The sequence below is a fragment of the Melanostigma gelatinosum genome (genome assembly GCF_949748355.1).
Source record: "Melanostigma gelatinosum genome assembly, chromosome: 21".
Classification (NCBI taxonomy): Eukaryota; Metazoa; Chordata; class Actinopteri; order Perciformes; family Zoarcidae; genus Melanostigma; species Melanostigma gelatinosum.
In genome coordinates this window covers 11,746,390-11,890,568 of record NC_136654.1, presented here as the reverse complement: position 1 = coordinate 11,890,568, position 144,179 = coordinate 11,746,390, and the positions used below count along the sequence as shown (strand labels likewise).

Here is a 144,179-nt window from a genome sequence, read left to right as displayed (position 1 = left end):
ATTCAAATTTAGAAAGTGTACAATATGTCGCCATTTCCTCCGGGACCGAGTTCGTGCAAGGCGTACACTATAAAACGCAGATCGGCAGAGATCTTTTCCAGACGTGGTTTGTGTGCGAGTAATTGCAGAATTGCGGCAGTGTATGGTTGATTGCGTGCAGCGTAATGTCTCAGGGAGACATCAATTATTGTTTCAATGTATGTTTTAAATCTCCTTTTCTTTTGCCTTATGTTTTGATGCTTTTAATGGTTTTATGTGAAGCACTTTGAATTACCTTGTTGTTGAAATGTGCTATACAAATAAACTTGCCTTGCCTTGCCTTGCTGGCCTAGACAGAATCACAAAGTTATAGCTATTTTATAATTTAATGATTTTTCATAAATCCACTACATGTATGATAATATGTTCCCCATTATCTTATTTTGTCATTGCACAGCTACTGTCTTCCTTAGTTGCTCTGTTTCCAGTGCAGCTTGTTTTAAGTAGAGCTTTTATCCAATCAGATCTCACCTCTATGTCTCTGAAGAGAGGCCCGAGGCCTGCAGACTCACACGTGAATTCCTTTGCAGTTTCAGTGAATGGGGACGATATTGTTGATTGTCATATTCTTCAACCAATCAGATCTTTAGTTTTACATGTTGGGCGTATTCTTTGAGATGTCAGAGCCTTCTAGCTGGCCTACAAGTACGTGATTGGTCAGTGGGCTTGCGTGACATGTTGGGCGGTGACAATCCCAACATCTGCTGCCTCTGTGGAGCGGACATTTTCAGCCCTCAAACGCATTAAAACATATTCAAGAAATACAAATGGGGAGGCTCGACTGTCTTCACTGGCGTCCATGAATCGAGAAGTTCTTACTGGAACTAAAACACACGGATGTAACGTTACTGAACAACCGTGAGATTAAACTCTTTGTAATCAAAGAAAGGAGGATGCACTTTGTCTTTAAATATTGAACAACAGTAAGTGAACTGCTTTTGTTTTTACATCTGCAGTAGCTTTAATATGCTTGTTTATATATTATTATTTGTACAACTTGTTTTTATGAAGATGGATTTTGTTTGGTTTAATATGTGATAGGAACTATTGTTACGTCCAATGTTACTCTGGGGACATATTTAGCCGGTGCCAGTGTTTCCAACTTGACGACTTTCTCGCCAAATCTGGCGACTTTCCAAACCCTCTTGGACACTTTTTTTGTCAAAAGCTACTAGCGACAAATCTAGTGACTTGTTCTGGTGTTGTTGGAGACTTTTCTGCTGTTTTGACTCTGACGTTAAAGCACGCACTGTTCTGCACTGTCGTGAACGAGCAGCGGGTGCTGCCGTGAGCCCCTCCGCCGCCCCAAAGCACTCACAGGCGGTCACTCTCACAGTAGCCTCGCGCAGCAGTCCCAGCTGCAGTCAGAGAAGAGAGGACAGACTCTCGGCGTATTCATGTATCTGCACTCTGCAGTTAGTTTATTTATAGGTGTTGAGCTTCATTTTTACACTAAACAAATAATAACCGTAACTGCGGTGTCATAATAAGGTGTTTCAGCTGCAGGACAGTCGTGAAGGCCCAGGTATGAAATGACATTCCTTTCCAAATTTATAAAAATCTGCATTTCATGGTTGAAAATAGCTCAAAACTGTTTTAAATCAGCCCTAATCTTTCAGGCCAATTCTGAGATAGAGTCGACCATTTGAGACTAATCTATGTCATGAAATAAAAGAATGCTAGCTCCCTGTAATCAAAGCCCTCTCCTCGCTTCTCCCCATACAGCCTGGAGGAGAGCAGACGGAGACGGAGATGCTGGGTTCACGCTGGCTGAATTTCGAGTTGCTACGATCAGTCTCGGAAGCTGGTGCCTGCTCTCCTCCCAGAAAAGTAATCTCACAGTGGCAGGAAGTGAGGCAGAGGGACCGGGGGTGTAATTGTTAGAGACTGATACCTTAAACCTGGACAAATGGTTTAAAATGTTTGTATACTGTCCATGGACAGTATAAAGACTGATCAAACCAGATAGCCCAGTAAAGGTAATCCACGCATGCTTGAAAAAACAGTTCGTTTTAAAACCTGACTTCCTTCTGCGAGCCATCTTGAAAGACATCCCAATTCCTAAAATGCAATTCGACGAGTGAGGAGGCTTGTCGGAGGAGCTATGTGATGGTCATCCTCAAAGAATTATCTGCTGATTTCCAGCCATTTATTTCTCAATGTTAGTCCAAAAGTATTTTGGGGGCATCATGTGACGGACTCGGAAGTATTAATGGCATGGTTTGACCACTATGTCCTTCAAAGCCCAGCACTGTTCCTGTATCCAGGTCTCTTTATGTATCCCTGTGCTGTTCCCTTAAAGGTAAACACTATTGATCGACGTCGCAAATTGTTGTGTCAGAGTTCAACAAGGTTGAAATCAATGTGAAAAATGTTGTGGATTAATGGTGCTTTGCCCCACCAATCTGCTGATCCCAATTCCATTGATTTTCAACCCCACAATTCGTTTTGTAAATGCTGAAATTACTGTAAAACCTAATGTTATTCTTCATTAAGCTTGTAAGACATTCTATTTAATTTCATCAATCCCTGTGTGGAATGTCTCTTGTTTTTCCTGCCACAAAGGAGGTCAAAGGTTAGGGTTAAGTGTCTTGCTCAACGACCCTTCAGCAGGGCAGAGGACAGTGTTTTTAATCAGTTGACTACACAATGCCCTCAAACCAACCCCTGTTGTCAACATAATGTTTAAGATATTGTTCTGTTTGACATTATTTTAGGTTTCCAGATTTCTGGCAGATGCAGGGTGGGCTGAGTTGTTCCGTGGAGGAAGAGGGTGAGAGAAAGAGAGCGATGGAGACAGAGTGAAAGAGGGAGTAAAATGGATGCCAGTGGCAGATTTGTGAGAAAGAAGATGGGGAGGAGATGAGATTCCTTCTTATCTTTCACAACAGTTACACTTTGTGGATTCTTATCTCATCTCAGCTGGCAAAGAGACACGTGAGGCTGTCTTCATCTAGTCTTTAACTGATTCTCTATTTGTCAGCATTTCTCACCATTTCAAAGCCCCGTGGAGGTCTGGGAATGTTGACTTCCACTCCGATAGAATGTAAAGTTGGATTCCGAGTTGGGTTCCTCCCCTCCTGCCAGGCTTGATTCCATACCTTCAAGTGTACACCAAGGCTCTAAATCGGCTGACGATTTAAAGATCGACCCTACACACAAGAGCACTGTGTCAATTACCAGACATTTCATGTATAACATGCTGGGAACAGCTTGTGATTGAGAAATGCTGGCAGCGGAAGCACACCCAGCTTTCTGTTGATTTTCCATGGGTTGGTTATTAGCCAAAGTATCATGTCTCTGTCCTCCCAGAGACAATGTTTCTGGATGATTTGAAACAAACAATTCAACCAGTTGAAAGGCGTTAATATGATTAAAAAACTATCAGTGACATTGGTGGCAGGAGCCAGTTTGCCTAATTGGATTACTAATGGTGAACACAAATGCATAGCGGCTGGGACTAGATCTCTGGACAGACCTGGATGAAGTGTTATTTCTATTCTGAAGCAGTGGGCATATTGTGGTGAGAAAATAAAATCTATAAATCATTTCACTGTCCCAGATATAAGCAATTATTACATTTTTCAAATGAGTGAATTTCACATTAACTCATGTGCATGTCGCTTTACAAATTAATTCTAGGACAATAAGGCCATGTCTCATTAATTTGATGAAATTAACTCTTGGCCAGTGGGGACAGTCCATTGCTGTGAGCGCGGCAAAAATGTTAAGGGGTCAGCTCACATGAATTACAAAAATAATATTCTACCCCTAGCTGCATATAGCGATGCCGATAGTTTTGGGTTGATCTGGCCAGGTTTGATGTATTTGTCTCTGTGATTTCTGTCTCCTCTCCAATACAAGTGAATGGAATTCCGTTTGTAGTGCACACAGCACTGAAAGATGAGGTTTAAAAATTCAACAGCGTCATGTCTTTTCAGAATCAGTGTCCCTGTTACTCTGGATCAGTGCTTGGAATAGGAATAAAAAAGGTGCCAGTACCCTGAGCCAGCGGCCTGCATAGCATGCAAATACACAAATTGCCTGTAAGAATAATTGATTTGACGGTACAAATGACGAATTACTTCTATAAAACACCAACAGTAACTAGAAAATGCTTTTCCTGCTGAAAATGCATTGGAATGCTGAAAGCTGAAATGAATCTCAAAAACATTGCTGAAAATAGATATCCAATTTTAAAAAAATTGCAAAAAGCTGAATAATTCAAAAAGTTGAAAGATTACAAATATGAAGTTATATCACCCCTCTCCTGAAAGAGCTGAACATTTTGATATTCGAACGGTTTCTGTAGCTTAAAAGAATTACAGCAGTAGTGATATTTGTTGTAGTAGTAGTAGAAGTATTATTCGCAGTATAAGTATGAGTAGCATTTGAATAAGTACTAGTTGTAGCAGTAGTGATATTTGTAGTAGCAGTAGTAGTAGAAGTTGTCGTCGAAGTATTTGTAATTAGAAGAAGTAGTAGAAGTAGTCGTATCAGCAGTCGTACTAATAGCTGTAGTAGTATTAGTACTGGTTATTAGTACTGGTAGTAGCAGGAATAGCAGTATTAGCAGTTGTGGTATCAGTAATAATAGTAGTGGTAGTGGTAGTAATAGCAGTAGTGGTAGTAATATTATTTATGGTAGCAGTAATAGCAGTAGCAGTAGTAGTAATAGTAGCAACAGCAAAAGTTGAAGTAGTAGTGGTAAGACTAGAAATATTAGTAGTAGTAGTAGTTGTTGCAGTATTAGTAAGAGCATTCATTATTTCAACAAAAAAGCCTAATTTTGAGTGAAACGTTTAAATACAGTTAATCCATGAGGCTTTTATTTTGAAAGGGTGGGACTGGGTGGGGGAGGGAGGGGGAGAGGAGACATAATCATCATGTTTGACACATAAACAGAGGTTATTAAATGACAGGCTTCATCACAAGCAGTTCAGTTAGAATTCACTCTCTGGGGCTTTTATTTTGAAATGGGGTGTGGGGGAGAAGGGGAGAGGAGACAGAATCATAATGTTAGATAAACACAAACCGGTTATTAAATGACAGGCTCATCACAAGCATTTCAGTTAGGATTCATTCTGTGGGGCTTTTATTTTAAAATGGCGTGTGTGGGGGGGGGTGGAGGAGGGGGGAAAGACCTCTAAAGATCCCTAAGACCTGAATGACTGTATGAGAGACACAGAGAGATAGAGGGAGAGGAGTGTATGTGCGCGTGTGTCTGTGAGTCTGTGTGTTTATCAACATCACTAATTGGCTCAATCGCAAACACCTGTGTGCCTGAAGCCATTTCATGGAGATAAAACAGGGAAAAACCTCTCATATCTTCCGTCGCGCGCATGCGCAGGTCGAATATTTATATCAACAAAGTCACGTGTGACCTCGGATGACCCCCGTCGTCTATAAGTTCCGGTGTCATCCTGAGCTCAGTCCTTTTTCATCTTCTCGCGACGCAGGTTAGCTACCATGGTAGCATAAGGATGTGTCTACGATCAAGATATATTAGAGCTCGTCGCTGTAGCCTTGTGACCACCGGTCGGAGTTGCGGTTCTCTCGCCCTCCAAAGGCTGCGACGAGCTGTCCCTCTTCGGAGGGAACGGTGTGTTCGCCGTTCGGACATCGAGCCCCGGACTGGTGGACGCCCCTATCATCGGTCGTCACCAGTCTGATAAGGGCCAGCTAAGTCGTGATGACAGCAATCGGTAAGATCGATTAACATTGTTTTCTATAACAGTTGTTTGTTCCACGGTTGGCAGAGCGCTTCCGCTCTAGTTAATCGAGTGGCGCGCTAACGAGAGCGTGGAATTACGCTGTCGGCCCGCCCTTCACAGTGTTACGGCTATCACAGTTAGCAGTGTGTTCCTGCTCAGGCAAACTTGGTGAGACACTAGATCGGCATTGGCGTTGTGTCCATTGACATTTAATCTTTACATCTGACGTAATTTGCAGTTAGCAGTGTCTTCACTCAGGCTAACTTGGTGAGATGCTAGCTGGGACTGCGTCCATCAACTTTGTAAACCTTACGGCCGTCACAGTTAACAGAGCATCCCCGCTCAGGTTAACTCAGTGGGAAGCTAGCTAAACAGAGCTGAGACTGGGGCTGTGGCCATCAACTTTGTATCCTTACGGCTGTCACAGTTAACAGAGCGTCCCCGCTCAGGTTAACTCAGTGGGAAACTAGCTAAACAAAGCTGGTACTGGGGCTGTGGCCATCAACTTTGTAGCATTACAACGATCACAGTTAGCGGAATGTGCTCGCTCAGGCTAACTCGATGAATGCTAGTTATACTAAATCAACATTGAGGTTGTGCCCATTGATGGTTTTTACGCATTACGGCTGTCGAGTTCGCTCCGGCTAACTAGACTAAGCTAATACTCGGATTGTGTCCATTGATTGTTGTAAACATTATGGACATATCGGTAGCGGATATCAGTTAGCAGAGTGCCCTCGCTCAGGCTAACTGGTAGCACACCAAGAGTTACAGCAACTGTCCAAGTGAAGAGAGTGTCCTCGCTCCCCTCTCACTGTAAGGACTGTGGTCTTTTTTGTCCGTTTTCACAGTAGCAGAGTGCTCTCGCTCAAGCTAACTGGTGGGGCACCAATATCTGCAGCAACTATCCCAGTGAAGAGAGTGTCCTCGCTCCCCTCTCACTATGAGGACTGTTTTCCTGACCTGTTCCACAGTGGCAGAGTGCTCTCGCTCAAGCTAACTGGTGGGACACCAATATCTGCAGCAGCTGTCTTAGTGAAGAGTGTCCTCGCTCCCCTCTCACTGTAAGGACTGTGTTCTTTTTGTCCGTTTTTCACAGTAGCAGAGTGCTCTCGCTCAAGCTAACTGGTGGGACGCTAATATCTGCAGCAACTAGCTTAGTGAAGAGTGTCCTCGCTCCCCTCTCACTATAAGGACTTTGCCTGGCCTGTTTCCACAGTGGCAGAGTGCTCTCGCTCAAGCTAACTGGTGGGACACCAATATCTGCAGCAACTAGTTTAGTGAAGAGTGTCCTCGCCCCTCTCACTATAAGGACTTTGCCTGACCTGTTTCCACAGTGGCAGAGTGCTCTCGCTCAAGCTAACTGGTGGGACACCAATATCGGCAGCAACTATCTTAGTGAAGAGTGTCCTCGCTCCCCTCTCACTGTACGGACTGTGTTCTTTTTTGTCCGTTTTTTACGGTAGCAGAGTGCTCTCGCTCAAGCTAACTGGGGGGACACCAATATCTGCAGCAACTAGTTTAGTGAAGAGTGTCCTCGCCCCTCTCACTATAAGGACTTTGCCTGACCTGTTTTCACAGTGGCAGAGTGCTCTCGCTCAAGCTAACTGGTGGGACACCAATATCTGCAACAACTATCTTAGTAAAGAGAGTGAGCTTAGAGAGTGTCCTCGCCCCTCTCACTATAAGGACTTTGCCTGACCTGTTTCCACAGTAGCAGAGTGCTCTCGCTCAGGCTAACTGGTGGGTCACCAATATCCGCAGCGGGTGGCCAAGGGAGGAGTGTCCGAAGGATCACTCGCCACTGACTGCCCGAAGGATCACTCGCCACTGACTGCCCCCTGCCTGTTCTCTCAACATTCAGCAGAGCGCTCCCGCTCGGACTGATTTGGAATTCCGCATCAACTAGTGGGACAAGGGTTCCACCAGAATCGCGGCCATGTTAAACTCTCCCGGCTGTAGGACCTGTATAGCTCCTCTTCAGCCGGAGGACGGCTCTGACCTCTTGCCCTAGCCTCGAGCTTCTGAGGCAGGGCCTCTCGGAGAACCCAGGCAGGACCTGCGGCATCACGCCTTGAGCAGTAAGGTCTGCTAGGCTGGCCGAAGTGGAACACCTGATGCGGGAGGTCTACCTCCCCCTGTCAGGGCAGCTGAATCCAGCCCAACCTACCCTGGTCATTCGTATGGCGCTTGCACGCCTGGCATACACAGCAGCTGGAACATCCACCTGTGAGTGCCTTCTTCTGGCGCCTTCCCGCCCTCACCACCTTTTCTGTTCCTAGGGAATATCTGAGGGAGTTGCGTGCATGGTGGAGACACCAGGGCTCTCTCCCGCCTTGCATCAGACCATGCAGGAGGTGGCAAATCTGGCCTTGCACGTATGCCAGCCAGTTAGACGACTATGGCGTCCATCAGTTTCCCCTGAGGAGACTCTGAGGCCCGATGCCAGGTGCCCTCGACCCAATGTCGGGTCAAAGATGACCTGCTATCCAGGGCTTATGACACTGCAGCGCTGTGCACCGTATCGACAACTCCCTCTCCCACCTCATGCTTTCCCTCGCAGATTCTCTGCAGCGGGCTACTTCAACGCTTCTGCTCAGTGATGCTTCATTGCAGGCGTTTGCGCTCATATCGAGGGAACGTGAATGTATGATGTCCACCCTGGTTCAGACTCGCCGCCAGGTTTGGCTGGCGCAGTCACCCCTATCTGAGACATGTAGGAGGACCCTCCGTACTGTCCCAGTGGAACCTGGTGAGCTGTTCGAGTCAGCTGCTATACAGGCGCTTCAGCGGACTGTTAGAGCTAGCCAGACCAGGCAGCAGTTATCTGGTCTTTGCAGGGACATGCCTGCACCCCCAGGCCTAGGGGTCCCACTTTGGCCCCACAAGGCCGTTTCTCAGCCTCCAGCTTACCCTAGTAGCCGCAACAGGCCTCGGCGTCCTGCTGAGAGGCCGGACCGCTACCTATACAACCCTACTTACATCCCCGTCCCCCTGGCAGGGGTGCCAGGAGATGTCTCCAGGCCGGCTGTCGGGGTTCTTTCTCCCAGCAACGGATTTCCAAGTGAGAGTGGTTCACGTCTATCGACGCCTATTCCCATGTTCCCATGGTGCATCACCACAACTTTCAGTCCTGGGTGCTTCCATTCGGACTCTCCCATCTCGCCATGGGTGTTCACAGTGTGTTACTGCTGTCCTTTCCCCCTGCAATCGCAGGGCGTGAACATACTGCCGTACTTAGACGACTGGCTGACCTAGGCGCCATCCCGGCTTCAGGCGCCACAGGACACTGCTCGCCATCTCTCACGTGGCCCGGTGGGCCTCAAGGTGAACATGGAGAGGGGCTACCTGAGCCCTTCTCAGAGCATAACCTTCATTAGTGTGGCCCTATGAGGGCCTGTCTGTCGCCCCATCATGTGGCCAACAACCCCCACAACCTCTCCCTCTTCCGAGGGGGCAGACTAATAGTCGCCTACATCCTTTTCTCCGACTATTGGGTAAACTGACAGCTGCCTCAACTGTCGTTCCCTTGGGTTTTCGGATGGCTGAACAGCCTTCACTTGGATGCCAAGTGGCACAGTTACAGGGCAATAATATTATCGAAACAGTGCATATTCGCTATCCCCATGGAGGGAGTGCATATCTGGCGAACAGTGTCCCAGGAACCGAGCCCCAGGGGCGCAGTGTGACAGAACAGGACAGCCTGGGGGCAGTTGTCTGCTGAAAGACCCTCAGGTCCAGGTTCTAGAGCTAGCGCTCGAGCACTTCCTTCCATGTTTGAAGGGAAAGCATGTGCTTGTCCGGTGGACAGCACCTCTGCTGTGATTTCCCATGAACTATCAATGGGGCACCAGATCTGCAGAAGTTGCTACGGGGATCACCGTGGCCTTCTGACTTGGGAGGCCCCTCGCCTGACCAGCCTGTGGGCAATGTACCCACCAGGAGAACGGAACCAGGTTGTGGTTTTCCTGTTCCATCACAAGCCTCCACCGTGAGAGTGGCGGCTGCATCCAGACGTGTCGACCCACTGCCCCCACTGGGTCTCCCTGACAGAGAGGACCAGCCCTATGGGTCAAGATGCCCCAGAGTTCTTCCCCGACAGGAGGGATCTCCTGTCGCAACTAGATGGTCGGATTTGGCATTCCAATCCCTGCCGCCTTCAACTATGGGTCACGGGAGGGCCCGACCGGATGCTGAGTGGCTGCATAGAACCAGTCTGACTGACTATTCTGAATGCCAGTGCGCGGTCTACCTGCCTGCAGTACAAGAAACAGGTGGAAGCTGTTCTCCGACTGGTGTGCGGCTCAGAACAAGGTCCCAGTACAGCGCCCCGTGCCTGCTGTACTGAGTTTCTACAGTCCCTCCTGGATAAGGGCCGGTCTCCCCGGCATGGGACCTACCCTTGGTACTGGACACCTTATGCTTGTCTCCTTTTGAACCCCTGGCATAGGCGGAGCCGAGATGGCTATCGGCAAGACTGTTTTCTCCTTGCCGTCAATTCAGCTCAATGTGGGAGCTGCATGCCCTATCAGTGGAAGAATCATGTCTGAGGTGGAACTCAGATGGCTGGGGTGTCACTTTCTGGCCTAATGCAGTGTTTCTCCCAAGGGTGTGGATACGTTCACATATAAACCGGCCTATCCAGCTGGCAAAGTTGACCCCCCCCCCCCTCCCCATTGGGAGAGGAGGTCAAGGCTGCTGTGCCCAGTGTGGGCCCTCAGAGCTTATGTGGAAGCCACCGCCTGCATAGTCAGTTATGGTGAGCCTAAGAAGGGCTGTGCTCCTTTAAAAAAAAAAAAAAAAAAAAAAGAAACAGCACCTGTCCCACTGGATAGTGGAGGCCATTGCCTATACATACAAGGCGAGCGGCTGCGCTCGGCCATCCGGGGTGAAGGGTCACTACCAAGAGTGTCTCCACACCGAGGGCAAGCCTGAGTGGTGTGCCTGTGGGGGATATATGTGCGGCGGCCTCATGGGCATCACCGAGCACATTCACCAAACACTACAGAGTTAACGTTGCCAACCCTCACCCACTGGGGAGGGTTCTTTGGCCAATTTTCTCTGCCGGAGCTATAAGAGGTAGTTACTGTGCTTCCTCGTGACTCTTTTGGTATAAGTCATCCAGTGTGAAGCACTGCCTCTGGCGGTCAGTAAGGATGAAATAGAACGAAAGTTACGAATGTAACTACGGTTCTATGAATCCTGGATGACCGCCAGAGTTCTTGGTCACTCGGAATCCCGTGAACTCGCGAGAAGATTCCATAGGACTGAGCTCAGGATGACACCGGAACTTATAGACGACGGGGGTCATCCGAGGTCACACGTGACTTTGTTGATATACATATTCGACCTGCGCATGCGTGCGACGGAAGATATCCAGTGTGAAGCACTGCCTCTGGCGGTCAGTAAGGATGAAATAGAACTCCCATAACCGTAGCTCCTATTGCTCTGATATTAATAATTGAGGGGAAGAATGAGTTGAAGAACAGATCCTGTAAAAATTGTGTCTGTAGTGTAAAAAATGTGGCTTAACTGGCGATCTAGAAATGGGGTACCGTGTTCTGTGGAAGATGTTTTTGAAACAAAATTTAACATTGGTCTCTATGGAGCAGAAAGTTGGTTTTCCTCTCAATTAACGGCTTCCGTGTCAAATGTGGAAATCTGTGGGATTCCACAGTAATTTTTCTACGACAAGGACAATATTAGCTACTTCTACATCCAGAAATTATGCATGAAGAGTGAAGATTGTGGACACAGTGGTAAAATACAAATGTTTTTTTCACAAGAATCTCAAGCTGCTCTTCACTCTAGCGGTGACATCACGCACTCTAAGCTGCGCAATACACACCCATTATAAAGTCAGAAAAGCAATAGTTGAGGGTTTTCTCAACATTTGAAAGTTGAAATGGTGTCTGTAGCTGAATGTATGAGGATGTTGAAGGATTTGAAAGTTGAAGAAGTTTAAGAGGATTTGTAAATATTCTCCATAGAGATCCCATTCAAAAAAAAGTTGCTAAAAGCTTAATAATTCAAAAAGTTTAAAGGTTAGAAATAGAAAAAGTCATAGCAGACATGAGCTGAAGGAGCTGAACATTTTGATAGTTGAAAAAATGAAGAAGAAGAAGCGTTGCGACGAAACGGGGGACGGAAGAAATAGTGGAATAAAGAAACAGGATAACAATTGTTGGAATGCTTAACAGCATTCCAACAATTAATGTCAGCAAATAATCAGTCAGGCTCTGACCCTTCATGGACAGCTGATTTTGGAGGTCCCAGCAGAAACACAGCAGAACCTTTTTCTCCAGCAGCTCTCTGACTGTAATAGACAAGAAAAAGGTCTTTGGCTGAATCCTGCTAGCTAGTTCAGCCAGTCAACTTGAGTCCGCTGTTAACTTCATATACTCTTATCTTTGCAACATACATCCAATGCACAGATTTCATACTTGAGCCATCATTGTTCTGCTGGTGTTATCATGTGTGTTACCACACGCTGCTGTTCTTCACATTTAAAAAGCCCCAGCACCCACCTGAAGGCTCTGGGTCCACGTTCCCTCAGAGGGGCAGTTCTTCTCATCACCCGCCACAGTGCTGAGCTGGATGTTTCCTTGTGGGCAGTGACGAGGTCACAGCCTAGAGACACCACATATCAGTGCTGTACATATTCGACACTCATCTAATAATCCATAAACCTTCCCCTATACACAAATACCATAGGTCACGTCTCCATGACAAGAAATCAAATTTTCCAGTACCATGTACTGGTCTTTATTGGCCCAACTCAAGCCATGCAGATAATGGAGAGACCTCGCTGTTTTCATTGGAACTACTTTCTACTGAGGAAATAGTGCCGATGGAAAACAGCTGACCTCATGTCCTGGTGATTATCCTGACTAATGGGGAAACCGTTTCTGGAGGGACATGTTGCTCTTTAAAATTCTAAAGGTTATTTGTCAGTGCTGTGATAATCAAAATTCCATTCACCCATCTATTTGGGAAACATGAAAAATATCAAGGCATGGATTACACATGTATGAAATACCCTCTTGAATTCAAAAGTGCAATATATTAGACCACTACCTTTACTCCTGAATGGAAGCTCTATTCTATTTACTGTTCTCTTCGCAGAGGACAACACTGGCTATATTAGATGGTCGCTTATGTGTTTGGGGACCGGATATATGCTATCCTTATATCATGGGCTTTGTCTGCTGTAGGTTCCTTTTGTTTGGCCAGAAAGTGGAGATGTGTCTCCCCTCCCTCTGATTCGCTGTGCCTGCAGGCAGTAATAAACTACAGACATGTTTCATCGGCTCAAACTCCACCTTCACTGCCCCCTCTCTGCGACACAGGCCACGTCATTATCCTCACAAGCAACAAAAATGCCTCTGCAATCTTGGTGTTGGAGGAATTTTTTGTCAGCTGGCTCTATCAGACATTTCTGTGGTCCAGACTTACACTGAATGCACAAAATCACAGAAAATCCACACTTGTGATGAATGAGCTGGTGTTTTTTGTTGTTCCCTGTGAGGAAGAAGAGAGGATGAGAACATGTGAGGATTTACTGGGAGCTGACTGATGCCATAAAGCTGGTTGAAAGTGTTTGTATTGAGAATGATCCTGTTGTCCAAAAAGAAAATACAGCCGGTATAGAACTCCTGTTAACATGAGTATAGTGACACAGGTAGTGAGTGCAGACTATAGTGAGGATACAAGTGTCTCTGGCTGCGGCCCCAGAAAGCTTTTGATCCTAGATGTTCTGTGCTATAGATTGCTGCGGTGCTTGTGTGCATCGGTTTGTCTGGCTGTGGACCAGATCAGGAAACAGACATGGCGACGATGACAGTGTAGTGTACAGTGAGCAGTCTGAAGGCAGTTCTCTGGGTCTTTCATCCTTTGCACCTCCTGATTGCTCATCTGCAGGCATCAGCCTCAACAACACTAGATGGCAGTGTTTATTCTGAGTAGGGAGCTTCACTTCCCATGCAAAAGAGAAGTTGCACACCCCCACACACAATTAACTAATAAATGCTCTTCGTTCAAATGCTGGTTACCTTTAGTGTTTAAGTAGCACAGTGTTTTTATGTATTGATTTTAGATTGAGTCTACATTGGGATAAGCTTGCCAGCGTTTTTCAGTTCTTACTCAGTTTAAGCAGTGTTTGAGCCCAACCTTCAGTTTCCTTCATTTGCTCCCTGAGGATACCATTCTCAGCGATGCTTTGAACAATACAAACAGCAGAACCTTTGGAGGGGGTGTGATGGAGCGTCTTCGGCTGCTATTAGACAGACAAAGGAATGCAGACGGAGCTCGACCTGCCAAGTTAAGCGAACCATCGATATGCTATTGCCTGGCAACAATGTTCCGCTCGGCATAAAGTGAAAATGGATTGCAGGACTCGTGATGAGAGTCTCTCTGATCCTGCTATCACCAAGATGTTACTGAGCGTGTTTAGGCTCTCAGCATCGCCGTGCTTGTGGGAACTTTCAGAACAAACACAGTCATACACTGACTGAGTGTCAACACGCAAATTTATGCCCAAGGGGGCGTTGTGTATGTGTATGTGTGTGTGGGGGGTAGGTTCGGTGTTGCTGTGGGTGTTAGTATGTGTGCGTTGTATGCTGTTATAGGAAGGGTCAAAGAGGAATGCGTGGGTTTGATTATTGGCCAGATACAGACAGAGTCCTGCTCTTACCCAGAACAAAATGCAATGCATGGCCTTCTATTGACAGCATCTCCAGCTCTTGTTTGTCAGAAGAAGGCACTGGACCAGTTCTCAATCACTTTCTATGTATCGATCAGAGCAAATGGAACGACTTGAGTGGAACATAGTGCCCAGGCTTAATGCGATTCTGATATGCGCGTGTGTGTCTGTGCATATGTGTATGACAGGCTTCACGTCAACATGCCTGTCATGTCTGTCTCCCCATGGGGAGACCTGATTACACCTGACCTCTGTCCCTGTATAAGACAGGGATTCTGGCCTCGTAGCATGTCCTTGATAAAGCTGTCACATCCACTGCACAAACACAAACATTAACATTGTTCACATTCGAGATTGGAGAACCACTGGTCCAACTCTAAATGTTATCCTGAGCTTGGAAATTCTGTAGAGCACCTTGTGACAAAAATATAGATTTGTCTCAATCCTGTTGTCACGCTAAAGGACAGTTATCCTTCGTAAAAACTTTCGTCTCATTTTTGTAATTTTGTCCATGATTTATATTGTCTATGATAACACTGTACTCACCAAGTAATTGCTAAGATTTATGAATACTAAGAACCAACATCTTTTAAACCATCCAACAGGTTAGCCAGATGATCTTAATCATGTTATTTGGAGTTCAGACACAAATAAGGTTAGTAGGGTGATCTTATTTGGCTTGTTTAAAACCTGATCATCAGACTGCTCATGTTTCTTGACCCATCTGACTTCTTTTTAGTGCTATTGATAAAAGCTTGTCCTATTTCTCAGGGAGATTACGTACAGGATTGATCTGGTGTTCTTATGAGTCTGGTGCACCGGTGTGTTCACATACTGATCCTTTCCAGTCCACAACTACTGTTTTCATTCACTCTCACTGCTCTCAGAGCTACTTTTGTGGCAGCAACACATGGCTGTTTTCAGTGAAAACGCTCTTATAAAGCCACTGTACACCAGTTGCTCACTAACAGATTAGCTGGTGAACATTGTGAAGCAGTAAGCTGCTGAAAAGACAAATGTTTCTCTCAGGGTTTGGTGGAGACCAAAAAGAGGGCTTAAAGAGAGAGAATATTGGACTTACATTAATCAGATGGTCAAACATTCCAAACTAATGCTGCTGTTGTTCTGTAACTGCTGGATGTGTGTATAAGCAACCGTTTGCCGACATTCGGCCATATTAAGTTTGTTGGAGCTATTTATTTGATATTAGTATTTTGTTATTTAATTAATAAGTAGTATTGTTTAATTATTCTAGCTGTTTGATATATCAAGATAGCTTTTTCTCTTTAATAGTAATTTGTTTAGTTACATTATTTTTTGTTGTTTGGGTAACACTGTGGGCACCTGTGGCTATATATACGAGTAGATGGATAGGACCAGCATGCACCGGGGTGGACTTATAGTTTTTACCAGCACAGGAGAGACGGCACGACAGGAGTTTTCTTTGTTCTTTTTGTTTGTTTACTTGTTTTGTTTGCTTTACTAAATAAAAAATTAAATCGGAATCCTGCATGGACAATCTACTCTCTTCTGCCTGCGTAAAATACCGACCATTATAGTTTGTTTTATTTTGATTTATACGACAAATGGCCACTACAAAGTTAAAAGGTGATGATATGTCAGTGTTGTGACTCTGCTGCACAAGTCCTTAAAATAATCAGCTACTGTAGGTTTAATGAAGCAGAGTGGTTTAATCAAATATGTACACCTCCATTAGCAGAATGGTTGCAGAGCATTCAACAAGTGGAGCTTTAAGTGAAGAACACCATCCTAATAATACATATCTAACATACAACAATGGCTCAAACCACTGAAATAATAGGCCAATGCTAAGATGCTTGCTCACAATAGATATTCTTTCCCTGCAACTGCAGGTGGTAATAACTTCAGACCAGTACTTGACAGTATAGATGGTCATGTGCTCACATACTGTATAACTGTAATGTGAAACTGGTAGGAGCACACACTAAAGAAATGGAATGTATAGATGTCTAGCACTGTGCCTTTTCCACCTTCAAGATTGTAAACTTACAACTAGAAATATTGTTCTACAAAAAACTAGTGCACAATGTTACTTTAATTATCCACAGGTCTGTTGTTATGGTCAAACTTTGAGATGAGAGAAATCCTGGGAGGTGATCTTTTGAAATCCCAGGAAAAGTGTCAACACTGTTACCATGAAGAGACGAATAAGAACCCGGGAACTATCTTTCAACAGCACGCCAAAGACAGGTAGCAGGAAACACACTCACACAAGCAAGCTAAGACCCCCCCCCATGAAGGATTGTTATTATGAAGACAGTGATGCGGCCACACATTTCACCTCTGCCATGTGTTATAGGCAGACCAACATGGGCACAGGGTCTCATTCTACTACCTCTGACCTCACGTCAGCTCCGCCAAGGTGGGTGTCACCTCATTCAGAAATGAGCTCACCAGAGGCAGAGGTAAGCGAGTGATGAATCTAAAGAGGCAGTGCAGAAAGGAAGAGGGGGGTGTAGAGGTGAAGGAGCACATCAACGCCCTCTGTCTCATCTCAGCATGACTGCAGCCTTGTTCAACCTAAGACAGCAGAAAACAGGCATAGACATTTATTTGTGTGTAGAACTGCGGAGACCAGATGAGCAAACCCGTACACCCTGATCCGAGGTCAGTTTTTTTTGCTGTGAATGGCTGAGTTCAGAGGCGGCAGATTGTAAAAGCTTCAACAAACAATGAGGACGATGCGTTGAGTCATTGGAGTTTCCGAATCATTGCTCAGCAAATCCTAAAAATGATGTTCCAACAAAAAGAGAAACAATTTCACTCTCAGCAGCATCTGTTTAACATCATTGTACACAAACAAGAAGAGTGGTTCCCCTTAAAGTGACACAATCCTTCCATCAACATTACCTGACACTCTGTTTTTGTCCACAAACTACTGGATGTAAATCTCAGCACACAACAAGTGACAAACTGAAAGTGATGCATATTTTATGATTGTCAGCCTTAAAAGGAAAATGTTTTCACTCTCATGAGCCATAGTTGCATCTCTTTACTTTTATATATTTTGACAAAGGCTTTGCTAATCATAAATATGTTGTGTGCAGTTTACTGATCACATTCACGTCAGAGTTATAATACAAGTGCTAATTATGATGGGAAAACTGACTGTGAAATAACAAACATGAACATGAGTTGTAGGTATACTGGGCTAGACAGCTGGGGTCACTTTGAAAGCCATGGCAAACAACCTAATTCATTTAGTAGTAGTAGGTAATGAAGAGTGTCTGCACACCCAAACTTATCATTCACAAACATTGAAGAGCGTGGTTTATTAAAGGTTATAGGAATGGAGGTGCAACAGGGCCAGCAGTTAAGTAATCATTTACTGAATTTAAAGTGTATTATAGTCTGAATCCTTTCCTCTGAGCTTTGGATTCAAGCAAGTCACTGTATTTCTGATTATAAGTTATTCAAGGTACAAAATTCATATTTTCTGTCATTACGCTACAACTAGAACTATGACTTTCCCTTATTGCATTCAAGAAGAAAAACAACAAAGACAGATGAGCAAAAAAACACATGAACTATTTGAACTATTAGAAATGGAGTAAGAATATGAGCTGCTTACATTCAAGTTTTCCTATAGATCTCCCCCTCTCAACACACACACTTATCAGTTTACATCCTTTTATAAACTACAACAAACAACAATGTGGGACTGTGTCAACTATGTTCATCAGAAGTTAGCGAGGGAGAGCGAGAGCATGGGAGAGGTAGGGAAACAAACCAATTACAGGCATTGATTTACTTCCAGGCTACCTTATGGGCGGCTTAGCTTTCCGGTCAGGTTCCAGGTAATTCAGGGGATTGCATACAATGCCATATACTTCAGTTATCGCTGCAATCCTATCTCAGCCTCCATGAAAGCATGTGGTGAGACAGGAATATTAATAAGCAGCTGTGCCATTCAAAGTCTGGGCCCATCGATTCTTATATGATCCACAGTGACACCTTTTCCCTCGTTCTCCTCTGCGAAGGGCCACCGTTTCACGCTTTATATTCTCCCCGTGTGTGTGGTGAGTTGAATACAAAGAGTAGCATGTTTCTTTCATACCTCAGGAACCTCCAGAGGAAATGCTTTCAAACATGCCATGGCGCACTCCCTCTCAATACACAACTGATTAAGTGGCACACTCTCTAATCATTCATGTGAAGGATTTTTGTTGGGCGCATCTAATTGTCGAGAACTGAGAATACCTCATTCTGTTTGATGGTTGAACGCTCCCGTTAGGAAAAGCACTTTATACAGTTCTTCCATTTCAGAGGCTGAAGGACAAGAGACAAAAGACAGGCTTGTGCGTCTATTATGACCCCCTCCAGGCCAACTCAAACACATTCAAATGCTCTCTTCCCATGTCAGCCATCCACTTTTACACATTCAGTCTTCATCTTTCAAACTCGTCCACTCACCCCTTGACTTTCTCTTCTTTTTCTGTCCACCATCCCCTCATCTGACACTTCAGTCACAAGCATTTGGCTACCAGTGGGATCAAGCCACAGCGAGATGTATGAGCGGGGAGGAAAATGGATGGCTAATTCAATCAGGTCTATTATTCCTGAGGCAGCGCCGTGTTATCAGCGGTACTTCAAAGGCATTTTGATGATGCATTGCCTTCATATTCAGCCTCGCCCCCTCCCCACTCGCACAGAAATCAAAGTTGTTGTGGTCCGGGTTGGGGTTCACAGTCATCGGAGACCAGAGAGGGCTTGTTTCAGCGGGGTGGCACGCAGCAGGGAGACATTTACCTTCACCACAAGGCAGCTGCAGTCAGAAGTCGAGTGTCAGGTGTCAACATCATGTGCAAACAAGGAGTGGAGTCGTATCAGTCAGTGTTCAGCATCATCAAGTAAGCAGCTTGAAGATTAGTTCAGTAAAAAGCATAAAACCAATGACCATAGTCTGTTAACATCATTGATCATTTTTATGATTTTTGTATGGTAATTGACTGAAATTAATTGAATTAATCTTTTGCTTTGTATCCAACACTCTGACTCTACTCTAAACACTAAATCATACGTTTATTCAGAGTTAAATACAGTTAATTCTAAACGAGACAATGTGGAGACGTTATTCTTCTGACCTTGACTAGAATTTAGTTTTTTTCATTGTTCAGGTGCACTGCTGCCAAGTGATAGTGCAAACACTCCCATACAGCCTCCTGCTCACAATACCCCTAATCTGTATCTGCTGTGTTGGCTCATTCACTGTGTGAAAGCATACAGAGGTACAAAACATCTGATTCAGAGTGAAGCTAAGTATTTCAGGGACACAATGAGATGTAAGGCTGTGTGAATGCAAGGTGGGATAACCTATGACTCTCCATGTCAATGTATTTTCAGCATGTTGATGAAAGATGTATGCAGCTACAGTCTAATGTTAATGACTGACAATAGATAGCATAGCGAACATATACAAAATACTTGAAACTTTTTCAGTTCAGTTTCATTAAACGTATGATCTGTGTCTACAGTTTAAACAGAAGGTTGTTTGTAATGCCTTGAACTGCATGTGCAGTCATTTAAAGATATGACTTGGAGGAAAGCTTGACTCTGACTATGAACTTTGTCTAAAATCCTGAGACTCCATCTTATAAGTGCTTGCATCCTGCTTGTGGAAAACTGCAACTTGAAAATATATTTCCCCCCAATAGCCAATTCAAAAGGAAAACATAGAGAAACGAAATGAATCAAAGTAATCGTTCAATATTTTGTGAAACTTATTTATTTGCTTTCTTTTAAAAACTGAGATGAGAAGATTGATACTTAACTCTTATATCTGTGTAAGTACAACGTGGAGCCGGGAGGTGATTAGCCTAGCTTAGCATAAAGACTAAAGGCAGTGGGAAAGACCTAGCCTGGCTCTGCCAAATGATAAAAACACACCCTCTAACACAGGGGTGTCAAACATACGGCCCGCGGGCCGGAACCGGCCCCCAAGGAGGTTCGATCAGGCCCGCAGGATAATTTGAAAGTGGAAAAAATGCATAAAAGACATGGAATTAATATTTTTAATTCGCTGCAATTCATGGATTATCCGCTAAGGGGCGCACTCTTTCCATCAGAGTAGAAGACAAGCCGCATCACTGAGACAGACTGAAAACAGCAGACGGTATCAATGCGCCATCTGCTGCTTGTTACGACGTTGTTAATACCTTGGTCTCTACCTCTCCGCTACACCCTCATTAGCCAAAATGTCGTTATCCAAACGGAGAAAAGTAGATAAGGAGTGTAGAATTTTCAAAGAAAAATGGACCACGTCCTATTTATTTACAGAGATGCACGGAAAACCTTTGTGCTTGGTGTGTTTGCAACAAGTTTCGGTATTGAAGGAATATAATATTCGACGCCACTACGAGACTCTTCACAGCGAAAAATATGACGGCTTGCAAGGACAACTGAGAAGAGATAAGATTAACGAATTGCTGGCGGGTCTGAGGAAACAGCAGTCAACTTTCATCCAGAGCCGAGAAGTCAGTGAAGCAGCGGTAAAAGCCAGCTACCTAATTGCTAGCGAAATTGCATTAGCATCGAAGCCGTATTCCGACGGTGACTTTGTTAAACGATGCATGATGAAGGCGGCTGAACTTGTATGTCCCGAGAAGCGACAAGCTTTTGCCAATATTAGCCTGACGAGGAATACTATAGCAGAGAGGATTTCGGAACTATCGGCAGATTTAGACAGTCAATTGAAACAGAGAGTCAAGTCATTTATTGCATTTTCCGTGGCAATTGACGAGAGCACTGACATCACAGACGTGGCCCAACTGGCCATATTTATTCGAGGAGTTGATGAGACATTGACTGTTACTGAAGAGTTTCTTGAGTTGGTGCCAATGATGGACACCACAACAGCAGAGGACATTTTCGGCTCTGTCGTTGCTGCATTGGACAGAGTTGGAGTGGACTGGTCCCGCGCTGTCAGCCTGGCTACAGACGGCGCGCCATCCATGGTCGGAAAGAAAGCAGGTGTCGCGACAAAGTTCAAAGACAAAGTACAAGCCCTTAATGGAGGAGATCGTTTCTGGACATTTCACTGTATTTTGCACCAGGAGGCATTGTGTTGCAAGTCGCTGAAAATGGACCACGTCATGGAGGTGGTTGTTCGCACTGTAAATTTCATCCGGTCCAGAGGTCTGAACCATCGTCAGTTTGACAAACTTCTCAGCGACAGCAACATTACCCACAGCCTGCCATACCACACTGAAGTGAGATGGTTAAGCCGAGGCGCTGTGCTGAGGCATTTCTTTGATCTACGAGAGGAAATCGGACAGTTCATGGAGAAAAAAGGAAAACCGGTGTTGGAATTACAATCTCAGGAATGGCTACGGGACCTTGCATTCTTGGTTGATATTACTGAACACTTGAACAATCTGAACAAAATGTTGCAAGGCCGCAAAAAAGTTGTCACACAGTTTTCTGACAACATACATGCATTTAAGTTGAAGCTGACTTTGTGGGAGATGCAACTGGCAAATGGCAACCCTGCTCATTTCCCCTGTCTGAGAGATGTGTGTGTGACCAGACCTGATGCGGACATGAAACGGTACAAAGACAAAATTGCAGGACTACTGCGGGAGTTTGAGAAACGTTTTCAGGTATTTGGTGAACTTGAGACAGAATTTTCAGTTTTTCGCTCACCTTTCACAGTTAAAGCTTCTGATCTGCCGGTCGAAATTCAGCTAGAGATAATTGATTTGCAGTGTGATGCAGATTTGAAGGGCAAATTTGCCTCTGTAGGTCTGGACAGATTTTATCAGTATCTACTACCAGGGTACCCCAAATTAACAGCCCTGGCTGCTAAAATTTTGTGCATGTTTGGGACAACCTACCTTTGTGAACAAATTTTCTCAGTGATGAATATCAATAAAACAAAAATGCGTTCAAGGCTCACAAACAAGCACTTAAATGACATTCTGAAAGTGACAGCTAGTCAGGACATGACACCTGGTGTTGATGCACTTGTACAGGCCAAAAGATGCCAAGTTTCAGGAACAAATACAAGTCCAGACTAGACTAACACCTTTAAAATGCTGCCTTAGATACTGTTTGCATTGAAAGAATACAGCTCTGTGAAGATGAATCCTTACTGTGGTGATTTAAAAAATGTGCACTTAAATGTTAGTCAGCAGCTTCAAAACAAAAGTTGTGTGATGGAATTCTACTGTTCATACAACTCCATAAATTTTCAGTATGTATTGTATGTGTATGTATGTTTCATGTATGAAGTTTACAGATTTACAGGACAGGCGAACACTTTCTTCATTACACATTTAAAATCACTCTCCTTAGTTTGTAAGGTGTACGCAGGGATTACATTTAGATTTTATATGCGTATGTGTAAGTGGTTTAAAAATTCCTTTCTTTAAAAGTCTCATTTAATCTTAAAGTGCATTACTATATTTTTCAGTACCAATTAAAGTTGTGTGCCTTTGTACAATCAGTGGGATCAGTTGCAATGCATATTTGTGAATGATAAAAGTAAATTGCACATTTGTCTAAGGAAATATGAGGTGTTTCATGAAATGTTTTGTAAAAGGATAGTTCATTAAATTTCAATATTTTCCTAATGTTCTTGTGCTTCTTTACACCAAAACAAAGGAAAGACATGATATTTTGGTTATTTATAGCAGAGTATGGTATAATTTTAATGGTCCGGCCCACTTGACATCTCCCTAGGCCGTATGTGTCCCACGATGCGAAATGAGTTTGACACCCCTGCTCTAACACCTTAAACTCACCAGTTAATACACTGTATCTCTGTTTAATCCACACATAAACAGAACACACACCAATTTCAAGTACTGAGCATGTTGTGGATTTAACGTTCAAACTGGAGCCACACACCACCAGGAAACAAGTTTTCAATCACTTTGCCATTTATTTTGCCGGGACATTATTGTGAGGCGATTGTATCGGATTCCCACGGTTCTACATAAAAGAAGGAGATTACAACATTTAATATGTTCTTATAATGAAGTCAGCCTTTAAATCATAAACTAATTAAATCATATATAAACCACTAATTATCTAAAATACATCATAATATGAAAGTAGCCTACTACTTACATTGAAATCGTTCCAAAAGACACATGGAAACAGAACAAACACTCATTCCAGGAGAAAGAGGAAGAAGGCTTCAGCTAGGCCTCTATTTATAATGTGGGAGGTCCTACCATAAGTGGTGTAGTGACTCACCACTTGGGGCCTCCTGTTGGAAGGAGGGCAAACAGCATGTAGCCACAACACGTCCCCCTGAACCACAAATTATTGTTTCCCTGTACGCAAACAGAAATGAAACAAATTAGATCCAGCTATTTTCACCTACTTCCAGTCTTTATGCTAAGCTAGGCTAACATCCTGATTACAGAGTCTCACTCTCAAAAAGAAAGTATTCAAATATAATTCCCATGATTTCTTCAAGTGAAATGATTAAAAACATGTATTGTAATTTACTATTTTTGCACAGTGGAATATAAAAACCTCAAGGGGCTGGACTGAACATTCCCCAGACAACAACCAAATGACAAGCTTAAACACATTGGATAACTGTATGTAAATGACAGCAGTGTCAAGACAGTTGGGAATGAATTAACGGGTGAGCAACGTGAATGAAGAGACAATATGATTGTAAATAGTTTTGGACAGGGTGAGAATTGAGACTGGAGACGAACAGTAAGTGAAATATAGACTGATGGCTGAATAAAAACAGAGAGGAAATCAAAAGAACAAAAAGACAGAGACGGGATGAGTGGAAGGGCGGCGACGTGCAAGTTCATAAACGATTTAAAAAAAGAAAATGATGAAATAGTGAGAGAGACAGAGAAGACAGGGAGGAGAGAGCAGTAGATAGAATCTCATTTTCCCTCACGTCCAAACTGTGTTTCACTTAGGCCATTAATCACAGCTATAATGGAGAGTTGAGCCCCTACACACTCTCTCCTGACATCACACACGCACGCACACACGCACGCACGCACACACACACACACATATGCATCAACCCAAACATGTTCTCACTGGCAGATGCGATTCATATTTATTTATTAATGTCTAGTTGAATATATGCTTCAGAAAACTACACCAACAATTGAAATATTAATTGTAAGGTGTCACAAGTGAGGTTAGTTTCCTCACCTGCACACAAAACAGAGGCATTAAGAATTCATATTGTTACTGCTGTTACATAATACTAAAGGGGTTTATTTGAAAAGCATTTTCCATGATCAAATTTACTTTAGCTATTGACACACAGTAATAAGAAAACCTACAATTAAGACGTCATTTTCACAACCTTACATGGACCTTGTAATGTAAATGTATGTAAATCCTGCATGTGTGCACCTCTTTTGAACAATTTTTTGTGACATTTCATGCTTTAAACTGTGTGCAAACATTAAAAATAATACTCACATTCACATTTAATACACAAAACCATATGAGTTGTGATCCAAAATGGTTTTCAGGATCCATACTATCCAAGCCTGAAGCATTGGCATAGGGTAGTGATTTTCAACCGCTGTGCCGCGGCACACCAGTGTGCCGTGAGAGAACGTCAGGTGTGCCGTGGGAAAATGTCCAATTTCACTTAATGAGTCCAAAAAAACATTATTTAGTTGTTGCAAATACTTTGTCATTGTTGAGCGTCTGAGCTGCAATATAGTGGCTGGCTAAGTAATAAATACTCTTCCATGCCAGTGGGTGGCAGTAGGTAGCGCAATAATGACCTTGTTAATTTAGGACAGTAGAATGAAATGACGCACGGGAGAGGTTGCCCTGTGTAATGACACTCAAAGTATGACTCTGAGGGCGCTGCACAGTTTCCAAGCTTCACCCCCGAAACGATGCCTTAACTCCGCCTACATGCTGGTGAAATGCTCTGCATGTTTGGAAGTACATACCTGTGTGAGCAGCTTTTCTCTGTGATGAAGATGAACAAAAACCCACACAGGAGTCGTCTCACTGATGCACACCTTCACTCCATCTTGAGGGTTTCCACAGAACCTAACCCCAGATATTAATGAACTGGCAGCCAAGAAAATATGCCAAACATCTGGCTCTGGCACATATGCATAAAATAATGTAGCCTACCTAAACATATATTCTTTTTGCACTTTGTCCAATATCCAGCCTATCCTGTTTATTAAATGGTGACTCTTTGGCCCTCAACATAGTCCCAATTTTTAATTGTGGCCCTCTCTGTGATTGAGTTTGACACCCCTTCATATATGCTGTGTTATGCTAAAAGGTGTCATTTTGTAACTTCTTTGGTTGTTGGTGTGCCGCGGGATCTTTTTAATGTAAAAAATGTGCTCAGAAAAGGTTGAAAAACACTGGCATAGGGGCACAAATAGCTCGCAAGTTCACAGGCTACAATAAAGACCATACAATTTTTTCATTGTAGTCTGCTCCCCCGTTGGATAATGTTTTCCTCCTGATGATAGCGCTGTGGTTAGGTTAGGGTAAAAACGTGGCAATGAAATGGAATGTCACGAGGGAAACGGGCGTACAGGGAGCATCTGTCTAAAATAGTTTTGGAGGTTCCTTTTTAAAAAACAACAACATTGTAATGATTAAAATCCCGAAAAAAACACAACACTGTACATGCTGCCGTTGGTGAAGAGCATAGCTGTGCCCGCTGCTGACGGGCGGACAACTCGCTGACCAGGCATCCTTCATCAGAGGACTCAAGGTGGTTCTTCTTGACCTGTCACCTCTCCAGTATTTTGGCTACATGGTACACCTTATGTTCAGTTTGAGAGTGCGATGTTTTACATTCCTCCGATTGTCTGGAAGAGGTTGACTGCCTGATAACAGCCAGTGTGTGGTTGACCTCCTTGGCCACTATCCTCTGCAACTAGCTGCAGCTGTTCAAAGACGTCTCCTCTTCGACTCCTAACGCTTCTCCAAAACAGTGGTGAAGTGAATATCCAAGGCTGGCTTGGATATCCTCCTCTGTCACTGTTTGATAGTTTCACTCTGTATGTGGACATTCAATCCCGTCCTTTAAGAAGAGTCATACTTCAGTCAACGGATCTGATCTGGGTAGTGACATTTAAACAGTTCCCACTGGTATCACCCTTTGAAATTTTCCAGAACTAAAGGCGACCAAACTCAACACTGATCAACAGAAACACTAGAATCTAGAAAAAAAAAGGTTTCAAGGAGCAATATTGATCAATACCTGTATTTTATGGTGACTCAAAGTTACAAAATGGGAGTTGACATACAGTTATGATGTTTGAGATGAAGATGTAGGTGAATAACAGAGATACTGGGCAAGCTTCTGACTTACATTGTGACAGAAGTCCTGCAATAAAACTGAGGCACCACAACATCCAGGGCCAAGCTGCAGACCGTCTCTACAACCAAGTGACATACATTACATTACATTTCATTACAGTCATTGAGCAGATGCTTTTATCCAAAGTGACTTACAATAAGTGTATTCAACATAGGTATTCAAGAGAACTGCTAGTCACCAGAAGTCATAAGTGCATCTCCTTTTTTAAACAAGCATCTAAGAGCATAAACCAGAGCAAAAGTACAGTGCAGAAACAAACGAATACAAGAAGTGCAACAAACTAATACGAATGCAATAAGAGCAGCAAACTAGTATGAATACAATAGATCCGACAGCAGTGTTACTGTTGGGGTCTGGCGACGCCTCCTGGCTGGCTGAGCCCCTCACATGTGTCTTCCCTCTCAACAACCGCCTGACCTGAGATCTGATCCGTTGTCCACCCAGGATGACCACACCCCCAGCTCCGGCCAAATCCTGATGCTGGCCCTTCATTGGCCAAGAAAGTGCCCCCCGCTGTTTGTGCCGACCTGGTTATAAGCGCTCTCACGGCGAGAATCGCCCTCTTCCCTCGGGACCTCGTACGGGCTACAAGAAGATTCACGAGGACCGCTGGCCTCATCAACCCTCAACTCAGGTCGCACGTGCCATTCGCTGGTCGAAACAGACTGTGCTTTATTCTGAGTTTAAGGACCCTATCCCGCGAGAACGAATAACTTCCGTGATCCGTTCTCCGCGATCTTTGTGTGCACACCACCGGCAGAAGGACGACTAACCCTCTTTCCTCGCCGGAGATTACCGAGAGGAACGAACCGACAACGTGCCTCAGCCGAAGTTGAAACACAGGCCTCCTCTCTGCAGCGAGGAGACCGAGTCCACGCCAGCTGCAAAGCCGCGCCGACCACAGCCCTCATCCCTAGAGGAACGAAAGATTCCTCCACGGAAACTGACCCCTTTCAACGAAGCTTCTCAAAGTAAGAGTCAAAGTGTCTGGGCTTAGCTTAGTTTTGCTTAATTTAACCTTAGTTTAATCTAGGTTATTCATTTATGCGTTGTTATTCCCGTATCTTGTTGTGTTAAGTCACTGTCGCGTTATACCGAGTTATTGCGCAACCATCAACTTCAGAAAGTGCACAAACAGGTTGCTCCTTGAACATCCCTGAGCTGTTAAAGTAATAATTAAAAAACAAATGGACTAACACAAAAAACATACACATGTGCACAAAAATATGTTTTTAAAGGGACCTGTTTAAAGGGACCTGAGCTGTCAGAACAATGAATCATTTATAAAAAATAAAGAAAAATACAAATCAGAAAACTTTGAAGGAGGATTTGTTTGAACATCATAACTTGTTCTCTACACCAGGGGTTCTTAACCTTTTTGACCTCGGGGCCCAACTTTTCAAGTACAAAGTGTCCCGGGGCCCACTCTGACTATATACATCAGACAGTGTAGGTCATACAGAAACAGAGCAGTGGGCCTTTGGAGTCAGTAAAAATTTAAGATTTTTGTCCGCATAAAATTAAATAACTGCCTGTGGCTGTATCTGTACAGGTAAAGGACAGCATAGGGCTGTAACTACACTATCAGTGAACAACTGCCTCAAATTTGAAGAATTGGACAAAGTATGACCATTCTACAGTGTTTCTTCCATGAAGAGAGCCAGGCGGAGCTCTAAAAGGACATTTGGAGACCCAAATGGATACATGGTAACCAAATGATATTCTGACACACTAAAGGTGTTTCTCCCTTTATATTTTGATATTATATTATTTTCCTTTTATTTTTAGCCTTTGCAAATTGCAAAAACTATGTATATAAGGTCGAAGACATGGTGTGTGAGTAGCGGACTTGCTGTGCGTAATGGCTGCGACCGAGCGCACGATCGAGAATGAGAATAGCTCAGTTACGCAAACGTTGGTTGACGGCTTATAGAAGAGGAAGATACGGTTTGTACTATAAGTACTAGCGTTTTCTGAAGGCAGTAGCTCCATGGTAACATCCGCTAGCACGTTGTCGGGTCTGTAATGTGTCTTTTTCCGTCGAAATGCTGCAAGATATGACTTGCAGCGGTTATGGCGACTTTGGACAGTGTGTGTGTGGGCTCCTTTTGTGGAGAAACCATAAGAAATGAAAGAAAATCGATGATTGACAGGATTGTACTTGCGCACACATTTAGACTTTTGGGGGGGGTATGGCACCACTGTCGTCTTCATTTTTTCTTTTTAATAACTTATCCATAACTTTCGCTACAGGCTAGCAGCTAGCTGAGTGTCTTCTTCTGCTTATTGCAGCTTGTTAAACAACTGACTGATGCATTACCGCCACCAGGTGGTGGGAAGCTATATTGTAACTGAGCGTCTCATGGATAACAGTAATATCTCTGGTGTCTTCAATTGATAACCTGTCAATTGATAACCTAATCAGCATCACGGTCGCCCTCAAAGGGCCGGTTGTAACTGTAAGACTGTATAACTAACTTCTCCCGAACATATTGTTAAATAACTCTCTCTGCATTTGATTATTGTTGATTCAAGTGTAAAATGTATTGTACATGCAGTTATATAAATGAAAAATTATATTTAAACACATTTCTATTATTATAACACAAATCATTTTAATTGAGGGTTAAGAAACCCACATTACTCTATCAAAGATCAAACTATTAAAGAAAATAACAAAGACAAATATCAAACACAAGTTATTACATTAACTTTGTTCAAAGCTATTTTTGTCACCTCTCTGCATCACTAATGTTCCTCCCTGTCGTCGTCCTGTCCATGGCAGCTACATAAAAGTCTGTATCTGGTCAGAGCACACCTGCTCACATACCTTTAGCATGCACTGGGCTGTAGCGTTTGTAAATATATTCTGCTGTGACTGCAGTCTGCCTTTTAATTCTTGGACAATTTGATGTTTTTCTTGGAAGCTAAATTTAGCTCCATGTTTGGTGTCAAAATGCCGACTTGAATTGTATCCTTCATCACCGACACTGCCTCATAACCAGTGGCGGCTGGTCAATAGAGGGCAATGTGGCCTGGCCCCACCATGAGCCACACAAAAAAAAAAAAAAAAAAGAATTATAATAATCATAAATTATCCGCCTGTGTGCACGACACGTCTGAAAACTCGCAGCTAGGGGGGCCAAATCGTTTTGGCCCAAAAGATATATAAATGAGTGACATAGAATTTAGCAATCAGCGCCCTCAAATAGATTCAGCGTGGGGCCAGAACGATTTGGCCCCCCTAGCTGCGCGTTCTCGTCAGGAGAAGTCTCTACAGGCGAGCGCCCGTGCCAGCACGAGCACTACTCCTTTTGCCTGTCACCTGATCCAGCTCACTTGTGCGTAGTGTCTGTTTCACCCCTTTTTTCTAGTTTTAATTGATCTACTAATAGTACGATGTCAGCCAACACGTACTAGAACTTTTTTAGAACTTTTTTAGAACTAGAACTGTTTTTGCATTGATCTGCTATGGCTTCACTCACCTCTCCATCCGACTGTGTCAGCTGCGCCCGCCTGGTGGATAAAATCACAGAGTTGGAGGGAAGAATATCCACGCTCTACACGATCCAGTATGCCGAGAACCTCATGGACACCATCATTTTCGGTCCATCACAGACTGACACAGCCAGCGACCACGTGCATGAGTCCATCGCTTCCAGTCCTGCTGCCGCGGCACCTCCTCCGGTCGCAGCTCCTGAGGCCTCCTGGCTACGGCTCGGAGCTAAGCCTAAAGCCCTGGTCAGCTCTACTCCATCACATCACGAGCCCTGGTCCCTGGTCTGTGCTCGCGGCAGCCGGAGAGGGAGACGCACATCTCCTACACCCCATGGCTTCGATGTCCAGCTGAAGAATGGATTTAACGCCCTTGCCCTGCGTGAGTTCCCTCCTCTGACTACGGACTCCCAGCTTCCTACATCATCCCAGCTGCCGCCTCGGGGGACCCACAGCCCCGGGTCCACCGACATCCCTACGCCAGTCATTCCTGAGCCCTCCTCTCGCCGCAGGACACGCCGCTCCATACCGTGCTTTACACCAGCACCGCGGCGAGCTTCGGTCGCCCGTTCTCTCAGTCCTTGCTCGTCTTCTCCGCCACCACTGGTTGAATCCTCGCCTCCATCCACATGTATTGCACGCGCAGTGTTGCCGCCTCGTCCCCTCTTCGCCCCGACGACGCTGATAGTCGGGGACTCAATAATCAGGAACACCCGTTTTTTCAAAGCGGAGACACACTGTTTCCCCGGAGCAACGGCTCAAGACATCCTGCTGACACTGCCTGGCCTGATGCGCTCCCTCCCGTCTTCCATTCGGCGAATTATCGTTCATGTAGGAATTAACGATACAGCCCTCCACCAGTCTGAGTTGACCAAGATGGATTTTACAAATCTTTTAAGCTTTTTAAACAGCTGTGGACTGTCTGTTTTTATCAGTGGTCCAAGTCCAACACTCGGCCGTGGATCACAGCGGTTCAGCAGAGTCCTCAGCCTCCACACTTGGCTCCAGGCCGCCTGCAGGACCAACAACGTGAGCTTCATTGACAATTTTAATCTGTTTTGGGGCCGCTCTTCCGCTTTTAAGAAGGATGGTATTCATTTTAACAAGCTGGGTAGCCGCCTGCTAGCGGCTAATTTACAGCATGCTGTTCACTCCCATTCACATGATTGACTGTTTACACCTGGATCCCCTGTCCGCTGTCACTCTTCCTCTACGATCATTCATCAGCCGCATTCATCCCCTACAAGCAACACTAGCTCCCCCTGGCGGCATGGAGGGTCTCCTCTCCCCAGCCTCTTCCGTAACTTCCACTCCACGACCCATGAACATTTCCGTGAGAATTGTCGAGGCTGAAACTCACACCCCACAGAGAGAAGGCCGGAGCACGTGTGTCCGGCTGCTTTGTGCAGTCGACACGCTCCAATAAGAAATCTACCAAGACTGGTTTACAATTATAAGGAATTTAATTCCACTGATGAAAGTACGATTACAGTTAAACATTGGAGTACATACTCCTACGAAATATTAAATCAATAAAACCCCATTTGCAAAAAACTCAACTCAGCTCCTCAGGTATAAAAAACACGTCCGTCGTCTGAGAGCCTTCACGCGAGAGAGAAAAAGACTTAATTCAAACCTCCCACACATTTGTTCGCGACTCCTCCCCTTCCGTCTATCTCAATTGCTATTGGCCAATTTCCCTACGCACTTCTGTAAACTCCTATCTCACATCCCTCTCTCCCTGAGCAGCTAACACATTCAAATCCTGTCAGTTATGACTTACTCCCTTCTATGATAGTCCTTCAGTATATAAGCTAGACTTCTGCAACTTGGCAGAAGCTTCATTTCTTTTAGCTACTAATCCTACATCACTTTATGTTTATCTTAATTATCAAATTTCTTACAGAATCACAGACTCGCACTCACACCCTAGTTATGGTCGGTTTCGAGGTGCTGCACGAGTGATCCGTCCTATTGCACATACCCCCAAAGCTTCCTGTGCTGATGACGACACAGTGTCTTCCCCCATCAAAATGTGTCTGATTAATGCACGCTCTGTAACAAACAAGGCTCATATTTTAAATGACTTGTTCACAAGTCATAATTTGGCTTTTTTATTTCTGACCGAGACCTGGCAACGGAATATGGAATGCATCCATTTCAATGAACTCTGCCATGTGGACTGTTCTTATGTTGGGACACCGCGTCTGACAGGCTGGTTGGTGATTTTAATCTGCATATCAATGATACCACAGACTGTGTTGCTCCTGAGTTTCTCAATATTACTGAATCTTTTAATTTCAGGCAACATGTTTCTGGCGCCACTCACAGGGGTGGTCACACCTTGGACCTTTTGTTTTCTCTGGGTCTTGATATTGATAATACCCTTTGAGAGGACCTATTGATCAGTGACCATAAATGTATTTTCTTTGATCTTTCTGTCAATGCTGACCCCTTGTGTCTGAAACAAACATTCCACTCCCGCATTATTACTCAGAGTACAGCTGATCATTTCTCTATGCACTTCTGCTGTGATATTAACACAAATCTCAATGATGTTGAACACTTGATACAGTCATTCAATGAACATTGCACCACTTTGCTGGATAAAGTGGCACCTCTTAAGGAAAGGACCAGGGCTGCCTATAACACTACTCCGTGGATGACAGACGCTGTCTGCAGCTTGAGACGGAAGCGTCGCAGGACAGAGCGGCTCTGGAAAGCTACTGGGCTAGAAGTGCATCGTTTATATCTCAACGACCTCAGAGTTTCTTTTAATACTGGAGTAAAGGAAGCTAGAACTGCTTATTTTGCCAACCTAATCTCTTCTTCTAAGAGAAATCCCAAGATTCAGTTTGACACAATTAAGAGAATTGTTTCACCGGCTGTCTCCACTTGACCATGCTATTCTGTTGACGATTGCAACAAATTCCTAATCTATTTTATTGATAAGGTAACAGGTATTAGGTCTGGCATTCAGCCTGGGATCTGTTCATCTACTTGTAGCTCCTCGCAATCTCCTGCTGTTCTGGACTATTTCCAGCCTATCAGCCTTCAAGACCTGATGGACTTAATTAACAAAACAAAGCCATAATCTTGCCCTCTGGATATAATTCCATCCTCTCTATTTAAGAAAGTTCTGCTAACTATTGACCCTGCAGTAACATCTATTGTCAATACCTCATTGTCTCCAGGAATTGTCCCTTCCTATTTCAAACATGCCACTATCCAGCCCTTATTAAAGAAACCTAACTTAGATCCAGCTTTGCCCATGAACTACAGGCCCATATCAAAACTGCCTTTCTTGTCCAAAATTTTAGAGAAAGTGGTGGCCAAACAACTTACTGCTGCACTGGAGAGGCAGAACATGTATGACAAGTTCCAGTCTGGGTTTTGTAAGCAACACTCTACTGAAACCGCTCTCCTGAGGATTTCAAATGATATTCTCATGTGTGCTGATGCAGGTGACTGCTCTGTGTTAGTTCTTCTGGACCTCAGTTCTGCATTTGACACTGTAGACCAGGGATTCCCAAAGTGGGGTGCGCGCACCCCTAGGGGTGCGCGAGCTGCCTCTAGGGGGTGCGCGAGAGAAAAAATGTAATGGCGGTGCAGTCCTGTCTCCTAAAAATTACGTTCCCCCAAAACTAAAATGCATTCTCAATTACGTTTTACCACGAACGTATTTTCTCCCTGATTACGTTTGTGTTTGACGTACAAATACGTTTCTCATCAACATATCTTTGCCATACTCTAGTCTTTATTATGTTTCTGTGATCTGCCTCGCCTCTGCCCCGCCACCCACAAGTTATTGACCCGCGGCCTGTTCCGAGGGCTGAAGACCTGACGATCGGGTGCCTCGCGGCGGGGACGGCTGGAGACCTCGCATCCCGGCGCCAACGGGTGAGCGCCGCCACTCGGAACCATAAAACCAAGTCCCGGATTTCACCCGGGGACATTCTGGAGGTATTGTGACCGGGTGATGTGCCTCGTTGCTGGGGAGGTGCGTGTGTGTATGAGCGCATTTCTGCCGGAGACAGGCGGCGTGTTGTGGTAGTATTCTGACCGCGTAATAGGGAGAAGGAGAGGCGGTGGTGGAGAAAAAATGTTAAAGAGATGGTGGAATGTATGATTGGAGAGAGAGAAGCGAACAAGTTGGACGTGATCCCGCGTCCAACAACACTGTCGCGCGCATCGATGCTTTGTCCGAAGACTTCCTGGCTACATTAATCGGTCGCGTGAAGAAGAGTGAGTTTTACTCTCTGCAAGTAGACGAGTCTACAGATGTGGCCAATCTGGCCAATCGTCTGGTGTACGTCCGTTACCTTTTCGAAGGCACGGTGCAGGAAGAGTTTTTTGTGTTTTTTATCTTTTAAACAAACGCCACGCGCGAGCAAACTGTTCTCTCATTCGTCCGATTTTTATGCGGCTCTGTTGCTTTTTTTTTTTTTAAAGGTGTGTGTGGGGGGGGGGGGATTGGGGGTGCGTGAACCCGGTCTGGATGTAGAAGGGGGTGCGTGGCCTAAAAAGTTTGGGAACCGCTGCTGTAGACCATGACATCCTGATCAAGAGGCTACGTGATTGGGTGGGCATATCTGGATAGCGTTAGACTGGTTTACATCTTACCTCAATGACAGAAGTTTCAATGTCTCTGTGGGTGATTTTGTGTCTGTTACCTCCCACTGTCTTGTGGTGTACCGCAGTGCTCGGTTCTGGGGCCTCTGTTATTTTCCCTTTATCTGTTACCTTTGGGACCGATCATAAAAAGCTATAATGTGTCCTATCACTTATATGCAGACGATATCCAACTCCATCTGTCATTCAAACCCAGCGAGGCATTCACATTAACTAGGCTCCTGGACTGTGTCAATGCCATCAGAGACTGGACGGCAGAAAACTGCTTGCAACTCAACGACTCTAAGACGGAGGTCCAAGTTATTGCTCCAGAGGAGTTTGTCCCCAAGATCAGGCAGATTATTAGTCCACTCTCCTCTGCTGCCCATTGCAACCTGCGCAATCTTGGGATTTTCTTTGATCGATCCATGCCGTTTGACCCTCATGTTAAGCAGCTGTCCAGGTCATGTTTCTTCCATCTAAGAAACATCAGTAAACTGAGATCTGTAGTATCAACACCTGAATTAGAGATGATCATACACACATTTATCTCTTCACGCATTGACTACTGCAACTCACTTTTTACATCACTCAGTGCATATGCTCTTAACCGTCTGCAGGTCATCCAAAATGCTTTGGATGCTTTGGATACTTTTAAAAGCCAGCTAAAAACCCACCTGTTTAGGCTGGCGTTTGTGTAAAAGTAAACCCATGTCCTAGACCTGCTCTTAAAATATGTTTTACATTTTTATTTTATTTTTTATTATTTTTTATTTTATCTTTTAATTTTTTTATTTTCTCTGTGTAGATAATTTATTGACCCTTGGGTCACATTGTGTTTTTTATGCTTTTAAATGTCTGCTCTGTTAAGCACTTTGTGATACTACTGTCTGTGAAAAGCGCTATATAAATAAAATTCATTCATTCATTCATTCATTCCTTCAAGACCCGTTTGAGAGGAGAACTTTGGCAGAGATTCTGCAGCCAAAGAGCTGATCCCAGATCAGCCTGACCTCACAAACAGACAGCAGACTAGCGGGAAAGGGAAGCAGTACATGTGAAGCTTCTGTACTAGCTGTACACCAGACAGGTTTGGCTAGCTGGATGACGTCATGCTAATAATTTATTTAGCTTTTTAAAACAACGGGGACAGATCCAGCATGGACAGTTACGGGAGTGAGGGATGGGGAGGTAAGGAAACATGAGAACACCAGGACACACATTGAGAACTCTGTCAAGCTAATATTATATAAATGTTATTTACTCATTTTTTTCATGTTTATTTATTGAGATGCCCCTATGGGCCTTGTTATAGGAGGTAAAGATCAGGAGAAGTAAACATGAAGTGTAATTATGAATACTGATGTTAAATTAAGCTATGATGAGTTTTCACTGTTAATTTAACATCTCTGTTACATGTTGATGTCTCCATGACCAAGTTAAGCAGATGAGACTGAGGACACATGTTAAATATTTAACTGCCAAGTAATAATGCGTGTTTGATACTTACATTTGTTTTGCATTAAATCACACTGGGATGTTTGCTGAAATTGATAGGATGGCCCTACCTAGAAAATTTTCCACCAGCCGCCACTGCTCATAACACAGAAGACAGACCCGTTTGTTGACAGACCTCCTTGAAGCACAAACATGTATTCGCTTTCCCATCTTTCATTACATTTTCTTCCCTCTGCATCAATTTTTCTCTTCGTGGACATGTTGGGATTATTTGTCGATCTTTTTCAATCGTTGGAAAACCGCTTTTCGGGCTGTTGCCTCTCCTGTCCACCTGTTGTGATAGTTTTAATTTCGGCACACAGATAACATGCTATCTCATAATTTCAACTTTCTATCTCATAATTTCGACCATGGGGATACTTTTATTTTCAAATTAACTTTTAATTATTTTTCCAAAATCTTTTTTTAAATTTATTTATTTAATTAATTTTTTTGCTGGCGGATTCGTGGGCCACATAAAATGACGTGGCGGTCCGGATTCAGCCCGCAGGCCTTGAGTTTGACACGTGTGGGCTACATAGTGTTGTAATGTCTTATTATTAATTTCCTGTTAAAAATAGGTGTGTTGACTTCTTCACTTCACTTCCTGTCCTGCTACAATTATGCCCCCGTAGAAACCAAACCAGACCAATGTTATAGCTTTCTATGAGAAAGACGAAATTCAAGGTGCATTGCTTCTTTGTTAAAAGTACATCCTCGTAATGTCACTGCAAAACTTTCTGAGCATCCAAACTACAACAATTTATTTTTATTTCTGATCCAGACATGACAGCACCACCAAGGGACAAATGGTGCACTAAGCATGGTGCAAATAAAATTTTCAACCAACCAAATAAGCCTCCGGATCATGTTTGCTTTAAAAGTGGAGGAGATGGGTAATGAAATACATTGTTGACGAAATGTGTGCAATATGAGAAGAAGAAAAACAGTTTGAAAGCTGCTAATTATTTTATGGAAAGCCCTGTTCTTGGCCAGTTTCCTCCTCCTCCCTCCGCTAGAGTTTCAGTGCTTTTCCCATGCTACTGTAGCCATCTTACCTCTCATGCCTCAGCTGTTCTCCTATCTATAGATTATTTTTGATTGCAGAGTCATATTTTCATTTAAATGCTGATGGGCTTGACGATCAGTATAAATTGGAAGCCCAAACATTGTGTGTTTGTGGAGGAGTGCAATTGCAGGCGCCATTGTTTGCTGTGAGAATTGTCATTCGCATTCTTCTATTTCCATGAATTTTAAGGTCTGAAATTGCACTGACCAGCATCAAAGTCAAGCACTGTGCCACATATCATGGTGAAACTGTCATTGAAAAATGTGGTACTGGCTGTGACATCCTGTCAGATAAGGTGTATGACCTCCCACTTCTGTAAAATCAAACCTTTGCAGTTGGCGGACTGGAGATGTAATTACATAAACATTTTTCTGAGAACTGTTCTAGAGGCAGAGATAATGGTAAATGATAAATAGACTGTACTTGTATGGCGCTTTTCTAGTCTTTCCGACCACTCAAAGCGCTTTAACACTACATGTCATTGTTCACCGATTCACACCCATTCATACCTTGATGGAAGGGACTACCATCAGGTCTAACTAACATTTACACACATTCACACATTGTAGGCACAGCTAAGGGAGCAATTTTGGGGTTGCAATCGACATACGACTAGCAGAGCCGGGGATCGAACCGCCGATCCTCTGATTGAAGCACAACCACAGATCCACAGTCGCCTCTCTCTCATTGGCTGTGTTACACCTCAGTCGGTATGGACAAAAAGGATTTTAACAGCTTGTTAACTGGAGGTTATGAGCTATCTTTGTAACTATCCTCAATTTAAAAAATATCAGTCAAACTGCTTAAAAGTGCAAAATCCAAGCTAGGGCACATTTTGATTGCCTCTCAACGGCTCTCAACATGTCAAGTCTTTTATGTGATGCCGTCGCTTTCCTGTTCTAATTCTATTTTATTTTCATTTGTTGATTTTACTAAATTATTTCGCTAAATGCAGTTGCACTCCATTGTCAATGATAGGGCGCCTATCATTGACAGCCCACTGCTCCCTATATACAGGGATGGGTCAAATGCAGAAGTCAAATTTCATGTATGTGTATATGTATATGACAATACAAATGGTTTCTTCTTCTTCTTCTTCTTCTTCTTCTTCTTCTGTCCCTATTGCGGGTTGGCTTGTTGGCGGGACTTGGAGGCTTTCAGCTGTTTTCGGTGAACGGCTCGGATGGAAGCAGTTTGAGTGGCTGGGCACGGCTGATGTTGCAGGTGGTTTCTGCAGGTTCGGCGCGGAGTGCCGCTTTCGGTGACTGCAGTGGTCTCTGAGTTGTTCGGTCCCTTCATGGTGGGCGTCTTTGGTACTTGGTGGAGCGCCCTTTTGCTGTCGGGGCCTGGTGTCTGGCTGTTTGCATCGGGTCGTGGCAATGGAGGGGTGTTCTGCCGGGTACTGGAGGTTCTTGTCATGGGGGAGTTGAGTGGTTTTGTGACTGCGATGTTCATTGGTGGTGGCACTTGGTGTTGGGTTTGGGGAGACCGCTTGTGGCATTGGTTCTGTTGAGCTATTTGGGTTTGTCCTTGTTTGGGATGTCCTTGTTTGGGTTGTTTTTTGGGAGCGGCTGGGGGTTTGTAGATTTTGCAGATGGACCTGATTTGCGGTGGGGGATGAAACATTTTGAGTGCAACTGTATATGTGTGTATGTATGTGTATGTGTATGTATAAATGCAGTATGTACCCAAGAACAGAGAAGGCAGAGAAGATTTGGCAAATTTTTCATGGGCGCAACCCACATACTCAGCTGTGCTGCTCATCCCAGAAATGCATGTTCCTGACAAATGGGGCACCGTTTGAAAGGTAAATAAACAGGCTTTCCAACGGTATACAATGTATTGCCAAGAAGCATTGTTACAACAGAGAAATAATCTACCAAACACTAATTTCCGAACTTTTTGTTCGATGTTTATATATATACATATTATTATTATTTTTTAAATTTTATTCCATTCATTTCTTAGTTTATTTTTAACGTATCCAACGGTCTCACAGAGCTTTCTGTTGTTACTATTGCCTTATTGCCTTGTTTTTGCTGCTTTGATGTAACATCCCGTTAGTCATGTGTGTCCTCCTGTGTTTCTGTGTCTGTGTGTGGCTCCGCCCTAGTCTCCTCCCAGCTCCCTCATTCCTCATTCACTACACCTGTGTTCAATCACCTGCCCTTGGTTTTGCCCTCTGACAACCCCACACATATATATACTCCCCTGTTCTGGTTGGCGGATTGTCTTTGTTCAACCCGTGTGTTCATCGCCTTCAGCATTTTCCCCTTGTGTTAGTTTCCATGGCTTGTGTTTTGCCCTTTTCTTGATTTTTGGATTTTTGCCTGCACCTTGTCGTTTTTGTTTGCTTTACGAACTGACTTCCTGAGTTTGACTGTTTTGGGTGCCAAGTAAAAAACCTTGTTTCTACCCCACCTTGCCTCCAGTATCTATCTCTGCTCTGTTCCAGAACCATTACATTTAACTGTCAAAGCACTTTGTGAACTGTTTCTAAAGGTGCTATATAAATAAAGTTATTTGATTATAAGTCAAGCCAGTGGCTCATCATAGCTAATGGTGCTAATAGTTCTAACAGTGCAATCTACAGCTAAAGTGCTGATAGAGCAAAAGTGTTTACCAAAGGGAGACAGGTTTGTCAGTCAGGAAATCGCCTAATGAGAGCACTGCAGAGCAGCAGCTGTGAGATAACTTTACTTCTATGTCACGCAAAACCTACAGTACATACTGACGACTTGCAACTTCTGAATGTTAACAGAAAAAATATTTTTTCAAAGTTATTGTACTAGGCCCCAAACAGTTTTGAAACACATTATCTGAAGACATTGTTACTCTGGATGGCATTGCCCTGGCCTGCAGCACCACATGAAGGGATCCCTGAGTTATCTTTCATCAGGATATGTCCTTCAACTCCAAAATGAAATAGACTTCAACAACTGCCTTCTTTCACTTGCATTGCAAAAATATGATCCATCCCGTCTCAAAAAGATTGTGAAAGACTAGTCCATCTATTTGTTACTTCTAGACCATATTATTGCGATTCCTTATCATCAGGCTGCTCTAATAAGTCTCTTAGATCTCTACAGTTGATCCAAAATGCTGCAGCACGTGTACTACCAAAAACTAAGAAAAGAGATCATATTACTCGTGTATTAGCTTCTCTGCACTGGCTCCCTGTAAAATCCAGATCACCTACAAAGCCCTTAAAGGTCCTGCAACATCATATCTGTGCCTCTAGGTAAGAAGAGAGGCCCAGTCCTGCACACTCTCAAGTGCATCCCTTTGCAGTTTAAGCGAATGGGGACGATATTGTTGATTGTCATATTCTTCAACCAATCAGATCTTTAGTTTGACATGTTGGGCGTATTCTTTGACGTGCCAGAGCCTGCTAGCTGGCCTACAAGTACGTGATAGGCTAGCCCACTGACCAGACATGTTGGGCGGTGACAATCCCAATATCTGCTGCCTCTGTGGAGCAGACATTTTTAGCCCTCAAACCTATTCAAGAAATACAACTGGGGAGGCTCCACTGTCTTCACTGGCATCCATGAATCGAGAAGGACTTCTTACTGGAACTAAAACGCACGGATTACTGAACAACCGTGAGATTAAACTCTGTTAACAATTGGAGATAAACCTTAGCTGAATTTCAGGAGCAGGGCCACACCTCCACGGGGCCACTCCCGGCCACACCCTACAAATACCCACGGCCACTATAGTTCAGCCTGCTACGCCTTTCGCACCAAACCGTAAGGCGGCTACACCTTCAGAAAAGAAGAAGGCTGCTACGTCGTTCGCACCAAACCACAAGAACGCCCGCAGCACCGCAAAAACAACGAACAGGAAAGGAAAATAAACCCCTTACCTCGCCAGCATGGACCTGCTACTAACCGGGCCTCCCGATGACGACAAACCGTTTGCCTCCCCAGCCGCCACCCGCACAGCCCGGGGCCGCACTCCACCGAGCCAGGGCTTCCTGATGCCACAGATCGCCTCCGAGAGCACCCCGGCGGCCCAACGCAGCCGAACCCGCCGACCGGCCACATCCATCGACCGGAATCCCTCCCTCCGGGCAATCCGCCAGTACGGGGACCCAGACCGACCGTCATCTTCCAGCGAACCAAGTCCCACACCGACACGCCTCCGTGGCAGACGGCGATCCGCTGCCCCCGAACGCGGGCAACGGACGCGGAAGTCTCCCCCTTCCTCCTCCGCTCGCTGCGGACGCAGCGCTCGGGGACAAACTTCCGACAGCCCGGCTTCCGGCGACTCCAGCATCCCAGCACGCCGCGCTCGAAGCCACCGCCACGGCGCTCGCGCCCTGACCGCATCTCCCAGCGGGACAGACCCACCCAGGATCGCCGCCTGGACCGTAGCGCGCCGTTAACGGAGCTGCAGGAGAGGGGGATCCCCCACAAGCGCCACGACAATAAAAAAAAGAAAAAAAAAAAAAAAGCGACACTGCTCCAACTCCTCGCAGCCGCCATGACACCTCGCCACGCAGCGACGGACTTTCCAGCAACAACACACGGGCGCGCTGTCAGTGACGCAATCACGCACCACCAAGCCCCGCCCCGCCGGCCTCGACGTTCCAGGTTGCCAGGTTCACAGCGTCCCCCTCCACCATCCCATGCAAACCCCCCGGTTCATGGCCGCTCCGGAAGGCCAACTCTCCCTCCCTCACTACTTCCGCAGGATCCTACTGCTCCTTCCAGCTTCGTTCCTTCGGCCTGTACTTTCACTTTCCCCTCTCACCACACTTCCCCTGCTCCCCACCCCGGCACCGGGGTGCCGGGTTTCCTCTCCTGTGTCCCTCCCCCCCCCAGTTCCCACCTTTTCTCTTCCTACTCTCCAACTAGCCCATCCGCTGCCTCTCGGCACCGCACTGCCCCCCCCTTCCTCCAAACCAGCCGCCATACTGCCCCGCCGCCGAGCCAGGGACGGTAGGCCCCCCCTCCCTTGGCCCCAGTACCAACAACTCATCCCCCAGGACCCACAGTACACCCAGCAGTTCTCCTTGGCTTCCGTGATCTCTCCCCCCACCATACCAGCCCGGAAACCTTCAGAAGTCTCCTCTGTCCCCCTCCCCCATTCCGCTTCTCCACCATGCAGATACCAAGCAACAACGAAACGCAGCAACGCAGCCACGGAGCGCAATGACGCAGCCACTCAACGACTCAGCCATGCTACGCAACGCTAGAACGCAGCAGCCACGCATCGCAGCCACTGACCGCAGCCACGCAACAATGCAGCAACCGAACGCAGCAGGCAACGGGACGCAGCAACAGGAACAGAACGCAGCAACGAATCGCAGCAACGCAACAACGCAGCAATGGACCGCAGCAACGCAGCCACGGAGTGCAATGACGCAGCCACGGAACGACTCAGAAAAGAAGAAAAGCCGGAATGCCAACTCTCCCTCCCTCACTACTTCCGCAGGATCCTACTGCTCCTTCCAGCTTCGTTCCTTCGGCCTGTACTTTCACTTTCCCCTCTCACCACACTTCCCCTGCTCCCCACCCTGGCACCGGGGTGCCGGGTTTCCTCTCCTGTGTTCCTCCCCCCTATCCCACTTTCCCACCACACATGCCTTTCCCTCCATACACATCCCTGGCACCGGGTTGCCAGGCTCCCTCTCCGCCCCCCCCCCCCTATCCCACGTTCCCCACGACACATGCCTTTCCCATCACGACGGGTCCGGGCACCGAGTTGCCAGGCTCCCTCTCCTCTGTCCTCCCCCCCTATCCCCCTTTTCCCACCACGCTGTTTCCGGGCACCGGGATGCCAGTTCCCACCTTTTCTCTTCCTACTCTCCAACTAGCCCATCCGCGGCCTCTCGGCACCACACTGCCCCCCCCCCCCACCGAACGCAGCAGGCAACGGGACGCAGCAACAGGAACAGAACGCAGCAACGAATCGCAGCAACGCAACAACGCAGCAACGGACCGCAGCAACGCAGCCACGGAGTGCAATGACGCAGCCACGGAACGACTCAGCCATGCCACGTAACGCAGCAACGCCGGAATGGAACGGAACGCAGCAACGCCGGAACGGAATACAGCAACGGCAGAACGCAGCAGCCACGCATTGCAATGACGGAACACAGCAATGCACCCCAGCGCAGCAACGTAACGCAGCAACGTAACGCAGCAACGTAACGCAGCAACGTAACGCAGCAATGCAACGACGCAGCAAGCAACAACGGGATGCAGCAACACAGTGCAACGGACGCAGCAACGTAACAACGCAGCAAATAACGACTCAGCAATGCAGCAAGCAACAACGGATCACATCAAGCAACAACGGAACACAGCAACGGAACGACGCACGACGCAGCCACGCAACGCAGCAGGCAACGAGACGCAGCAAGCACGGAACGCAAAGCAACAACGGAACGCAGGACGCCAGTGCCCCCGCCGCCTACTTCAGAAAACACAGCAAGTGACCATAACCGGGACATCTGGCACCGGGACGCCAGTGCCCCCACCCCGCCCACTTCCAGCGATGAACTCACACAATTGGCCAACAACGATGCCGCTCCCACTGCCGTCTTTTGGGGGGGTTTTCACGACGGACGACATTGCCGGAGACTACCCTTGAAGAAAGAAAAGAGAAGAGCCGGTCCCCGTACTACATTTCAAATTCAACTCACACCTGAGCCCCTACGAACCCCTCATGAGCTAACTACAAACCAGGAAAACACAGCAAACCGCCCCCCACGAACCACTGTTCACCACAGAGACTGGCCGCATCGCCGACCGATCCTGGTTCCTCTGGCACTTCAGGGGAATCCTAACCATCTCCGGGATCAATCCCGGCTCCTTCCCTCGCCACTCCTCCCGCGTAGGAGCCGCCACCACCGCAGCGAGCAGAGGAGTCCCAGACCACCATCAAAGCCTGGGCCGCTGGCCCTCCCCCGCCTACCAACTCTACACTCGCCACAGCGCCACCGACATGCGCAACGGGCAGGCGGCACTGCTCCCGTAGGCAGGCTTTTGGGGGTGTGCAAGGCCCGGGAGCCGCAGTGGACCCTCAAACTAGCCTTTCCCCAAACCGCTTCGCTCAGGCTACCCTCCACCAACCATCCCTAAAACTCTCCAACCGGCCAAATCACCGAGGTGGGGCCCTAAGCTAGTGAAAGAAAGGAGGATGGACTTTGTCTTTAAAAAGTGAACAGCAGCTCTGGTAAGTTAAATGCGTTTGTTTTTACATCTGAAGTAGCTTTAATAGGCTTGTTTATATATTATTATTTGTACAACTTGTTTTTATGAAGACTTTTGTTTTGTTTATGTGATAGGAACCATTGTTACGTCCAATGTTGTACTGGGGACATATTTAGCAGATGCCGGTGCTGGCAAATTGGCGACTTTCTCACTAAATCTGGCGACTTTCCAAACCCTCACGGCGACTTGTTTTGTCAAAAGCTACTCGTGACAAATCTAGCGACTTGTTCTGGTGTTATTGGAGAATTTTCGAGTGTTTTGACGTTAAAGCACGTACGTCCTGCACTGTCGTGAACGAGCAGCGGGAGCTGCTGTGAGCCCCTCCTCCGCCGCCCACAGAAGCCTCGCGCTGCAGTCCCAGCTGCAGTCAGAGCAGAGAGGAGACGCACTCTCTGCAGAAAGTGTGTCTATAGGTGTTGGCTTCATTTGTATGTGAAACAATAACCGCAGCTGTGTTTCAGCTGCAGGACAGCAGTGAAGGCCCAGGTATAAAATGCATGGCCCGCCACTGCATTAATGCATGTTAGAAACCTGTCTCCCATAGTTTTGTGCTTTCTCATCTCTCTCCTCCACATGCTTCTGGAGCTGTAGAGTCTAGCTCTCTGATTGCAAGTTCTTGCTCAACACCCTCTACAATGTGTCACAGACCTTTAAAGACCCTAACTTTAACCTTAAGTTCAGCCTGTAAACCTTTTGGCCTGTAAAGGACCAAATCAGTAGTTAAAAAAACACACTAACTTGTGTCCAACCAACAGTTAACTTTGATTACTTATAGCGATGATGACAATGTTTCCCTTATCTTAACAAAGCAGTTTTTGTGGGCCAAGGTTGCTGGTGTGTCTTTATCTTACGAATGGGACACCAGGTCAGTGAACCACTGGTAAGTTGGTTGCTTACCTAGACCCCAACACCATTAGGTTGTGTAATGTACCTCCTTCATTACGTCCAGCCTTATTTACAGTGACTCAGTCTGATTTCACTTTCTGCAGGAAAACTGGTTCTTACTCCACATGCACAAATTGACTCAACCAATGAAGTTCTTTGACCCGCCACTTCAAAACATCTGTGATTGTCTACCTAAAACCTAAATTGGCAATGAAGTGTATCAGTCTTTTGAAGTAAAAACAGACACAGAAATCTCTCAAGGAACCATGTTGAATGTTTAGAAAAATATGGATGGTTTATTTGACCCTACTATAACAAGCATTATAATCCATTTCCACGAATAATTTGTTGTTCAACTTCTCTGTCAATGGAACACAGTCTACATCCAAATATGAACAGTGGTAAAACAGTGGTAGATCTGTTATCAACAACACATTCATTCACTTCTCTTCCTACAAAGACACACACAGTATAGTATTCATTTATCCTGTCAAATACTTGGTTAAGTGGGTTTCTATTCTGAACTCACGAAACAGTGATGATTTATAGTTGTTTTTAAGAATCTATTGAAAACAGACAGTTTAATACAAAGTCCATCCAGCACAGTCTTGTCCATAATACTGCTTCTAGAATAGCTTATTTACAATCTACTGGAAGCAAAAAAAAAAACTGCCATTGCTTTAAGGACAAAACAAGCTAGCCGTGACTATTCAAACTCAAAATGAATCATAAACGGAACAGAATATTCTTTATTGATTGTGCTTTGTAACCCACAAAACCAGTTCATTTTTAGAAATGGAACATCTGTCAGTGGCACCAAATAGAAGTGCGAACAACATCTATTTCAATTTCTCTCATTGAGATTCACAACAGCTATGAGTAGGACAGGGAGTACAAATGGTAGCTTTTTATTCATTTATTTATATATTTATAAAGTTATTACAGGCTCAACCTAGTTCATCTCCTGTGGTGGCGTTGTGTTGCACAACAGAAGTCACGGAAGAGTCGTGTTTGTTTAACCATGCAAAAGCCCTTTAAGAGTTGCCAGAATAGGTCACAGGATAGATTTGTTGGACAAAGGGTGGCGATAAAGGCTCTAACAGACAGTCAGTGTTTTCTCACAAAAAAATGAGGACGTAGCCTGTGGATGAACAGGGTAATCAAGACAGTGTAAATAATAGGCAAGTTAGCTGGATAACACCCGACCCCCCTCATCCACGACCCTCTCTGGCTTCAGATCTAACTGGGCCAGTGTCTGCAGTGTACAGTGTAGCGCGTTTTCCCGGTCTCTCACTGTAAGCTAGTGGATGTTCTTGGTCCTGGAATCTCTGACTTTACCAGAGCAGTCAAAGACAGTGATATCACCACCATCCTAATCTAAAAGAAAGCCAGTGTACCCTCGTACCTCTATTAACCACACCCCCTTGCACACAACAGTGCTGCTTCTAGTGCAGTTCAGGAAGTCCTTCGCTGCCCCTACACAGTCACCTCAGTCTTGCTACCCGTGCGGTAGTGCTGTGGGTGTTGTTGCTGGTGGTGTGGTGGGATGTAGTGGAGCTGTTCCATTGTGTGAGTCCGTCTGGAGGCAAACGCCTGCCTCTTTGTTGTTGTCTGGTTCATGGCTAAAGTGTTGGAGTGCCCGGTGGTTCCGGCTCCCGGCGCTCCATTACCACCACCATTGTTTGAGGCACTGGGATGGGAATGCATTTTGGTCATCTTGTAGCGATCCATAAGAGGTGTGGTGGGTACGAACACATCTGTGTGCGAGATGGCGCGTGACATTGACTTGTCGCTGCCACGAAACCCGCCAGAGATGCTGCTCACCATGCCGCGCTTCAGCGACATCATCAGCTTGTCCGGCGAGAGCAGAGGATCGTGGGATAGGAGGTGGTCTTGTGAGTACAGGCGATCTTGTGAATAGAGGCGGTCTTGAGAGTAGTGGCGGTCTTTTGAGTACAGGTGATCCTGCGACATGAGTCGATCCTTAGAGTATATGCGGTCCTTGGAGTACAGGCGATCTTGGGAGGTGTGGCGGTCCTGTGGAAGAAGACGCTCCTGGGATCGAAGACGTTCAGCAGACAGGAGCTGCTCATCTGAGAGGATCCTGCCTCCGTAGGGGGACATACCATTAGAATACATACTGTAATCCTGCTGTGGGGCTCTCTCTGGGGACAGGACGCGGTCCTGGGACATGGCCCTCTGGACGCGACGGGGCCTCTGCCTTTGCTGAGGCTGTTTCTGTGAGGATTGTGACTGGGGAGCGACTTGGGCGATGGAGGACTGTGGGGGCTGACTCTGGAGCTGCTGCGGTTCCCGGTGCTGTTGAGCAACAGATGAATGATGTGAGTTATTCACAAGCTGAGGGGTTAACGGCTCTGCCACCCACCACTGCCGGAAGAAAAGAAAGACCAGCTAAAGCTTCTAACAAATTCAAATCTGGAGACTCAGAGATAGCACACTTGATTTGCCTCTTAGATGCATGAAAAGCAAAGAACACAAACTTGTTTAGACACAGCACACTTAAATCAAGCACTTATGAACCCACCTGGTCTTGACCAACTTTGAGAACATGCAACGGAAGAGTGCCTCTTGCTGCCAGGTCGGGCAGGTGGCGCTTACGAGTGTAGTAGTCATCAACGTCTTTATCTGCTGCAGAGGGGACGGGAATAAAAAACAGAAGCAAGAGGTGAAGAAGAGATTCAGGGAGTGAATGCAAGAGAAAACATGGGTAGGTGTTAGAATGCAAGGGAAGAAATTGGATAAAGCGGGATTTAAAAACATTGCGCACAATGCAGAGAATAGTGTTGGCAGTGTTGGCAGACCCATCTGTGTTTCACCTTTCCAAGCTCACAGAGGGGAATAGAAAATAGAGAGTGACAGAGGATCAGTCAGACTGTATTACATGCTAGGCACATAACATCCACACATCCAGGCTTCATCTGGGATTCTACAGGCAGCTCTGGCTGTGGAGGCAAACTTTTCAAAGGTCACGTGAAAGTCGATAAACATCACATAATACAGATATGGAGGGAAGCCCGCAGACACTTCGTATGTACATGCTGGAAAGCTAATTGTATTATTGAGCTCATTCTCACGTCACACCAAGAACTGTGTCTTAATGTTCTTTAGGATGTTTTATCGTTATTACATTCATGTGTACAAACAACTTCAACATGCATTTAGAAGCAGATCCCAAAGACAACAGTACATTTCCAGAGAGTATGTATGAGTGAATGTAGCATCAACTGCATGCCACAACACAAACACATGCAGAAAGACATTCACAAAAACTCACATTTTACAAGTCCATTGTTATGAATACGCTAAATCTTTTTCTTTTCTGAACACCAGCATCAATGTTTTACCATCATACTAAGTCAAGGTGTCATTTATATGGTGGTAATAAATCAATGGCGAGCAGACCTCTCCACCGCGTTCACAATTTGTAGATGACTCTGAGCCTGTCTTTGTCAATAATGGGTGCCACAGCGTTCACACCACCTGTCAAGATTACACTTACGCCAAAATCCCCTTCAGCAGCGAGTCATGGGTGCTTGCTGCAAATCAATTCATGATGAGAGATGATACAAACAAGATGTTCCTTTCTCAAGCATAACAGCCTTCAGGATTTGGGCAGGACATTGCAAGCTCATCAACTATATTACCATGGAGTGAATGAATATTTTGTGATGTATACTGTCCTGTGCTGCAATGAGCTGAACGCTTTTCTTCAGTTTGATACCAATTTGCATTAATAAGCAGGAGCATTCTTCTCTTTTATTATCCCAACAATGGAAACGCTGCTCTATCTTCCCCCCAGCACAATCCAACATCATCTATCAGTGTGCAGATTCTAGTTGAGCAACAAAAAGAAACTGCAGAGCCTTTTGGCTATTTGCTGCAACAAATAATTTGCTCTGGAAGCAGAAAGAAAGTTGGGAAGACTGAAGGACACTGCTTCAGGATATTTCTCCTGTGGGCTTCTAGCTCTGACAATTTAATTAATTTGGTTTGTTTAGCCTAAACTATTACGTTAATTCTTCCCGCAAAAACACAGGAATGTTTTTATGCTTTTTTCCCCCAATGCAACTGAGGACCAGTAAATGGCTCTGCATCCTACAAATGTTTTGCCATTTAGTTTGAAATGGTGCCTGGCAGCTACGAGTGGGAGCCAGTGTGGAGTGAGCCCTGACGGGATGCGTTGTAGATCGCCATCCTTCACTTTGACTGCACGCCAGCAGTGAAGTGGGGCAGTCATGATGATATTACACAAGCCGTAAGGAATATTTGCGTTCCACTATGAGAATATCATGAGATGAGACCTCATTACGCAGCAGAAATCCAGCGTAGCATCACTAAATCAATACCGAGTCGGGCCGGGCGCAAGAAGCGGCTTAATGTACTTATACGCTCCAAGAGGAATAGTGGCTGCAGCCTTTAAGTGGAGACAAGGGGAGCATGGACTATCAATGACTCATAGTTCCTTGAGATGACTAGGCTGATATCATGAAGGATCAGAGTTGAGAAATTGGTAGTCTCTGATTCAAGGCCCTCTCCATCCACTGAAACGATCAATGGGGTGCGGCCAGAATCTCCCAAAAAATGTATAGGAATGTTTGTACAGCTGAAACACTCAGTAAGTCCCAGTCAGGAGTCAGGAAAGCAGACTTAATGCAGTGTTTTTGTCATGCAGGGCATCAGGGCAGGGAGCCTACTCTTGCATTAGTGCAGTGAACTTGGACCTACTGAGTTTCTTCAGGGATGAGAACCGGTTAAGGTCGGCTTTGATGGCAGCCTCATAGGAGGGCGGCAGGTGTGACAGGCTCTGGAAGGAGCGTGAGAAAGACAGGTCGTAGGGCTCCGTCTGCGAGGTCAGGATGCCGCTTATCCGATTGTTTTCTGGAGACACAAACATACATATACAGACACAGAAGAGGTAAAAGAAAAAATAGGCAGGCTGGCTTCTCCTACCCTCCTCCCCACAAAAAGCTAGCCAGGACCAGGCCATCATGGAAGACCACCTGATGAGGTAGAGAGGGAAGGATTTGAGCTGGAGCTTTAGTGTTACAAATATTTCCTGCAGTCAGAGGTGCTCTGAACAAATATCAGAAAAAAGCCTAATTGGTCGAAATGAGAACTCTCGGTGGTTGGAATTGAGGAAGTATACTTTTTGTTATGCAAGCAAATTCAGGTAAAATTATTTTAAAATGCAGAGAGCAGAATTTCTTCAGACCTCTGTCAGGTTAAATAATTCATTGTTGTCAGGGCTGTAGCTCTCGTTGAGGGCACAGAGGACATGTCCTTGGTAGTATCTCTAGTGTTGTCAGGGTTAGGGTTTAACAGCATTTTATCTTCATTTTTGCACATTTATTTCCCAGGAGTTATTTGCTCTAAATACTGGACGTATTATTTTAGAACTATTAAAATGATTACTGATATAATATACAACTTGGAGATACCGATTCCTGAAATTCACTTGAAAGATCAGTTAGATCATTTCACTGGCGAAAACTCAACACGTTTGTCTGAACTACAAAAACACTCTGTAATGTTATAGAGTAGTGCTTCATTTTCTAAAAGAATATTTGGCTGACCCAGTAACTACAAGTTGGCTACTTACAGTATTAATGTTAATGAGCCTCAGCATATTTTATCACGTCTTATTAGAAAAATTAAATATTCATCACCGTTCAAATTCAAATTTCTCCTTGTATAGCATAAGAGTGCAGCTTGTGCTCCAGCGCTGAGCCTCACTAAAATGTCTCTCTGGTGCTCTGTCAGTTAACTAGCTTCTTGCTTTTCTCCTCGCTAAGAATTCATGACATATAACTGCGAGAAGTAACTGGATGCAGCATTGGGTTCAGCAGCATATATGGAAACACGGATCGAGATACTGTAAGGCTGTTTTTTTAAAACACAACTTACAGTAACGTTAGCTTGTCATTCAAGTGAGGCAGCAGAGGAACACCAGAAATGAACATAACAATGTTAATTCTCATAAGTATTTTAGAATAGGCTCGCTGGGTTCCGATGGTTTGAATGAATTACATATCAATTTGAATTCGATTTTTTTGAACTACTAATAGCCCGAATTGACATAACAATATTCTGCCACTGCAAAACATTCTCCCCCCTTACAGCAGCTTGGTCTGTGGCCCTGCACTTCAGACTATGACGCTCTCGTTACACCCAGTGTCAGTTTTGCCCGTTTGTAAGTATCATCTCATTACACTGTAGTTTCACAGGGAACCACATGATTAGGGTTTGGTGTTGACAAGTTCAGAGTGAGAACGGACTGGCCGCAACACATGTCTGTCTTTTTGACAGACATCCCTGTTCTGCAAAACAGAACAGGGATCATTATTATTAGCCTAGAACTGTATCCAAAATGGTACTGGCAAAATTCAGTTTTTTGACAGTTTTTAGAATTAAAAACGAATTAAAAAAGGGACTTGGTACTGCCCCAACATAATTATATCCTCGCATTGTGGGCCTTAAAAATGCATTTAGACACATCATGCAGGAAGGCAGCATTTACAGACCTCAGTATTTCTAAAAGTTTGGCTCATGGTTCAGGTTGTTTGCTTTATATACAGTCTAAAGTTACTGTCACAAGCACTGGTCACAAGCACTGTCACAATCTTGGTCGCTTTCCTCTTGCCTTCTAATTTTAACTTAATTTAATCAAAACAAAAAGTATTTGCCTGAGCTTTAACTCAACCAGTGAGTTGAGAGTGTCAGCCTTTGAGAAACGGTTGCATATCTAAAACTCCAACTTGCCGGTGGCAGCGATGGGGGAGTAAAGGCGGTCACATCAGGCTGACTTGACAGGTGACGTGTTGTTTTGACGGGAGGAAACAGTGGACCAAAAAAAGAAAAGGAAAAAAAACAAGACAACACACTAAACAACAGATGTGTTCTGCAGAGTGACCCTGCTCGTGGCAGTGCTGGGATGTGATCTGGGGGACAATCGTGAGCGGGGGGCAATCGTCTATCGTTGATTTGACATGATATGATGCCAGGAAGATGCACAAGGGGGGTGACTGGACCAAAGCCCTCTTTTATTTTGTGTCTACTCTTTATCTCCCTTTCTCACACATGCACACAAACATCAGCAGTGTGTCCCATTCACTGCGGTCTTCCTTGCGCCGTCAATCTTATCTGTCCTACCATGCTGCCACCCACTTTCCTTCGCTCCTGAATTCCCTCATGTCCATTCAGTATTCCCCTCTCTCATTTTTGTCCTCACTTCTGCTCTACCTCACTTTCCCCAGTAGGCTGTGAGTCTGTCACGCAGTGCAGAGCAATGGGCATGGGTGCGGCTCCACACCAGCCTCCCATGGACCGATAAAAATAGAGCTTTAGTGACTGCTGCAGGATGGAGAGAAGGAAATGAAAGAGGAAAAGCGATGGAGATAAGCCTAACCCTAAAAGGGAAAAAAGGAGACTGTTTCCTTGTTTCCTCCTGATAACAAGGAGGAAAGAATATAGAGATGAAATGAGGAGGGAACGTTGGGCGAGTAGAATGGAGGGGTGGTGGCAGGGCTGGGTGACAGCTGAGGGTCATGGGAGCTGCAGGGAGGGAGTTTGAAGGATGTGAAAGATCTGTGACTGGACTGTCTGCCACACTGCATCAGTGAGGGGGCTCACACTGTCGCATGCTGTTAGCTATCTCAGCAGAAAACACATTTCACTGCTTCATCACGATGGACATTACAACCACACAGACCTGACTCAAGAAGTCTTTGCATAACTCTATTTTTCTTCTTATTGTCAACAAATTCAATGAAAAGAGCAAATCCAACAATTCATTGATCTTAGTAACAAATATTGCCTTTCTAGCCAAAGCCTGGTACTGGGCACTGGGCGTGTTCCTATGGTTCCTACATTAAGATGAACATACACCTATCCTGATAATCAGACTGAATCGCCATTTTGCTTTACTTCATTCATGCTGCCTGACACTCATGAAAAGGGGGGGGGGGGTCATTTGTTTTGTTAGGCCCTAACCTATCAGCACGTGACATATGTTTCAGTCGTCATGGAAGCGCATGAGCAGTCACTCGTACCAGTTCATGTTTGTCATGACAACTGAAGAAATAAGTCCACTTGAGGGTTTTCTATTCTTCATGTTGGCTGGAAGAAATTATTCTTGTTTTTATTAGAAATGTCTGACAATGCCTTTGTTAATATGTAATTGCAAACATATGTCCTTTATCTTAATAAAAGATTATAAAATGTAGTTTGACAACAACAGTAGGGACAGTTGAACTGTCAAAGAAAACAGAAGACTTACAACAGTGATTTAGTTTCAAACTCAGCTAACTTTATTGATAACACACACAGCTTTCATCCGAGGTATTCCAATGAAAAACATACTGTGGAAGTTTGCCGGAAAAATTTTCACTTTAAAAACACGGGTCCAGAACAGCTTCCCGCGTAAAACAATGCGACGGTATGACTCATCAATACCATTTTGCAGTGCTGGTAAGTGTTGTGTGCAGTACGTGCTTGCCGAGTTAAGCATGTCAGACTTGAGTGGGTTCGGAGAAATTGGTTGCGTTACTTTTGTCCTGGCTCTTCCCTGCTTGTTGCCATTTCGTTCTGTCACTATTTTTCATGGTTTTAGCCAGGTAACTAGCAAGCCAGGAATGTAAAGTGTTTACTCTTTACAACAAAGCTCTGACTGGTTGACTGTTTCTCCATTCAGGGGAAACAGACGTCAGTGAGCACATAAATCTCTGAACTGCAGAGGTGGGCAACCATTCAAAAGTTGTACCAGGCTAATCTATACAGTCCTGGTGCCTTTAATTCTCACTAGTGCATGGAATGTGTAATCATCCGTGGTTAAATATAGTCCCGACAAGTGCGCTATTTCCTCCTGTTTAGGCAAGGTTGGCGAAAAACTACAGTGCCCAGCTGGAAAATAATAATTAAACTTTGTCGTATCTTTCACATAAAAAAAAAATCACAATTTACTTTCATATACTTTCATGGCTCAGGAGGATTCTTTAATGTTTTCCCCCACATGACAAACTGAAACAAATGTTCTTGTTCAAACAAACAGCAAGAACTATTAGCAAATGCTACTTAAATCAGGTCTGAAAGCACACCAATTCAGGTGGAAGACAGGAAGCCACAAACAAAGGGATTGGTTTGTGGTGCTTGAGTACACAATGTGCTGGAATGTGATGAATGAGTTCTTACACTATGTTGTATGTGTATGACTTACCACGTCTCAATGATCGGTGAGCTACCAACCCAAGTGAAAAAAATACATTTCAGAGACACGTTGATGATGAGAACAACAGAACCTACAAAGACCTTCTTCATATTCAGCATGCCCCCCCCCCCCCCCCCCCCCACAACGAAAATAAAATCCCCCAAATGACTTCCTGAGGCATGTGGTGTAAACTTGTGTCTATGATTGTGCAGTTTTTCTGTAACTGCATCTCCTGTTTGTTTAAGGCACAAATGTGTGTGTGTGTGGGGGGGGGGCTGGAGTCAGTGTGCACTATCTAGAAAATACACTGCGTGCTGAAATTGGAAGCCTTTCAGGGGGCCTGTGATCAAAGTATTTGTGTTAGATGTGTTGTTGAAATGGAGTTTTCCTTAGATCTCCAAGGCATATCTCCATAGTTGCAATTTGCTTATCTCTCTGTGTCTGTGTGTGTGTTTGTGTGTGTGTGTGTGTGTGAATAGATCACATTGTAGGGGACGACCGAATTCACGGGGCCCCTTTAAGGAAAGGGGCGTAACCCTGGTGACAGAGGGGGTTAAAGGGTGACAGGAAGTGAATGTGAGGAATGTTTGTATGGATGGAAATAAACGGCCACATGGTGCAGCCAAAGGGACTACTCGACTCCTTGTTTGTTTCCACACACCTACAACATGATCAATTCTGTCTAGAAACGGGGGTCATTCTTGCTGCAGTATTCAAGCTTAGCCCTTGAATGCCTGAAAGCAAGCAAGTCCTTTTTTAAATCAAACGGCAAGATCAGAGTGATGTCATAAATACGGAAGGGAGTGAATATTCAGTGTATGGCCTCCTTTCTTTCCTTTTATCTCTGCTGTCTTTCCTCTCCCCAGCCTCCACCTTGCATCCTTATAGAACCTTGACTCTCCACATCTGCCAGTCTGCAACCTTGGGCGAGCCTCGGCTCGCTCAAAAGAACTGTTCAAACAAACGGCTGTTGTCAACCAGAGGACTGAATGACCTCGACATCACATTAATACGGCAATTGTATTCCCTTTATAAAAAGAGTAGGCCAGTGACTGTGGTCTGATCCCACTCACAGAAAAATGTTCATGACTATGAGAAGTGACACTTCTACGATTTAATCTTCAACGAAAAGCTTAATTTTCAATAACAGAATGGATTTGCGGTGGGGCGAATTGAAAAGGTGGACCGTGTCAAGCATTTTTTCACACATCCATATCAAACACTAAATTCAAGTTAATGCCCCAGTTCAGGCTTCATCTACAACACTGAACGCAGCTGTAAATTCTAGCTTGTCTTACCATTCTTAGGTGTGCGTGTAGGGCTACCTAGAGCCACATGGTTATAGTTGTGCTGATGAGTACCTGCAATGACAAAAGCAATGAAAGATCTGATCAGTGTCCATGAGGACAGCTCTGTATCAGATCAAATACAGTCTGTCAGCAGTGTGAGGGTGACAATTAAAGAGATCATTCACCAATTTAGAGATATGCTTTTCATATAATTCACAAGATAAAGATTCATGTAAAGAATATTGTGCATTTTAAAATACCTTTTATACTGTACACAAGTCACAAAACCACATTACTTATATTTCTGACAAACATAATTGTGGGTAAAATATCGTTTTAATTGAATATTTGATCCAATAAAGTGAATGGACATAAAAGAGATGAGGGACATGTTAGGATGGGTGAAAGTCCGCTCAGTGTTACCCTGCAACACCTGTTCATATCATAGAGAATCCATAAAGTCATGAGGCTACAGCAGAAACCTTACAGAAAACAAAAACAGGTCTGTTTACAATAGTTATGACATCCTGTTCTGGAACACAATTCAGCTGACGAAACCACAAGCAAACGTCAAAACAAAGGCAAATGATACACATATGTATCACATTGACAACACACAGAAACTATTTTAAGAAAGACGACATCCACACATTGGCGGCAAACAGACGCATTGAAAATTAAGTTGCAAAGTGGATAATAGAAGTATTCACATTATTTTGCCAGCTCATTTGTTTTGCAGACACATCCTCACCTCAGCGCTGTAGCCCAAAAAAAGTTGATCCAGAATCCGAAAGTCTCAGAACAGAATTTCAAGGTCACTGATTGGATGGTTGTTAGCCAGATGCACCTTGGGAGACGTAAACTTCTCTATCAAGCGTTCACCTTCCACTTTTGTTCAGAACCATGAAGTATAGGTATTTCAGATGCTGAGATAAACATCTCGGTGTGAAAATAACTCAACGTTTAAAACAGCAGTTTGACAAAACAAATCTGTGTTTGATGTTTGCATTTGTTTGGATGTGATTGGTGGATGTGTTTCTACATGTGCTGGTATTTCACTTATATGCAGCATTTTTCTCTGGTCGTTGCCCTTTCTTCTCTGGCTCTCTGTGTGCATGAGGATGGTCTAATCAGGAGTAATAGTCTTCTGTGTTATCTGGGAGAGCAGAGCCATTTTAATTTTAACTCAGGGAATAAACAACAGTTTCACCCAATCATCTCTCCATCCTACTGTGCATGAGTGTTTGCGGTTGACAGGGAATGTGATGAGGTGGTACAGAGCTCTGCTGGGCACCGTAGTGTGGCGGTGATTTAGTTGAAAGATGGGACCTTTACTGAGCCCATTGTACTGAGAAAGTTGATGAATGACAGCTATTCTCAGTAGTGTGTAGGACCGTGTATGTGTGTGTGTAAGTGGGTTTGTATGTTTGTATGTGAGGAGGAGGCAGCAATAGATTGAGACCCAGTTGTAGAGTGTTGATGCCGCGACATGTTCATTTGCTGTCTGCTGCTGTGCCTGTTTAAAAATGCATTAGAGCCAACTGCTGAAACATCCATTTACATCTGTCACAGAAGTGAAGGAGGAAAGGGAGGCCCTCAAATCACGGGTTTCAATATTTGCTCGAGTTATGGAGATAGATGGGATGTGTCTTCTGTGTGTTCCTTCACTGGCTTTCTCTGCTCTCATATTAATGCTTAACAGTGATTCTCACAGAAGAGATTATTCAAAGGAGGAATTCATAGTGATCTGAGACTGTGTGTCCTGAACACATGAAATGAACAGCATAGTGATATAAATGTCTGTTTAGTTATATATGTTGTTAAGAAGACATGTACAAGCTTTTAGTTGCTGTTCCTGCAACACACGTGTTGTATATTAGGTTTCCAACAGAAATAAACATTTGCTAAAAGTGCTGAAAAGGTAGTTACACTACAACCCAACTACTATCTCCAACAAAATAGATTTAGATATGAGTTGGATGAAATGTAATCATTGTAATGGATTGTATTTGAGTTTATTTTATTTTATTGTTTATTTTTCAAGGAACAGCACACAAATACAAGTAATTGCACGAGCGTTGTTCCTGGGTAGGAGTCAAGATGTGTGCATCAAGAAGCAGCAGGCTACAAGCATCCATCTAAATCCCCTCAGAGTTTTCAGAAAAATACACACTAGCCTCTGCTCATCTCCCACTGCATTCACTGTGAACCTTAGAGCAAGAAAGCCTTCCTCATATTTTCTTCTTAACTCATTTATTGGTGAATTACCATCGGCTGAGCAGGTTGTGTTCGTCTCAGAAGCAACTACCCGAACCCGACCCGACCTGACCCGCAAACCGCCGACTCATTATTATAGCAGAACAATTATCAGGACTGACAGACGACTGAGCACCGCGGCACGAGGTGTTGCACAAGATGTAACACCTCGTGCCGCGACTGGTGGCCCCGTCGCTCAGAGGTCCCTGCGGCCGATCAACCCGGTCACGGCTTTTTTCTGTCCTGACCCCACAGTGGTGGAATGAACTCCCCACTGACGTCAGGACAGCAGAGTCACTGCCCATCTTTCATCAGGCTGAAACTCACCTCTTCGCACTTATTGTATTCGTATTAGTTTGTTTCTACACTGTACTTTTGCTCTGGTTTATGAGATGCTTGTTTAAAAGAGGAGATGCACTTATGACTTCTGGTGACTGGTAGTTCTCTTGATTACCTATGTTGAATACACTTATTGTAAGTCGCTTTGGATAAAAGCGTCTGCCAAATGACTGTAATATATAAATATATATAGGAAAACAAATCCTACATTATGAAAATAGATAAACTGTGAATAGACTGTACTTGTATAGCGCTTTTCTAGTCTTTCCGACCACTCAAAGCGCTTTCACACTACATGTCATCATTCACCCATTCATACACTGATGACAGGGGCTACCATCTACCTGCCCATCAGGACTATCTAACATTCACAGTCACACACCGTAGGCACAGCTACAGGAGCACTTTTGGGGTTAAGTGTCTTGCACATCGACATGCGGGAGAGAGTCGGGAAAGAGCCGGGGGACAGCCGGGGATCGAACCGCCAATCCTCTGATCCCACGCTAACTGTGACGTGCCGGTAGCATGAAAAAAATGTAGTTGATGTACTTATTGTGCAACTTGTAGCTTCTCTGAAACCACAGGACAAACTTCACAAAAAAGAAATCATGAGAACTGGCAAGTGAAATCTCCCAGACTTGATCATTAATAGATATTATCAGCACAGCTCCCCGCCTTTCATTTAAGAGAACCCTGACATGGACCAATACCATGCAATGTTCTCCATCTGAAGTTTTGTCTCAATCTGGTGATTTCCACTTGAAGCCTGGTCTGAGGGGTCCAGAGAGAGACGGGCCGAGCTGAACAGCCCACTGAGGAGAAGCAGAAGACTGAAGCTAATTAAGAACCTGGACAGCCATGCTCAGTCCTCCCCCTGCAATCTGGGGACCAATTAATCGCATTCAAGAAAAGAGTCCCAGTACAACCAGCAACCCCAACCTCTCAGACCCACAAGGCTGCTTATCTGCTCGGACCACCCCACCGCACGACCACCAGCCTTGCTTCTTAGAGCTGACATCGCAAAATAGCCTCCACACACATGTTACAATGAAGCAGCTCCTGAAAATGCCAGTCAGTGACGAAGGGAGCTTACAGTGATGGTGAGACCCCCCAGATACACTTTTGTCCTTTAATTATTGCTTTCATGGCATTAAATTGGCATATTGGAATAGATGCAGAGCCAGTGCTGTTGTCTAATCACACAGTGGGTTGATTATTTATGATTGACATGCTCGCCAGATTGTTGGGTTAAACAGGGTTCCTATCTAAATTGCTAAATGGATGCTTTCTGTCAGTATGTTGATGACACAGCTGTGTGTTTGTCAGATGGTGTCAGTCAGATTTAGTGTCTGAATCAACCATGTAACTACGATGGTCTTAGACACTTTCTTCTGTATACAGTGGCCCTCACCTCCCCGGGAAGATTACTCACATTATATTTTCCTTCGTTTATAACCAATCCCCGGAGAATACCTCCGTGGCGAGTTTGCATAATAGCATCCAGATGGCACACAAGTAACTCAGTTAACTGACATTTGGTGTGGCGTTTTGTTTCACATCACACTTCCAAACATCACATCTACATACATCACACAGGGGAGGCAAGATAAGAAATGCTGAGCTGGCCAAAAAACACCTTCAACCCAGTGCCACGGTTAAATGAGCATTTGCAGAATCAATCGCAGTCACACGCTCATAGGTATCATAGAAACCATCAGAACATTGATTGCTCAGAATTTGCATTCTGTGTCCAACATCTGAACAGCCACTTCATGATATCCAGTCAGCTCTCTGGATGGAGAATGGTGGATGGTTTGTGTGAATCTTGTTTTTTTACGAATAGGGAAGTAATTGGTAGGTTAGAGATGAGGCAAATCTTCATGAGAACTACATGGGAGCAAAACAAAACTAGAAACAGACAAACAAGGTCTTCATAGTATTTGCTTGAGCAACTGATCAACCTCCAGATGTTACCTCTCAAATGTCAGACATGCCAAAATCAACACAATAGGCCACAACCGCAGAATAAATGAGTGGTGAAATGAAGAATGCAGATGCTTGAATATATTCCACACGTCGTGATTCACACATTTTGAAAATGTTAAGAATGTATACAGGGTTCTGCAGAACTGTTTCACATCAATATTCTTGTCTGGTGACAGGATTGTTCATGTGAGAACTGATTGGTTGATGAGTATAAAGCCCTTATAGTCATGGGTGCAATATTAATACTTTTTGGAGCTACGTGCTAGAGAGCACTCTCCACCACCATCATCAAAACACCAAATGAATCCAGGAATCCTGTGCACATGGCTAAGCAGCATGAAGTGGTTGTGTTTGATGCACTCCCCCTAACTCTGATGTTGGGAAGGTGTGGAGGGGTTCACTTTGTTGGAGGTATACTGGCCCTTTAAGAAACGGAATGTTGTTCCCTTTGATTTGACGCCAATGTGTTGCTTTTTCTTACAAGCCATTAGCTCAAATCTTAGGCATTATGTTTTAACATGAGTACTTCTTCCTTTTATGATTTTATACTTATTTATTTAAGTTCATAAAATAAAAATTAAATTTAAAAACTTCATGCACCAGATGTGACTAAGCATATCAAGGCAGAAAAACCCATCCTCTGCTTGAAAAATGCAAACTGTTAGTAGATATGGTGGAAATCGAGGTGGACACACACAGACCTCAAAGCACTGACAATACAGACAGACAGGCACAACTTAATGGAACCCTAAAGGCTCAGGCTACATCCACACAAATACGAGTTTTAAAACAAAAACATCTCCGCCCACACGGCGTTTCAGCATCGTTTTCGAAATGATCTCAGTCTAGACTAAAACGCCTGAAAATGAATATCACCTGACTATTCATGTACACTGGGCATGCGGGTGGGTGTGGGAAGTAGATTGGTTGCTTAGCCCCTCGCTAATTGCTCCATTAACAGCTGCTTCCTCCGCAGAAATGCAGACTTTAACTGAACAACAGCTGCTAGTAAAGACAACAAGGTCAGCAACGCCTGTAATCAGTTGTCCATGTTGAATTAACCTGGTAATCGATCGGTAATTAAGGCTGTTGTTTGTGAATTACAAGTACAGTCACATAGACAGCAGATAAGAGGAGGAAAAGTATGAAAATGGAAGCTGTGTTGGGGCAGTGGGATGAAAAGAGGAGAGAAACAGCAACACGGGCCATTGGTCACAAGGCAGCCCTCCACCCCCAGACTCCACACCGCCCACTCCAGATCTATTAGAGAGCCATCCTCAGCTCTCTGCTCCACTCTCCTCACGACATCCCTCTCTAAAACCAACAGCCCTGCTATCCCATTAGCCCTACCAAGAGGAGCTACTGGAGTTCTAAAAGGCCCAGAAGAGGTGGAGGTGGTGGCGGTGGGGGTCCAGAGTGCATGTGTGCAAAATGTGTGTGACAGGTATGAATGTGGATGTCTCTGTCCTATTGGCTGTGTTGACAGCCCAGTGCTACCAATACGTCCCGGTCCTCCTCTCGCAGCAAAGGAAGCGGAGGAAAGGGAAGCAACCGTGGGCTTGACATTTAACAACTGACAAAGAGTGTTCCCATTTAATCGCTAAATGTTAACTGCCATAATAGCCCCACTTCACTCGGTTAGTAGGGGACAAAGCTTGCCCCTGGACAGATGTATCTCCCACCTCCTCATTGATTTTACTGGCAGAGCAGGAGGCTTAACTCTGACCCAATTGCAGCACTGCTGATAATGCTTATAAGCTATATTTATAGCACTTCTAGCTCTGCTAATTTTAGCTGCCAGTGCTCATTACAAAATGACTGACTACTGTGAGTCAGAGTTTGGACTTAACTAAAAACATGAATTAACCCTGAGAAAAAGTTGAACATGTATCTTTAGATAAAGGTCTCACTTCCATCATAAAAATCTACTTTGTTGCTCTTATTGTTTGACATGAATCAACCTATAGCTATTTCAGAGAAGAGTGTGTCATGGCAACTTGTTTGGAAGACGTAACTGGGCAGTCAATGATCAGCAGCTGCCATGACAACAAAAAGGACCCACATAAACTCAAAGTCATCAGCAGATATGACACAGCACTGTAAACCCTGCACAACCTGCTCCAGCAATACTGTATTTAACTAGAGCAACACTAATATAGAAAAATTCTATATATACCAAGCGATATCTGTAAGTGTAGTACAAAACTACTGTGGCATAGCACTGACTGCTTGTTACCAAAGGTGTCAATAATATCAAATGAAATACTACTCAATACTTAATACTTGCAAATGTAAAAATCTAAATTTGAATGTGCTATGAGAATGGAAAACAAGAATGAAGAAACTACTGTTGGGGTCTGACTCTCCTCTCCTCGTTACAGGAAACATACACCACCCGCCTCACCCGGAAAGCCACTCAAATCGCAAGCGACACCAGTCACCCTGCACATAGTCTGTTCAGCCTCCTACCCTCTGGAAGAAGGTACAGGAGCCTCCGCTGCCGCACCACCAGACTAAAGAACAGCTTCACCCACCAAACTGTCAGGACACTGAACTCTCTCCCCTCACTCCCCCCAATCATATCCTCCAGCCTGACGGGAAGCTGAAGCTGACCCCCCCCCCCCCCCCCAGTACAGATGTATCCATATTTATATTTATATTATATTAATTGCCCACTTTTCACACACACACATACACACACTATTATATTAATTGCCCATTTGTCCCATTATTATATCAATTGCCCACTTGCCCCTCCATTATTAATTATTATATTAATTGCCCACTTTTCCCGTTTTTATGTGTATTGAACGTCCCTATGTGTATTGAATGTTTTATTGTAGTATAGTATATGTTTTAACTAGGATATCTGTCTTACCTAGCCTAGGAAGTGTTTTATGTTTTATGTGTCGTGCTTGCACTTTATGTTCCACCGTGGGAGAGTGGGAAACGTAATTTCGATTCCTTATATGTCCTGACATGCAAGAAATTGACAATAAAAGCTACTTTGACTACTTTGACTTTGACTTTGACTTTGACCATATGGCTTAAAAATGTGCTGTGAACAAATAGAATCAGGCCTCCACTTTTTCAAGCAAAGGTTTCATCCTGATTTGTAGGTTGATAAGAGCAAACCTCCTCGGGAGGAATGTCACACTAGGGTGTAAATTCCCCCCCCCAAAAAAACCATGGTCACCTGAATGCACCGCTGCAATCTCATTGGCCGAGAGCCAAGAGACCACAGGACCCCTGCGGTTCAACCACTGTTCTACAAAACTGTCTGCAGCCCCCACCTCAACGCTTTTTCCCTTCGACCTCGGTTGAGACAGGGAGCACACAACGCTCTCTTCGCCCGGACCCACGTCCAGGCCACAGACGATCCAGCTTTCCCCGCCAGCGCGACGCTGGCCACGAGGAAGCAACGGCCCTTCACCCCGCCTCAACCCTGACAGGTCACAAGCCATTTCGCTGGACGAAACAGCCGTGTTCCACGCTGAGTAAAGGCCCACTCAGCCCGCGATAACGAATCCGCTTCAGCGATCCGTTCTCCGCGTCTTACCGTCTCCCGGTAAGACGCACGGACCACGCCGTCAGCCGAAGTTAGATCACCCTCCCTGCAGCGAGGATAGATCACGTCTGCGTTTCGCTCCAGAGCGAGCTCACGCCACGACAACACAGCGCCGGCAAAGCCGCGTTGCAAGCAAGCTCCCCTGCCCCCCTTCCCGACGAGGAAAACGGACCACGTTGCCACGAACACACTTCAACGTTGCAACGACAAGTAAGATTCTTGGCATCTGGGCATAGCTTAGCTTAAATTAACGTAAATTTAATTCAGGTCATTTATTTATATGTTGATATTCCCGTGTTTTTGTGTGTTTAAGTTACTGTCGCGTGATATTGAGATATTGCGCAATCATTACGGAACAGAGAAGTTCCGCTGTATTTGTGTATTAACTATGACTGTTTGCTTGGGATTTATTTGATTTCTTTTCATTGGTTTTATTACACTTCGTGTAGTATTCTCTCCTCATTAAATCAGCTCTATGAGTGAAGTGTGGAATCTCGGCTATCGTACATAACTGCTGGCAGTTCTACCGACAACGGCACGTTGTGTACGATACGGCGACCCCCATTATCACTACAACGCGGACCGCACGCAGAAGTTTGATTCATGACCCCCACCTTTGCTCTCTTTCTTGTCTCTGCCCCTGGGGAAACCCCGTTCAAACGATCGCCTCACATCACATGCTGCCCAGGCACACGTGATTACGTACAGCAGTCTCACTGCCATTTTGGCCCGCGTCACTCGACTCCGCCATCTTTGTAGTTTTTAGCTGTAGTATCTTAAGGCCCCTCCCCTTTTGTCCGCGTCACTCGACGACGCCATCTTTGTAGTCTTTAGCGGTAGCTGTAAGACTCTCCTTCCTTTTCACCCACAGACCCACACACTCACACACACACAGACATACACCCTCATCCATTTTATTCATTCTTTAGTTTAGGCATTGTTGAACACGGTGGAGGTTTTGTGAAATCGTGATGTCTCTACCGGCAAAGCCGTGGTTAAATCAGGCATATGACTCTGAGGCTCTTATAAGATTGCACCTGTTAGACAGACAGGCTTCTGTTGTCCAAAACCCTCTGTTGCACTGATGTGTACGGGTGGGCACACACTCATTCACCTATACACACACACACACCCACACACACCCCCAGGCGTGCTTCTCGGTTCATGAGAAGGGCAAGGGGAAGCCCGAAGTTCAAGCAGAGGGCGAAGACTGAGGCGCCACCATGTCGGCCGGAAAGAAAGAGGCGCTTGAACAGGTGCCGGACAGGAGGGCGTTAAGGTCATTAGTTAGGCCCCGGGGTACATATAAATAAACATACCCTTGACAGTAAGGTCACTGAAAATGCTGACGGGTACTTATATCAAAGCATACCCAGGTTTAAGGTCACGTGGGAGAAAGGGGGAATTTATGTGTCATCAATCAAGTTATGTGTGAAGTGCTAGGGGCCCCCAGCCCCAGAAGAGTATAAATAGTGACAGTTTTAAACCAAGAGGAGCTGTGCGGAGTGGTGCGGAGTCGTGTGAGCGGTCGTGTGAGGAGTCTCGAACAAGAACCCCGTGAGGGCTTCTGCCTGCACGGGGGGAGAACTTTAACTTTTTGCAGATCTCCGGACTTTGAGAGTCAGAGTTTTTAAGAATACTTAGAAGCTTTTTTGAAGTTGAGTCAGGAGAGAAAGCTCACTCGGTCTATTCCTGCGCTGGGTTAATCATTAACTTTTTCCTCCGTAGGCTACACAGCCAGCCAGTCTGCTGGCTGAGTCAGTGCTTTTAAAGATCATTTGTCTGTAAACTACTCTGAAGGGGTTTTTGAATACTTAAGTGATTTTTCTTACATTTTGATTAACGATTTTTTTCTCTGTATTTTGGACCAAGAGACTATACTTTGATTTAAATGCAAATAAATAAATAACGAATTAGTTTCTTCGACCAAATCCTTTTCTTCATATTTTCTTGAGAAGCCAGCCCAGAGAGGGGTTACGCCTCAGCAGATCCCCTTCAGCCCCTGAGGTAAGTTGTGTTTGATCCAGCTCGGTACACTACTGATGGCATTCTTTACATGCACAAACCACACTTGATACTTATTCAAATTAGTTTCGCTCTAGTGTAAGTAATGACACCCGGAAGAGGCCCGCTTGCGTCTTAAAAGAGCTTTATAACGGTTTGGGCTCTAAAGCAGGGTCCTATCAATTTCGAAAGGGTTAAGGAACAATGTACGTTAAAAGAAAAAGTTAATACTTTTATAAGACCGACTGCTAGTCTGAGCGACCGAATTATACTATCAAAGTGAGTTACTGTGGGTCGATTCAGACGGGACAGCAAGCAAGCCATCTACCTGGTTTGTGTCGGCAATTGAAGAATATTTTAGTGCAAACTTAAAGTCCGGTAAAAGTCACTCTTAAAGTAGAGCAGTGCGCGAGGCAAAAACAGGGACTGAAAATTCGGGAACCCTTCCTCCCGAATATCTCCCGCAGGGCCAGGTGTGAAAATCATATAGGGAACGAATTTAAAAAGCGTTTCCCCTCCTTCAAGCCACATCTTACGGCACCAGGGGTTCATACAGAGAGGGGAGAGAGGGGCCAACTCCGCCGGGCAAGAGTCACGTGGAGTCTGGGTCCCTCTGGTGGATCGCAAGGGTTGATCCATCGCCGGCAGATCCCTCCTGTCATCTGCGCATCAGTGTTGGCACGGAGCAAGATCTGTTCAAACATTTGTGCGTTTCACACGAAAGGCCTCCTATTTGCTTATTACTAATTATTTCCAGATAAATTGAAAACATTTACATAAGGAATCTAGTTTTAATAACCCAAATAGAAATAATAATAAAAAATAAAAAAAGAATTAATTAATTCTTCAAATTTTTTTATTATCGAATTAAAAATCGTGAGGGGTCACCCCCCAAATTCACGTAACAGCATATAAAATTGTATGATAACGTTTGTTGGTTGCGATATTAATTGATTTGATCATTTATTATTTTGATTTAATAAACTCTGTTATACTTTAAGGAGCAGTCGTCTGTGATTACTTGTGCATATGTATTTGATAAGACTGTATGTAGTAGCCTGTGCTCGAACTTAAAAACCTTCACTGTCACTGAATGTATAGTCATACGCAGACTATTGACATTATGAGTGACTACTAATTATGAGACTTAGTTTTATCGTTTGGTTATTGGTCCCTGTTCGCAGGGTGGTGCCCCGTTGTTATTAATAATCATTAATAATTGTTACATACATCAATAATTCTATTGATGTCAAGAATTCAGTTTCTTAAATGCTGATAACCCAAACACGCTCCTTTAGATCCCAACACTACTCAGCTACAACATCAGACCGTCTGCAACTGCAAGACTGAAAAGTCCCTCAAGGATTTTCAAGTCACTCCCACATTCGTAACTCAGCATGTCAAAATTACAGTTTAAAGCCAGTCAACTTTTTTTGTGTTTTTATTGCATTTTTTAAAATGATTCAGATGGCATTGTCTTTGTCTTTCGAAACAAACTAATTTGTGAAAATTGGCACAGCGATTCTGTTGATTTCAGCGTGTTCATGTCAGGGTCTTTTTGTAACTTTAACATGTGTTCCCCACCACCAAATCCATCAGCTCTCAGGACTGCAAATCAAGCTTTTCCAAAGCCTAAAAATAGGGCTAGGGTCCAACGGTAAACAAGTGTGAGATTATCACATCCTGAACTCATCTAGGCAGGTTGGTGATGATCCTCTGTAGGCTCACCACTCAGCCTTTTGCATAAAATCCAATTGTAGTTCATGTAAAAATATTGATTGGTGCAGCTTATCCAGTTTCCCAAATCTTATTGTGCATAGCATTTAGTAGGACTGCAGGAAGATGGAAAGAATGTACTGAAACATAAGAAATACGGCAATAAATACAGTTAAGAGTTTATTATTATATTGTTTTGTATGCTGCCTAACCATTTGTATACATACAGTCTGCATAGAGCAGACAGTACACTGCTAAATGGCTGTGCTTGTCAGTTCATCTACATCTCATGTCTGCTAATGAGTGAAAACCAATTAACATACATTTTGAATTGGCTGAAATGAATAGCTGAACACTGAACTACTCAGATATCATTATGCATTCCTAGATAACTCCAATAATGACACTCACTAGAGCTGCAGATTGCAAAGATCCTGTGTTCTTCCAAGTGCAATGCAATCCCAGTCCAGACTGTTTCTATCTATATTGCCAGTAAGTATCGCTCTTTATCTCATAACTCACGCTCACCCCCAAGACACCAAAGGCCAAGTACTTGACATGTCACTGCCTCTGCAGCTTGACAAATGTGTTGCGATAGTCTCAGCAGGAATGAGGAAGGGCCGGAGGTTGAGATGGACTTCATATCCAGTTCATTTTGAAGTGTGATAGACAGTAAACCCACCATGGTCTATGGTGACCCTGTGTTTTAAAAGGCAATAACAGATCCATTTTATTGAAGTAATGCTTCATGATGTTTCTACAGAGCTCATCTGGTTTCACTCTGTTCTCTCACCACAAAGCCGAGGTGACTCTGGCTTTAAAGGTAATAATCTGTCCTGAAAATCAAACAGTGGAACAGTATGGCATTTTGATGGGATGTAACATCGAAGGAATAAAAAAGCCATTTCGCTCAACAGATGAATGACATACCAACCGACTCCATTTGTTGGCTGTTGAAAAGCAGACTTCCTTTGAGAGGAGGCAGAAGACGAGGAAGAGGTAGAGGAGGAAGAGGAGGGTCCGTATATCTTAAGCAAGGATAAGCACAGATTTATCTGATGTCTTCTTAAAATAGAAGAAGTAACATCATCAAAACTGCCTTTATCCATGCCTTTATAGACCAGCCCTCCTCTTTACTGAGACGGACACAGTCGAAGACCACGCACACCATAGAGGTTAGGACATTCATTTCAGTAAAGTGGGCAACATAGAAAAAGCGTCAGTGAAACAGTTCAACACATACATTTCAAAGGGCAGGGATTAGAACAGAGGAGTGAAATGGGACCCGTTTGGTTTTAAGGCACAACACGATGAAAAAAACAATAATGTGGGCCAGCTGCAACAAACATCAAGAGGTACAGAATATCTCATTTACATTCAGAATGGCCTAGTTTGGTTAGTTTGTCAATAAGTAGGCCCAAACTCATTCTATAGTAGAATGGAATTTTTTGCTGAATATAAAACTAGTACAACTCTTTAGAATGTTTCCTTATAGGCGAGCCCACATCTCCACATCAATGATTAGAACAGAACCAGATAGGGGTGCAACGGTTCATGTATTCACCCAGAATTGTGGTTTGGTTCAGTGTACTGTCGAATAAGCTTAAAACTATTTCATTTGGTTTGAGTACATGGTAACTACAAATTCTGAAGAGCAAGGGTCTGACTGTGTTTTTTGTCAGCTAGACCATGCTAGTTGGGTTAGCTGCTGGATGTAAAGCTCATAACATAAATTAGTTTATATTTAAGGCTAAGTTTCTCACTAAACTACAACACTGGACAAAGCTGGATTGGACATAAACTGTGTGTGGTACTGAAGTTGAGTGACATGCTAGCCTAAACTATTTGCAATGGCATTAGTCCATTACATGGCTAAATGCTCCTTGTAATATTCCTTAACATGTGCATTAGTCAGTCCGTCGTGCCTGCTCTGAAAACAAGCACGAGCTAAATCCATCCAGGAAATATCCTCTACCTGGGTGTCACTCAACAGAGAGTGCATAAAAACAAAGTGACGTAGTGTAACTAATTCTTGACAAACCGTTTATAGACCTAGCCCTTGCAACCTCATTGTGACATTGTGACAACAGCTGTTGTTTGTTGTTGTAGCTCTTCGTAAAACCACGGTGTTGTTTTTACATTTATTTTTGTGTTTGTGTGAATTATGTGAACATGAGGTGAACATGAGGTCACTGTAATCAGTGTGCTTTAGAGGTGAATTTTTGTACTTTACGGACCCAAGCTGAGCCAATTGCGTTACGTGTAATTTCTTCAAAAACCTGCAACGCTTGTCTTACTGTAACAAAACAGTTTTTACGAAACCGCAATTTTTGTGTACCATTACACCCCTAGAACCAGTGCACACAAACCAGACTGCACACATGTATCATCACACAGACAGGAGAGCTAAATGTCAGAGGGAAAATACACAGGTTAGGTATATACAGTAGATAGATAGAGGTTAATGGGAAGGCACTGCACTACAATTAACAGCCCAGGTGAAAGCTGCCTCCAAACACTGATCAGCTATTACTTTAGATTACCACTGTTAAGGCTCAAAAGAGAAATATAGAAATCAAAAGAAGTGGTAAGAGGCAACTTTGACCCTTCAACAAAGAACAGCCATCCCTACCATGGTGACCCTGCAGACCGGCCAATGTTTTTCTCAGAGAAAACAGAACCAAGTGGTTGTTTATTAGCTTGAGCTGTTTGTAGTATAACAGAAAAATACAGTCAAAGAGCAACCGGCAGTTATTGTATTTGCACTGAAAAGCAGGGACAGGTTAAATGAAAATTGTCTATTTTTGTGAAAATGGGAAATTATGACCCTAAAATATTCAACAATAAAGCTGAACAATAGCTTGATTTTATGAATAATATGTCTGTCATGCGTCCAATATTGTCCATGTGTCATTAACAGATGTGTGGAAACGTAGTACAGAATGCAGCTGGGAAAGAGAACAATTTTAGTGTTTGGATGTTGATTGTGTTACATTTTATCTTCCCATCAACTACTGGCTGATGCCACCTGACACCATGACACAAAGCATCAAATCCCAAGTGTGGGGTAAGTGAGAGGAGTTTGAATTTCAAGATAAAAAGAGAGAATTGGAGTAGGAAGAGAGGATAAGAAGAAGAAGGGGTGAGAAGTATGAAGTCGCCGTTGTTCCCCACACCCTGACACCGCAGGACTCCAGCCATGCGGCACTTTGATCCATCACTATCGATTTACCATCAGCTTCTCATCGCCGCTGCCTCCCACACGGCTACACACAGCTACAGGGATGCGTTTCCCGGCTCTGGGTCTAAACGATACGCACACCAGTTTTGACCTTAAACCTAGGGACCACATAAATCTTTATAGTTTGGAGTACATTCATGATAATCGGTGGGAGTGCTGCTGTAGATACACTGATGAACATGAATTGCAGATTTTTCCACATTAGCGTACTGATAGCAGCCGAAGGTTTACATGAAATCCCCTGCGAGAGACATATGTAAACAGATCACATCTCTGTACCAGCATGCTACGGTACACACAACATCAGTAGTAGAAGAGTGAGGGCGCACAGATGAATACTGCAATGTTTTATTCCATTCACACTGCTTTCTAAACAAGAATATCTTTTGTACATTAAAGTGAGAGCCTTTACAAGAAGAAATAGCACATCTGCTTTCATATAATAATATTAACAACAATATAAAGTAATTTCAAGGCATACGTAAGCTCCTGAGAAGAAAATGCTTGCTCCTAAATATTGCAGTGAGACTTCTTTTTTATTCTTGTTTGCTCTTCATTTAAAAAAATAAAAAAAATATATACAATTGCATTTCACACTATATGTATCATATATTTGCTGTGTGAGCATTTGTTGTCGTCTTTACCTGTTTTTATATCTCTAAAACACATTGGCATGATTTTGTTGAAAAATAGCAATGATTGATTCATTTATTGGAGATAGACCCTAGCTGAATTTCAGGAGCAGGACCACACCTCAGCCACTCGGCCACTTCCGGCCACACGCCCATAAATACCTACCCACTCTAAGCCTCGGCTCGCTCGCGTTTTCTGCACTCGCAACCGGAACGCCACGCAGAGAAAACAAAAAACCTTACCTCGCCTAAAACATGGACCTGCCGTACACCAGGCCATCCGACGACGACGACCAGTTCGCCTCCCCAGAGGCCACCCGTACAGCCCAGGAAAGCACTCGACCTGCCGCCCACGAGACGCCGCCAACCGCCATCGAGAGGGTCCAGGCAGCCAAACCCGCTGATCTCCACCTCGCCGACCAGCTGCATCCACCCGCCAGAATCTGACAAGATGAAGATTCAGACTCACGGCCGTCCTCCTTCAACCCGCCGCGCTCAAAGACGCCGCCACCCCTCCACGCTCCAGCCAGGTCCCCCTTTGAAGATGCACCAGCTGAGACCTCCAACTGGACCATAGTCTGCCTGCTAAGAGCATGTAAGCAACGAAGCAAACCGTGCCAACTCCTCACAACAACAGAACGCAGGATGCCAGCGTCCCGTCCCCCCCGCCGGCCACCTACTTCCAGCATGCCACCTTAAGCCGAGGCACCTGGCACCGAGATGCCAGTGCCCCCGCCGCCTACTTTCAGAAAACACAGCAAGTTACCATAACCGGGACACCTGGCACCGGGATGCCAGTGCAACCACCTCCTACTTCCAGCAACCACAGCAATTTGCCGTAGCCGGGACACCTGGCACCGGGATGCCAGTGCTACCGCCTCCCACTTCCAGCAACCACAGCAAGTTGCCGTAGCCAGGACACCTGGCACCAGGATGCCAGTGCTACCGCCTCCCACTTCTAGCAACCACAGCAAGTCGCCGTAACCGGGACACCCGACACCGGGATGCCGGTGGCCCGACCACTTCCAACGATGGACCCACACAATTGGTCAACACAACGATACTGCTCCCTCTGCCGTCTTTGGGGAGTTTCCACGACGGAAGACGTTCGCTGAAGACCAGCCTCGGATCTCGCAAGCAGATGCCAAGTCGTTTCCCCTCAGGCTATGAAATCGGACCAATAGTAGCCACAGCCATTACGTGGGGCCACGGATGGCCCAGCAAGTCCATCTCCTCAACCTAGCAATCGTTTACCCAATCGTCAAATGATGCTGCGACACCTGTCCGTCAAGGGCGCGTCCTCGATGCAGCTCACGTCTGGGCCACCGCAACGCCATGGCTTTCTCGTTTCTCATTCCAGAAGTTCAGCCCTCCTGCAGACACCCATCCAACATCGGTTCAGCCATATCAAACGCCGTCTTTAAACCCACAAATCCTCACTTGATTTTGCCGACCATCGACCAGCAGAACTCCGCTGTCGATAACCCATCTTCCCGCGCCTACCAACTTTACACTCGCCAGCTCAAACGACCAGCACACGGGCAGGCAACCTGCTCCCCAGGGGGACTTATTTTGGGGATCTGCAAGGCCCGGGAGCCGCAGTGGATCCTCATCGAAGCCTCCCCCAAACCGCATCTGGCTAAATCTCCATCAACCATTCCTCAACACTCCAAACAACCGACGAAGACTCGCTCCGGCCGAGGTGGGGCCCTAAGCTAGTGAATTGGAGAAAGACCCTAGCTGAATTTCAGGAGCAGGACCACACCTCAGCCACTCGCCCACTTCCGGCCACACGCCTATGAATACCTATACCTATAAATACCCACTCTAAGCCTCGGCTCGCTCGCGTTTTCTGCATCCCACCCTCCCTCCCTCTTGTTCATGGTTATCTCCCCCCATAGTCATCATGCTCCTATCCCATATGGAGACCGGGGGATCTGCAAGGCCCGGGAGCCGCAGTGGATCCTCATCTAAGCCTCCCCCAAACCGCATCTGGCTAAATCTCCATCAACCATTCCTCAACACTCCAAACAACCGACGAAGGCTCGCTCCGGCAGAGGTGGGGCCCTAAGCTAGTGAAATGGTTTTATTTGAATAACTTTGTCACACATTTTGAACACACAAATCTCAAATGAAACTCAAATTGACACAATTATTTTATTTCAATATTGGCAGCCGTGATCTTCCGCACATCAATATTCATTCATAGACCTTGATAACCCCTTTAGATTTATTGTGGTCGTTTTGACCTCATGAAGCAGTGAAATCTGTACTCATTGCACATTAGAGGAATAGGAACGACCACTGACATGAACACTGTATGTGAAGCGGGGCTAATGGAGATTCCTACAAGATAACCTTGAGCATTATTCTAGCCAATAACTTATCGATGGCATGATAAATCCATCAGACATGTAATGCAAGGCTGACATATAATGGAGTTTTCCCTCCAAAGGACACACTCTGTCATCTCTTGCATCCTTTGTGTGGTCCGAATGCCTGGTAAGGGGGGGACGATGAGGATGATGAATGAATGAATGAATGAATTTTATTTATATAGCGCTTTTCACAGACAATAGTATCACAAAGTGCTGAACAGAGCAGACATTTAAAAGCATAACAAACACAATGTGACCCTAGGGTCAATAAATTATATACACAGAGAAAAGTAAAAAATAAAAAATAAAATAAAAATGTAAAACATATTTTAAGAGCAGGTCTAGGACATGGGTTTACTTTTACACAAACGCCAGCCTAAACAGGTGGGTTTTGAGCTGGCTTTTAAAAGTATCCACAGTATCTGCGAGGCGCAGAGTTGCAGGCAGAGCATTCCAGAGCCTCGGGGCCACTGCCTCAAAGGCTCGGTCACCACGGGTCTTAAATCGTGTGCGTGGGACTGACAGAAGACCTAGAGCGTTTGACCTGAGAGTGCAGGTGGGTGAATAGGTGCGAAGTAGATCAGCTACATAAGCCGGAGCCTGACCGTGAAGTGCTCTGTCAGTGATGGTGAGAATTTTAAAGTGTATCCTAGATGCTACAGGAAGTCAGTGGAGAGATCGGAGTATGGGGGTGATGTGAGACCTTCGATTTGTCCTGGTGAGTCATCTGGCGGCAGCATTTTGGATGACCTGCAGACGGTTAAGAGCATATGCACTGAGTGATGTAAAAAGTGAGTTGCAGTAGTCAATGCGTGAAGAGATAAATGTGTGTATGATCATCTCTAATTCAGGTGTTGATACTACAGATCTCAGTTTACTGATATTTCTTAGATGGAAGAAACATGACCTGGACAGCTGCTTAACATGAGGGTCAAATGACATGGATCGATAAAAGAAAATCCCAAGATTACGCAGGTTGCAATGGGCAGCAGAGGAGAGTGGACTAATAATCTGCCTGATCATGGGGACAAACTCCTCTGGAGCAATAACTAGGACCTCCGTCTTAGAGTCATTGAGTTGCAAGCAGTTTTCTGCCGTCCAGTCTCTGATGGCATTGACACAGTCCAGGAGCCTAGTTAATGTGAATGCCTCGCTGGGTTTGAATGACAGATGGAGTTGGATGTCATATAAGTGATAGGACACATTATAGCTTTTTATAATCGGCCCCAAAGGTAACAGATAACGGGAAAATAACAGAGGCCCCAGAACCGAGCCCTGCGGTACACCAGAAGACAGTGGAGAGGTAACAGACACAAAATCACCCACAGAGACATTGAAACTTCTGTCATTGAGGTAAGATGTAAACCAGTCTAATGCTATGCCAGATATGCCCACCCAATCACGTAGCCTCTTAATCAGGATGTCATGGTCTACAGCATGTGTAAAACTCAAGGCCCGCGGGCCGAAACCGGCCCGCCACGTCATTTTATGTGGCCCGTGAATCCGCCAGCTTTTATTTATTTATTTTTTTGGAAAAATAATTTAAAGTTAGACTTCAAAATAAAAGTATCCCCATGGTCGAAATCATGAGATAGCATGTTGTCTGTGTACCGACATTAAAACTATCACAACAGGTGGACAGGAGCGGCAACAGCCCGAAAAGCGGTTTTCCAACGATTGAAAAAGATCGACAAATAATCCCAAAATGTCCACGAAGAGAAAAATTGATGCAGAGGGAAGAAAATGTAATGAAAGATGTGAAAGAGAATACATGTTTGTGCTTCAAGGAGAAAACGGGTCTGTCTTCTGTGTTATGAGGCAGTGTCGGTGATGAAGGAATACAATTCACGTCGCCATTTTGGCCTCCAAGAAAAACATCAAATTGTCCAAGAATTAAAAGGCAGACTGCAATCACAGCAGAATATATTTACACAGCTACAGTCCAGTGCATGCTGAAGGTATGTGAGCAGAGCTCCGACCAGATACAGACTTTTACAAATGTCAGTTTTTGAAGAAACACCATCGCAGACAGAGTTCATGAACTAGCAGAAATCTAACAACACAGCTAGCTAAGAGACGAGCAGGTACTTGTGTTTTTAATTAACTGTTGATGAAAGCACAGACAACACGGATACAGCGCATCGATCCATGTTTATAAGACCTGACTCTCAGTGAGGAGCTCTTGGATGTAGCTGCCATGCACAGGACGACGACAGGGAGGAACATTAGTGCTGCAGAGAGGTGACAAAAATAGCTTTGAACAAAGTTAATGTAATAACTTGTGTTTGATATTTGTCTTTGTTATTTTCTTTAATAGTTTGATCTTTGATAGAGTCATGTGGGTTCTTAACCCTCAATTCAAATGATTTATGTTATAATAACAGAAATGTGCTTAAATATCATTTTACATTTATATAACTGCATGTACAATATTTGTACACTTGACTAAACAATAATCAAATGCAGAGAGTTATTTAACAATATGTTAGGGAGAAGTTAGTTATACAGTCTTACAGTTACAACCGGCCCTTTGAGGGCGACCGTGATGCTGATGTGGCCCAGAGTGGAAATGAGTTTAACACCCCTGGTCTACAGTGTCAAATGCAGAACTGAGATCCAGAAGAACTAACACAGAGCAGTCACCTGCATCAGCACACATGAGAATGTCATTTGAAACCCTCAGGAGAGCGGTTTCAGTAGAGTGTTGCTTACGAAACCCAGACTGGAACTTGTCGTACATGTTGTGCCTCTCCAGTGCAGCAGTAAGTTGTTTGGCCACCACTTTCTCTAAAATTTTGGACAAGAAAGGCAGTTTTGATATGGGCCTGTAGTTCATGGGCAAAGCTGGATCTAAGTTAGGTGTCTTTAATATGGGCTGGATGGTGACATGTTTGAAATAGGAAGGGACAATTCCAGTAGACAATGAGGAATTGACAATAGATGTTACTGCAGGGCCAATAGTTAGCAGAACGTTCTTAAATAGAGAGGATGGTATTATATCCAGAGGGCAAGATGATGGCTTTGTTTTGTTAATTAAGTCCATCAGGTCTTGAAGGCTGATAGGCTGGAAAGAGTCCAGAACAGAAGGAGATTGCGAGGAGCTACAAGTAGATGAACAGATCCCAGGCTGAATGCCAGACCTAATACCTGTTACCTTATCAATAAAATAGATAAGGAATTTGCTGCAATCTTCAACAGAATAGCATGGTAATGTGGAGACAGCCGGTGAAACAATTTTCTTAATTGTGTCAAACAGGATCTTGGAATTTCTCTTTGAAGAAGAGATTAGGTTGGCAAAATAAGCAGTTCTAGCTTCCTTTACTCCAGTATTAAAAGAAACTCTGAGGTCTATGAGATATAAACGATGTACTTCTAGCCCAGTAGCTTTCCAGAGCCGCTCTGTCCTGCGACACTTCTGTCTCTGGCTGCACACAGCGTCTGTCATCCACGGAGTAGTGTTATAGGCTGCCCTGGTCCTTTCCTTAAGAGGTGCCACTTAATCCAGCAAAGTGGTGCAATGTTCATTAAAAGACTGTATCAAGAGTTCAACATCATTGAGATTTGTGTTTATATCACAGTAGAAGTGCATAGAGAAATGATCAGCTGTACTCTGAATAATAATGCGGGAGTGGAATGTTTGTTTCAGACACAAGGGGTCAGCATTGACAGAAAGATCAAAGAAAATACATTTATGGTCACTGATCAATAGGTCGTCACAACGGGTATCATCAATATCAAGACCCAGAGAAAACACAAGGTCTAAGGTGTGACCACCCCTGTGAGTGACGCCAGAAACATGTTGCGTGAAATTAAAACATTCAGTAATATTGAGAAACTCAGGAGCAATACAGTCTGTGGTATCATTGATATGCAGATTAAAATCACCAACCAGAAGCACTTTCTCTAGCTTGATAATAGGTCAGAAAGTCTGTGAACTCTGATAAAAACTGACCTGCAGGACCTGGAGGTCGGTAAATAAAAAAACAGTAAAACGGCTTTAGTCGGCCAACTTTAGAGAGCTGCAGCTCAAAAGTAGCATAGGATTCTGTGCTCCCCAATTGGCAGGAAAGCTGATTCTTCCAGACCACAGCGAGGCCTCCACCGCAGCCCGTCAAACACGGTGTCCCAACATAAGAGCAGTTCACAGGGCAGAGTTCATTGAAATGGATGCATTCCATATTCCGTTGCCAGGTCTCGGTCAAAAATAAAAAAGCCAAATTATGACTTGTGAACAAGTCATTTAAAATGTGAGCCTTGTTTGTTATAGAGTGTGCATTAATCAGACACATTTTGATGGGGGAAGACACTGTGTCGTCATCAGCACAGGAAGCTTTGGGGGTATGTGCAATAGGACGGATCACTCGTGCAACACCTCGAACCCGACCATAACTAGGGCGTGAGCGCGAGCCTGTGATTCTCACGGGAATGTTCATGGGTCGTGGAGTGGAAGTTACGGTAGAGGCAGTGGAAAGAGTAGTAGGAGACCCTCCATGCCGCCAGGGGGAGCTAGTGTTTCTTGTAGGGGATGAATGTGGCTGATGAATGATCGTAGAGGAAGAGTGACAGCGGACAGCAGATCCAGGTGTAAACAGTCAATCATGTGAATGGGAGTGAACAGCATGCTGTAAATTAGCCGGTAGCAGGCTGTCCTCCTGTAGTGTAGGTATTGGTGGACCCAGTGAACTCTTCAGGCTTAAGGCTAGGGGAAAATCTGTGGCTGCCATAAACCTGCAGCTTTAATTGTGGCATCTTCTTTGCTTTGGTTGAGGCAATGCAGGTAATTAATTTGTTAATGATCCTGTTACATGAGCTGCAAAATACCTGCTGTGACTCACTGGACTGGGCTAGACTGTAGAATGTGGGTCAACCCTGCGTTTGGCTGCCTATTTCAGCCACTATCTGGTATTTTGCACTGTTGCTGCATCCTGTGCTGCCCAAGACAATTGTAATAATAATAATAATAATGTATTTTTATTTGTAATGCACTTTTCATTTTTTATTTATTTTTTATCTCAGAGTGCCACAGAGCCAGTTCATAGTAAAAACATAGTAAAAAGCATAGTTAAAACATAAAAAAACTATAATAAAATAAAAACCAGTGAATGAACAGAAACACAAAAGAAATAACTGACAGTGACTTAGGTCAGAAAGGCTTTCCTGACTGAAATTCTGTGTGTGTGGGGGGTGGGTCCTCTAAAAGTCTCTAAGACCTGAATGACTGTATGAGAGAGAGAGAGACTGATATCTCTGGCAAACTTTCTCATTTGGAGATTGTACTATGTTTTATCTTTTACAGCTTACATGACTAATGTCCTGCTCTGCCATGTCTTTCCTCATCTCTCCCTCTTGTGTCGCGGTGTGTGTAAATGTCACTCGAATGAGGAAACTTATCAGAATACCCATATTTGATTGGCCGAGCTGCAACACGTAAGAGCTGCAACAAATCATGTGTGTGCGGCTTTTATTTTAAAATGGGGTGGGTGTGTGTGTGTGTGGGGGTGGGTCCTCTAAAAGTCTCCAAGACCTGAATGACAGTATGAGAAAGAGGAGCGCATGTGTGAGACTGGATGTTTATCAACATTGGCTCAATCGCGAACACCTGTGTGCCTGAAGCCATTTCATGGAGATAAAACAGGGAAACACCTCTCAAACAAATCATCAAAACTCCCATAACCGTAGCTCCTATTGCTCCGATATTAATAATTGAGAGGAAGGATGACTTGAGAAACAGATCCTGTAAAAATTTGTCTGTAGTGTAAAAAATGTGGCTTAACTGGCGATCTACAAATGGGGTACCGTATTCTGTGGAAGATGTTTTTGAAGCAAAATTTAACATTGGTCTCTATGGAGCAGAAAGTTGGTTTTCCTCTCAATTAACAGCTTCTGTGTCAAATGTGTAAATCTGAGGGATTCCAGACATTTTTCTACGACAAGGACAAGATTAGCTACTCCTACATCCAGAAATTATGCATGAAGAGTGAAGATTGTGGACACAGTGGCAAAATACAAATGTTTTTTTCACAAGAATCTCAAGCTGCTCTTCACTCTAGCGGTGATATCACGCACTCTAAGCTGCGCAATACACACCCATTATAAAGTCAGAAAAGGGCTGAAAAATCATAAGTTAAATTGCTGCAGTTCAAAAAGTTTAAAAGATATCAGGAAATATTGAATAATGCGGCAATAGGTCAGTGTTTTCTCAACATTTGAAAGTTGAAATAGTGTCTGTAGCTGAAAGTATGAGGAAGTTGAAGGATTTGAAAGTTGAAGAAGTTTAAGAGGATTTTAAAATCTTCTCCATAGAAACCCATTAAAAAAAAGTTGCTGAAAGCTTAATAATTCAAAACATTTAAAGGTTAGAAATATGAAGATATAGCACCCCTCTGCTGAAAGAGCTGAACATTTTGATAGTTGAACGGTTTCTGTAGCTTAAAATATGAAGGAGAAGAAGAGTTTCAAAAAAGGGGCTTAACAGCATTCCAACAACTAGAAAATGCATTTCCTGCTGAAAATGCGTTGGAATGCTGAAAGCTGAAATAAATCTCAAAAACATTGCTGAAAATAAGATATCCAATTTCAAAAAATTGCAAAAAGCTTAATAATTCAAAAAGTTGAAAGATTACAAATATGAAGTCATATCACCCCTCTCCTGAAAGAGCTGAACATTTTGATATTCGAACAGTTTCTGTAGCTTAAAAGAATTCCAGCGGTAGTGATAGTTGTTGTAGTAGTAGTAGTAGAAGTTGTAGTCAAAGTATTATTAGCAGCATAAGTATTAGCAGCATTTGAATAAGTACTAGCTGTAGCAGTAGTGATATTTGTAGTAGCAGTAGTAGTAGAAGTTGTAGTCGAAGTATTGGTAATTAGAAGAAGTAGTAGTATCAGTAGTCGTAGTAATAGCTGTAGTAGTGGTCGTAGTATTTTATATAACAGTAGTAGTCGTATAATAAGTAGTAGTAGTAGTAATAGTAAAGTCAGTTTTTGAAGTAGCAGTAGTAGTAGTACTAGTAGCAGTCGTACTAATAGCTGTAGTAGTATTAGTACTGGTAGTAGCAGGAATAGCAGTATTAGCAGTTGTGGTATAAGTAATAATGGTAGTGGTAGTAATAGCAGTAGTGGTAGTCATAATATTTATGGTGGCAGTAATAGCAGTAGTAGTAATAGTAGCAAAAGTTGAAGTAGTAGTAGTAGTAATAATACTAGAAATATTAGCAGTAGTAGTAGTTGCCGCAGTATTAGTAAGAGCATTCATTATTTCAACAAAAAAGCCTAATTTTGAGCTAAACGTTTAAATAGTTAATCCATGAGGCTTTTATTTTGAAAGGGTGGGACTGGGTGGGGGAGGGAGGGGGAGAGGAGACATAATCATCATGTTTGCCACACATAAACAGAGGTTATGTTAGTGAGTGAGTGAGAGAGAAAGAGAGAGAGAGAATAAAGAATGAGAGGGAGAGAGAGAGAGAAGAAAGAGAGAGAGAGTGAGAAGAAAGAATGAGTGAGAGAGAGCGAGAAGAAAGAATGAGTGAGTGAGAGAGAGAGCGAGAGAGAGAGAGAAGAATGAGTGAGTGAGAGAGAGAGAGAGAGAGAGAGAGAGAGGAAAGAATTAGTGAGAGAGAGAGAAGAAATAATTAGTGAGAGAGAGAGAGAGGAAATAATTAATGAGAGAGAGAGAGAAGAAAGAATTAGTGAGAGAGAGAGAAGAAAGAATGAGTGAGAGAGAGCGATAGAGAGAGAGAGAGAGAGAAGAAAGAATTAGTGAGAGAGAGCGAGAGAGAGAGAAGAAAGAATTTGTGAGAGAGAGGAAAGAATTCATGAGAGAGAAGAAAGAATTCATGTAAGAGAGAGAGAGGAAAGAATTCATGAGAGAGAAGAAAGAGAGAGAGAGCGAGAAGAAAGAATTAGTGAGAGAGAGAGAGAGAGAGAGAGAGAGAGAGAAGAAAGAATGAGTGAGTGAGTGAGTGTGAGAGAGAGAGAGAGAGAGAGAGAGAGCGAGAGAGAGAGAGAGAGAGAGAGAGAGAGAGAGAGAGAGAGAGAGAGAGAGAGAGAGAGAGAGAGAGAGAGAAGAAAGAATGAGTGAGAGAGAGCGATAGAGAGAGAGAGAGAGAAGAAAGAATTAGTGAGAGAGAGAGAGCGAGAGAGAAGAAAGAATTTGTGAGAGAGAGGAAAGAATTCATGAGAGAGAGAGAGAAGAAATAATTCATGAGAGAGAGAGAGAGAAGAAAGAATTCGTGAGACAGAGAGACAAGAAAGAATTTGTGAGAGAGAGAGAAGAAAGAATGAGTGAGAGAGAAGAAAGAATGAGTGAGAGAGAGAGAGAGAGAGAGAGAGAGAGAGAGGAAAGAATGAGTGAGAGAAGAAAGAATGAGTGAGAGAGAGAGAGAAGAAATAATGAGTGAGAGAGAGAGAGAAGAAATAATGAGTGAGAGAGAGAGAGAGAAGAAAGAATGAGTGAGAGAGAGAAGAAAGAATGAGTGAGAGAGAGAAGAAAGAATGAGTGAGAGAGAAGAATGAGTGAGAGAGAGAGGAAAGAATGAGTGTGAGAGAGAGAGAAGAAAGAGTGAGTGAGTGAAAGAGTGAGTGAGTGAGTGAGTGAGTGAGTGAGAGAGAGAGAGAGAGAGAGAGAAGAAAGAGAGAGAGAGAGAGAGAGAGAGAGAGAAGAAAGAATGAGTGAGTGAGTGAGTTAGAGAGAGACACCTCTAAAGATTCCTAAGACCTAAATGACTGTATGAGAGAGAGAGAGAGAGGGAGAGGAGTGTATGTGAGCGTGTGTCTGTGAGTCTGTGTGTTTATCAACATCACTAATTGGCTCAATCGCGAACACCTGTGTGCCTGAAGCCATTTGAAAAATATTCTCCATAGAGATCCTATTGAAAAAATAAAAAGCCATAGCACACCTCTGGTGAAAGAGCTGAACATTTTAATAGTTGAACGGTTTCTGTAGCTTAAAAAATGAAGGAGGAGAAGAGGGGCACGGAAGAAATAGAAGAAGTTGAATAAAGAAACAGGATAACAATAGTTGGAATGCTTAACAGCATTCCAACAATTAGTCTACTGTTTAATGAATGTATCCACATCTACAATGTTTTAATGATGTGTAACTGTCACATGGATTAGTTTGGACAGTCTAATGCCTCCAGCTGACTGAGGCCACAGCTTTACCAGCTGATATAGAAAAATCACACTAAAACCAATCCCCTAAAGTAGATGAATGGCCACAGGACAACACCTAATGTCAGGTTGTAAAGCAGCAACGAGCATTGAGGCATGACCGTCCCCGAAATTCACCCTCACAGTTTTGACACGGCACATATATCTGCACACCGTGTGCACATCCATCCATACTTTACTTCTCCAGCTCCCCATTCAACAGCACAATCAGGCTCAGCAGGGGCTCCTGTCTCCAGTCATTACAGCCAGTTAATTCTAAACTCATTAACAACGGAGCCATAACAATAGTGCGCACAAAAGCAGGTGTGGGTGGACTGCCTTCACGTCGGAGAAAAAAAGAGAAGAAATGTTGGGTTTTTCACAATCAACTGCCAGTCATTAACTAAGATAAAGGCTTCTTTAAGTCTGCATAGGGGACAGAAGCCCACAGTTGCAATTTAATTACCATTTTGCTGGAGTTTTACAAAAGAAATATAAGTATGCAGTGTCATGACGATGGAGGATTGGCTTCATGAATAGAAATGTTTCTACAGAAGACAGAGGAGAGAGTTGAATTTAAACCCTGACCTATTCGTTGAAAGTTACGTTTTTTCCGTCTCCTCTGGCCTCCTGGTTGAATTAGGAATAAAAAGACAAAATATTGGATGAATATTAACCAGTCTTCTGTGTACTGTCAGGAAATCTTGGTGACCTTTAATGCCCTCTAGGATTTTTTTCACTGAGTGGATTAGCTTTGGGTAATTTTTCAATTATCATAAGTCAAAAAGTGAATTATTTTGGAGCTTGAAAATTCTAAAGAACTCTCATATTCCTGATGTGACAGATATCCTGCATCAACAGCAGCATGCTGCACAGCCTGAAGCACAAAAGCTGACAGCAATTGACAAGGTGTGCAAAACTGGCTTCAGTCGCGAATGAGACAAATCTGAATATTGCTTGAGTCCATTTAATCCACCTCGGTGCCTATTGTAAATAAAATATATTCATTCACTGTTAAATAATATGCGCTATACTTGTAAAGCTTATATTGCGGAGTTGTGAGGTCACTGTAAGTAGGTCAAAAACGCAGAATGGGGCATTCCGTCACCCGTTCGTACGATAGAAACAGATACAGTGGCCCTGAAAGTAACACTTGCTTAAACCACCAGATTAGGGCAGAAACTGCCATTTTAGAGTAGGAGAAGAGCTCTTTTTATCTATTCACACAGAGACTTCGAAATAGTTTAGAACTGCACCCTTTTTCTTCACCTTAAGTGTTAACAATATGCTGTACATCAACATTTCACACACACTGACGTTCCAGAGAAGGCGGGTTCCGGACGTGAGCCATTGTGGGTGACGTTGCCCAGTGCTCCATCAGGCCATTTGAATGCTAAAAACAAATCCGCCTCTGCTTTGATTTTGACCAATGGCTCCACAAGGAGAACCAGAATGGACACGCCTGCTTACTCTGTATAAGCGCTCTTAGGTTTCACTTTTGCCTTTACCTTATGGTGCGTGCACGTTTAACTGCTGGACATAATACTTCTGTCACAAATAAATGTTATTGCTTGAATTGAGCTAAACGCCTCGATCTCAGTCTGTTCACTCGATCTTCATTCATAACATGGTAGCAGAGTTTGGATTTTAACGATCCAAGAGGTTTTTTCATCGAGTAACAGACTTTCTTCTGTCGACAGAAAGAAAAAAGGGCGTTTCCCGAGAGGCTGGGGATTCCGGCTGCCGACCGGAGCAATTCTTATCAACTCTGAGAAACTGATCAAACAGCGCGCTGAATCAAAAGGTAAAGCAGAGCCTATTTAAATGAATTCTGCAGATTGTATGTAGGGTACTAAATTGAATTGATCAGAAGTACTGGAGTGTGAGTATGAATTGCCTTGACTAAATTGCTAAGATAAATTGCCGAGCATTGTGACAGAATTGTTATGACAGCAGTGGGGGTTTTTAGGATCGAATGTACATGTGTGTGAGTGGATCTAACAGAAATTAAGGATTGTGAAATTGTATAAGCTGGCATTGTGTTCACCGTGTAAGTTTTGATTGACTGTTCAGAGGTTACACAGCCGTGGCGAAAGCTTCGGTTCGCTGACCAATGACGGTCTGAAAGACTGAATTCCGGGCCACACTGTTGATTTATGCGAAGTTGCAAACTGAGGTTTGGATCGAGTATATAGAAATTGTTGTTGAAATACGCTGATGTGACAGTAGTGTGTCTGGAGACTGCAAAACGCCATTTCCTTAAGGGACCACGTTCATGCATGTTGTACACTGTAAAACGAAGATCCATCCAGAGAATTTTAATTGAAAAAATAAATTGATGAGGTTAAATTGATGAGGTTATGAGGTTTGTGTACCAGTATTGCAGAAGTGGCAGCGTATGAGTTTGAATGCAGCATAGATGTACTCTGGGAAGACATCGATTCAATTGTAGCACAAGATATCGCCATTTTCTTCGGGACCGTGTTCGCACAAGGCGTACACTGTAAACAATAAGATCAATAGATCGTCCCTGACGAGGTCTGTGTGCGACTATTTGTGGAATCACGGCAGTGTGTGGTGGATTGAGTGTTGAGTAATGCCTATTAGGTATCCATTTCCTTCGGGACCGTGCTCGTGAAAACGCTATAAGAACAGATCCATATGTGATTTGTGCGTATCTCAGTGACGGCAGTGTATGGTTTCAATTTGGTATGATTGATGAGAGTGATTGCGTGAAGCGTACATGTGTTAGAGACAGCTGAGATTTGGAGTTGAAGTTTCCACGAGGCTCGTGTGCTTTGCCAGTGATTGACGGTCAGTGGAGCAGAATACAAGCATAAGACACAAGTTTTGCACTCACCACAGAAAACACAAAACACTAGGATAGACTGAGGAAAGCTGAGGGTTAATATACGTGTCAGTTTTACTGGTGTAGTTAGAAAGATTACAGATTTATTGGAAATTGTGTTCCATAGGGACCGTGAACAAATTTAGAAGCGAAAACAGAGCAGGCATTCAGACAGGCAGAGACACTGAAAAAGGGAGTGAAAATTGTAGATAAGAACCAGGTGCAGCTCTAGGGAGTGTAAGAGATAGTAACTAGGAAGAGTTGAAGTCTCGTTCAAGGTCAGAGGGCTGAAGAAAATTTGGCAGAAGCTTTGGCTCCCTCTGGTGGCACTACAGGAACTGCAGAAGAAAATTTGGGAGAAGCTTTGGCTCCCTCTGGTGGCACTACAGGAACTGCAGAAGAACATTTGACAGGAGTTTTGGCTCCCTCTGTGGGTACTTCAGGAACTGCAAGAAGAACATTTGACAGGAGTTTTGGCTCCCTCTGTGGGTACTTCAGGAACTGCAAGAAGAACATTCGACAGGAGCTTTGGCTCCATCTGGTGGACATTCGGGAGTACTGCATCCAAACATTTTATATTGAAAAATTGAAATTTGAAATTTGAAATTTGAAAAAAAAAGAAAAGAATTTTGAAAAAAAAAAGAAAAAGATTGGAATTGATGTAAAAACAACAAAAAAAAAACTTGAATTGAAAAAACTTGATTTGAAAAAAAAGAAAGAAGAACACAAGAAGACATGGCTGGAGCTGTGGCTCCATCTGGTGGCTACTCAGAAGTACTGTGTGAAAAAAGCAGTAAACAGAGACTGGAGGCAGAACTGCATGGAAAAGAGACAAGACACATTGGGATAACTGCATGAAACGATGGCAAGAGGAGGGATGGTGGAAGGCGGCCAGTCCACTACCTCCATCAGTCAACAACCTTCGGCTCTTCACCAACGATTTGACAAAACGAGTGGCTCAAGCACAGACTGCAGAGAGAAATCACGGTTCCAACAGGTCATCCGGTTCCAGATCCTCATCTCTCTCTCAGCAATTTGAGCCCTGCACACACCCACTTCACAGTAGTTGATTTGGCCAACGCTTTCTTCAGTGTCCCACTGCACAAAGACTCTCAGCCCATCTTCGCCTTCACCTTTAATAATCAGCAGTATACGTATGCCTCCCTACCCCAGGGCTACAGGTGCTCCCCAGGTCTATTCAACCACCACTTACGCCTTCATCTTGCTGACCTCACCCTCCCAGTAGGCGTAGTTCTGATTCAATATGTCGATGATCTGCTTTTGGCAGCAATGTCAGCTGCTCTCTGTCTTGATTCCTCTGTCCAACTCCTCACTCTATTGGCCGAAAAGGGCTACAAGGTCAAACGTTCAAAGGTACAGTTCACCAGACGCCAAGTGTTGTTTTTGGGTCGCAATGTTTCATCAGACGGTCAAGGCCTGTCACACACGCAGAGGGCCACCATCCTGCAACATCCCCAACTGCTCACTGTTGCCGCTCTCCTCTCATTTCTGGGTTTAACAGGCTACTCACGAGCCCATATCCCAGACTACACCAACAACACCACCATTCTCAGAGAGATGTTGAAGGAAGTGGGCACAAGAAATCTTACTGCCACCCTCACATGGACAAAAGAGGCTGAAGCAGCCTTCTCCCACTTGCACATGCCGCCACACTCATGTCCCCAGACTACTCCCTACCGTTCCACCTTGATGTTTCTGAAAGAGACAGCCTACTCAATGCTGTACTCTTCCAGAAAAAGGGGGGTGAAAGACAGGTACTGATGTATCATTCATCAAAACTGGACGCTGTGGAAAATGGTCAATCCACGTGCGCACGATATGTTGCAGCAGTGGCAAAAGCAATTGAAAAAAACTTCTCATATTGTCATGGGCCATCCACTGGAAGTACACACGCACCATGGCGTGGCAGCATTTCTGATGAGTAAAGAATTCACGTTCAGTGCCGCAAGAAAAACAAAGATTCAACACACTTGCACCATGCCACACATCACCTTTGTGCCAGCCACAAGAAATATGTCGGCTAACTTTACGGAAGGACAACCACATGTGTGCGAGGAAGTTGCAGTACAAGAAAACAAATTGAGATCGGATCTCCAGAACACTCCCCACCTCACAGCTGAGGCCTGGCTCTACACGGATGGTTGCTGCTACAAAGGAGAAGAAGGGAACATTGCATCCTATGCAGTGGTCGAACAGAAGAGTGATGGCTATCACCAAACAGTGGAGTCAGGGATTCTGCCACAACCCGCTTCAGCACAACTAGCGGAAGTGGAAGCACTGATTCAGGCTCTGAAGTGGAGCACGGACAAAATTGTAAATATCTTCACAGATTCGGCTTACGCCCATGGAGCGGCCCACATCGATGGCCCTGTATGGCGAAGACGCAACTTCACCACTTCAAATGACCACCCCATAAAACATGAAGCAGCTATGAGAAGGCTGGTAGAAGCAATCCAACTACCAAAGGGGGTGGCCATCATGAAATGCAAAGGACATGACACAATCAGATCACGAATCAGCGCCGGTAATGACGCGGCAGACAGAGCAGCCAAGAAAACTGGAGGCTACACACCTCGCCAAATGGTTATTAAGCCAACATCCGGCCCACCTGAGCTTACCATCGAACACATCAAAGATCATCAAAAGAAAGCAGGACCTTATGAATGGTCCGAATGGACACGGAAAGGAGCCTCAAAAGACAAAGAAGGTGGAGAGCCCACGACGGCAGAGTGGTTGCCTCAGCAGAACTGTGTGCAGCACTCCTACCAGGGGCCCACGGACCTACACACGAGGGAAAGAACCGGACATTGGACAATTTAAAACAACTATGGTGGCATCCGCACATGGAAGCGATATCTTTCCTCTTCTGCGATGAATGTCAAATTTGTGGAAAATACAACCCAAGAAAACCATTCAAGACACCGATGGGATCTTATCCCGTGCCCTCTGCCTGTTTCCAAGACATCAGCATAGATTATACAGATATGGGACCAGAGAACAGAGTGCAGGGAAAGAGGTACATCTTGGTAATGGTAGACAGATTTTCAAGATGGGTGGAAGCAATTCCCACCAAGAGAGAAGACGCGCAGACAGTTGTAAAGTGGCAGCAGACAGAACTGATTCCCCGTTACGGAGTGCCGAGATGTATCCGCTCTGATAACGGATCACACTTTAGCAACACCATGCTCGCACAGGTAGAGCAATTTCTGGGAATCACACACCGATTCGGGTCAGTCTATCACCCGCAATCTCAGGGCCTGGTGGAACGAGCGAATCAGACCCTTAAGGCCAAAATTGCCAAAGTTTGCGCGGGCTCCAAATTAACATGGGTTGAGGCCCTGCCCCTGGCCCTTATGGCCATGAGGTCCGGAAAAGGGGGTGAAACACATCTCTCCCCACACAAGATCATGACTGGCCGGCCGATGCCAGGTCCACCCAGAGATGGAGGTCATATGCCACCTCTGGATGTACAGCAGATTGAAATGTCTGACTATATGAGTGCCCTAACTTCTCTTACTGAAGCTCTCTCCAAACAGATCGAGAGGACTCGAGCAGTACCTGAAGCAGCGGCAGCTGGAAAGCAGATACAAGTAGGTGATTGGGTCAGGGTCAAGGTTCACGTGGACTGACCCCAGGTGGACTGGGCCGTACGAGGTGAAGGAGGTTACTTCACACTCGGTCCAGGTCAAGGGCAAATCAGGCGCCCCTTGGCACCACCTGACACATTGTGTCCCAGCACCGGTACCAACCAGAACACTGGGAGAAATTCGCACTAATTTGGAAAATGCACCGAGAGTCTAGACACTCTCTAGGGGCCCCTCATGTAGACCCCGCCGCGGTGAAGAAAACTATGATAGGGGTGGGAGTGGGTATGGGGATACTTGCTGCCCTCATGTTGTGGGGACTACAAACCATGTATCAGACACACCAGCACCCATCTAATTCTACCGCCCCTTTCCCGAATCAGACTTCTAATTCACCTGCCCCTTTTTCCTGTCCATCCCCGATGACTCACAGCCGAACAAGACGTAACACCCCAACATTGGTCCATACAACAGCATGTAGATCCAAACTCGTTCTGAACTACACAGCCAGTTCCACCAGTGCATACACATTTGATCTGTGCGACGTTGTAACCTGTAACGGCAATATAAGGGGTTGGCGGGGCTATAATGTTTATCTTTGTGGCACACCCTCAATAGTGAAAAGCTGCGAGACTAGCGGCACGCCCCGACCAACTACGGGCGGTGCAGTCATTGGGGTCTTGTAACTAAGTACACCGGAAGATGGGTCCCCAATGGTTTGACAACCACCAGCCCAGCGTATAGGTGGTGGAGCAAAATTAGCCTACAGAGAGATTTTAGCGCCACAACTAACCCTCTTACCCTCTCGATAAACAACATCACAGCAAGTCTTTACGGTAACACCAGGGCATGGATCATCTTAGGCGTCGACATCGCACACAAAGATCCCTTGGTCGGTATCCAGATCAACATATTCCCCCAGGTAGAGAACGAACACACCCAGCCCACGTCTGCCCTAGCATTGGCATCTCCAGCTGCCAACACTCCCGTAGTGTTTTCTCAAGACTATACTGGAATGACTCCCCTGCAGGTCTTGCGAAGGTCCACAGGTTATGGCAATGATAATGTTTGGTTAAATTGGATCACTGATAATGCTAACAGACAAAATATGACAGGGTGCGTGGCCTGCGCCTCCGCCCGACCTGCCATGTTCACCGAACCAGCCCCTCTCTACCCGCAAACTGATCCTCAGGGCTATGCCTGTATGATAGGTCTCACACGACAAGCTACGCCCACAAATTGTACCACACTTGCCGCGATATTTCCACCTATCGTAAATGAAACAAAATTGGGCCAATTTTCCGCCATGAGCGGTCAGGCTAACAGGTACATGTGTTTTAATTTCACAGCAGTCAGACCACAGCTGAATGTGGGCAAAATTTCCCCTGATTGGTGTAATGAGACCCGCGATGGCTCAGACATTGGGCCCTGGGCCAGAGCAGGTTTATTCTACTACTGCGGAGACCTGCGCTTGGTACCTAGAATAGAAGCTAGCAAAACCGTCGGAACTTGTGCAATGGTCAGACTCGGAATGCCCCTTACCCTAATAGGTCATAGATTAGCACGAGCGGACGGTCTAGCCGTTTCTCTCACCAAACGCAGAAGGCGACACATCATCAAGCGAGAAGTTGCCTCAGGCTCCTTCGAGCTTACTGGAGGCCCCACCTATATAGACTCAATAGGCATCCCACGAGGCGTACCTGACAAATACAAACTAGCTGACCAAGTCGCCGCAGGTTTTGAAAACATTCCCATAATCGCAGCCTTCTTTCCGATCACTCCCAACAAAAACGTGGACCGCATAAACTATGTCCATTACAATGTCTTGCGTCTTGTTAACCTCACTAGGGACGCCGTTGAAGGCTTAGCCGCACAACTTGCGCCGACCTCTCTTATGGCTATGCAGAATAGAATGGCTTTGGACATGTTGTTAGCTGAAAAAGGGGGTGTCTGCTCAATGTTTGGAGAAATGTGTTGTACCATCATTCCGAACAACACTGCCCCAGACGGTTCGGTCACTCGGGCTTTAAATAGTCTGCGCACCCTCTCGGAAGAAATGCATGAGGCATCAGGCATAAACAATCCCTTCTCTGATTGGATGGAATCCATGTTTGGCAAATGGAAGGCCCTCATCATGTCCATAGCGGTTTCCATCGCGGTTTTCTTAGCTATTCTCATCACCTGTGGCTGTTGTTGCATCCCCTGCCTCCGAACTTTGATAGGCCGTCTTATTACCACAGCTCTCTCCAAGGAAAGGCAGCCGCCTCCACATGGTGCTTATCCACTGTTGAATGGAGACCTGCCGGCCCCTGACCCAGAGGGGTCATGGGACCAGGAAGAAGAACCAGAGTTGCGTTCATTGACTAACTCCCAGTTAGACGACGACACACCAGTCTAAGAAGTTCACACCTAGCAGGTGTGAAAAGGGGGATTTGTAAATAAAATATATTCATTCACTGCTAAATAATATGCGCTATACTTGTAAAGCTTATATTGCGGAGTTGTGAGGTCACTGTAAGTAGGTCAAAAATGCCGAATGGGGCATTCCGTCACCGGTTCGTACGATAGAAACAGATACAGTGGCCCTGAAAGTAACACCTGCTTAAACCACCAGATTAGGGCAGAAACTGCCATCTTAGAGTAGGAGAAGAGCTCTTTTTATCTATTCACACAGAGACTTCGAAATAGTTTAGAACTGCACCCCTTTTCTGCACCTTAAGTGTTAACAATATGCTGTACATCAACATTTCACACACACTGACGTTCCAGAGAAGGCGGGTTCCGGACGTGAGCCATTGTGGGTGACGTTGCCCAGTGCTCCATCAGGCCATTTGAATGCTAAAAACAAATCCGCCTCTGCTTTGATTTTGACCAATGGCTCCACAAGGAGAACCAGATGGACACGCCTGCTTACTCTGTATAAGCGCTCTTAGGTTTCACTTTTGGCTTTACCTTTTTGGTCCGTGCACGTTTAACTGCTGGACATAATACTTCTGTCACAAATAAATGTTATTGCTTGAATTGAGCTAAACGCCTCGATCTCAGTCTGTTCACTCGATCTTCATTCATAACACTATTGATATGTCAATCAGTCTCACGAGCAGAACAGTGACCCAAGGACACCGTTCCTTTCTGCCTTGTTTTAATTGCTGTTGGCACTGCACGCCGTGATTCATGGTAATGAGTTAATGAAGTCATTGAGATTTACTGAGCAGCCACAGGCTACGGACTTCCTGCAGAGAATAGTGCTCTATTCAATATGGCTTTATTAACATTTCAGAAAGGTGCCTATAGTCATGATCACAGCAATTGTGATCATTTCGTAGCCTGCCAGATCGGACCAGAGGGGACTAGTTGGGTCGGGTAACTTGGGATGAGGTTTATGGCATATTATTGGTATGTTAATATTTCATCATTTCACCACAGAGAAGTAGATCCCTTTCTCTTTTTGCTATTTTCTTTCTTTTTGAATTCAACAATACATACCATATTCACTGCCAATAATAAGTACTTACCCTCCTCGGAAGTATTTCGTGTTTCATCCACCACTTTGATCTGGATTGAAATATCTCTATTTTTGCATAGATATCCATGATACCTTGACGATAAATCCTAAAGACCTTACTAATCCCCTGAATCTTGATCTAGCATCACCATCAGGTCAAAAAGAGAAGGTGTATAACCAAATACCTGCAAAACTAATGACATTCCCATCAGCCTCAGCTGCACTTGGTGCTAATTACCAAAAGTCAGCACGCTACAAGGCTAAACTAAGAGGGTGAACATGGTAAACATTATACCTGTTAAACACTGTGAACAAGTTAGCATATTGATGTTATTAGCACAAAGCACAGCTGTGCCTCAGTAGCCTCATAGAGCTGCTAGCATGGCTGTAGACTCTTGTATGACACTGATCAACCAAAAAAGATCACTACCGTGATCTAATTAATTACAAATATAAAATACAAGATCCATGTGTGCATATTTAATCCTTCCCTTTAGATCAGGGATTCCCAAAGTGTGGTGCGCGAGCTGCCTCTAGGGGGTGCGCGAGAGGAAAAGTGTAATGGCGGTCTGATGGTGTAATAATATTAAATATTTAAAAAAAATGTAATTTTAATTTAAAAAGTGGGATTTCTCACAAAATAAAAACATGAATTATAAAAATTCCCTTTGTAAGATTTAAAATTAAAAACGCACAATTTAATAAATGCACTTGAGCTCCTTCCGGCAGTCTTGCCGCCTGCCGCCAGTCGTACACACTAGCGCTGCTATAAATCTACAGTATGGCCTTAAAACACATTGAGCACATTGTGCATGAAGACTAGGGTGGGAGGACACCAAGAGACCTATGGCAACTCAAAACTGTCCTCTCAAGAAAAACCATCAATCATTTCAGCAGATGCCCAACAAAAACAAATGTTTATGTTTAAGTGGCACAGCCCTCTAGCAGCCGTAGGAATCACGACATGTGAGACCACTGTTACCTGTTTCCAACTGCAAAATGAAAACCTCAACACAATCGTTCCCTAACCTTAACTAAGTTGTTATTACTGCAACCATGACGACAAAGATACCTTCAAAATGTTTCCCTAAATCTTCATATTGAACCCAAACCTAGGCAGACCCGTGTTACATTTTGTGGGAGAACTGAGCCTCTTGGCCAGAGCTACCCTGACATGAAAACTTGTAAAGAGGAGTGATTACTTTTTATAGTTTCTCCAAACTTGGAAAAATTGCTCTTGAAATTCAGTGATCACTCACAGTTGTTGTGGATGATACTTTAGTACACTTTCTGTTCTGATAGAGCACTCTGTTCCAAAATGAATCTGCACTTTCAGAACATCATGAGCATGGCATGAAGTGCAGGGGGATCCTTCCTTTGTTACGAAACAGTTTTATTTTTGATTGCTGTATTCTCTAATGAGCTGTATAACTTGAAGATTTAAATTCCGTCTAACCTTGCAAAACAGTGACTCACCCCACAGCAACAAGGGAATAAAGGTAAAAATAGGTTTTGTGGAAATGTATTCATGTACTATATCAGTTTTGATGTCAGGTAATTGGCTAAAGCATCTGCAGAGCGATCAGTATTCTATGTGAGCGACTGAGGTAAGGCAGGCGGATATCTGACAGAGCCTTCCTCCGATCTAATTAAGTAATAACCTCGCTGAGAAAAGCAGAATGAAGCAGAGAGGAAAATATTTAGAATTCATTTCCAGAGATGCTGTAGCAATTTGTTTCAAAGTGATAAATATTGCATTCGTTAGATGTACAAAAACATAAATCATCATCTGAATTTTTTTATGGGGTGAAGGACCCCGTTTGCCATTGGTCATTTTGCTTTGTTAAATTGGTGCATTAGCGCTTGCTGAAAGTAAGCGTGTCTGTTTTCACTCCAGCTCTGCCTTGATGTTTTTGTCCAGCTTTAGTTTTCTCCTGAACTAGCACATCTAGGGCTCCTTGCGCAAATATGTTTGGGCACCTGTTGAGATTAACAACATGCAGCATCATGGAGAGGCACTTTGGAGAAGAGGCCAGTCTGCTGATTGCAAGGTGATGGGACTGAGGACTCCTGTGGTTGGAGAGGAAACGTTCCCCACTGTGTGAAATTACATGTGCACAACCAAAACTGCAACACAAACACCTTAAAATCTCCCAGATTTGAAAAGCAAACCAGGGAATCTGTCATGTTCCCCTTCATAATGCAAATCTTCAAAAGGATGGGTTAGTGGAGGAAACATATCAAACTCTCTGACAAATAGATTTTTGATAATGTGCAAGTAAGGCATTTATTTTGTCTGCTACCATTACTCTGTTGATATCATGTGGGGAAACAAATTGAAAGATGACTGAAGTGGAAAATGACTGTTAGTAGGCCTACATTGTAATTCTGTATAAACTGGTGAAGCATTGTAATTATGTACTGGAGCCAAGGATGAAATGTTTACCCAGGGAAACATCTTTAGAAATGTGCAACACGTACGTGTCAATGGATGAAATACAATGGGCCTTTATTGGTGTGCTTAATTATTACATTCTGCAGCTCTGGAGCCAACGTGCTCCCTCTGCCTTTGACAAAGTGTCATATTTTACATCGGCATGCGTTTCAGTTAAATGAGAGTGAGTCAGGTTGATAAATCGAGGGTCTGTAGAGATGATGCATTTCCCCTGTGATTGCTTTCATAGCCATTACTCACAGCACAGGCTGATTAGTAGGCCGGCAGCTGACACCTTAGCTTGTGCTTGTGCGACGGAGCCGTCTCAAAGGAGGGTCCGGTTACCTCTGCCACAACACTGATCTTTGATTGCTGGGCTCAATCAATGGGCCAAAATAATGCATTATGCGCATTACTATCAATCAGTCTGCCAGGGGAAGGAAGCCATACAGATAGACAGCAGCCGTGCTGTTCATGAAAGAACCTGCAGGACTTTTGGAAATATCTGTCAAAGGCATTTTGGGAGGAATATGTCTGTGCTGACCTTGACTAGCCTCTGCACGCAATGAGAGATTACCTTTTGAGTGTAAAATAAGAAATAAATACTACCTGATTATGTTTTTTTCCCATCTTTGATTGTTTCTTATATAGTCTAGTCTAGAGACTGTAATGGCTTATAAGTAAAACATAAATATAGACATGGGATAAAATACCATACACAATGTACGTAAGTCTACACCTGTTTTTTTAAGTGCAATGAGGTGGAGCCAGTGAGGATAATTGAACAAAAACTCACAATTTAACAACATAATTGTTAACTCCAGCATGAAAACAAACTATCACTCCTGTTCTGATACTGCAGCTCTATTTTTTTGCACATCATAATCGTTAGATGGCGTAGGGACATGATAGTGTAAAATAGTAGTTTTTCACTGCTCATCTGCTCCAATCAAATTGCATAGTCTAACTGCAATAGAACACATGAGAGTACATTGGTGATGCCCTATTAAATGATTAAGGGGAGTTAATTCAAAGAACACTTACATAAGACCTGTTTTTTAAAATAAATATATACTTTAGATCTTTTGGCATGCAAATGTGTGGCCTATCAAACTGAGAAGATTTAAATGTATTCAGTTAATGGGAACATAACATTTCCTCAATTAGCATTCTTTAACCTGTTACCACTCTTGTAAAATTTGCCTAAAACGCCTATCCAAGGAATACCCAAAGTAAAGCTGTTCTTGAACCATTTGGAGTACATGCATGGTTTTGGTCTCTTTTGAAATAGTCAGAATCACTGTACGTGCTACTGGTATTGAGTAATAGAAGTTGGAACACACTGAAGTAGAAGGTTTTTATTTCCGCCTGAATATTTATTTTCAAACAGATGCCTGCAGATGACTATAGCTGGGACTTATTAGCTGAAAAACACAATGGGACCACAGCATGAAGCCTTACCTAGTCCAAGCTCAAATTTGATAACAATACCACAGAAAATGAATATTTTACACATGATTTACTAAGGGTATGTCTAGGCACTTTCCATAAAAGCCCAGTCACTTTCCATAAAAGCCCATTTGGAGACCCATGGTAACCATGGTCACATACCTAGGCTGCGAAGTAATGTGTATTCATATTCAATCTAAAGCTTATTTGTGTCTAAATACAGTTATCTATACATTTTTTCACCATTATTTACTCTCACGAATTCCTAAAAACTCTCAAAAACCACACTTTGCATTTACAGCACGGACACAGCGACCTGACTCGTGGTTACGCAGGTGACTTCCTCGTTCTGCCTCTAAATCTAAGCTCTGAGTCTGCATGTCGTTATTTTCGTATGTTACGTCAGACGGCAGCCACCAATTTGAGATACAGAGACCGATAATATTTACATGCGAACTGGAGTTACGTTGGAAAATACATAGAGAGTTAGGCATATCTGACGGCTAATTTGAAATGATGCAACATCAGTTCGTGGGTATTTATGGACGTAATAATGTGTTTTGGACTAAATATTTTGACCTGATTCGATCGGCTGGACCTTTGGCAATGTAACAAGACTGTTTTTGTTGGAATATTATCGATGGGTTAACGATTAACAAGCTTCATAGGTGAGTTGCCTCGATATTGTAATCGTTTGTGTTTGGGTTGGTGGTCTGACAGAAGCGTTGAGTGTACCTGCTGTTGTGATTGTATCTTGGTTTGCATAAATCGAATTACAAGAATCGTAGCTTTCCAAAGAGATGTCGCATCAGTGCCTACCTTTTACATAGCAGTTGTGTACATGACACAGATGTACACTAATCACTCCAACGGCCGCGGGCAGGCCGTCGGAGTGGTAACAGGTTTTAAATAGAGTCCAATATGGCAGCCTTGGGTTATTGCATTGGATGACATTGTTAGACAGTTTAGCCGCAACGTTCAAAAAATAGGCCGTGCCCTTGGTAGGTCCCTTTGCTCTGGTGGCTCAACAGAAACAACCCATGAAGTCATGTGACCCATGTGCATTAATCACTGTCAAATTCCATTCTGTGTCACAACAATACACACTGTGGGTTTTGAGATCTTTTTTTCAGACCATTCATTAAAAGCAGGATAGTTTAACATCAGCACAACTATAGAGCCACCAGGGTGCAGTCAGTAATCGCTAAAAGGCAAATGAGCTAGCTAAAAGGCTTGAAGTCAATGAGCTGCTGGCACCGTAGATATCATCTTCTATAAACACTTTCCATCTTTTACTATATTTCCCAGAGGGCATCATGGCAGCTGCATGACTAATTCCTCCTGGTTTAATTTAATATTGTCATGCTTCCCTAGATTGCTGTGTCTGCCAGATAAATCACCATACTCAAAGAGGAGATGGAGGAGGGAACAATGAAAAGTCAGGTGGAGTTTGGGACAAAATCTGGTCCAATTGTGTTCCAGACAACAGAGCTAGACGGCATCAACTCCCTTTGCTGCTCAGGTGGGTTGGAGTGCTCCTAGGTAATTCTTGAGACAATTCAATTTAACTTCCGGTGAGCAAAGATTGACTCACTCTCTTGTAAACATTTAATTTTCTCAGAGCAGCTCATTCTGGGTGATGAAAGAACCCAACACTAATTACAGAGGATTACTAATTAATGTTTTAAGCGATTAATAATGCAAAAGTCACTTTTTGCACAACCCAAGAGTATCATTTCCTCACCTCTTGGCACAAACAGAAAGCATCGGATTTCTTCTGTCCCCTGGTGTACAAAATAGAGCTATAAGGTGAGATCAGCTGCCATGTGACTGTCCTCGCCGAAGGTATGAAGACAGGCAGGATTTGTATTACTTCTCCCTGGATGGACTGCAAAAGAGTTCTAAGCTGTTTAGACTGAAGCTGATGCAATATTGATGGTGCTGGTCAGGCTGGCACAGACAATGCTCTGAGTAGACAGATCAATGCCACATCAAGGGAATAGAGGCAGTTTAGTGAAGGGAGCTAAATTGAAGTGGAGGAACTGTGTGGTTTAAAATGGACAGAAATTCTACATGGTGGGCTACAACATAGAGCCTCAGTAGACTATGTATTATCAGGAGAGCTCAAAGAGCCTTTACAATGACACTGAGCTGACATGACTGAAAAGTCTCCTTTACATCCACCACCAGTCCAGTTGTTTATGTGGACAACTAAGTTTTGCAACATCACAACATCTCACATCAGTGTCATGTTCCTGCTGTCTCCCTGCATTGTTGACCCACAATCAGCTGACCATTATAATTAAGACTGAGGAAGCAATCATGGGCTTGAGTAGCAGAGTGCTGTAGCATGGACACAGAAACAGTTCTTACACTAACACCTCGGGTGCTTTGCTGTCAGCCTTTGCGGTCCATTGCCCGCAACTGCAGCAGTCAATTCTCTCTGCTGGGTCTTTTTGTGCTTTTCCACTATCAACTAACTCAGAGAAAACACTGGCTGAATTAGTCTTTCATTTTAAGTTTCTACCTAACTGGAGCAATTCAATTTAATGGAGGACCTACGTCCAATGGGCTGCAGACTTACAGGTCTGCATAGACGTGATTGGAGCCCTGTAGAGTCTGAACACCAAATCATTTTTGTTTAATTCTGGCGAGAGACGCCGTGACTGGCTAAGAGTGCTGTCAATCTTTCCCTTGTGGTGTTGGCTCAATTCTATTGGCTCTAATGCGTCGAACGAGGGGTCAGCCATTTAAATCGACCAATGGGCTGGTGACTTACAGGTCTGCATAGACACAGAGCAACAGGAGTCAGCCAAGCTCCATGATGACAGAGACACACAGAGAGGCTCCCAAAATAAAGCCAAACTGCTGTATTTGGATGTATTGAACACCATTAGTGATAAAACAAGTGAAATATATAGTTATATACTGTATAAAATTGAAATGGAACAGATGTTTCCAAAATGACCATTTTGGTGAACTCACCTGACCTCTCTGTACTAAAACCTCTCTAATTTTGTTCTGCTTCACTTTATCAAAGTCAAACTTTGCACAGATACTGTTCACATATTGTGCTATTATTTGGGAGAGGTTTTAGACTTGCAGCTGCATCATTCCAAAGAAATAATAACAATAAAAGTGCTTTTTTTTCAGACGAACCTAAAACCTTTCAATTTGAGCTATGTGTCATCTTCATTTACGATTAACCAGTAACATATACCCTGATATCTACATATCTGAACAAATCTCACAAGTGTTACCTTGATTATAACATCAACTATAACATAAATTAGTCAAATATAACTTGTATTTGCAGAAATACACTCTTTTTAGTATGGGTATGCAATTTTTGAGCAGATTAAGAAGGCTAATTCAGGTGGGAAGTGATATCAACTAAAAAAAATATTATATTTTTCTCATCTTCTAAAAAGAGAAATGTGTGAGCAAGGATTTTATCTGTGGTAATTAAACCACTTCATTAAAATCAGCTCTACTCCTCTCTGTTAACATCATTGTTGTGAAGTGAATTCATGTTAGGATTCTGATCATATTGGGCTCTTAGATCATTTATTTTTTGTGCCTTCATTTCAGATGCGAGTCGGTATGTTTGCTGAAAAGAGTTGTGCTTTGTCTCGTAGTGGCGCTTGACATTAACACTTTTAATAATCACCACGGTCTCTGAACATATGAGACACACTGGTTTTAAAACTGCCTGTGGGAAGAATTAACCTTTACGAGTCTGTGACCCCTGACCCCCTGAAATCATCAGTGGTCCCACAAAGTCATGGTAATGAAGGGATTGCTTTCAATGAAGGACAATTATACAGTAGAGTAAAGTATACATTTCTTCTTTTTAATATTTACATTTTGACCAAATAAGTAAACAAGCAGCAGCAACATGCATAAATATGTGTGTGCATTAGGTAAATGTTGGTATGTAGTGTAAATATACAGAATATATATATATATATATATATATATATATATATATATATATATATAGAGAGAGAGAGAGAGAGAGAGAGAGAGAGAGAGAGAGAGAGAGAGAGAGAGATATGTTGGTATGTAATGTAAAAAAAGTTTGATAGTAGCCTATGTTCTATAGCTCCATCTGAACTCTAGAGCTCCCTGTCTTCCTGGGGGGGGGGGGGTTGGAGTTGTGTTCAAAAGCAGCCAGTTCACAATATCTCCAAAGAAACTAGGGAGCGAGAGACTGAGAGCATCTCCATACTGAATACCTTCTGTTATGGATGTATTAATTCTGCCATGTATGTGCCTGGGGGGAATTCTTCCTCTTTCTTCTGCTCTTCCTCGGGGATCTCTGTCCCCCTCCACCACCTCTCCTGTCATCCCAGGCATGCTAGCTGGAAGCCTTTTCACCACTGCATCCTCCCCTGGCTTCTGTCACCAACCGCTGTCTGAGTGTCTCAGCTGAGTCCCTAACTCCCCGCGGCTCCCGCTAGCTCTGCAGTGCACTGTGCCAAATGTGAGGTAATTAAGACACAGAAAACTCCTCCACGCAGTTGGGAAGAGGATTGAAAAGCTCATGTCTGTCAGAGGCGGCAGCATGCTGCTAATTTGGCCTGATTTGAAAGCGCTTCAAGGGTGTGCCAATTACTATGTGCATATTCTATAGGCAGCGGCATGTGACGTGCAAGGCAGGAACATGCAATAGTCTGGGGAAAAGAAAAGCTGTTTTGCATCTTGATTATGTTCCTCATATGCCACAAACCAGTGCGCTACATACAGGTTACAGTTAGATATTTACCTTTTTACTGAACATCCGATAGCAGGCAGTCATGATGTCTATATCTTATTAAATCTAAGATATCAGCCATCATGTTGCCCATATCTCATAAGATGAAGGTTTCTCCCTGACAATACATACAAAGTGAAATTAATAAAAATGCAATTGAAAGATTTTATTTCTATTTAAATACCTCATGCATCCCACAGACAGAGAATAGATAGGGTGGGTCACTCTGATTTATGAGCTTTCTAAACCCCTAATATAATTTCTTAAGTGTATGTAGTTTTAGTATTTTAGTGTCACATGATGAACTAAACACTATTGTTGGAATAAAATTTGACAGAAATGTTGGAAATACTTTACGGCTATTATTTTTAAAGGATCATACCAGTGTGACACATTTTAGCCCTTTAACTGCAAATTATGTATATACTTATAATACAGTACAATACATACAGTGATTGATTTTTGGATGTCCTTCTACCCTTTTAGGCAGCCATTGGTCTATATGCATTTATGTACAGTATTATTTTCAATAAGCAGGCTGTTAAAACTTTGTTGAGCTGTGTATTTTCATACATTTGAAAAATCTGCATTTCAATACTGACAAATTTACATTAGTGCTTGATGTTTACGGTGATTGAAGCAAGGTTCAGCAGTCTGGTTATACTGTCAGATAATGAATCCAGTCATTTCTGTATGGTATAAATTATAATTATCAGGCTCTTGAATTTTAACTTGACTTGTGTAGTCTGTTACAGTGGACATAAAGTGTTCAGTATTTGGGACAGACGGCTGAATAGTGACCATTGGTTTCCATACATTTTTCTTACAATATGAATGAAAACAAATTGTTGGAAAGAATATTTATATATACTGTGTAGTACATGGGCTATAACAAACAAAACCACTGGTATGGTCCTTTAATTCTTAACTCATGACTGAAATTACAATGTCAGTAAACCTTAACACATTAGCTCACATAAATACCAGAGTTATTTCAGGCAAAGACTTGTTCATGATTCATAATGAAGCAGTGTGAGTGACTCCCTCTCCCTGGTTTTCACACCTGTATCATATTCCCTCCATGCCTCACTCAGCGTGGGGTGAACAGGCTGGCTCGATATATGTGAGAACACCTCCCTTTATCCGACACTCTCCTTTCCCCAACCCCTTATGGCCTCTAGGGAAACTTCATTATTTATAGTTATTGAAGGGGCCTTTCAATTATAATAGCTCAGCCCCCCTGTCTATTACCCCACAGTCGGGGCGTGTAGATTGAATGCTGGTAGCCTCTATTAGCGATAATTCAAGCGACCCACCATGGGAAAAGTTCACAGAACCTGCAGACAATGTGGAGTAATGTGTGGTGGGGGAATGGAGTCAGTGACAGCAGAGATACATGTACACATGGCTCTGATTCCTCTCTTCAACCAGCAGCTCATGGAACAGAGCTCCTCTCAGCATGTCAAGTCTCTCACGTGTCAAGTGAGTTTTCAAATTGGAGCTGAATGCTAAGCTTCACAAAATGGTGGTCCCTCATTCGTGCAGGGATAATAAAAGGGTATGTTTCAAAGTTTGGTCATCCCAGTTCAGAAAATTGCATTACCCAGGACTAATTTACAGAGAATGACAAGCAAAATATGTCCTGTAATGGTTTACCATCTGTGAATGTGAAATTAGCCAATAGTTAGCCAAAGAAACAATTGCCCACTGTAAATTGATAATGATTACTGATTATCACAATAAGAGCAGGGCTGCTAAACATGTTGTTAGTCTTTGCATTTGTGGGGGGGGGGTGTTTGTTGTTTTACGTGTAGGTGGGTGTGTGCTTACTATGTATTACCCATAGTAAAGAGCTAGAGTTAGGGTTGTGGTCAGGGCATGTACTGGAAAATGGTTTCAGTAACTCTGGAGAGATTCAAAGAAAGCCTTTCAAATGTGCATGTCTTAACTGAAGCGATGGAGTCAACATTAACACAACACCTCTGCCCCAACAGACTCACTACTAACTACTCATATTTGGCCAAAATCATTCAAAAAATGAGAAAGGCTGATGGTGCAAATAAACACCGAACCTGAAACACCCCCCCCCCCCCCCCCCCCCCCCCCCCACTACAACAAAAGGCAATCATTCCGTTTGTTTTCCCACACAATGGCCTCTGGATAATAGTAATACGGGGATGGGGGTGGATGGCGTTATCTGCCTTTCCCAGAATTCAGCTGCTTGAGATCAGCGCTGCAAAGCCAACATCAGCCTCTGACTAGGCCTTTCTAAAACACTTGGTAAAAATATCCTTAAAACACCCTTAGCAGAACTATTTATATAGACTGTTTTGTCACTCAAAGCAACTCTGTGAAGGACATGGCACGCTCAAAACTCAATGTCATGCTTTTCAATATGATAAACAGGGTGGGCCTGCTATTTATGGTGCTTCTCTTCCTAAACATTCCCTCCTGTTCTGGTCTTTATGCTTGCTATGTTGGAGTCTCAGCTGATGGGGAGCGACAATGGCTGATGACCAGGTTAGAGGTACTCAGAGAAAACACAAATCCAAATAACTGCCACCGTGTAGCTTAATAAATGTAGCCAGGACTGAGAGGCATGTTAAATAGGAAAGGCTGAAAGGAAAAGGCTGTTTGATCCAAAGGCTCGACACTTTCCTTTTAGCAGTGGATTACAGTAACAGCTCTCAGATCTGCACCCATGTCTCTAATCAGAAAGGGTGTTCACTGTTCGGTCATAAAAAATCAATTCAAACTAAACATTGGATTCAATTCCCAGTGCATACGCTGTGAAGCAGAAGAGGAAGAACGGGGGGTGAACCAAGGATACATCTCAAGTCTCTTAATTGTCGTTTCTTCGCTCCTCGATCCTCTCTTGAACCGGAAGTTGTTCTGCTCCACCATATTGACGGCCGTCCCAAAGCTCTTATTTAGCTCGGAGGATCGAGGATCGAGGAGTGAGGAGGGAACTCTGAGGAGCCATGAGCGAGGACGCATGAGAACAGCCTTCCAGGAAGTGTTTTAACAGCTGTTCATCAGTTATGTGATTGGACGCTGCAGCCGATCGGACTGACTGACTGAGTTTAACACCAGAGTGACGACAGATCACAGAATAAACTTTAGTTTTACATTTGATTAGTTTTCTGATTCAACATCTGGTTTATTAAATAAATGTTCATTGTAGTCTGAACAACAAAAGGACCACAAACAACTTTCTTCATTTATTAGTAAGATTTGTCTTTTCATGATCTGATATTTCCCTCAATAACTTTTATTATGGAAACAATTAAAGTGAGAGAGAGCTGGAGAGACGAAACACTTTTTACATCATTTATCATCATTTCATTCTGTCACGTGAGGCTGATCATTCCTGAGTGTCGGGTTTGATGAGTTTTATCATTTGAATTTAACCTGAAACATGGAGCCTAATACATGTATTCCAGTATTCAAGAGAAACCATAATCATATTTTAGGTTGATGACGTCACAATCTGAATTTCAAAACGTACAGACGCATTCTGCCGGAAAGCCTGTGTCCTGTGCTCATAAACAGGACACAGTTTGTTAAAGTGGTAACAGACTACAGAGAGAAAACACCTCTACAGTGATGATAACTGTGTGGATTTATTAGTTGTTTGTATTATTAGTTACTATTATCAAATACAGTGATCATGTGAACGGACACAAACTTATCAAAAGTCTCTCCAGCTGTTAAAGCCGACTGACAGCTGATCCAGCTGTGATCAGCAGCCGCTGTCATCAGAAACAGACGTCGCTTCACCTGACGCAACTGAGGAAAGGACATCTCGTTTCTCTTAAAACATATTTCCTCATTTGGAGGAAGACCTGGAGGATAGAAACACACTGTTTGTTCTCCACTCTAAAGAACGATAAATATTCTTTTGTAGAATGGAGTTAATGTTACACTTCTTTAATTCAACTTTAAAGGAAAGTCTTGTTAAACAACTGGAGGAGGGTTTGATATATTATACAGTTTTCATTATTCCCGAGCTTGCTAAATAAACTTAAGCTGCAGTAGCAATCCATAGATGTGATGCTTCAGCACATGGCGGCTTCCAGATTCATCAGGCGTACAGACTCCATTTTATTTGTACACAGGACCCCGTTGATCAAAGATGATGAATAACGAATCTAAAGGAGGGAAATTAGCATGAAAAAGTCCTTGCATTCCAACTGATGCATAAAATATCTGCACTTACTTTAATGAGCAGCGATAAAAGTTGCCATGCTGTGCGATGGGCAGCATCTTGATTGATGCTGCACATTAAGAGTATGCTTCCGTGCCCAAGCAAACATCACAGCAGCATTGTCAAGCTATTGTCCCCGACTACCTGCCTGCTAGGACTTTATATCTCTTCTCTGCAATTTTACCTGCAAAACTCCTCCTCCCAGAATCCCTTTTCTTGTTTTACTCTCTCACTTTTGACTTTATTCTGTCTGCGCTACATTTCTTGCATATTCCCCTTCTCCTGTCTCTCTCCGAGATAAAAGCCCTCCTTCTCTTCCCTCCAGCATACCTCGCTGCTAGACAAATAGCTCCACTTGTTTCAAAGTGGCAACAACAGAAGGACAATGATAAGAGAGCTGTCTCCCAACTGTCATTTCCTCTGTCTGCCCCCACATCTCACATCACTGTAATTGACTGCAGTGAATCTGGAGGTGCTATTGTTCCTCAGGATACCCAAGAGTCTTGTCAGGAATTATAGGGTAGTTTGTCATTCACTGACCTCAACATATTTGAGTTCTGATGGTATTTTGAGAAATGCTACAAGGTGTTTGTCGCATGTGTTCATTTCTCAATACCCAGACACTCATAAATTCAGTCCTCGGGACACAAAGGACCTCTACTGGGTTGTTTGAATGAGAGTGAAGAATAATGCTATTAACTGTCAGTCACTCTTTACCAATTTCTTTTCCACTCCTCTCTGCTCAAAAGTGAATGATAAAATAGGCATGTTAACACCGTCATCACCTCTGTCATTGGCATGGCACAGCCTGCATATTCAGTAGAGAAAGCTCCAGCAACAGGGCGTGGGATAGAGATGCCCGGCCATCTCTCCATATCGTGTGCGAGAGAAATGTGTCTTGATCTGTCTTTTCGCTAATGAGTGCCCCGTTCCATCCCTGCTCTCTCCAGGACCTTGTTACACTTAGGGACACTTCCTTATTGGTTATTCCGCAGAGTGCTTGGCCAGCAGGACAGCTGTGCCACCTCCCCTAAACCTCACCATCAATTTGTATTGAGCAAGTACACTTGTGCCCGATAGGAGTGAGCTGCCAATCAAAAACAGCCAGCGAGCCTGGCCAGATTTTTAGCCACTAAATCTGATTTGGGGCCACAGATTGCTCCCTGAAGTGTGACCTAGTTTCAAAGTGTTTAGAGAGGAAGTTTTGTCAGTGAGGGAAGAGAATAACTCTTTGTTAGGAAAACAAACAGTGATTTAAATGTAACTTATTTCCCAACTCTTCTTATCATCACAGACCAATGCCAATATCTTTTAAGATAGAGGATTCTATAATCTTATGGGAGACTTCTGATGGACTTCTATGACGTGTAAGGTGTTCGGCGGAGGCTACTTTTCAGCAGCCTTGCTAGCTTGACTACTTGTTCTTTAAAAAAGTAATAATGCGAGAAGCATACAATGCAACTCATCCTAAAAATGTCAAATGCAGCAACTATTTGTGCAAGAAAAGGGAAATATTGTAATATGTTTGTTTTTCCTAAATTTAGGTTTTGCATACAAATCAATGCCCCTTCTCTTTAATATAATCAAATGTAATCTTCACTTTTCATTTGCAAATGTTGTATTGTCATTACGAGAGAAACAAAGACGGCTGACTGTGAAATATCACCCTCCATGGATAGTTACGCTAACACAGTGGCGGGCCGCCAGGGCCTGCAAGGCCTTCTCTGCTGGCCTAAACAGAATCACAAAGCTATATATATATATATATAAATAAAAAAATCTATGTTATATGTTATAATTTAATATTTTTTCTTAAGTACACTACATGTATTATAATTTATAAAAATATTTTTCTCATTATCTTATTTTCTCATTGCACAGCTACTGTCCTCAGTTGCTCTGCTTCCAGTGCAGCTTGTTTTAAGTAGAGCTTTTATCCAATCAGATTTCACCTCTGTGTCTCTAGGTAAGAACAGAGCCAGAGGCCTGCAGACTCTCACCTGCAGCCAGTGCAGATTAAAGTTAATGGGGACGATATTGTTGATTGTCATCGTGTTCAACCAATCAGATCTTTAGTTTGACATGTTGGGCGTATTCGTTGACGTGCCAGAGCCTGCTAGCTGGCCTCACATCATTGCAGCTCAGCCAATCAAATATGAGCATGCTGACCAAGTGAGTTGCACCATGACAGAGAGTGCTGAGAGGAGGAAAGACACTGCAGAGCAGTAAGTTCAACGTTCAAGTTGTGAAAGTAAAATCCTATGATAGTCTCTTTGGGTCGCGGCTTGTCATTAAGGAATGACAGTGGATCCCACAGCCAGACCAGCTGAGAACATTATATTTTCCGGCATTTAGGCTTTTGCATTCTCTAAATGCTCGAGTGTTAATCAAACGACTCGTACCGAACGGTTTAATATGAAGACGTTAGGGGCAGGGGCGGGCTGGCCATCGGGGATACCGAGGGAATCCCCGGTAGGCTGACGGGGTTTGGGCCGGTCCAATACCGGACCACCTCCATCATCAACCAGCCCTCGCTCTGAGATCGCCGACCCCGACTGTATTCTATGCTTCACAGAACACGTTAAATTGACTAATACTTAAAGCTCATAGTCACTGACGAAGATTTATACTACTCCTCGCGATCTGTATTCACACTCGTGGTTTCCATCTGCGAGCCGGCAGCACCCCTACACACACACACACACACACACTCACACACCCAGCATGTAATCTGCCCCAAAGAGGTGGGTCTATGAAGCAGTTTAGCCAATGATGCTTTAATGCTGATTAAAGATATAAATGAGTGAAATACAATTTAGCCAATCAGCGTCCTCAAATAGATTCAGCGCCGGAGCCGGCATTCTGGTCGATAGTAGTTCACGGAGCTTCTCTGATCTGAACTACAGACAAGCCACCTAAGCCTCTTCATGTTTAGAATGCCACATATAGATAGTGACATATCTGCTATATGTTATCCTTCCACAATTAATTCTAGATCATTACAGCATTTTATGTAGATATTTATTTTTTTATTTTTTTATTTATCATATTACTATTATTTTATTTTGGGGGGAGGGGATTAGTAATGTTATACCGATTTATCAGCAGCATTAACTAAGGCACCACACTTTTATCTTTTTGCTCTCTTGAGTGAAGCAGACTAAGAGTTTGGACTTCCACGCTTCAGGCGACATCCTGCCAGCAACGAGGGGTTTTCTTTCATTTAACTTTTCCAACTTGTGTGTGTGTTGCGTTTGTTGTAAACTTGAATTAAAGGTAACCTGAATATAGTTAGATTGTATTGTTTCCTGTTAAAGGGAATTATTACGGCAACCGTAATAATTTACTTAGTTACTAAAGGGAAATAGAAAACAGCCCTACCTAGAACACCAGCACCAGCGCCACTGCGTATAACCATATTCATCTAGCAAACGATACCTACCTTGGAGTGTTACAATAGCCAGTATCATTTTATTCAATGTGTCCATCCGGGCAAATTGGTGGATCCAAATGTTATAAAAAAAAACATATATGATGCAATTTCTTTGTAATCATCCAAAATAATGTGAAGTATATGGTATTTTTCCAAGTAGGCCACTGACTGGTCGATACGTGCGATGCATTGAGTGGGCAACGCGCCGTGTATTGAGTGGGCCGGTCTGACAGTAACTCCCGGGCCACTTTTTTCCCCCAGTCCGCTCCTGGTTAGGGGTGTAACAATACGCGTATTTGTATTGAACCGTTCGGTACGAGGCTCACGGTTCGGTACGCATGACGAACCGAACAATACGTTTGAATTAAAAAAATATATATGTACATATATTTTTTTAAACCTTTATTTAACCAGGTAGTGCCATTGAGATTAAAAATCTCTTTTGCAAGGGAGACCTGGCCAAGACACATAGTTAGACAGAAAAACGCAGAACAAGACAAGTTAAAAGAAATTAAAAGTTATAATACTAGTATAATATAATAATAGTAATATTATAATAATACTAGTGCATTTGGAAAATGCAGAAGCTTAAATTGTGGGAAATATTATGTTTTCGGTGGAGCCACTGTTCTCAAACTGGCAAAAACGGTCTACTCTAGTCGGGCACTTTTGTGCTGTGAGACACGCTACAGTGTAGCACAGTTTTAATGAATAAATATATTTTAAAATCAAGTACACATCTCTGGCATTTATATTTTTCTACTGAACCGAAACGTACCGAACCGTGGCTCCACTGTATCGTACCGAACCGAGCCGTGAATTTTGTGAACCGTTACACCCCTAGAAGACGTACATAGTTACAGCCTTAAAAATGAGCTGTGGCGCCGCAATGTGGTTATAAGGTGGTATTTCAGCTGCAGGACCAGCAGTGAAGGCCCAGGTATAAAATGCACGGCCCGCCACTGCGCTAACATAACCTCTACGTGTTCTGATTTTAAAAGCCTATACATTCCTACTGTACATAATGCTTTAATCTTCAAACAAGCTGCCATCGCAGTGGTGGTGTGTCGATTGTAAATAAAGGACTTTCGTTTTAGTTGAAAACATAATTACTGAAAAAAATGACGATCCATAATATTCAGCCCAGTTTTAATAGCTGGCAAGCTGTCTTTTCACCTGCCTGTGCTGATATCAACTCCTCTAACAGTAACTTAGCAAATAAGACCAAAATCAAACTAGAAAAAGCATTTCCTGCTGAAAATGCGTTGGAATGCTGAAAGCTGAAATTAATTGTGAAGAAATTGCTGAAAATTAAGAAATGGGAGACTATCTGTTTGAAAAATGTTGAAGCTCGAAAGCATTTAAACTGCACTGCTGAAAAACCTTCTAGTTGAAATGTCTAACTATGGTGTCTGTAGCTGAAAGAATGAGGAAGAAGAAGGCTTTGAAAGTTGAAGTATAACAGGATTTGAAGATTTTCTCCATAGAGATCCCATTCAAAAGAAAATTGCAAAAAGCTTAATTCAAAAAGTTTAAAGATTACAAATATGAAAAGTCAAAGCACCCCTCTCCTGAAAGAGCTGAACATTTTGATATTTGAACAATTTCTGTAGCTTAAACAAATTTCAGAAGTAGTGATATTTGTAGTAATAGTAGAAGTTGTATTTGAAGTAGAAGTATTATTAGTAGTAGACGTATTAGTAGCATTAGAATAAGTAGTAGTCGTAGCAGTAGTGATATTTGTAATAGTAGTAGTAGAAGTCGTAGTTGTAGTAGAAGTAAACCAACTTTCTGCTCCATAGAGACCAATGTTAGGATTTGTTTGAGAGGTGTTTCCCTGTTTTATCTCCATGAAATGGCTTCAGGCACACAGGTGTTCGCGATTGAGCCAATTAGTGATGTTGATAAACACACAGACTCACAGACACACACGCACATACACTCCTCTCCCTCTCTCTCTCTGTGTCTCTCATACAGTCATTCAGGTCTTAGGGATCTTTAGAGGTCTTCCCCCCCCCACACACACACGCCATTTTTAAATAAAAGCCCCAAAGAATGAATCCTAACTGAAATGCTTGTGATGAGCCTGTCATTTAATAACCGGTTTGTGTTTATCTAACATTATGATTCTGTCTCTTCTCCCCTTCTCCTCCACACCCCACACCCCATTTCAAAATAAAAGCCCCAGAGAGTGAATTCTAACTGAACTGCTTGTGATGAAGCCTGTCATTTAATAACCTCCGTTTATGTGTGTCAAACATGATGATTATGTCTCCTCTCCCCCTCCCTCCCCCACCCAGCCCCACCCTTTCAAAATAAAAGCCTCATGGATTAACTGTATTTAAACGTTTAGCTCAAAATTAGGCTTTTTTGTTGAAATAATGAATGCTCTTACTAATACTGCGACAACTACTACTACTGCTGCTAATATTTCTGGTATTACTGCTACTATTACTACTGCTATTACTGCTACCATAAATATTATTACTACCACTACTGCTAATACTACCACAACCACTACTATTATTACTTATACCAAAACTGCTACTACTGCTACTACCAGTACTAATACTACTACAGCTATTAGTACGACTACTACTAGTACTACTGCTACTGCTACTTCAAAAACTGACTTTACTACTACTACTACTACTTATTCTACTACTACTGTTATATTAAATACTACGACCACTACTACAGCTATTACTACAACTACTGATACTACTACTTCTACTACTTCTAATTACTAATACTTCGACTACAACTTCTACTACTACGACACATATCACTACTGCTACAACTAGTACTTATTCGAATGCTACCAATACTTATACTGCTAATAATACTTCTACTACAACTATACAACTTCTACGACTACTACAACAAATATCACTACCGCTGGAATTCTTTTAAGCTACAGAAACCGTTCGAATATCAAAATGTTCAGCTCTTTCAGGAGAGGTGTGATATGACTTCATATTTGTAATCTTTCAACTTTTTGAATTATTAAGCTTTTTCCAATTTTTTTTAAATTGGATATCTATTTTCAGCAATGTTTTTGAGATTCATTTCAGCTTTCAGCATTCCAACGCATTTTCAGCAGGAAATGCATTTTCTAGTTTCACTTTAATCTTCATTGAATCCTTTGGTTCTGTCTTCTCTGTGTTTCATGGCAAAAATAGATCGTTTACAATTTCATGCGTGTTAGTGTGTTTTATTAAATGATCTGTGTACAATGATTACAATGCAAGAATGCATGGATTGCATGTTTGTTCATATGCAATCATAAGCCAGCAAATAATGTTCACATTCAGATTGTGGAGGTCGGACAAAATTGTGTGTCATCAGCAGTTACACACTAGTGTCTTACAGACTGAACTTCCACAATCAGCCAGGTTCCAGTGCTCCAGTGTCTGTTAGATGGTATTACTGACCATGATCAGGTCAGGTGGTTATTCTCTGCGGGTTTCTCACTACAAGCAATCCCTTGCACATTACACAAAGTGCTTTTTTCCATTGTTCTTATAACAGTAAAGATGAATGCAGCCTTATCGTAATAATCTTAAAGACTTTCGTTTATATAAATGTCTGTTAAGTAATATAAACATGAGGTAACCCAACCTACTGAAGAAAGTATTTTATCTTCATTTATGTTTAGAGTAATATGAACTGGGTGTCTGTGGCAACATTCCCAGTAAAAAACATTTTATTAAGTTACTGCTAATGCAAACCCAACATATCCTACTGCTGCAGCTTTACAACTACTCACCAGTTGGCGTTATTATATTAAGTAGTCACAGGAAAGGCAATGTGTTTGTCAGTGGGCTTGACACTGACCGCTATGTGCCTTAAAAACAAGAAAACGGTCATTTTGGTAATTCTGTGACAGCGGATAAGTTTGAAACATGTCAGGGAGTAATGGAGAGACAGAAGCAGCCATAGTGAGCTGCTAGAAGAAGAGCTGCCGGTGACGGCTGCAGAGAAGGTAACCAACTACTTTCATTGTCAACTGCTTGTGCTTTCAGTGCATGTTAGTGCATGTGAGCGTGCCCCACTGGTTAGCCAACAACCGCCACTCTGCACTGCTCTCATAACGCCACTGGCTCTTTGTCCACATGTTAAGAGCCGTTGAGAGGCAATCCAAATGCTCCCAGTCTGGGATAATGCAGCTGAACTCTGCATTATGTAGCTATAGTTAACTAGCACTAGCGGTAGCTCAGCAACCTCCATCTGCCAAATGACTCATGCAGCTGTCCTTCGACACTCTTCTGTATATTTATATTATATACAGTATACAATAATACTTTTCACATATGTTATTACATGTATACTGCAGTTTTATTTCATAGATATTTGTCAGTGTGAAGTCGAGGGTAAAAGGCTTTGCAAGTCTCAATAATGCAGCTAAAACCTGGCACGTTCTCACACAGTCCTGGACAAATGCACAAACCATCATTGAGTCAATAGCAGCTGACAAGTGAACAGAATGTTGAAGTGAGTGACTGGTACACATTTGATTTGCTGGAAAATGTGAGTTCTGCATGAGAGATTTAATTTTCTATCTCTGGTTTGATGAGGCGTAGGAGCTTCTGGTGGTCACCGTATGAATCACTTCCTGTCTGGGCTTGTTTTTCCTTGTGTACCTCAAACAACACCAAAGGTTTTCACGGGTGGATGGTTTCATCTTCTACCTCATCAGCCTGGAGTGTTGATTACACGGCCTGGAAATGATGATACTGCCTGTGGGCTTGTTGTTCAGCGGCATCTGATTCATTCAGAGAAACAGGAGATGACTGTTTCACAATCAGAGGGAAGTACTGAGACGCAGAGTGGAGCTTTTTATACCCTGTCATCAAGTTCTTCACAAAAGGTAAACAGAAAGAACAAATTAGAGGCAAACAGCTGTTAGCAGGCAACAGCAGAACCAAATGATCAGTGTGTGCTTTGTTAGATCCTTTCTCCTGAGAGTCCCTACGGCCTCTTAGTACTGCACTGTTGTACAGTAAACTTGCTACATAAGGAGCACACCAATTAGTGGCTCTTGCACTCTTTAATATGCTGAAATTGCACAGTAAATAAAAGTTCTCTGAGAACACTAATTCTGCTGCTATATCACCATATATCCACCATTCCAGACACATCATATTCATGAAAACAATAATTGCCTGCCATGAAAACCAATTTGACTTTCTGCACAGGGCAGAATTAACAGTTGGGCTTAGCAAGGTAATGAAGTACGGCACACGCTAAGTCAAGGAAGGAGGCTTTGTCTGAAGTAATCACTTCTCTGGATGCTGTGGCTTGGCTGCGTTTCATATCAACAAGACTGACATATGGAACAAATAATTAAAATGGACACATTCAACCAATAACAGCTGGCAAGCTGCATTTTAATACACTATTGAATTTCCATGCTGGCTGTCAATCCACTCTCCTGTCTGAGGAAGAACATTCCAATCAATCAAGGTGTTGTAAATTGTAATCCAGCTCCATCAATGGCAGGAATTCTCAATCCAAACCGCCTGTCGCTGAGCTTCGCTCTTCTTAAACACACAGAAATATGTGTGACAATGTGACAGTGATTTACTGAGCACAGTTCTGCTCCTGACAGCGAGTGAATAGCAAAGTCCACCGCAGTTCTTCTGTGACAGGGACAATTAATGTAAACCTGTGATTGGGCTTCAGTGGACGAAGGCTACAGGCCATGGTGTGGTGAAGCATTGCATCACCAAAGCTGCTCCGGCTCCCTCTTGTTTATCTTCCAAACAACTTTTATACAATCACTGGCAACTCTGAAGCTTAAAAACTGAGTTCTGCAGTTTTTACACCCAAGGCAGTGTAACAATGCAGTCCCATCTGACAGCAGCACACACACACACACACACACACACACACACACACACACACACACACACACACACACACACACACACACACACACACACACAGATCAGTGAGCATCCTCATTAGTTTGGCTCAGTTTGATAGAAATGTCAACCTTACTGCCTTACTGAAAACATAATTTACAAGCAACAGTGAACCCATGTGTTTGTGCCATTAAATCTCCCCTTAAAAATGAAGCGTTCACATCCAAATACCAAATCAAAACCACCTCTGCAGCCAGGATTTCGAGATGTTCATCACTGTATGGACAGACCTGGGACATTGAGTAAAGGGAAACAATGCAGGGAACAGATGGCCACCCACCCTCACGCTGCACCTGACTTTTTACAGAAGGAGTCATGAAATTGTGAAAAATAAAATGTACTTGCACAAAAAGCTTGTCTGTGCTGGAGGATTGGTTCTCCCTCACGTTAATGGTATTGGTCTCCTTCCATATAGCACTGCACATAGTGATGATTCATTCAGAATGACTTGTTCTTGAAGAGTTGCCTTTTAAAAAAAGCATGTTACGTTTTCACATGTGCTCTTATATTTTACGTGATATGTCCGAAAATCATGTGAGCCTATTCAACATATCTATGATTGTATCACATGTGAAATTCATGTTTCCACATCATCTACAGTGCTGTGTCCTAATTCCTAACTCCATTTCATAATTACAAAGAGTTCACTGTCTTCTACACATGTGCTGTAGTTTTAGAGGAGAGACAGATGATCAACACAGTTTCTTCAACGTGTATTCAGAATCAAATGTTTTACAATGATTTCTTACGTTTTGGTCCAACATGATTGAACTACACACATATATACCAGTTATTCTATATATTTGTCAATTTTATACTTTGCTTAGATTATATTTCTTGCAATGAAAGATTGTAGACAGCGTCTTCTTCCTGAACTTAACTACTTTGTATGTTGCATTGTGGGATAATTTGAGTGCACTAGAGTGGACAACAAATCTTACTATTCATATTTAGACAACACTGCTCCATTGCTCTTGGTGACATTGCATTTCCTATAGCTGCTTCACAATAAAAGCTTAGTTTTGTCACATTTCCAATCCATCTCTGTGTACATGTTCAAGACAAGTTCATGACCCTTCTCTAAAGGTTGCTGAAAGTCATTTTGGAAAATCTAGGACACGACTAACTAAAGAAAAAGTATGCAGGGCAAGCTGAGGGGAAGGTTAGTTTACCAAAAGATACAGACAACAAACTATTGTACTGCAGTACGAGCAGATCTCATTTAGAGTTCAGGACAGGGTTGTTTTGTACCCACCACACAGATGTGAAGCATCCAGCTGCTCTGACGCTAAGCAGCACTCATTGACCTCACCTGTTCTCCCCAAGGGCTGCACTGCAACACACACACACACAACACACACACACAGCTTGCCATACAATTAACAACCAAACACACTTTCCGCCAGTATAATTAAGCACCATAAGAGACGGCATGCTTACCCAGGCCGGAGGACTACATCATGACTCCTAAACCTTGTTCTGTCAGTGTGGCAAAAAAACATATGCAAAACAAGTGAGAAGAAGACAACATCTGTCTCCAGATTCATGTGGAAACTGACTGTTTGCACTCTTTTTTTCCAGCGTCGTTACTCTCTGCCAGAGCAAACCAAGCTGTGCAAACCTCTTCAAAAATAATGTATGATTTTTATTCAACCGGACTGTTTACTTGCTGTTAAGCTTAATGTGACTCCATTTCATCACTGCCAGTTCACATCAGCTCACAGGTTCACCGTGCAGCACATTAAAATCCATCCACAGATTTCAAATAAATTCATAAATCATTCAACTGGAAACATAAATGACAGTGTGTTGTCAAAAAGATTGAATTTACTGTGGTAGAAGCAAGTTATATCCTCCAATTAATCAGGGAGAGCAGTGCAATATCATGTAACTGAAGCCATTCTGCTTTTGTGCATATGAAGAGTGCTTGTGAAGAGATTATGAGAGAGCGGGGGAGGCTTGGTTAAACTGTTCGTTTCCCTCCACGACCCTGAAGTGATTGTACACTTGTGAAGCTAAAGATAATACCAAGCAGCAACAATACCCAAACCAAACCTCAGACCAGGGTTTCATTGATTTTAGGATTCAATAATACCTGCCTCTGGGCACAAGGCAGACGAACAGAGATGGAAAGAAGAATAGTGTTACAGTTTTTCTCGATTGCTAAGACACATTTCTTGAAACGGTCACCCATTCTCGCAAAACTGTAAACACAAAACCTCATCTTCAAGCACTATTTGCAAAACCTCTGAATCCTCTTGCAAAATGAAACTTTCGCCTCAAAACAGTTTTACCTGTGCTGAAAATCAAACACTGCTCTCAAATCATAAACAAAGTGATCAAAATAATATACACCATCAAGCAGTCAGTAAACAATACACCAACAAACAGAAAGCACATTGTTCAAAACATATAGTTCTCAGGGAGAAGTAGATTTTTAATCTCAAAACAAATTTCATATGAACGAAAACATGTTCTGTTACAGTCGCTCAAAATTGATCAGAAATGACTACTGTGCTTTGCTCTTTGCAATTTCTTTTGTTCTTCTTGTTGTACCCCTATTTTTACAGTATGTACCCTGCATCTCACAAACATGTCCTTTGTCTCTGTGATACTGTAATTCTTGTTCTTTGTTGATATGAACCTGCAACCAGTCAAAATCTATTGAGCAGTCAGTGCTGTTACTGTAACAAATAGAAAGCACCATGTCCTCTCACATTGTTTCTTCTATCCATTCTCAGACTTTCTCCTTCCCACCTTCAACCACCTGTTTGCTCTCTGAACTGGCTAATATTGGTTGTGTCACATCATTTGATACAAGTGAAATCCATTTTGAGTGATTGTGTTCAATCAATGACATGTGCTCTCTCTTTGTATTTGATTGTTGCCACTTGTGTTTACCACTGTGGATGACATGTGCATTAGAGTGCAGAATGTGTTTTGAGACTGAGAATGTGTTTAGAGTTTTGCTGAAAAGTCTAAGTGAGATCTGCAAATTGTGTTTTACCATGTGAAACAGTTTAAGGTATTGACAACAGACTGCACAATCAGCTAAATGAGTTCAGGCAACTGAGAACTTTGTTCAGCCAATGGGTTTTAGTGTTTTAGCAATTGAGAAAAACTGTAAGGAAGTGAGGCCCTTGCACATGCTTTACATACTTTTTTTTGCAAGAAATCTTAGCATCAGCAGACTTTTCCAAGATCTCAATCTGTCACGTTTCATTTGTTTTGCTGCAGAGGAATCAAAGGCTACCCGCTGCAAGAAAACACAGATTTCACTGCACAGATGCTGAACGCCAAACCATACCCCATGCAGTTGTTGAGACAAGTGTATAGCCGGAGATGCTGTTATGATCTTTGTACGGAGGGGAACATCTATTTAAAAGAATCAGCTAACCTAACCTAATCATTTTTTATTTTCTCTGGTCGAGATTGTGGGGGTAGAGGTATGGGGGGGGGGGGGGGGTACGCTGCAAATTACATTTAAATCATGTAGATTTACCAAAGCAGTCAGCCACCATGAAACATTACAAGCATTCTCAATCTGGCACACACACATTCAATTAAACTTTCGAAAGCAGTATCAGGTAAAGGAGTTCACCTCACAACCCCCGCGTGGCGACAGACACACACACACACACACACACACACACACTCTGATTTGTGGAGCCAAAATGGATGGAAATAAATCACAAGAGCTCAGCCAACATGGCTGCATACTAATCAGTGTATTACCCATCGGAAAACTCTGCCCCCTGACTAATGGCTGCATGTGTGTGTGTGCGTGTGTGTGTGTGTTTGTGTGATGTGTGTGCGCGTTTGGAGTCACCTTCTCCCATCAGCAGCAGTAATTGTGTGTTTGCTTGCATTTAATTGCAAAACGCAGAGGCAGGAGATCATTTGAATTGTTTGGGAATTAACATATTATAACACATTTCACCTCTGTCGGTGTCTTGTTGTTGATCACCAGTGTTGCAAGCGGAACAGTATGTTGGTCGCTTTAGCATTCAGCAAGTATATGGCACAGTGTTCGTAGATAAGTGGAGTTAATTCAATCTCCTGGGAGAGAAGGGAGAGGAAAGGACAGGAAGAAAAGGTACTTCACCTTTCTGATGGCCTCGACCCAATGTCACAAAGCCAGAGGAGATGAAGTTGTGAAGGTCAGCGCCTCCACTGCTGCGGATGCTCTCCTTCCCAGAGTGGAGACCTGCTCACACACACACACACACACATACATAGGCATGCAGGGCAACCACATACATATGGGATTCGATCAGTCAGGCAGACATATGCACACAGTATCAGTATTATTATTATTATTATCATCATTCGAGATTGAGATTAGCAGAAGCTGAATCTGTGGTTCCCAAAGCGGGGGTCGGGACCCTCCCAAGCAGTCACAACATAAATCTGAGGGTTCACAAGCAACAGAAACATTTATGCTGTTTTTTCATAAAACAGGGATGTCATGTCGCACTGTTATTATTATTAGTTATCAGATTATTATTATTAATATTTATCAACAATATTTTTTTCATTTAACCTTTGTTCAAGAGTGTTCAGAATAGGATAGGCAGCAATAACAACGGGTAACAGACAAGACTGATAACACAAAAATATCATAAAATAATTACATTAATATTTCTAATCCAATCGTGTAAATGTTTCCATCCTAAAAACACACCTTACCCAAGAGCTCCACAAAACCATCACAATAACTAAGATTAATTTGACACAATAACCTCCAGAGCCAGAGAGACGAACCCCATCACAGGACGACCACCACCCACGACTCAAGACTCTAAATTCTGATGGCCTCTCTGCTCGCAGATAACCGGCTGCATGTGTGTTGATTCCCTTCAGAAATAGAGTCATGCTTAAACTTGAAACAACATGGAGGAGAAGCTGAGTGTCTCGGTCTACAGCTTTTATCAACAGACAATGCAAAGCATCAAATCTGAACAACTAATTGGTTGTTTGACAGAAAACGTATCAGCCACTATTTTGACAATCAATTCATCCACTAACTGTTCCAGCTGTAATCACAGAATTCACCTTTAAAGGTGTTCTCGGTGGCCCCAGTCATATCTGTTTCATGGTGTCACAAAAAACTTCTCTGCGGTGTCTTTCCCCTCAGGCACAGATAAGAGGGAAAATGGTGGCAAAGTGAACCGTACAAGCAAACACTGTGCAACGATCCTCAGAAAAAAAAGCAATATGTTTCAGCCACCCACATACCAATGCACTCTGAACTCAATCACACCTCTCCCTGCTCTGCTGTCATGGCTGCAGATAGAGGATCTGCTAGGGTTATTTTCCCATTCAATCATTCCAGCAATTTCGTGTGTGACACACGCTATTGTTGTCTTCCTCTGTCAACTCTGTCATTGGGAGGCCACGACCCACTGTGACAACCCTAGAATGTAAGAGACCCTTCAAAAGAAATCCCCTCCTTCCCTCCTGCTCCGGTTCCCAGCTCATTAAGGTGAGGGAGCATGAAGAGCCTGCAGGGGGAAGGCTACGCATTGTGAATTTATCGTCCTTGATACAAATAAAATCGTGACTGTCACCTCAACGATGTGCCATGGAAATGAACGGGCGCTGCCGAGGATTCATATGGTCATACTTTTTTAATCGGACTTCTTCACTGGACACCTACACCTCTGAATTACCTCTGAGAGTGGGAAAATATGAATAAAAGATAATTATGTGATGAACTGAGCTGGATGTGGCCCGACTCCAATGTCGATTAACTGTTAAAGCAGCCAGGCAGAGGTAATTTACATGATACACTAAGTTTATAGCATTAGCATGAGATGCCGATCAGCTGGAGTGGACATAGAGCTGTGTTCATCATGTGGATAAAGTCATTCAGCTCGCCATCACATATCTTCTTATCTTCGTCATCCTCTCAGTCGGAGATACACACTAGAGCTTTTTAAATGCCATATTGTCAAATGCATGCCGCTTTTCTTTTAACCCTGCCTCTGCCCTCTCATGAAACGAATGGTGCAGTGCAATAAGTCCGGATCCACACCGGCCCATAATTAACTGGTACTGCTGATGGATCCCTGCCTCCGCACCTGAAACCTCTTCACACACACACACACACACACACACACACACACACACACACACACACACACACACACACACACACACACACACACACACACACACACACACAAAGATTCATGCTTTAAAATATCTGAAGGTCATGTCAAAGCTGCTAAATAGCTGGAAATGTTATTCTATCATCACAACCTCTAATTGTCCACAGCAGCTGACCTTTAAGCACAGAGGCCACTCATCTCAAACCAGATCCCTCAAGTGCTGTATTGGAGCTGAGATCCTGGCTCTGTCTGAGCACACGCTCTAACATCGTCACTCTTCTTATTCTGCCTGCTCTCATATTTCTGGTACAGTAAACACAAACCCATAACTAGTAGAATAATTCTTTTTTTTTTGTAGAAGTGCTGTATGGGAGTAATTGTTTTTCTTTGCTTTCTGTTGAGTAAACTGAGACAAAGAAAATACAGCTACTCTCTTCACCACCTGAAAACTATATTTCATCATTCTGCGCATATAGAGGTTAAGAGGAAACCAAGCAACACTTTTCAAAAATAAAAAAGGCAAATCTATGCTTGTGGTGTGTGGTAAATAAATCAACATCATCTGAAGAGAGCTGTGGGCCAAACTGCATTACTCAGAGGAGCGGTTATTGTTTGCTTTAACCGAAGGCGAACTCCTGTAAAGGTATCTACTCCTCCCTTTCAAGGTCTGCTCCTTGTTGTGGCCGTGGGGCGCTCTCTGTTTACACCCCGACCTAAAACAGGATCTGAGCCCACAACAATGCAGAGCGGTTGGGAATAAAAATAGCAGCATTTGCGCTGGTATCATATTATGCTGTCTGTACTGTTTGGCTTCAGGCTCTGTTTTTTTTAAAAAGGAATATGCTGTTCTAAAAATGCAGGGACATTTTGCAATGCACCAAGGGTACCATGTCACTACACAAGGCCTGCAATGGGGAAAAAAATAAATTAGCATGTATTTTTTGAATTGAGCCAAAACAAAGCTCTGAGCATGAAATAAATGACTTTGGTAAGGAAGTGATTACTGCTGAGAGCAAGTGGGCATCATTGCATGGAGAAATGTTATTATTCCCACTCTTGACAGAAGTTGATATCCTCTTGGGCCCTTTAGCCACTTGCTTTATGTGGTATCTCCACCTGATTTAAAAGTGTGTGGAAAAAGCCTCAAGATGTGAAGTAACATTCTTAGCAGTGATGACTCCAGCCGAGGACCCTCTCCTTAAGAGGCCTGCCTTCTTACTCTGTGACAAATGCCCATTTAGGCGCACATGAATATGCATTTTCCATGAGAGCGTGTGCGCTCCCTCTCCACAGCACCTTGGAGCCTGTTAAGGCATCGAGCGGAGCTCCACATTTATACACACACATTAACCATGCTTTGGCCTGTGCTGTCACCGCCTTTCATGTCCAACCCTATCAGGACTGCTGTGGTCCCCTGATGAAGGGGGGCTTGGCTGTGGTACACTGAAGTGAGCCGGCCTGAGTTCTGTTCTTGTTGCAATAATTGTGTGCACGCAGGCAAAGTAGTCTCAGCCGAGACAGATTGACAGATAAAGTGATGCTCGTCCTTTAATGAATAGAAATGCCTGCAAGGTCGTTGTGAAGGCAGCCTGCCACGTGCAGCTGCGTAGAAGCCGTGTCCCCTGCATGGCCGGCTAGTGACCAGTAGGAATCGTCTGATGCAGCAAATGAGTTAGGGGGACACTAAGTGAATGAAGGTAGAATGTGGTCGCACATAAAGCCTTTTAAAATGTCTAAATATTTACACGTCTGATTACGACGGTTTCCATTTGGCAATGATGTTCAATTACATCAATTATAGGCTGATGAATAGCATGCTCAATGATGGAGATGTATTACAATACATGATGTCGACTGACAAAGATACATCTTATGGTCTACAGGGGAGGACGGAACCAGATCAGTCGGTTTTGGTCTTTTCAGAGTCATGAGAGTGAACAGAACACCAATCAGGGTTCAGAGGCCCTTCTAGGTGTCACCGTAGTGCCAACTAAGTAGGGCTCACTACACACATATAGTATTGGCACTTTAACAGCTGCAAAATCAACACCTAAAGTTTTACCATTGGATTATTTATTTAATTAGCCTGTTTGTCTTTCTATCACACCGATGCAATTGTGCTTCTAATACCTCATTATTTTAGAGTGTGTCTGCCTCCTTCCATCTGATAACACCTGCTCTGTTGAGGAACCTGCCGGCCCTGACTGACTTCTCCTGGACTCCTATTTTTCCTGCACAGTTTTCAGTCATTTTTACCGATTTATGCTCCCTGCCTCTTCTCTGAATTGTGGGGTTAAATCACGCCCCCTGATTCACCCACTGAGCGACTGAGAGGCCATCACTTCCAGTCTGTCAGAGACTGCAGGGCCGCGCTACTTTGCCAGCCTGTAATTATCTCCAGCAGGTTTCTCTCTGTCGCTCTCTCCCTCGCACTCTCTTGTTCAAATCGGATGATTACTGGATGTTAACATTGGAGATTACACATTCTGAAAGGTTGAGTACAGTGGGGGCTCTTCGGAGGGGAATGCACAATTTTGCTCAGAAATAATCAATGTATCGCAAATGCGACACACTGAGAGTGATGTGGGTAGGACCAACAGTCATGACACATGAACTAGTGAATGCTTGTGGGTGGAGAGAGGAGAACTCTTACCGTGGTTGGACTTGGAGGTGTGAACAGGGGTGTAGTGGTTCTTGGATGAGGTTCTGACTGGTGTGTTGTCTTTGGGTGAGCCGTTCATCGCTGCAAAATTCTCACAGTCATATTGCGATATAGGGATGGGCCCCTGCTGCCTCAGGATGTCTGCAAGGGCTCTGGAAACCGAAAACACAAGAGTGGCTGTGAATACTGCACCATGTTTCTTTTGTTGTACAGTTTTTCTCTCTTAGTGCAGCTGAACTCAGTTAAAAATGAAGTGATATCCCGTCTGTTGTCTGCACGCCGAATGGCTGCTAATTGTTAAGACAGTGTTGTGCTATTATGGGTAATTCAGGGTTTCTTCTTTTATTTTCACGTCTGGGAACATGATGAATGTTCATTTGCAAGAGAAACAACATTGGATGTGTGAGTATCTTGTCTAATTAGGTTGAATCTGAATGTTTTTCAGACCGCACCAGGTGCATATGGAAGGATCGAGCCCTTGAGGGGAGGAGAGTGGACGAGAGGAAGAAGCAGTCATGGTGAAAGAAAGTTCAAAAAGTGTTTGTTTGCTTTTTCTGGCATTGCTTTTGAAAAAGGAAATCAAATTACTTTTGCACCGCTGCAGCAGCTCAAAGCTTTTGTACGACAAATGTATCGCAGACTGTAACCTTTGCTTTTAAATTCATATTTTAGCTTCACCCCCTCCTTCCTGTTCCTTATTGAATGTGCAGTGGTGCATGTTTGTCACACGACCTTGATACAGCCAACGTTAACACTATCCATTGTTCACAATCTTAAGATTGCTCAAGTGTTGAATAATGCATCCAATAAAAAAAGCTATTCAATCTTGAAGAAATAATGTGACAGCATTTGTTCACTGATGTTGGTACAGTCTACAACATGTGATCCACTCTTGTGTGATAATTCTCATATGGTGAAGCCCCAGGAGGAAAAAGGAGCCAGCAGAGGAGGTGAGATTCAATCATTTGCCACGTTATCCCATCTCTGCTAAAGAATCTTGTCAAATTTCCACCTGAACAAAGCAGAAAGCCATGTGCTGATGTGAAGAGAGTGGGATTGGCGGAGGACTGGTCGCGAAGTACGATGTTTGACAGCTAGTTGCCTTGACTTGGTCGCCTCATGAGCAAAATATCTGGGCTGATTCTAACAATGCGAGACGCTATTTTTATAAAAAGAAAGATCGTGTCTTATGAACTAACAAAGCTCCAATATAAATGTTGGGCATCAGTCCTTCTCACTCCAACACATAACAGATGCACACACACACACACACACACACACACACACTCTCTCTCTTCACAAGCACCAGACCACCACAATCACTCATTCTCTCTCAACTCCTCCGTAATTATTTTTATCTTTCATTCCCATACACTTCTTTTGGATTGAACATCTGCTGGAAGTCTAATATAATCTGATCTGAAACGTGGTCATCAGTTTGGCTTTCAAACACATTGTCAGCCTGGCTTCTAGTTCATAATTTCTGATATAATAAACACTCAACATAAGACATGAATATAATTAGCCAAAACGTTTTATGATACATTGCAAAGTACTGCATTTAACATGACTATGCTTGTTTCTAACATGATGGTTGACCTTTGACTCCTGTCTGCACAGAGGTCTATCTGTTTCATAGTCTGTCATAGTCTCTACATTCAGAAATGATGACCTCTTAGTAGACTATGGGACTTTATATCTTCTTCTACATTTTAAAGAAGTGATTGAATACATATTTGTGCTGCAAAGCCATTGCATGGATTCAGAAGTCATTCTCACACAACATGTCTTCTACCCACTCACCTATGTATATTCATTTCCTGAGGCGGCTCTGTAGCTTTGTCGTACGCAACTTTGACCGACACTCCCAGCACTATGATGAAGGCTATGATCCCACAGGTGATATAGACGGCCGTGCTGGTCTGATCCATGCTCAGATCGTACGTTTCACCGGTCGGGATGGGCGACGGGGCGGCCGTCTGCACCCACACTGGCTTGTGGTAATTCTTACAGGCTTTCTGGTCCAGCCGATCTTTCTTGTACTCGCAGCAGAAGCGCAGGTAGCAAGTCCCACAGCAGTACCGATGGTTCGTGTTGTTGCACTCGAACTGTTTGTCATACTGCCCGCTCACGTCGAAGTAGCCCATGCATGTGTCATGGTTGCTGGTGGGCGCGGGCTGCGGGACGACCGTGGGGACCGCCGTGGCTTTGGGAGCCTTCCTAGGCGCTGGTTTGGGCTTTTTGCCGCCTGTAGCGGCGCTCAGCACGCATAGCGGGTCCAGGTATATCAGCAGCAACAAAATGTGCCTTATCCCCATGGTGGTGTGAAGAACTCAAGTCTTACGTTTTGGCAAAGACACTTCAACTCTGGTCAAACATGCAAGGCTTTAGTCTTGTGCAAGTTTCTCCACCGAGTCTTCCCCTACTCGCTCAGTCTCCTGTGCCGCCGTCATGCTGAGTACAACTCTGTGTAGACTGTTGTCAAAGGGCATTTCTCGGCTGGTATTACGCAGTGGACAAACTAAAGCCCATTGTGACCCACCGAGGAGCTGTGGCAGGAGGGCACCATGTCCTGACAGGGAGCAGAGCTGATGGGTGGCCGGGCTCTGCGCGCTCTCTCCCTCGGCTGAGCGGTGTGTGAGAGCCGCGGTGCGTCGCTCTCCGAGGTGCTGAGTCCCAGTCAGTAATGCTCAAGTCAAAGTTAGGCTGGAGAAACAAATAAGGCAAACGGCTCATTAGCTATTATCCTCACGTCAGAGCCACGTCATTTATTCATGAGTAGGCTTCTACACGTCCAAATACCTTTTCAGATTTTAGCCTTGAAACATCACGTTTGAAGACATTCCTGCAGTTTGCACGACGCATTATTTGGACCACCCACCCACACTAATATCTTCCAAATGAATGCTGTATTTTATCTTTATGTTAAGCATCACACAGTAACATCGCAGCACTCAACTGAATGTAGATACAGGAAAAAATCCATGAATGTTTCCAAATCAAATTCAAATGGACTGTTTATTTTTTCTTGATTTATTCAAAGAGTGGGAGTAAGAAAAGCCAGCCTACCTCAGTTAGGATACCCGCTGGGGAGTTGCTCTCTGTCTGGGTCTCCGAAAGTGAGGAGAATATCAGAGCTGTGAACGCCCCCCAACTCCCCTCCCTGCTCTCGCTCCCTCTCGCTCTCTCCCTCTCTCTCTCCTCCTCGGCTTTCTCCCTCCCCCGTCTCTTACATCATGTCAGTGCTGGCGTCAGAACTCAGTCAAGTATTGGTAAATTTCTCCCCCCTTCTTCCCTTCTGCTCCTCCAAGCAAGAAAGCAAGCCTGGTTATTGGCACTAACACTTCTAAATGAAATGACTGCACGGACAGGATTGCAGGTTGTCTCCTGCGTCCATCTCCCCTCTCTGAGCATCTTAACACTCGCATGTTTATTTGCAGTCACAGCAGCTCAACCTTTTGTACAGCTGGCTGTTATCATGTTGTGGCTATGCCCATAAAGCAGCATGGTTTTCAGGATGAAACGGTAATTGGCTGTGCCCTCGACGTTAATACACTCATTATTTCAGATAAAGTCGTTGATATTGGTCTGTAGCCAAGCCATGGCACCTGTGGGGATTATGGAAAACTGATATGTTCAACACTGCTACCCTGAAATGAGCCAGAGCTGTATACCACACTCCTACACACAGTTCTGTCCTTGTTACACATGCCTGTTATTCTCCTTCTCTGGCCATTTATATCCATGTATATTTATGTGTAGGTCTTTCCAAATAAACCAATGAACACAGATGGGAAGACCAAAGCAGTAGTACCAAAGTTGTGGCTTCAACATGAGCACATCAAAGGATTACTTGACTAAAACACAAACATGTTTCCCTGCTCAATTTGGAGTGATTTCAGCTGCCAAGTTTATACATGCAACTGATCACCACTCTGCTGGATTTCAAATCAGTTCTGAGGACATGATCTTTGCGTCGTGCTCCCCTCAAACAGTTACTAAACATCTTTGCGGTGAGGCAGTTTGCATTTGAACTGGAGAGCCAGCACTCAGCAGGTCAGGAGGTGAGAACACACTCATTAAAGCTGCTATGCGCCAACTGTCCATGATGAATAAGTGCGGACTCACCACAATCTTGAAAATAAGGTTATTTACCCTTAAGGGTAGTGACCTGGTGTCGACCAATTACAACACAGTATTGCAACCATTCTACATTCTATAATATTCCTGTTCAGGCTTAAAAAACCTGGTTGTATTCTTTATTTTCGTCATTGTCAATAAGTTCCATGCAAAGCAGAAAAACACCAAAAAATGTGTCTTTTATATTGTGTATGGAAGCCTGACATATTTGTGACATAGAGCTCCATTGATGTCCACAGACTATTAACAACACATCAGTGAGCCACATTGTTGTACTGGGTGACATGTTCTTTCATTACCATGAACACTGTATCCCACGTACACTGTCCTGCTGCTACGAATACTGACTAGAGCACCGAATGTGGATTAATCTGCTGCTGAAAATAGTCCCCAAACAAATGCACTATATCCTCCTGGTTGTTAGTGTCCAGCTGTTTTAGGAAATTACAGTTTGATTTGTGCGCCTCTTTTAAAAATCCTTATTCTCCAGAGGAACCAGTGGGATTGGGGATGAGTGCCAAAGAAAGATTGTGAAATAGGAAAAAAAAAAAATTTCGTGGTATTTGCTTAGAATGATAAGAAAATTGAGTAAATGTAGTCGAATCCTTAAAATAGTATTACTTAAACTACATTTATATTAAAAATATATGGGGAAAATGATTCTTATTGAGCTGTTGTACAATTGAAAACAAAAGAAAATTATTATTACTTAGCATTTCAAAGTTGCTTGAATCCACCTCCATCAGCACCGCCTGTCAAAGCTTTGCAGGAATAGCCAGCGGTGCCAGATCAGATATCGCTACTGCAGATGGAGGTCGCACAGCTGACCGCCGCCTTGCAATCATATGACATTGTCGATAAAACAGAGAAATCTCAAACCCAAGTACTGGGTACTTTTCTATTAGCTGAGAGCAGAGGACTTTTCCTGACTGTGGCACTTTCACTGCTGTCATCCTTCAGTCGCTAACCCTCCCTGTTTCCCTCTGGAGGAAATACTGAACGAAGGTGGAATGTCAGTTTTCATTAGAAAATGAATTTCAAAAGCTCCCTGACAGGAACAGTAGGGGAAAATGCTTTGCAAAAGCATCTTTTTTCACTATCACCACTGGTGTGACTGGCAGCGGTTTAGGGTACCAAAATATCCTAATTTAAAGTCTAAGCCTTCCCTATAAAACTTACAGTATCTCATGAAAGGCTGATACACCTTCAGCACATCTGGCTGAAGTTGAATTAGAAAGTAAATGAGTCCTTAAGGAGCCTTACTTGAAAGACGTTTTGATTGATAAGCATCTTGTTTTTTCTTTAATACTAAATGAATCCATTCAATAAAGGTTTTAACACTGAGTAACATGCAGAGGAGGAAAGAGAGTGTGATGATTGTCTGATTCTCAAACCAACAACACCGCTGATTGGGAGGCTGAGAAGCAGTTGCTTGGTAACCACGTTTTACGATGCCATCCATCGTCGTTGTGATAAAAAATTTAAACTCCTTACTACTGAAGTGTTCTCTGGGATTTCACCATGAGATACATATAGATGTGCTCTGAGACAAAAATATTCCTTTAGGCTGCAGCGTTTTCTGCTTCTATCTTGACACAGAGATTCTCATTCTCTCGTATTTACAGTTTCAAAATATCACAAATGCACAAAATTAACAATTACACCTCCTCCAAAACTCTTTTGAGGGGTATGTCTTACATTTGTCTTATATTTCCATAACCGTAAATGTTGCTCAGCATAACACCATATTTAATACTAACAGTCTCATGAAATTATGACATGAACGACGGGGGCTCCCTCACACGAGGGCTCATTACCACGGCTGGCGTCCCTACTACTACAATGGTGGTCGGGAATCTTGCATTAGCTGCTAGCTAGCTAAACTTACAATACTGTTACAAATAAACATTTACAAGACCTAACATAGTGCCACCAACGTACAGTATAACGTTGTACTACCGGGGTACCTAAATAACATCACCAGATTACCTGAAAAATACAAAAGTATGCGTTTAGATATACAGTCGCTCCACAGCATTTTCTGCTTCCATCGTGTACACATATTCACGTGAGACTTCCCTGTGGCTCTCCGTCACAGACACTGGTCATGTCGCAACACTGACACCTACTGGCGATCCACTGGATCTACTGCCTACAAATGTAGCTGGTGATAAATAACGCTGTAACCTAAATTTGAACTACAATGAACACTTCCTCCTCATAAACACATAGGAAACATAATAAACCCTTACATTCCACCCAATACATGATTGTACTGACTGAACCATCCAGAGAGTAGAAGGTGTGTATGACTCAGTTTTATGGACAGCATACGTGACTGTCCCTTTTTGGGAACTGCTCTGTTTCCATATTAGATAGGCTGTCTGGGTTTAAATTCTCTGCCCAGCTCGACACTCCACCAGCCCAAAGCCTCAATCTTGTTGCCCGGTGGGCAAAAAATTTTCAGAAATTCTTGACAAAGCACTTTCTGCAGTAGGACTAAGCAGCACGCATAGTTAAACTCAAGGGGACAGTTTCTCTTAAAAGCTCTTGTACCAGCCTCGGCTCTTTCTGCAATTTGGGAAACACAGTTTTCAAAAGGAATTGGGTCATAGTAATGGCAGAAGAACATGTCATGTATAAAGGATTGGACCCTGGAGAGAGACCAAGAGGAGTCAAGAACAATGGTGGCGGGCTCAGATGGGGCCACGCTTTATTGCTTTGTCAGTGGCACAACAGTAAACTGTAAAAAGGCTGGTATTCCCCTGCGTGCCTTTCTGCCCCCCCCCCCCCCATTTAGGTAATTTGCATAATCTCAGGGCAGCAAGGGCGCATGCCACTGATCCTGGGTCGTTTGATAAACAAATAAGAAGCTGAAAATGTGTCTTATGTCTAATGATTGTGAAGTTCAGAGTCTTTTCGGATGAAAAGTGGTCTTTTGGTGTTCATGTGGAAAAAACAAATCCAAGGCACTCTGAAAACGTGTCTGAAGCCTTTATTCTGCATGGCTAGTCATAATTGCAAGTTTAAAATTACACAGGCAAAAGGGAGATCTAAGGCACTCAAATCAGTTAAAAAGCCTTTATTCTGCTCAGCTGGTTACTTCTGAACTTGCAGTTATGACTACACAAACAGAAATAATGAAACTTTTTAACTGTAGTGCCTTGAATCATTTACTTGATGTTACAAAATTCTGAAAAGCGCCTGCCTGTATGGAGGATAGAGTAGAACAGAATGGGGTAACAAAGAAAGCAAAGAAACATTCTAATACATGATTACATGTATAAGACATGAATAAATCCTTAAAGTGTGTTACAGAGCATTTGTGAACTGTATAAATCTTTCATAGGCAGGTTTAAAATGTTTATAAACAGACCAGAGTTTGGCAAGTTACTTAAAAACTGTCATCAAATACTCATTGAAAAGGTTATTACACTACTTTACTAATTACTAAGCAGTAAAAGCAATGTGTTACCTTTACTTCCTCATTCCAGCTTCATCAAACACCCCTCTAAACAACTCCACCCACATGTCACATCTTTTGTATTTGAAGTATAGAAATAGAAAACATTTTGGTTTTACAGTTTACATTTTAGAGGGATTTACTGACCATCCAGCAGCTAGCTTAGCCTCAGTGACTGCACACAGAAGTCCTGACCTCAGCTGTGGGAGTCACACACTCTCCAACTGTTAACAAAATATAGAAGAAAGCCAGCTCCACAAAATGTGAAGAAGACAACTTTGATGAGTTTACATTAAAGTAAACATCTGTGTAGTGACTGATGCTGGGTGCGGGAGAAGATCCTGTTCTTTACTCGCTACAACAAAGAGATTCCAAGCATTTCACACTTTTGGGTGAGGTTCCCATTTAATTAGTGTTCACAGACGATATACAATAGGATAGCACTTATCTTCCTGGTCTCCCTCTGGTGTGTCTGGCTTGCGGTAAAAACCGTGTGATGTCCCCGTCACTCATGCCTCATTACCTGTCAGTCGCACCTGTGCCCCATATATTAATTACCGGCCACAATACTCCACACTGCCACCCGTGGTCAACCTGAGATAGGTTCCTAATTCAAACAAATAATACACAGACATAACTAATGGCTCCTACAATCTGTTTTCACAAGTTAGGTTTAGGTAAGAAAACCACTTAGTGAGGGTCAGGAAAAGAGCAAAGTTGACAATACTTATGAATGACTAACGGATCACATAACTGACGTGACAACCAGGGGTGAGGTTTCTCATCTTCTGGTGGAGGCTCACCACCCCCCCTGCCGCTGCACCAAGCTGGGCCAGTGTGTCCACTGACATCAACCATCAATCCTCCATTCAACTTCATGTAAGACAGCCAACCTCCAAATGTCAGAGTATAAGGAGTGTTACTGGGGTTAGTCAGCAAATTACAAATCTAAGCCCATTACAATTTCAGGATAATAGCAACATGTAGTGAAACAATAGCACAAGCACTGAGCAACTTTTTATTTGAAGCAGGATGAATGTGGTCTTTGTCTTTGAACAGATTCATTGTGTTTCTTTACAAATGTCCTTTTATTTTCTAACTACTACCTTTATAGTATGTTTTAACCCACTTATAATTGGTGCCTATCATGCTTTTGAATGATGAATAATGAGGGGGTAAACATAAAGTGTTGAATAGAATATGTGATGAAAATAATGCAAGAAAAATACATGTTAATCAATACAATAATACAACACGATAAAAACAGGATGTAGTTATAACACCGAAAGCAGCCTCATACAGGATGCATCCTCAATCATGTTTATTGCAGGAACAGAAATGGATCTAAAACATTAATGGAACATCGTCCCAGTCTGTCACAAACCACAGCACACAGATGTAGAGGACTCAGGCTGAAACATTCTCTTCTTTTTATGCATTTTGGCTGCTTATACACCAGCAGGCCATGTATGTATTTGGAGATACAGTAACATGAATCATGAAACGTGGCCACTGTGTGCGCTTATTTCATCCTCGCCGATCCTGATCCATATGTCGTATTTTGCAGAACATTTTCATTCAATGTGTAGCACCAGATTGAGCCTGTGTGACATCATTCTGTGCACCGCTACACTTATGCCAAATGAAACCAAGTGAATGGATTCCATCACTTTTGGGATTACCAAAACATTTGAACCCTGTCGATATTTCTCTTAGCTTTTAGTCGTTTGCCACCTGCCTCAGAATGAATAGTGTGTCACATCTGGAGTAATGACACTTGCCAGCATGCTGTCATCACCTCCCATAACTGTCTTGTTAGTCTAAAACCCTGTCCCTGCTCCTGTCCCTGGCACCGGCGTTGGCACGCTATAATTTCTCACTAATTTACAGCCTGATTTACAACTGAATGAGCCCGTTTGATGTTCAGTGTTGGCTTCTGATCAGGGCCATATATTCAGAGAGCTCAGTGGTTGGGGTTATAAATGATTATTACTGTAGTGATGATTTCTAGGATATAGTGAAATGGAGTTGATGGGTGCCTGAGGAATGGTACCCTCATATAGGAATTAACAGCTTTTAAACTGTGATAAGTTATATAATATGTATCTACGCTGTAAAAACATTACAAACAAAGGGTTTGTGGGATTGTGGTTGTGACAAGACATTTTTAGCCACAAAATACAAATTTGGGCCACAGGATGGATTCAGGGTTAGATGAGGAAGTCAGAGCTGAATGGCAGGCTGGGCCAGTTTCAAACATTCAAATTAAACTTTTCTAGCAGCTTCATAAATATTTCTTTTTATATTAACATGGGATCAAATGGCTATGTGTATTATGAAAGGGGTCGCCTGTAGTGATGGACCCACTGAGAAATATAAACCAACCCTGCCGTTCCCCTCAGCTTTACAGAGCTTTTTAGTGTCTTTTAGCTGAGCTCATTGTTTTGGTTTTTGCGGCCACATCCATCAAGCTCAAGTCCTTAGGCAACAAGCAGCTGTCTTCAGCAAAACACTGTACATGCACCCCCTTTCCACTACCTGCCCAGTACCAAACAGCAGGCAACCATGGTGAAGCATTTAGCAGCTACACAGACAGATGTTTGCCACAGGAGTTGGAGGAGCAAAAAAGACAGTCAACATTGGACATAAATGAATGAATGCTAAATATGCTCTATTTCCGATGGGCGCGTAAATTGTGCAAATGTTTGCCAACATGTGCCAACTTTATAAGTTAATAATATGGCAATGTAGCTTGGTGTGTATGCCACCAAGTGGCCAATAAAGTCAGTTAATGCAGCTTTAAAGAGATTCCAGGATGATCTGGTGACACCTGTGATTACTGGTGGGGCAGATCCCAGAATTCAGTCGGAAATGACACATGTATCAAGTAATGTGGCCGACAAACACACCTTGAGTGAAATAAGCAATTGGAAATTCTATGGGAAAACTTGCATGTTGATTTTTTGACCAAATGTGTACTTGACAATTCTTGGAAATTATCATTTGAAGGGTTAATGCATGACTTAATGTCTCAAAGTAAATGCTTTTAAGTCATTTTTTTCCCCAGACTCCATCAAGTTACTCAACATAAGGGAGTGAGTTTCGCAGCGTAGTAGGTGACAGTCTGTCCTTTTTCTTTAGTTTAAATTGTATTTCATAATTTTTTGTTCTGGTGAATTATTGTGTTTATTATATGTATTTTTTTCCAACAGAAAGAATGGAGTTAGCTTTCGTGAGTTTACTCACATATGTACAACTTGTGAACTGCATAATCAGTTTTTTCTTCAGGCTTCACTTGGCAGCCCTGCATTTCAATCTTAACAGTAAATGGTAAATAGACTGTACTTGTATAGCGCTTTTCTAGTCTTTCCGACCACTCAAAGTGCTCTTACACTAGATGTCATCATTCCTGTTCACACACTGAAGGCAGGATGCCACCTGCCTATCAGACTAATTCATTCACACACTGTAGGAACAGATACAGGAGCAATTTTGGGGTTAAGTGTCTTGCTCAAGGACACATCGACATGCGACTAGCGGAGCCGGGGACACTTAGCCACAGTCACCCCCATATTGGCAACATGGCAACATAATGGCAGCTGAGAGGTTGACCAACCAGTGATGGTAAGGTCTGTTATGTAGGTTGCTACCCAAGATTTCCCAAAGGTGTCTAGGTAATCAGCCCAATCAAGAAAAAGCCTTCGTACTGTTAGCAGTTTCACTCAGTCATTTAATATTATCTATGATGAGTGCTGTCTCACTGTTCCCTTTTCACATCTTGCCAGATGATTACTGGGGCAGCTGTCCTGTATCTTACACAGCCTTCACGTGTGAAATCAGCAGAGATGCTATGACTCCAGTTTACAGGTTGAGATGATCCATTGTTATTTGTAATTCTAAATTAATATTGATATTAAGCTGGGATAATATACTTACAGGTTGAGATGATCCATTGTTATTTGTAATTCTAAATTAATATTGATATTAAGCTGGGATAATATACTTCGAGGTTGCGTAGTTATGTTTGTTTATTTGTGAGATTTCTCAAAAAGACATTTTGATCAAATCAATTAGACCACAGACCAAGGATCGAGTAAACGTCTTCTCAACAGAGCAAGATAGAGCCTTTTGGAACATTTTCATTATTCACTTATGCTTATCATCCTCAGTTGAAAAAAAGCATCTACATCCCTTGATTGTGTGTTTCGTTGGAAAGCCAGATGCAAATAAAAACATTTTCTATTAATAAAAAGGGCTAATAGAGGATTGCACAGCTTCATTAGGAAGTATGCACCCCGAGTACATTGTAGTTTAAATGGGTCATATTTGGTACATCCATTTGCCTGCTCTCCCTTATGTGACCTCACGTCCAATTTGACTTTGTTGACTTTGTTGAATATATAACTCCCTTAAAAAATGACTGTAGTGTAAATAGATGGTGTTTTTATTGAAAATCTGGTTTCTACATAGTTTCCCTGCACATTGATTCACTGGAGAAGTCAACCTGCTTGTTGGTCTTTAAACATATTTTCCATTAGTTCTATATCAGACAGTTTGGGTTTTATTGGAGATAACATCTAGTGTTGATTTGAGGAATTCATGCTACTACAGTACCTCAGCATATTCTCATTACTTTTACTCACCCTTGAATGGGTTTGCTCCTAAATACGGCAAACAATTTAACAAGTTGACTCATTCACCGCCAGACAGAGAAAGCCAGACAGATCAATGTCAGATCTTTTCCCTCTCCAACACTTTCTCGCTCCCAACTCATCAAATACGACACTTGGTCAGTGGTCCTACGCATCAAACGGTGAAGCTCTTCATGCCCCTCTAGCTTCAGTTTTGGGCAGAGATTGACAGAGAGTGTCAGTTTCTGCTCATCACATGCATAGTGTCTTTTTAAAGTCAACATCTGTCTTCACAGGAAGTTAGGTTTAGGTAAGAAAATCACTTGGTGAGGGTCAGGAAAAGAGCAAAGTTGACGTTAACTTGACTGATTAGCGACTCCCATGAGTCACAATACTTATGAATGACTGACGGATCACATGACTGACGTCACAAAACATGTCAACCTCTACTTTTTGTTTCACATGGGACAAACAGCGGTTTCGTGGGTGAACGTCCTTCGTCACCTTTCTCACACGTACTGCCATGTCATTTCTAATACTACCACTGGGTGAACCAGAATCACACAATTTTTTATCTAACACATCATCACGAATGTGTGCATTGAAATGTGATTTCTTTCTTCGTGAGCACTTTATGCAACCATAACCTGAGCTTGCAGAATACGTTAGGGAATTTAAAAAAAACATCTAAACCCACAAAGTCCATCACAACTCGGATGACGTTTGTCGACTCGGCTGAGTCTCAAAAAACTTAAACGCCCCCCCCCCCTCCCCTCACTCCTGAGGAGACACTTAAACTAGAGTTAAACATTAATGTGCAATTATTTATACATTGTGTAGTCTCACATGACTCCTTACATTACGGCACAGTATGTTCCTCAGCTCCCTATGCAGGTCTGCTTATGCGTTTCACCAATTAGCTGTGCAGCCATCAGTTACTACGGCGAACGCACTGGGAAGTCACAGAGCAGAGCACTGCACTACCAAAGTTATGGGAAACGCAGTGAGCCCCCGCAAATCATGTCAATGCCTCCCAAAGGACGACTTTTCTAGATGCCTGTTTTCCTCTTCACTGATGCGTGTGGGTGTGTGTATGTGTGTGAGTGTGCTATCGTAGCTCGAGTATGAATGTGTAGAAGTGGGTCACAGCTGCCAATTTAAGACCATTCTCTCATAGCAATGCTTTCCCAGAGCAGAGAGGAGAAATAAAACAAATGCTTCAACCTTGTCCAGCCCGGTTTCTCACCGAATACTCTTTCCCATGGAAGTGAGAGGAACATGGAGGCAATAATAGAGCATAGACTTTCCAAATAGTCTGTCGTACTGATGTGCATTCTTCCCTTTATCGCTGATAGGCCTTTCAACTTACTAACTATCAGGTTGGTATATGGTTGGCCTTATCTTTGTTGTTGAGGAAAATCCATTTCAGAGTCTTGCATTTTCCATTTCTGCTTTAGATCATTGGGCTGAGAATATTTTCGGAATATTCTGCTTGTTTCTCTTTTTCTTCAAACACCCTCCTGCTAATAAAAACCAAAAGGTGTATTTTGAAAAACATTCTCCATCTCCATTTGAAGATGAAACATTATTACAACATGTACCTCAGATGGGTATTCTTGCTCATTTCTTTTAGTTTGTTAAAGGTGACTTTTTCACTTCATTACACAACACAGGCGTCAAGATAAAAAGGAAGTGAAAGAACCCTCCTTTCTGTCAGCTCAGTCTCTGCCTCTCCCGACTCTCTGACTGTAAATTTGCCTACAAACAGCGTCAGTGAGGTATAAACAAGCGAAAGGGTCAGCATCCACAAAACTGAGGCCGCAGTGCATACACTATTTATCCAGGCTGACACATTCACATCAGGGTGGCGAGTGACCGCCAACATTATCAATGCAGTTTTCCATCTCATTACCCAGAGTTCTCCTGGGAGATGTTTCCATGTGCTTTAGTGTATCTCTCGAGCTGTAGAACAACACAGCAGATGGATTGAGCAACATTGTGGACATTGATAAGAATTAGAAAACAAACAGTAGCTGACATTGAAAGTAAAAAGCTTTCAAGTGTTGTGGTTTGTAGGATACTAATGAGCGCTCCAGGCTCTCTATCCCTGCATCATCCATATTTCCAGGGCTGTATTCACATGTAAACTGCCTCAGATACTGCTTCTGTCTCGCTGCTGTGGGAATTGAAATCTGCCTGAGGGTTGCCACAAAAATAAAGCTGTTCGGCTGGTCTTTCTCTGTGCTCCAAACATAATTTTTTTTCCTGAGCCTCAATTTTGCGTTGTTATTCAAGCTGATGAAAATATATGGTCCATCCAAAGTTTTTTTCCGTCGAAACCCAACCGGAAGTCAGCCATTTTGAATTTTGTATGAATTTCTAGTGTCGTTTTTGTAATTTCCAGGGGCTGTGTATGATGGTCACAGAAATGCATGGCCCCGTCAACCAGAGACCTGCCAGTACCCTCGACTTGCGTGAAGTTTGCGATAGCCCGATCAATGCTGCTTGCAGCTTTAATGTAACCATTATTATTCTCAGTTATCAAATTTAACTGGATGGATTATAAATAATACATAGAAATACATAAATATATGTTCTTCTCATTTCAAGTAAAATAATGGCTGGATTAAAGAATAACTGACATAACAGAAAGCTTTGAAAAATGTGCATCTTAAAATAAAGTACTTAGAAAATGTATTTCACTGAATTGTCCTGCAGCTTTAAATTCAGTTCATTCAGGTGTGAAGTGATGTCAATCAAAAAAAGTCACAGTATTATATTTTTCTCATCTTCTAATAAGTGCAGAGACTTTATTTGTGGTTATTAAACCACTTGTTTCAGCTCCTCTCTGTTAACATCACTGTTGGACAGTTAATTAATGTGTCAGGATTCTGATCATTTTGGGCTCTTAGGTTTACTTTCTGTTCTTCATTTCAGATGTGAGATCTGAGCTGCATCACGTGATGTGATTTACAACGCATTGGTCGGTGTGTTTCCTGCACCGCTGAACAAGTGCCATAAATGCTGGAAAAGCTGCGCCGGTTAAAATAGAAGCGCTCCGTCAAAATTTAGAAATTCTCCGTTCTATATCGGGTTTAGGTCCTGGGTCCGGATATCACGGCGTCTGGGTCCGGATCCGGACCCCTGTACTAGGGCATAGAGATCTGGAAATCATTGTAAAGACTAGTACTCTTTTTTCCACGATATAATCAGTGTCAAAAAGGAATAAATGTACTGTATATTTTGTATTATGTGGTTTTATAATGGTGCCCAGTCTGTGTTTCTAACAGTTGGTAGAATGTTGGCTGTATACAAAAATGTATACTGTTAGCATTTTTTGTCCTTTTAGTCTGGCAATGACATGTATGTACTACATTAGGCCCTGAAAAGTGGACACTACGTTTTGCTCACAGTGCAATGTGTGGCATGTCGTAGGTGTGAAAATTACATTAATTTATGATGCAACTTTACAATGATTTGTTGGTCTGAGATCTCAATTCACTGCTCACTTCAGAGAAAACAATTGACTGTATTATATACAGAGCAGTAAGTTCTGTCATTCGCTGCTGATGACAAGGCTCTCACCATGTGCTCTTAACAAAGGAAAAGGCTCTGGCCTGATGTTCAACAGAAGGCCTGATCCTCGTAAGATAAGGCACCCAGAGCCAAGGAATGTGCCACACCTCCGATCAAAGAAATCATCTCATAGAGTTTAACTGGTGTCTGGGCTTCGTTGGGTCATTTAGTGTGTTATTCCCTCAGCTTGTTTTGTTTAAATTACTGTAGTGTTTATAACATGTTATTGTGTAGGCAGACCGCTGAGTCGCGTTATACTGTGTATTTTCTGCTGCTGTAACCGTGTTGCATCAGATCAGTCACTGCGGGTGGAGAAGGGGATTGTGATCTTCTCACTTGAAAGACCAGAACCACGGCGGGCCGGCCGGGTTCTGGAATGATACGAAAGCAATTTTCGTATATCACGGCGGTGATAAAGATCCTGTCCTCTGTCCTCCTGTCTTCTGTCCTCTGCCCTCCTGTCCTCCAGGCTGCATTGTCTCAGCCAGCAGAGAAGTTTAAAATCTTTTGGCCGATCGTGCGTGCTGTGCTTGTAAATACTGTATAACGGCGATGACTGATTGCATTAGGTTTCACTTTCGTTTACAAGTTTTGGCTTGCAAATATTTTATTGCACGTACAGTAATAAGTTTCAGTATCCTTCACTTCAACTGGTTCCCTTCACCACAGCGGCATATATGCTCGCGCTTTGAATGTGTGAGTGTGTCTATGTGTGTGTGTTTGTGTCTATGTGTAGATAGTAAATGGTAAATAGACTGTTCTTGTATAGAGATTTCTTCCGACCAGCGCTTTGTGTGTGTGTAGTTGGAGGAGGTCAGGCCGACAAGGAGAGCTGAGCAGATGCAGATACGTCGGGGTTCATCAATATTCCGGTAATTTAGCACCGGGGCCAGTAGCGGCTGGTCAATAGAGGGCAACGGGGCATGGACCCACCTTGAGCCACACAAAAAAAAAAAATTATAATAATAATAATCATCATAAATTATACAAATTGTCAATATTTGTGTTTTTGAACGATGGAATGTACCCAGTAATATGTATAAAATATGATATCTGCGCAAAATATATGCTTTTCTTGCTTGTCCTCTCCGCCTGTGTGCTCGTGTGCTCGTTCTCTCCGCCTGTGTGCACGACACGTCTCAGAACGCGCAGCTAGTGGGGCCTAATCGTTTTTGCCCAAAAGAGGCGGGTCTATGAAGCAGTTTAGCCAATTGCTGATTAAAGATATAAATGAATGACATACAATTTAGCCAATCAGCGCCCTCAAATAGATTCAGTGTGGGGCCAAAAAGATTTTGCCCCCCTCGCTGCACATTCTCGTCAGGAGAAGTCTCTACAGGCGAGCGCGAGTGCCACTGTGAGCACTACTCCTCCAAGTCTCGTTTGCAGGAGATTCTGCAGGCCAAAGAGCTGATCCCAGATCAGCCTGACCCCACAATCAGACAGCAGACTAGCGGGAAAGGGAAGCAGTACATGCGAAGCTTCTCTACTGTACACCAGACAGGTTTGGCTAGCAAGATGACGTCATGCTAATAACTTATTTCGCTTTTTAAAACAACGGGGACAGATCCAGCACGGACAGCTACAGGAGTGAGGAGGTAAGGAAACATGAGAATACCAGGACACACATGGAGAACTCTGTCAAGCTACATATTAGACAAAGTGAACATCTTTTATTCTACATAGTTGTCCTCAGTCTCATCTGCTTAACTTGGTCATGGAGACATCAACATGTAACAGAGATGTTAAATTAACAGTGAAAACTCATCATAGCTTAATTTAACATCAGTATTCATAATTACACTTCATGTTTACTTCTCCTGATCTTTACCTCCTATAACAAGGTCCATAGGGGCATCTCAATAAATAAACATGTTCTATTATATTATATTATATAAGTGTTATTTACTGCTTTTTTTCGTGTTGGAATAAATGTTAAATATTTAACTGCAAAGTAGTAATGCGTGTTAGATACTTTACTTTTTTTTGCATTAAATCATACTGGGATGTTTGCTGAAATTGATAGGATGGCCCTACCTAGAAAATTTTCCACCAGCCGCCACTGACCGGGGCCTGTTTAATACCGGGTTTTGGATGCATCACTACCTTCAGATGACGTTAAACATGAATGGCTCTCGCAAAAGCCAGTGTCCGTTCTGGGCTGCTGTAGAAACATGACGGTCCATGGAAGACGACCGACTCCATGTAGATAAGCTAACGAAAACACTACGATCCTTAGTTTTTAGGTGATTATACACTGATTAAAATATAGTTATGAATAGTATATTCAATTGTTGCCAATTCATCCTCCTAAAGAAACCATGGGACATTTTATCTAGACTAAATTGACTGAAATATAAAATATAATGTGATGTGAAGAGAAGACTTAAATGCCCAGACTATAAGTCAAGTAAAGCTTGACAGAAAAAACAAGATGAGGTTGACCAAATACGATAAAAACAAGGACATTTGACACAGGACTAAATAAAAAATAATATCTGACAATATTGACCCGAGTGTGACGAGACATAAGGCCAGCAGTGGACCATGTTGGAATAATGCCCAAACCCTCAAAAGTCAGAGGAACAGGTTTTCCTTTTCTTCCTATTGCTTCCTATTAAGTGTGCAGCATAGGCTACAGGTGCAAGCGACAGGCTTTGTACATTGTTTCTTGGTCTGCGTCCTGGCTCAGTGTCAATCAAAGACATGCACATGCTCTGGCTCACTCGGAGGCTTTAAGGCTAACAAAGCATTTTGATATATATCAAAAGACCTTTTAATTCTCTTTCAATAATTAAAAAATTTAAAACCATTTCACTGACTAGTTCTGAATTTATTTGGACTTTAAAAGGGGTTTGGCTTTAATGTATTGGACTCTACATTTAGCCATTATGGGATCCTGATTGAGGCACTAACAGAAGCTCCTGGAAAGGCAGAAAGAGGAAGAGAGGCAGAAAAAGAGACAAACACAGAAAGAGAGATGAGGTCAAAGTAGGGTTAGTAGGGTCGTTGTACCCATGAGTGATGCTGGGAAACGACCTCTTCTGCCTGGATGGCAATGATCACATCAAGCCGAGCCACAGCAGTGCCGAGCTAGCTTTGTGTCACTGGGAATGTGTATGTGTCTGCATGCACGCATCATTGTTTGTTCCATCTGCATATTTTGCGTGTGTGTACTTGCATAATTGTATGTGTTTCGGAGTATATATAGCTTTGTGAGTTATGTGCAGTAGGTGTGTGTTTTCCTTGTGTGTGTGTGTGTGTGTGTGTGTGTGACAAACAGTGGCTCCCTGTTGAGGCTCCAGAGAATGACGACCACAGATTGACCTTCATTATGAGTCCATGTAAAGAGGGTGTCTGCTCACTGACACTGCCTCTTATGGGGAAACAATGAAATGACAGGTGTTTGTGCTGCACAGTGGCACCATAAAGACTCTACATTGCAGTTATCCCACACCAGAATACTGTATACATACAGGGATATACGACATCCATGATACAAATTATAGTCTCTCAAGTTTGTTATGTATGGTCAAACAAAATTGAACTCCTAATTGACATTAAAACGCTGCATTCTAGCTGTTTTATTCAAAGCAAGGAAGCAAATACAAAGGACAGTGTTTCAAGCACTTTTTGTGCCAGCTCTTTAAAATAGCAAACTGCAGCTAAATGGAATCCAGCCAACATCTGAATGTCAAAACGTCTTCTTTGAAAAAGTCTGATTTCTAATGAGTAAGAAAAATAAATACTTGAAATACTCTCAAAAAGTACACAAAAGCAGTCAGCATAATTACCTTCCTCTGCAAGTATTGCAACAACAACTAAATAGTTTCTTTCTCCATGTAAAAAAAAGACTAATCCTGATTATTCTGGAAAGCGTTTGTATGCAGTAAAATAAACATTGGTAACAAAGTGCGTGTGTGCTAAATATTGTATCAGGTAGAAAATGGATAATTCAATGTGATGAAATAATAATAACTGCTCACACACATGTAAGGCCGTACATGAAAGTGTTTAAAACCTGCGGGTCGTTGCAGCGAGAGCCAGGGCGCATTGTGATTCAAGGAC

The 144,179-nt window shown here is 43.3% G+C and overlaps 1 protein-coding gene and 1 long non-coding RNA gene across 2 annotated transcripts; one reads left to right on the top strand and one right to left on the bottom strand.

Moving 5' to 3' along the window:
- Positions 1-47,059: 47,059 nt before the first annotated feature.
- On the bottom strand, positions 47,060-126,619 carry LOC306795099 (shisa family member 6; the record flags this gene model as incomplete). The annotated part of the gene is made up of 8 exons (XM_079293454.1): positions 47,060-47,902; positions 48,129-48,232; positions 50,330-50,482; positions 54,816-54,836; positions 56,105-56,167; positions 119,632-119,733; positions 124,293-124,453; positions 126,105-126,619. The coding sequence occupies 8 exons, from the start codon at positions 126,617-126,619 to the stop codon at positions 47,060-47,062; spliced, it is 1,962 nt and encodes a 653-aa protein (XP_079149580.1).
- Positions 65,751-92,840, top strand: LOC306795100. The gene is made up of 2 exons (XR_013772966.1): positions 65,751-66,251; positions 85,063-92,840. It is a non-coding gene; the product is annotated as an uncharacterized lncRNA (long non-coding RNA).
- Positions 126,620-144,179: the final 17,560 nt, after the last annotated feature.